Below are 144,179 nucleotides of genomic sequence, written 5' to 3'. Positions count from 1 at the left end.
GTCGAACCTTGGTTGCCGATTGAAATTAAGAGGTTCCTTGCATTGAAGTAAGCCTTGTCATTGTCATATTGCGTCCTAGTCTGTTTAACCTTTAAGCACAGGTGCGCACCTTAACCCCCAACCTCTCGACATGCAGGTTTGAAATTAAAAGTTGCGTCATCTGTTTTGAATAATTGAATCACTTTTGTCATCAATGGTACTTATATAGTTTTCATGTGTTGCAGAATGGAATTTAATAAGATAAACGTTGTCCAGCGCGGTAGTAAACACCGTTGTTTCCCCGATAACGGGCGGGCTGCAGGTCCGGTCTTCTTGTAATTATTGTAATATTGTTTGCTGTTTTGATTTCTCTTGTGAAACCTTATCCAATTTACAAATTTATTCATTCTATTAAAAAAAAGACGTATGGTTACATATTATTATATAAACAGGTTGTGTGAAACGAAAGTTGTATTGGTGGGTCCTCCCTTCCACGTTTTCCTTATTTCCAGTGATTACCACGTCTCGATGCCAATGTTGGGTTGGATGTGACATCTGAACTTCTGGTTGCCTGCATGCAGAGACAGGGGGAGACACATGGTACCATCATGCCACTACCGAGCCACGCTCACTTCACCGACATGGCCTTCTATCTTAATAAACCATACATCCCACTCTCCATTTCCCTTCCCTATTCAATTTCTTGGAAACAGGATGCTAAAAGGAAATTGGCACATGCAATCGGAGGGCTTGCAAGCATTACCGTAGACATATACACTGAACGAAAAAAATCGCGAGATAAACTTAATGTGGTATGCCTGTTTCCACATTTAAGCGATGACTATGTTCAAATTTCGTGCCAGTCGAATAAGGGTGTCCCTAGCAGTGCCACTATGAGGAAGTAAATCTCGTTTTCTTCATATTCACGCTGTAACGGTGGTGAGCGTTAGTTAGCTTTGAGACTGGACGTGGTGCGTTGATGTCAGTCAAGAGTACGTGTAAGGTGACAAAGACGCCGTTATCAACACCTCACTGAGTTTGAACGAGGTCGTCTTTTAGGGCTACGAGAACCTGAATATTACATATGACAGCAGGAACCTATCTTGGTTATCCCACGGGCCCTGATTGCAATTTGTCAGTCTGGTGATTCGACCTGTTGTGCTTCGTTTCGTGAACACTATTCCAGGTAGTGTCTTGCAATAGGGTAATGCTCACCCACATACCGCTGTTTCAACCCAACATACTCTACAGAGTTGCCTTGGCCCACTTGATCACCATATCTGACTATCAACGAGCACATATGAGATATCATCGAACGACAATTCCATTGTCATCCACAAACAGCATTTACCGTCCCTATATTGACCGACCAAGTGCTATAGGCACGGAACTCCAGGTCACAAACTGACATCCGGCACCTGTACAGCACAATGCATGCACGTTTGCATGATTGCCTTCAACATACTGGCGGTTAGCCCGGCTATTACTGTACTAACATTTAATATTTATAATGGCTTATCTCGTGCTCACAGTGTTAATCACCTAAACATGTTACCTAGACAAATGTCCGGTCGGTGTGGCCGTGCGGTTCTAAGCGCTTCAGTCTGGAACCGCGTGACCGCTACGGTCGCAGGTTCGAATCCTGCCTCGGGCATGGATGTGTGTGATGTCCTTAGGTTAGTTAGGTTTAAGTAGTTCTAAGTTCTAGGGGACTGATGACCACAGATGTTAAGTCCCATAGTGTTCAGAGCCATTTGAACCTAGACAAATGTAATCCCGAATCTCATTAATCTACATTAATTACCTTTAGGTGCTGTAATTTTTTTCGTCAGTGTATTGAGAGAGCTCCGTACAAGGCTATAGCAGGGTCTCGTTGAAGTAATTAGCCACTGGTGTTATAATAAATACATATTTATCCGTCCGAATCACAGCTAAACATGTACTGACATTCCGACAGCTTATGGCAAGCATGAATGTGGTACGGTGACATTGTTCTCCTCTTGCTGTGATGGCTTCTACTTGACATTTCCGTAATTTCTGTATACTATTACATAATTTTCCAGGAACTGTGCATCATTCTTTTTGGGACTGGCCCTTGTATCCAGTGGAGGGCATTGCACCAGGAAGACATACAACGACATGCGGTTCAGGTGACGTGCGTGTTGGCAAGATAAGATTACACCTGTGACAGCTGATTCTCGTTTAGATAACACGTACATGCATCTGCTAACCTCTCCACACGTAACATTGAATGCGAGACTCACAGAGACATACATCTTCTGTGATGGGATATCGGTACTGGCTATGGAACCCGGCCTCTATCTTCAAATCCCCCACTGATATCGAATACGATCTTTCACTGCTTGTTGCCAACCTTCAATGAGTGCTGTTTCATAATTATGCGATATATCAAGCATTAATTACGCAAAATGTTTCCAAATAATTCGAATTTGCAAATCGCATCTACTATATCTGCATTTCAATTGAAGGAATATTTTCGTATGTAATTTCTCGTTGTGAAATGGGGTATTCCACTCCATTTTGTGCAGGAATTCTTTGTCTTCCCTATATTCAAACTTCAAGAAATAACAGCCTTTTTCCGAAGTGCCTTTTCACTAGATATTATTTCATTATTGATCACCATATTCTAACGATTTGTTTCAGGGCATCTCCTGGTCTGTAAGAACATCACTTTCATAAGATTTAGTTTCAAAAAATTTATTTACATCAAACCATTAGCCTTTTTCACATTTTTTTTTAATCCACATTTAGGTGGGTCTAACGTATTTCCTTTCTTTCCTGCTAGTGTATCGTTTTATCCTCGTTACTTATTCGTGCACTGTAATGAATAAAAAGGCTTTTGTTCGAAATTCTATGAACTTACAACAAATCTTTTCTTTTTTAACTTTACAGAAACATTCATGAAATGACTTTTGAACTAACAAAACATGAAATAATGTGAAATATTACGTGGTGTACATTTCTGTGGAACGCTTTCGTTGTGCATTTGTCTCATGCTCTTTAAAGTTAACACTTTTTTCCAATGCGATCCAGTCAAATTACCTGAAAATCGCTTTAACACGCATCATTCTACATTTTATGGCAGCACACACATTCAATTTGGCCTTGATTCAGATGAGTAACCATGACAATAGTTTCCGATTTATTAGAACAATAAATATATTACATTATAGGTACTGTATGGCGTGTGTAGCAACAATAAAACGTGTCTTTGCTAAATCGATTAAATTAATTTGTAGGCGGAAAAGAAATGTAATATTATATACATTAAAAACTAATATGTCATTGTATTGGAAGACCAATTTCCCACTTATTATGTATGCTAGACCGTGTGTCGAGTTTACAGCTTGTTGTGTCCTTCGAGGATCTTAGGTTGTTAAAGTTTCGGTGCAGTTTTGGTCATGATTATGAAGTTCCGAATTTATGTTAAAGAGGAATTTGCCTCTATTAAGTAATTTTCAGAGTTTAACTCGGAGTTTTGGTGGGTGTCTGATACTAGTTCTGTTGGGATAGTTTCTCTCTCTCTTCCTCTGTGCGAACTTGCCTGGGAATGCACAATGGTACTGACCGATAGCCATATCAACCTCAGCCGGTATGTGTCATTGGATTCGGATATGGAGGGGCATATGGACAGCACATCGCTCTCCTGGGCGATATCCATTTTCGTGACCGGAGCCGCTACTTCTCAGTGAAGTAGCTCCTCAGTTGGCCTCACAAGAATTGAGGCCAACTCGACGGTCTCCCTTCCAAGAGGAAGCAAAGCCGGACACCGCTTAACCTTCATGGTTCGCTGGGACCCGGTGTTAGCAATGGCACTGCGGCAAAGGCCGTTGGCTCCTGTTTGTGTAGTTTTAGTTTTCTCAGTAAATTCTGCCAAATAAATGCAAAACCTCCCCTCAGTTCCACCGATAAGCAAAAAAAGAACTCGTAATATTCAAACCAGTTACTCACAATCATAGATAAGAAATGGCAATAGGGGACAAGCTCGCTCAGGAAGTGAAGCCAGAAACTGCTAATAATAATATCTGCAGCAACTGTGAGGGTCATGTGATCAATTAACTATTCAGTTATACTATATACAGGACTACTTTCATATAAAATTTCGGACCTATTTAGACTACTGGGCATTAAAAAATGGTTCAAATGGCTCTGAGCACTATGAGACTTAACTGCTGTGGTCATCAGTCCCCTAGAACTTAGAACTACTTAAACCTAACTAACCTAAGGACATCACACACATACATGCCCGAGGCAGGATTCGAACCTGCGACCGTAGCGGTCGCGCAGTTCCAGACTGTAGCGCCTAGAATCGCTCGGCTACTCCGGCCGTGGCTATTAAACTTGCTACACCAAGAAGAAATGCAGATGATAAACGAGCATTCATTGGACAAATATATTATACTAGAACTGACATATGATTACATTTTCATGCTGTTTGGGTGCACAGATCATGAGAAATCAGTACCCACAACAACCACCTCTGGCCGTAATAACGGCCTTGATACGACTGGGCATTGAGTCAAACAGAGCTTGGATGGCGTGTACAGGTACAGCTGCCCATGCAGCTTCAACACGATACCACAGTTCATCAAGAGTAGTGACTGGCGTATTGTGACGAGCCAATTGCTCGGCACCATTGACCAGAAATTTTCAATTGCTGAGAGATCTGTAGAATGTGGTGGCCAGGGCAGCAGTCGAACATTTTCTGTATCCAGAAAGGCCCGTACAGGACCTGCAACATGCGGTCGCGCATTGTCCTGCTGAAATGTAGGGTTTCTTAGGGATGGAATGAAGGGTACAGCCACGGGTCGTAACATATCTGAAATGTAACGTCCACTGTTCAAAGTGTCGTCAATGCGAACAAGAGGTGGCCGAGACGTGTAACCAATGGCACCCCATACCATCACGCCGGTTGGTGCGCCAGTATGGCGATGAAGAATACACTCTTCCAATGTGCGTTCACCGAGATGTCGCCAAACACGGATACGACCATCATGATGCTGTAAGCATAACCTGGATTCACCCGAAAAAATGACGTTTTGCCATTCGCGCACTGAGGTTCGTCATTGGGTACACCATCGCAGGCGCTCCTGTCTGTGATGCAGCGTCTAGGGTAACCTCAGCCATAGTCTCCGAGCTGATAGTCCATGCTGCTGCAAACGTCGTCGAACTGTTCATGCAGATGGTTGTCTTGCAAAGGTCCCCATCTGCTGACTCAGAGATCGAGACGTGGCTGCACGATCCGTTACAGCCATGCGGATAAGAGGCCTGTCATCTCGACTGCTAGTGATACGAGGTCCTTGTGATCCAACACGGCGTTCAGTATTACCCTCCTGAACCCACCGATTCCATATTCTGCTAACAGTCATTGGATCTCGATCAACGCGAACAGCAATGTCGCGATACGATAAACCGCAATCGCGATAGGCTACAATCCGACCTTTATCAGAGTCGGAAACGTGATGGTACGCATTTCTCCTCCTTACACGAGGCATCACAGCACCGTTTCACCGGGAAACGTCGGTCAACTGCTGTTTGTGTATGAGAAATCGGTTGGAAACTTTCCTCATGTCAGCACGTTGTAGTTGTCGCCACCATCGCCAACCTTGTGTGAATGCTCTGAAAAGCTAATCATCTGCATATCACAGCATCATCTTCTTGTCGGTTAAATGTCGCGTCTGTAGCACGTCATCTTCGTGGTGTAGCAATTTTAATGGCCAGTAGTGTAGAAGGGAGAATGTCAGAATCAGATTTTCCCCGAATAATAATTTTCGACAATGAGCTGTACACACAGTTCGACACATTAGCGGTACCCCATAGAATATGAACAAATTTTAAAGGAAACTGTAATGACTGTGCGAAATTCTATTTTACCCAAACAGGTAGTAGAACTGAAAGAAACTTTGAACTCCACGATGCCCTGATATTGAATACCTTAAGCAGAGCAGCATTTCCCGTTCATCTTGCAGAAAATAATCAGAGAGTTGATAATATAAGGAATAACCTGCGGAGGTTATCGCCTTAAAGGTAAGGGTAGCACACTAAATCATCTAGGGGAGGCTGAGATCTATATCGGCGTCTTACTGCACCAGTAGTTTTCGAGATGTCTTCGCATCTTTTAAACAAGCATAGTATCACATAAAGGACTGACCAATTTATTCAGGGTAACAGGTGTTTATTTACAGGTGTTAAAACAATTGCAATATAAAACTGAACGAAAAGTCCAATAGTTCGCCTTAGCTGTATTTTTTTAAGTAGTTTAGAGACTCACACAACCGATTTGGCAACTTTTAAGTTGCATCTTCAGTTGAATATAAATGTTATGTCATATGGTACAGGGAATTGTTACAGAATGCCTCGGAGTAACAGTTGGCGTGTCTAGGCAAACTTCCCAGCCTTCCACAATTGATAAAAACCGTCAACGATGAAGAATGTACAGTCTGTGTTAACATAAAAAACTTTCATCAATTCACCGACTAAAATACGTTCCTGTAGATCTTTGTCAAGCAACAGACGATGCAACTTATAAATGTCATCAAGGACTATATTGGGTTAAATTCTATGTCAATTATCGTTTTTTGCTTGACACAGGCCCACAGAAACATATTTTCATCGGTAAAGTGATTTTTATTGTAAATGTTATACGTAATTTGCAGATGTTTGTATATGACCGTGGAATCGTCAGTTTTTCCATACTCTGGTGCGTAAGTTGCTTTTTACGATTCCTCTTGTAGCTTAAATTCCTGCTGGTACAGTGAGTTCATTTCCATATTCGTAGTCCAGCCTTTTATGTTCCCATTATATATGAATGTAGATGGCAGCAGCTTTACTTGCTTTTTGTTTCTGCTTTATTCCACTGTAGATAATAACTTAGTAATCTCCGTATTCACATGCAAATGTTTTCTTGTTTGTTTCTTTAACTGTCACAAAATCTATTTCCTTTTCTCTAAAATGTTTAGCTAATTCCACTTCATTAAAAGCAATTACCCTAAAGTTGCAGGTGGCAGTTTTTCGAGCTCCTTTAAACAATTTCCTCTTCTTCCTATTTCTTGCCCACAAGTTTTCCCAGTAATCCTCTCTTTGCCAAGCTAAAGAGATTACTGGGTCCTTGAAAGAGATATTGACTCGTCGAAGCTAAGGTTGGTAATATAGTTGCCCCGTCTGAGCTTTACCAGCCGTAGCTCACCTAGGTGAATGTGGTACAGAATTTCCTCTGCGCCGTCAATACTCGCTCGTCAGATCCTCTTACGCTAGGCAGGTTGCAGTGCGGAGAGACAAGATCAGCAGAAGGATGAGAGAGGCTATATACTCGCATTATATGCCTATTAGCACCCCAGGACCAACGTAAAGCGGGATAACAGGTGCTCGCTGCCGGTCTCATGGTCTTCCGTTAATGTTATTCCCTATTAACTCTCGCACACATTGTATACTACCGTTCTTTCCATATGGTTTATACCTAATGTTCTGATGATTTCAACATAATATTACATTATGGAACACCCTCTATACATCAACAAATATTATGAAAATATTCTGAATTTTCTTGCCTGTATTGTAAATTCCAACGTGAAATATGCCTTAGAAATAATTAGGCACTATCTTGATTGTGGGCTAACTCATGCATTAACGTTTCGTTACTTTTACAGGTAGAAAAGGTTATGAATGATGAAAGACATACTCTCGATGCCGTCTCTTAGTAGTACCATCTCTGAGCTTTATCAGCCGTAACTCGCCTAGATGAATATGGTATAGAAGTTCCTCTGTGCCGTCAACATTCGCTCGTCAGACCCTGTTATGCTAGGCGTAAAATTGAGTCAACTTAAGGAACGTTTGAATGACCGTAGTTCTAACGCTTTATTTTACGAAATGGCTCCCCACAGCTTATCTGTTACTGGCCGCGCCAATGGTCGTCGAGTTTCGACTTGTGTTGATACATTGTGCTTCTCAGAAAGAAGAGATAATCCATGGAATGCTATTGAAACATTTGCCAGACCAAAACGGTTTCCCTTCCGACTTGATCCCTTCCGACGAGAGAGTGTTTGCTCTCAGACGTTTCAGCCTACGACCATCTGTCCAATGAAGCACAAAACGTTATTCATCTGAAAAGCACACCTGTCGCCAATCGGTGGACGTCGAGTTGCCATACTGATGAGGAAATTCCATCCTTCATCGCTGATGAACAACAGTCAGCATGGGTGCGTAAACCAGGCGCCTGCTGCGGAGACCCATACTTTGAAATGTCTGCTTAGCAGTCGACGAGGAGCGACTACTGATAGCCTCTTGTTTAATCTCAGCGGTCACTTGATCAACAGCTGCGCATCCACGCAACCGTTGTTCACTCCCGTCATCCCTGGCCTGAGGTACACCAGAGTTGCCTTTGTGCCGATTTTGTACAGCCGCATTGTGTCATGCACTGTATACTATAACCACGATGACACGCTAACAATTTACGAACTTAGCCGTTTACGAAAGGCTACCTCCTGCTGTGTTGCCACCAACCATCTCTGAGTTGTTATTGCACGATGACGTCGGACTAAGGTGGAGGTCATATTCGTGTGCCAGAACCGCTCAATTTGGCACACTTGAGACACAAGGCTGGTCATCAGTCTTCTGGCTGGTTTGATCCAGCCCGCCACAAACAAAGAATTCGTCTCCTGAGGCAACCTTATCATCTCAGAGCAACACTTTCAACATGCGTCGTCAATTATTTGCGGGATGCATTCCAATCTCTGCCTTTATCCACAATTTTTACCCTCTGCAGCTCCCTCTAGAACCATGGAAGCTATTCTTTGACGTCTTAAAAGATGTCCTCTTATCCTGTCCCTTCATCTTGTCAGTGTTTTCATATATTCTTTTCCCCGCGGATCAGTGCTGAACCTCCTCATTCGTTCCTTAGCAGTAGCAGCACGTGTCGTATGCTTAGATTCTCTTATGTTCCGTTTTTCCCACACTCCATGTTTTACTAGCAAACAATACTGTTCTCAAAAGGTACATTCTCAGAAATTTTTTCCTCAAATTAAGGCTTGTTTTTTTTCCAGGACGACAAATCCAACGAATCTCGATTTTTCTTTAGTCATGCTTCCATCATCAATCGCGTTGTTGATATTACCCCATGCTGATCTGATCACAAGTCCTTCCCTTCTGTTCATTTCACTTAATCGACCCCGACTACATCTAGAGTGAGCCTTTGCATTTCCCTTTTCAGTCTTTCAAACTTCCCTACCACATTCAAATTTCTGATATTCCACGCCCTGACTCGTAAAATGTTGTCCATTCGATGGTTATTCGATGTTTCTCCCACGATAACATCCACCTAGCCAGTCCCCTTCCAGAGGTACGAATGGGGGACTATTTCGGCACCTTTTGCCAATGGAGAGATCGTAATGACACTCTTGCACTTTCAGGTCACATGTGCTGTGGATACACATTTCGTGTCTATAATACAGTGCTTTCCATTGCTTTCGGGATCGTCAAGATGTTCATCATCGGTCATTCTGCTGGATTTAGGTACACTTTCCAACCCCAAGGTTAAGAAAACGCCCTGAACCTCTGTCCACTCCTTCTACCTTATTTTGAGAAAGCCGTTGGGAGAATGAGTTTAACTTCTAATGCCGTCCGCCTCCGGTAGCTAAGTGGTCAGTGCGACAAACTGTCAATCCTAAGGGCCCGGGTTCGATTCCCGGCTGGGTCAGAGATTTTCTCCGCTCAGGGACTGGGTGTTGTGTTGTCATAATCATCATCATTTCATCCCCATCGACGCGCAAGTCGCCGAAGTGGCGTCAACTCGAAAGACCAGGCGAGCGGTCTACCCGACGGGAGGCCCTCGTCACACGACTTCTAATGCCAGAAGTCTTCGGCTGGCAAGACTGATTAGCCGGCCGCTGTGGCCGAGCGGTTCTAGGCGCTTCAGTCCGGAACCGCACGACTGCTACGAACGCAGGTTCGAATGCTGCCTCGGGCATGGATGTGTGTAATGCCCTTTGCTTAGTTAGGTTTAAGTAGTTCTATGTTCTAGGGGACTGCTGACCTCCGATGTTAAGTCCCATTGTGCTCAGAGCCACTTGAATACTGATTATTTTTGTTCGAAATTTAAGTCGAGGCGAGGATCGAACCTGGAACTAATGGTTCAAATGGTTCCAATGGCTCTGAGCACTATGGGACTTAACATCTATGGTCAGCAGTCCCCTAGAACTTAGAACTACTTAAATCTAACTAACATAAGGATATCACACAACACCCAGTCATCACGAGGCAGAGAAAATCCTTGACCCCGCCGGGAATCGAACCCGGGAACCCGGGCGTGCGAAGCGAGAACGCTACCGCACGACCACGAGCTGCGGACGAACCGGGAACTGTTTTTGTCTCGATTTATAATCAATGACACTACCCCCAGTCCACCGGAATTGATTTGCAGAGGCTCGGCCTACTGCTTTCATTACATTTGTCTTGCTAACCGAAGTGTGGGAAGAATTCGATTTTTTGTTTGGATTGCACTTTATAAATGAATGAGAACATATTGTACATTAGTAAGCAAAACAAGATTAGTTTACCTCCACTTTGATGTACTATTCGCTGTAAATGGTCTGCATTAAATTTTTATGATATTCCACTGAAACTGGTAAATTCTTTTATGGACATGCTGTATATGTTTACTTTCTAGAGCCGTATCTTTAGCGAAACATGCGGGTAAGTGGCCAGGACAGAGCTGTGGAGGCCGCTGCCTGCCCAGCTGGCACACAGTGGGAGCTCCGCTTTAAGGCCCGGCCCGGCCCGGCTGGCCTGCATCGTGCCCGGCGCACGCGCCAGAGCCGCGGCTGCTGGCCGGTAATTGCTCATTCATTAGTGTGAATGGGCTGCCGAAAGACGGCACCGCCCTGCGCCGGGCGGGCGCGCTCCAGCCGATGTCACTGCCGCCGCCGCCGCACCTCCTAACCTCTCACACTGTCTCGGCATCCTCGGTCTTGATCTTTATTCTACCGTTGGTTGACCATGATGCAGGTGCACGGAGCGTGGACATAACACAGCTTCTCAGAATGAGAGCACAAGCACGAGTCGTGGCATACCTCATAATCCCGTGTCGTACCTCCTTAAGCCGTCTGCACACGGACCGTGCATCCGAACGTTAACGTTGAGCGTGCCAAGTTCAACGTGCTGCTGAACGCTCAGGAACGATGCGACTTGTGCACACGGTACGTGGGCCCCAACGTGGTATACGCGATTGCAACGCACTCCAGCGGCAGTTGAGGGGTGTTTCTAGTTCGTAAATCATACCGTTTACTCAACGGGCGCGCGTAAAATTCCCACGTTAGTTCTATTAAAACTCACATTTCCTCCATCGTCCACGAAAAGGAAAGTACCGTGTCCAATCAATAAGTACACAGGCTTATAAAAGTTCCGTTACAAACAGTGCGTTACAAATCTGGAATACTTCTCCGCATAAGATAAACATTATTTCATCATTCCCACATTTTAGTAAATCCCGAAGGTCAGTCTCACTTGAACACTGTTCCTGCCCAGCAGCAGAATCTTTGCAAAATGTCAATTACGAACTGTTAAAGAAAAAGGAGCAAAATATCTTTATACAAGTAGCGCAAGCTGTCCTGTAGATTCAGCCAATCGAACAAAGTCACCCCTCAAAAAGAGATGAACTTATAGTATATACTAATATTAAACTAATAATAAGATATCAGAACCTAATAAAAACGCGAATGTTAGGAATACAAATTGAGTAGTGTGAAGACGTGAACGACCGCACAACAATGAATTCAATCGAGTACAGTGACGCTACTCATTACGCTAAACCAATATGACACCACTTGTGTCAAATCATATTATGTTACACCTTGCTGAAAATCTTAATCACAGATATGTTACTAATGGAAATTTAATTATGACAAATTGTACCAAGAACAATGCGTTTTGCGTGGATCTTCAGTGTGTTGCTGCCTTCAAATAGCCTACTCACATAAGACGTAAGTTACAATAATTCTTTTGCCACGAATATGATGTTTCTCATTATGTTATTGGAACGAATCACACAGTTAACAACGATTTTTCCAGCGATTCTCAATTTGCTGGTGCTCAGAAACGGCATATATACATACAGGCTTGAAATGAATGCCAACATGGCGCCTCAGAGCTCTGTACTGAAGGGAGACGGCGTGCGTGTGACGTAGGTGGCGTTGTGCCATCTTATTGGTCAACGCTCATACGCACGCTCAGAATATCTGACATGCCTGGTATTGCTCTGCACGTTCGTAAAGACTATCGGGCGTGCTATTCCACGCTATGACGTCAGAAACTCGACACGCTCAATGTTCAGATGCACGGTTCGTGTGCCGACGCCTTAACGTGCAGAGCAATATCTAACATATCAGATATTCTCGGCGTGCGTCCGAGCGTTGACCAATCAGATGCCACAACGTCACGTGCACGCCATCTCCCTTCAGCATTGAATTATGAGGCGCCATACTGGCATTCAGTTTCAAGCCTATACTTATGTATGTCGTTTCTGAGCACCAGTTAACTGAGAATCACTCGAAAACCCGTTCTTAACTGCGTGATTCGTTGCAATAAAAAATGAGAGACATCATATTCGTGGCAAAAGAATTATTGTAACTTGCATATTATGATAGTATGTCATTTGACGATAGCGACAACTGAGGATTCACCAAAAACACATTATTCTTGGTACAATTTGTTATAATTACATTTCAGTTAGTAACGTAGCTACGATTAAAGCATTTACCACTTGTCAACATTTTAGAATTGTTGTCACTTTAGCGTGCCGGCACGGTACCTCAGCTTGTTCAATCAGGGAGCAGGTGGGCCTCTGTAATAAAAAAACTAAGTGGAAGGATCAACAAACTAACTTTAACGGATCTAATGTGACGTCCGCAACGACGAAACTCAACGATCAACAACGGCAAAAAGAAAAAAAAAAGCGTTGTGAGTGGCGTTGATGATTCATGACCTGAAATGTGAGCTGATGACGATTCGCGTCTTGCCAACTCTAAAGTTTTATTCCTAACGATTCGCTTATACAATAGGTTCTGATACTCTATTATTAGTTTAATGTAAGTATATACTACAATATTTGATGTTATGTAAATATCAGTTCACCTTTTTTTGAGGAGTGAGTTTTTTCGATTGGCTTAATCTACAGGACAGATTGCGCAACTTGTATAAAGATATTTTGTTCATTTTTCTTTTGAGTTTCGTAATTTATATGTTGTAAAGATTCTGCTACTGGGTACGAACAATGTTCAAGTAAGAATGACCTTAGGGTTTTACTAAAATGTGGGAAAGATAAAATAGTGTTTATCTAATGTGGAGAACTATCGCACATTTGTGTCGCACTGTTTGTTCAAAAATGGTTCAAATGGCTCTGAGCACTATGGGACTTTATTCTGAGGTCATCAGTCCCCCAGAACATAGAAGTACTTAAACCTAACTAAACTAAGGACATCACACACATCCATGCCCGAGGCAGGATTCGAACCTGCGACCGTAGCGGTCGCGCGGTTCCAGCCTGTAGCACTGTTTGTTATCGAACTTTTATAAGCCTGTATCCTTATTGATTGGACATGGTACTTTCCTTTTCATCTTGAAACATGTACACCGATATTGAAATTTTAATTTGTGTATATTGAATATAGAAAAACGTGACTAGGATATGAACAATGGAGGAAATATGCGTTTTAATAGAGCTGACGTGGGAATTTTAGGCGCGCCGCTTGAGCAAACAGTGCGATTTACGAACTAGACACATCCAATAACTGCCGCTGGAGTGCGTTGCGATCGCGTATACCACGTTGGGGCCCACGTACCGTGTGCACAAGTCGCATCGTTCCTGAGCGTTCAGCAGCACGTTGACTCGGCACGCTGAACATTAACGTTCCACAGCACGATCCGTGTGCCGGCGGCTTTATGCCCGGCGTAGGGCATGACATGGACTGCAGAAGTTGTTGGAAGTCTCTGCAGAAATAATGAGCCATCCTGCCCTATAGCCTTCCACAAGCGTGCCGGTGCAGTATTTTCTGCACGAACTTACCTCTCAATGATATCTCATGAATATTCGATGAGATTCATCTCGGCGATCTCGGTGACCAAATCAGTCTCTAGAACTGTCCAGAATGTTGTTCAAACCTATCGTGACCACTTGTGGCCCGGGTACATGGCGCATTGTCGTTGTTTGGGAACATTAAGTCTATGAATGGCTGAAAATGGTCTCCAAGTCCATGCGCAACACTCGAACCCTACCATCAGCTCTTAGCAACCGAAATCAGGGCTTATTCGACCTGGTAACTGTTTTCCAGTATTATAGGGTCCAACCGATATGCTCACGAGTCCAGGAGAGGCACTGCATGCGTGGTTGTGCTGTTAGCGAAAACACGGGCAGCAATCGTGTGCTACTAGAACCGATCAATATCAAATTGCGCCGCTCTGTCCTAACGGATACGTTCGTCGTACGTCCCAAATAGATGTCTGCAGTTAGTTCACACAGCTAGCACTGACATCTCCATGGAACACCATTATCTCGGTCGTTAAGTGAATGCCGTCGGCCACTGCGGTGTTCGTGGAGAGAGGCAATGCCTGAAATTTGATATTCTCGGCACACTCTTGACACTATGGATCTCGGAATATTGAATTCCCTAACGATTTCCGCAATGGAATGTCGCACTCGTTTAACTGCAACTAACATTCCGCGATCAGTCTTTTAGTTCTCATCATGCCGCCATAAACACATAGGAAACCTTTGCACATGAATCACGTGAGTACAAATAACAACTGCGCCATGCTTTCCTCTTTCATACCTTGTGTACGCAGTACTACCACCATCCGTATATGTGCATATCGTTATCCCATGACTTTTGCCACCTCCGTGTATGTATGAATGTATGTAGTCTCTATGTTCCACTTCTCCTTTTAAACCACTAAACCGATTTCAACTAAACTTGATACAAATATTACTTACTGTCTGGAAAAATTCGCTGTGGTGGTGACACCTATCTAGCTATTAAAGGGGCGGCGGTGAAAAATCAGTCTATCCCACGATGCACGAATACCTAGAATATTAAAGAATGAGGCCGCTTAGGGGCTTGCAATAATATTTAGAAATAATTTTAAAATGTTACGAAACTTTTCCCGCTGACAACCCCCATAAAAAGATGGTAGGAAGAGAGTTTATCGCTTACTACCTTTCTGCTGTTTGTGCAGTGAAATTCCCACACCAGGCATAACGTTTTAATTTCTTATTTCTTTGCTAATAACTGCATACACGACACTTTTGCAGACGGTACTTACATGTTCCCTTAAATTTACTTGCAAAATTATATCATTGTACGACACGCAATTCAGGAGAAGACAATGCCATAACACATGTTGCCTGAAAAACAGACGCATCATCATGACGTTTTAATTTCTTAGTTCTTTACTACTAACTCTGTTCGTAACACATGTCACGGACAGTATCCAAATATGCCTGCAAAATTATATCGACGTTCGACGGACTGTGTAGAAGATATTACGTCAGAAAAATTTAGCTGCTGGAAAATTCGCTACACATGCAGCTGAAAAATGTGTACAAATGTGTGTGAAATATGTTGAATGGATGTAAAATATTTATGATATTTGCGTGGTCTGGTAAAGCAGTGGGTAAATATCTCCTCCAAAACCCTGAACCGATTTCAACCAAGTTTGATACATATGTCACTTACTACTTGGAAAGAGATTCTGTGGCGTAAGATCGAACAGTCTGCTATTACGTTGGGGGTGATAACCTACTTATGAAAAGAGAAGCTGGGGAGAAGTAGATTGGGACGGTCGAAATGGACACAGGTAAGTGAAGTAGGAAGTGGACAAAACGATGTAGGGAGGGGAAGGAAATAGACAGGGAAATTGAGGATGTTGAGATGGAATGAGAGGAGGTGGGGGCACGAGGAGATGGACAGTGTGTGTGGAGAGGAGGAGAACAATAGGGAGAGACGGATTAAGAAACTAAGAAACAGAAAGAGAGGGAGCACAGATAGTTTGACGAAGGGGAGGGGAGGTGGGGATTAGATGGAGGCGGTGAGGAGATGAACTTCGAGAGGGAAGGAGGTAGGTGATAGTGAAAAAGAGGTGAAGCAGTTGATGGACAGAGGGGACCGAGTAACGTAATTCCGAAATAAGTACACACCCATGCAACACATGGTACTCAGGTAGTCGATAGCGTCAAGCCTTAGATTCCAGAATTTGTGCCATTAGACCCTTTGAGAGTGTGCTGACACTGTAACTCTATACTCAGCAGTCACACACAACCGCTCGTTTTAAGGAAGGTGCTTACCTAAAGACTGGGAAGTAGCACACGTCACACCAATACATAAGAAAGAAAATAGAAGTCACCGATCATCCTTGTCCCGACTTGGCCCCTGTGATTTTCTACTGTTTTCAAAGAACACCATAGATGACGCCACTGTGACAGAGACGAGGTGGTGCAAGCAATGGTTGTGGCACCCTCAACAACGTCAAACAATCTACAGTGACGGTATCAACAATCTGGTCTCTCGGTGGGAGAAATGTATTCGTCGGCAGGGTGACTATGTTGAGAAATAATGTGTAGAAGGAAGAACAAAGTTATAAAATAGTAGCAACATTGGCTTTATTTTATAAGCCTTAAGAGTTTCCACAAAAAAATTCGGAGGCATTACTTTTAAGCACGTCCTCATATTTTATTGACGCACAACTGAAAAGGAAGAAATTATGATAGTAGTAAAATAAGAGGATTTAGAGCTCACACAGAAAGATTTAACTCATGTTTTTTTTTTTTTTCCCGCAGATTGTTCGAGAGTGGAACGGTGGAAAAAATTGTCTGTCAAGCACTCAAATATGTACCGCGGAGTAGCTGCTTCATAAATACAGGAGGGTTCAACCTACAGCCGATGCGCTGTTCTATAGGGGACGTTTCAAGAGGAATGGTAAATATTTTTTGTGGTGATAGTATGAACAAATTAAGATAAAACATTCCGCATGACATGTGTCCCATAATTATAGCTTACCGAGATACAGCTGTTACAATGTAGCCCAAATAAATACTCATAGGAAGTATTGAGCAAAGGGAAATGGCAAAGCTGGGAGTTGATTTTCATAAAATACACCACTGATTTCAATGTACTTTAGAATTCTTTTGGCAACACCACTTGTAAGTCGTCTGACGTCGTCTTGGCATTCTTTGACGAGGCAGGCATTATTCGTGAGCCGATACTTTTCCTTTAAAACTCCACCTTCCGACCTTTATCACAGTCAAAAATCTATAGCTTTAAGGTCCATAGAAATAGCTGACGAAGAAACGTGGCCGTTTCCATCGGTCCGTCTTTCGCAGAATGTTAGATTGACATTATACGTCATCCAAAACTAGAATGCGGTGGCGGTGTCACGCTGGAAGAACATACCCAGTCTTATACCAAAGGAACCTCCTCCGATAATGCTGGAACCTCTTTCTTTCCAATGTCTAGATAACGGCACCCTGTAAGGCAGTGCGTTAAGACAACAGGTCCCACCGATTGTCTTTCGTAACGCCTCACATATTTACAGAGAAACTTTCTTGAAAATCTCTATGAAAATGACATCTGTGAATTCGAGGGCCTACTGATCTGCGTTACGAATGTTATTGACACCATCATTTGTGGAAGTGACTTTATCCGTAAACAGCATTATTTAGATTACTCTACGATTTGCAATAAATTTCCAGCCGTCTACCTTCCTCGGCTGCTCGACGGTGCTGGATGTGCTGTTAATAAAGCGAATAAAGACAGTGCACTTCTAATGTTTGCCGTATTCTACAAAAACGTGTAGAAATTCGGCGTTTGCTTGTTGAAGGACTACGTTCTGCCAACTATATTATTTGTACCACTGATTCGAACTCTAGTGATCTACCGAGCGAGGTGGCGCAGTGGTTAGCACACTGGACTCGCATTCGGGAGGACGACGGTTCAATCCCGTCTCCGGCCATCCTGATTTAGGTTTTCCGTGATTTCCCTAAATCGCTTCAGGCAAATGCCGGGATGGTTCCTTTGAAAGGTCACGGCCGATTTCCTTCCCCATCCTTCCCTCACCCGAGCTTGCGCTCCGTCTCTAATGACCTCGTTGTCGACGGGACGTTAAACACTAATATCCTCCTCCTCCTCCTCCTCCTCCTCTATTGATCTGCACGTTTTGATGAAGTATTACTATGACTCCCTTATGGAAGAACTAACAATCACCATCCCTGCTGTAGAGAAACAACTGAAACAGTTTGAAAACAAGTAAGTCAGTAGGTTCGGCTCAAGGAATCTGGGTGGAGAAATTGGCGAATCGCTCGACGTCTCTATAGAAGTGATGCTACTCTACGACGGTGTTGCCTGCAATGGGCAAATCATAGTGAGCCTTGCTCCGGCCCGCGTTGGTGCTGTTTGTAGCTTTCTCTCCTCTGTTGGAGGCCAGACCGTATCGTTTAGTTGACATGCCTGCAGTTGTTTGTCTTATTCTCGTGTTGACTGGCACCACTTGGTTTCACAAGCGTTGCCTGTCCCGAAAGTGACAGCTGCGGTGGTTATCGATGTGTAGCAACTGTGACCCTATCTTTGGGCCGACGTCGTGGTTCTTCTGTGTCGTGCCAGTGAGCAGTTCGATTGGGGACACAGGAGGAGGGTCAGGGATTTTCTCCGCCTCGTGATGACTGGGTGTTGTGTGATGTCCTTAGGTTAGATATGTTTAAGTAGTTCTAAGTTCTAGGGGACTCATGACCAGAGTTGTTAAGTCCCATAGTGCTCAGAGCCATTTGAACACAGGAGGAGCCAGGTCCGCGCAGTGCGAGAACACGGCGGGACCGCTGGTGGGGTGCATGGACTGCCGGATCGAAGGCCTGTGATCACGAGGGTGCACCACATCGTAAACTGGATGCTGCAAGTCTTAAGTTGAGTGCATTTGGATTCAAGTAAAGAAACCTCCACCACTGTGAAATCTTGCGATTCTCTGCTGAATTGGGTTCGTGTTGCTGGTCGTAGCGTTGCCGAGGGAAAGAGCAGTGAGTGGAGTGCTTGGGGAAGGAGGATCTGATTAGCTTTCCCGGACTTCTAATTACTATGTATTGCGTTCAGTTTGTTACCATTTGATAAGTTCAACAAATGGTATTTTACCTGCCTCGTGGCCACTAACGCCCCAGTTACCTGCCCTGGGGATTCGTCTGTGTAATGGCAGTGTACATCTTCTCGTCTTGCCGTTGCTGTCCGGAGAGGCGTGTAGTTTTGACAGCTGTCTTGATTGTAGGTTGGTTGGCGATTCTTTTACTGTGGTGGTAGTGATTCCTTTCTAATTCCGGGCGCTCTGAGCACAGTATTCTGCAGGCAGAGTATAGAACGCCGGTTCTGGCTTTGGTGTATTTTTACATCTTTGCATTTGGTTTATTGGACGTGAGGTAGCCTCAGCAAGATTATCATTAATCATTCGTTGGACTGCCAGAAGTCTGAACTACCATCTGAAAAAGTGAATTCAACACTTGGCAGCCTATCTCATCAGTCGCGAAAGTGTTTTTTGCCGGACGTACTCAGAGGTCGATTCCTGGTGCACCACCTGTGGCTGGCCCTTGTGTTTTATTACTGTATTTTCTGTTTTATTGTATGGTTCTTAATGTTTTATATAATTGTCATTCTTGGGGTTACAGCAGGTTTGCCGGCCGGTGTGGTCGTGCGGTTCTAAGCGCTTCAGTTTGGAATTGGGTGACCGCTACGGTCGCAGGTTCGAATCCTGCCTCGGGAATGCATGTGTGTGATGTCCTTAGGTTAGTTAGGTTTAAGCAGTTCTAAGTTCTAAGGGACTGATGACCTCAGTAGTTAAGTCCCATAGCGCTCAGAGCCATTTGAACCATTTGAACAGCAGGTTTAAATGTTTGTGCTAACAAGTGTACTATCATTTTGTTTCACCTGTTTGGTGATCAGTTGCTTGTACTTTTAAATTAACATTTGCTGTTGTATTTGCTGTTTTACTTATATAATTGCCATTCTTTGCGTTACAGCATGGTTGAATGGTTGTGCTACGAAGCCTACCATCATTTTGTCTCACGTGTTTGGTGATCAGTTGCCTGTCTTTTTAAATTAACCTTGCTTTTGCAATGCTGTTTTACAGTATGTATTTTTTTGTAATTGCCGTTCTTGGCGATAAAGACCTTCATCCGTGATCACATTGGCTTGGTTTTAAGACATTATTTGTTTTGTCTGTATTTTATGTTCATTTGGTAAATTCTAACGCACCGAAAGCACTATTAATTACACACTTGTTTATTCCTTCATTAATAACGTGTGATATCTTTATTTATTGCTGAGTCTGGAATTGCCGTTTAAAAATAAATGTGTGTAATTGCAAAAGGGAACCAACAGTAACTGATTACGGCCCCGTCCACAATCGTAACCGAACCCTGCCAACCTTTATTACCCGGTTTCACATGGCTCAAGGAAGAAGCGGTCGACCTGGAGAGACGATAGGATACGAGGATAGAGCAATTGTCAGAGAGGCACTCAGACCTCCACTTTCATCATTATCATCGATTACACATCCGACTGCTGGTTCACCGGCCACAAGGACCGTTTAATAGTCGGCTCACAGAATGCGGGCTGAGCTCACGACTCCTCTTACGCCGACTACTACTGACCTCCGTACAACAACATGCCCGTTTGTAGTGGTGTCGGGCAGATTCGGCCTGGAATCCCATTGAGTGGAGTTGAATTGTCTTCAGGGAAGAACTCCGCTTCGAACTGAGCCCCGACGACCAGCGAATATGTGTCTTGGGACACCCTGGACAGCGTTACAATACTAACCTTACTGTCACCCACCATACGGCACGACGACCAGGTGTGGTGTTCAGTAGAGCTACTTCATTTCATAGCAGCTCCCCGTACCCCACAGTGATGCAACGACGATATTTTACCCCTCGTTTTGGTTCCCTTCATCGTAAGTCATCCTGGTCTTACATTTCTGCAAAATATTGCCCGTCAGTCCACAGAGGTGGCTTATGTTGATTGTCTTCGTGACTGCCGAACCATACCTTGGCCAACAAGGTCGCCGGACCTCTACCAAGTTGAGAATGTTTCGAGAATTATTTGGCAGCACTCTCCTACCAGCTCGGGATTCTAACGATGAAACGCGACTGTCTGATAGAATTTGTCACAATAGTAGTCAGGAGGGCGTCCAACAACACCAAGCCGATAACGGCTTCCGTAAGAACCAGAGGTGGAGCAACACGTTATTATCTGGTTCAATTTATGCAGCTTTTTGTCTTCAATAACTCATCTAATTTTTCTGAAACTGTAGTCATTTGTTTGTCTGTACTTGTACACTAACCTAACGATTTGCGTCCCATTGGGATGTTTACTTCGTGGTGCGTTGCTTTTTCTTGCTATAGAGTGTAGTTAAGGTTACTTGTAGGAATAAGGACTAAAAACAGCCCACACGTATTCGAGGTTGGATTTTTTGTAGCGTCATAACCTACCCAGAGTTAATAGAGCTCTTAGTCACGTGCCCAAAGTGCTGAGTGGATTGATTAGATTACTGTTGACTGAAACAAAGGATCATACCTTTGCTGAACCTCTTGCTGCATTTGTGTGACAGGGATATAAGAATAATGGCCTGCGTGTAAATAAGTGATGGAAGAACAGGTTAGCTGAATATCTTGCAGAAAGTATAAGGGGGCCATTAGAACAGAAGTCAAAATCCCCCTGATTACTAGAATGTTCATATAAATCACTGGGGCTTGATAATGAGGAAAGGTTACAATGATTTAAGAATAATTTAAAAGACATTGTATTGGATGAGGTATGTGAAATTAAATTAAATTAAATATATTCAACATTAAGGTTGTGTCGATATTTGAAAGTATCTCTACTATAATGATATACAGGACTTCAGAGAGACTCCTCAGACATGGCAGAGGGATTAAAACCTCAGTTAACAGTTAAAATAAAATTTACGTAGAGGCCTCAAAAGTTAAAATCTGACTTTATTTGCATTCTAAAAAATATACTGTAATATTTTCAGAAAATGCGATAGAATGTCTCGAAATATCCATATCCTGGCAGAAATTGATAATGAAGATAATTATGTTACAACCATATGGGATATTGAGAAACACGAGACAAGATAACTATTCAGCGTACAAGATACCATAACAGCCAAACTAAATGACAATGTTGTGACTGATAATTCAGAAACTGGAAGATGTTTTAAAAATCTATTTCTAAACATAAAAGTAGAAACAGGATTAAAATGTGCAGTTGGAAAATAAAGAGAATATACTAAACATTTCATTCCACAAAACATTGCGCAACTATAAATAGATCCAGCATCCTTCACTGACATTAATAGAACCATAGAAATTCAAATTAACAAAAGCTATAGTTATATGTTGTTGAAGGAATTTGAATCGCAACCACTGGAGCACGCAGTGTTTCCAAAGAGATTAAAATATGGAATTGTTAAACATATTTACATGAAATGTGACAAGAAAGACTAACATAGTTAATATACAGAATTTCCATCCTGCATTTTTTTCCCAAAATGTTCGAAGAAGTAATATACGCAAGAGTAATCTAAGAGCTGTTATTTATTTAACACGGCACAGTTTCGTTTCCATATGGATTGCTCGACTGAAAATGGTATTATACACCCGCTCACCAAATATTAAAAGTCTTAAATAATAAAATGTCACCAGCTGAAATTTTTCGGGAACATCTCAAGTAATTTGATTGTTTAATTCAAGATTTGCTGCATCATTAAAATGATGTTGAAAGGATTGGAAATATTAATGACTGGAGAGAAACAACCAAGGGGGTCCCAATCAAACCCCTTATTTACGTGAATGGCCTTCCACTTAACGTTCAATGAATTGACTTAGTACCTTTTTGCAGATGATGTTAGTACTATAATAAACGTCATTATGAGAAATCAACAGAAGAAATTAAAATCATGTTCTTCAAAGAATTATTAAGTGGTACTTAGAAAGTACATACTCCATAAATTTTGAAATGACACACTACAGTCAATTCTGCGCATCACATTAAACATGGTAACGCAGTTTTCATTAAACTTGATCTCCTCTTATGACAGCAGGATGTGAAACAAGCCAAAACAAACAGGTCTAAACCACGGAGGACATGGACATGCCACGTACCAGCAAAACTGCATGGAATCTGATGACAGCTCAATGGGGATCCAGAAAAAAAACAGTGAAATGACTACAGTGTCACTTAATGAAACAGCACATCAGCTACTACTGAATGGCAGTATCAAAAACAAAAGTATGAGAAAAGTCTGATAACCGGAATCCGACACGATCGGGAGACGCAGGCCGGCCGGTCGAGGGAGTCGACGGCGAGGTGCCAAAACTACAGAAAGGCAACAGCTACGGACAACAACGACGACGATAACAACAGCTATTGACGGATACGGCAGAATGGAAACCCTGAAGAGTGAACCAGATCGAGAGCCTAGACGTAGCAAGATCAGCAACGTAACAATGATGGGTACAGCGTGTCTTCTCACAGCGCTGTAGCGGCGACAGCAGCTCTCTCCCACCAGGTTATAGGTGTGCCGCCCAGTGGCTATCGTCTACGTCCATGCGTTCTGGTGGGATATCGAAAATGTCGAACTGGGATACCACATCCCCTCTCCACCCCCCGCCCCTTAAATTGGCGCACAGAGCCTGAAACGCCCTGGCCGATGTTTTGAGAGATTAACTGGTGGTGTGGTGTTAGTGAAGGTCACCAGCTGGGAGGAGGAACACGGGACATGCAACATAGGACTTGGGGCACTGAAATGGGGAACTGCAGTGTGGGGGACGACCGTGGAGCAGACGGAGTCTGTGGTGATGTCTCGACCTCCATACCCGTGCCTACAGGAGCTGTCGACAGCGTTCTGGGGCGCAAATGGTACTCATGAGGTCGAGGGACTTGTGAGGGTGGGGACACCAACTCAGAACGATCCACTGGTAGAGGGGTAGGCTGGAGATAGGGACAGAGCTAGTTCATGTGATAACGTTCTGAACGTTTCAAGGTATCAACCATTGTAAGGTGGGGCTCATGAGTTGTCACAGTATGTTGCAATCCATCGCCTTTTGGCTTATACAGATATAAGCAATTGCCTTTTGGGATCTCTTCTGATCCACCGATCTTCCAGAGTAAACCATGTCCATCCAAGCTCGTACAAATTAGCTTAATGACTTAATTGTTACGGGTACCACATGCCAAAATCACCTTCCTAACGTATATAGACTGTTTACTACGTTGCGCGATGCAGAGCTCAAGTGCGGTCTGCTGAAATGGCAGTTTTTCCAGGAACAAGTGGACTACCTCGGCCATCTACTCACCAAAGACGGGGTTCAGTGCATTGACCGTAATGTTTCCGCTGTTGACTCTCTCCCGCAACCCCGAAACCTCTAGGAGATGCAGGCATTTTTTGGGAAAGTGAATTATTATTCTAAGTTCATTACAGAGGCAACATTTAAGCAACCATTGTTGAAGGTTCAAAAATGGTTCAAATGGCTCTGAGCACTATGGGACTGAACATCTGAGGTCATCAGTCCCCTAGAACGTAGAACTACTTAAACCTAACTAACCTAAGGACATCCCACACATCCATGCCCGAGACAGGATTCGAACCTGAAAACGTAGCGGTCGCGTGGTTCCAGACGGAAGCGCCTAGAACCGCTCGGCCACACTGGCCAGCAATGTTGATGGCCATGGGCACATCTACCATGACAGCGACACTCAAGATGTTCCTGAACACGGGCAGGTCCACCCATCTCCTTGACCACAGCCCAGCAGAATACCTCCATGTTCGACAGCTGTATACATCCACCTTGTCCTGGCATCCCAACCCAACGAACCCCAGACCCGACATGCTGGAAAATATCCTCCTGGTTCGGTTGTTTGGGCACATTCGTTTGGGGCAAAACCCTCATGGATGCCAGATACATGGCCGAAAGGAATCATTCGGCTTCTAGAACACGACCACGTGTGGTGACCCAAACATCAGTTTTGATCCCAGCGTTGTAAATACGGTCGAGTTCGAGCTTGACAGCCGTCTGTAAGGAGGCTGGAAGTCGATGTGCTCAACAGAAATGGGGCACTACATCTGGACATAAAGAAATATGTTTCTCAAAATTGGTGGCGCACACTGTGCTACGCTCAAACAGCGACACGAAAGAGACACAAAGATCACCAAATTTCTGAAAGTGGATTGTGTCTGAGACCACTTGAACTCTATCTATGGTGGAGGACCCAAACAGCGAGAAAGCATCCAGGCCGAAAATGTTGCCAGCTTAATGACTGTTGACAACATGCGGTGTTAGTGGCCATGTAACTGTCTTGTAGTTGCCGTAGTGCTGAATTGACCACTGAGGGGAATAAAGCTCTTATCCTAAATAACCAACTTACGACAGGGCGGTGACAACGGGCGGTAAACCAGACGATCGTATGTCAAGAGTTTGACCAGGGAACCTTCACTCCCGTGAAGACTTGGAAACGAACGTTCTGAAGAGCATTCGTTAGATCAATAAACGACTTGAGGGGCAAGGATTGCCCTGGGTAACTAAGGCCTGGAGGTCATGCACTGTCTCATGACGCGCGTTAGTAGAGTTACACTGAACTGACGTCTGACAGCAGACAATTCGGAGATGTCCATCCTTGCCACAAACGATGCAGTGCGCCCAACGATTAGGCAATCTGCCAATTGGTCCGTCACAGTCAGGACAAGAAGGCAGACGCCACTGTTTCCGCCGACATTGTTGGACGGGCTGCTCAGAGGTACTGATCGAACTCTACACGCGATGTGCCCATCGTGAATAATAGGTCGACAGCAATGAACACACTTTCTGGAAAGTGAGTGCAACTGGGTTTGTGAAGAGAGCCAACTTCCTAAGTAAGAAAAATATTTCTCGGTAAGCCCAAGACAGGAAGAGCGACCGTTGGAGTACGTCATAAGAAATCCGATAAGCGACGAAGTGCTGCAGCAGCCTCTGCAAACACATGCCCCAATTCTCCCTTGTTTCGTTAAACGGCGGATATGTTGGTGGGTGGGACTCTGTTTGGAAGGTGACTGTGGTGTCACCGCCAGACACCACACTTGCTAGGTGGTAGCCTCTAAATCGGCCGAGGTCCGTTAGTATACGTCGGATCCGCGTGTCGCCATTATCAGTGATTGCAGACCGAGCACCGCCACACGGCAGGTCTAGAGAGACTTCCTAGCACTCGCCCCAGTTGTACAACCGACTTTGCTAGCGATGGTTCACTGATAAAATACGCTCTCATTTGCCGAGACGATAGTTAGCATAGCCTTCAGCTACATCATTTGCTATGACCTAGCAAGGCACCATTACCAGTTACTATTGATACTGTAAAACAAGTACCTTCAAGAGCGACGTTCATCATTAATGGATTAAAGTTAAGTATTCTACCAGCTACGTCCATTTTTCTAAAGTCTAGTATCCTTGTCCTGTTCCAGACCTCACGCCAGCCTGCGTGAGCTAAACGTGTGCCTTTCAGCTTCCTCTAATAATACGGTGTTGGCTCTCCTGCCAACCCACAACATTTGGCGACAAGGCAACACCGCGTTCGTAACTATACTGCCCTGATTTACTTGTGTAATGGCTTCGCCACCATCTCCAGATGTACTGTCCGAATTTTATCGCTTACAGAATCAGCAGACGCAGGCCTTACTGGATGCCCTTGGACAGCTCGTCCAGGGTCACCATGCAATGCAAAACGATGCGGCAGCCGCCGCTCCACTGCGAACGCAGCCACAACATGCAGTTGCACCAACTTTTCGTCCTTTTGATGCTGCACTGGAAAGCTGGACGGAGTGGTCACGCCAATTTGGATTCCATCTCGCCGCCTACAGAATTCAAGGTAACGAGCGGCAGCCTTTTTTATTGTCCTGCATCGGGGAGCACACGTTCTGTGTGATAGTCAAATTATTTCCCTGACGCGACATAGCAACTCTGTCCTACGACGAAATTTTGTCTGCATTAGATGCATATTTCAAAGACTCAGTCAATATAGTAGCCAAACGGTATACCTTATTTCGTACAAAACGTATGGCATGTCAGACTAATCGGGAGTGGGTGCAACCTTGCAAGGCCTTACTAGGGATTGTGCTTTTGAGTGTCAATTGTGGACTCCCTTATTCAGATACTATGGTGCGTGATGCAATTGCACAGAACGTTTCTGATGTTCGTATACGGGAACAGATTTTGAAACTAGTCAATCCCTCGCTTCAACAAGTGATGGACATATTGGATCAGGACACACTTCACTTTGCTCAGGAATCAATTGCAACTTCGCCACCCGTGTGTCAGGATAACCGGCCCGCCGGGCGAGCTGCACGGAACAGTAAAAAGACCTCACGCCCGGCCGCGCCGCTGCCGCCAAACTCTCAGCCATGTGTACCTCGTCGGCAAGTCGCAAGTAATTTTGTACCAGTGTCAGTTCACGTTGCACGAGACAGTCGCTCTTGTTGTCAGCAGGACAATAAACCTTTTGTGGACTTGGACATTAACAGCAAAGTGATAGCATTCCAGCTCGATACCGGGGCTGCAGTTTCACTGATCAATCAGGACACTTACAAACTGATGGGCACACCTCCGTAGCGTGCCGCAACTGTTAAGTTAACTATCTATTCACGAGCTCCCTGTGTTAGGACAGTGCAGCCTTCTTGCAACATACAAGAGACAAACAAAATTTGTGTCATTTTACGTCCTTCATTCTTCTTCTGCAGTGAACTTGTTTGGTTTCGATTTATTTCAGTTGTTTAACTTGTCTATAGTAAATCAGGTCCTATCACTGAACCAGACTGTGCCTTCAGACAGTGTTTCTCGAGAATGAGATTTTCACTCTGCAGTGTTTCTCGACTTTGTGAAGAATTTGCAGACATTTTTGCACCGGGCCTCGGTTGCGCTAAGAACTACAGCACATTTGGAACTGAAAGTAAAAACGCAACCAAAATTTTTCAGAGCGTGCAATGTTCCCCACGCATTGCGTGATGAGGTCGCAAAAACATTACATGATTTGGAACCACAAGGTGTAATTGAACGTGTGCAGGCTTCTCTCTGGGCATCACCCTTAGTAATTTTGCCAAAACCTTCTGGAAAATTGAGACTTTGTGTGCACTTCAAGGCAACAGTGTATCCACAACTTGTGATTGCAACTTTTCCTTTACCCCACCAGGAAGATATTTTTCACAAAATGTGCCCGGGCCAATATTTTTCGAAGTTGGAACTAGCAGATGTGTACTTGCAAATACTGGTGGACGAAGACTCCCAGCGCGTTTTGGTGGTTAACACGCATCCTGGTTTGTATCGATTCAAACAACAACCATTCGGGTGTGCATCCGCCCCTGCATTGTTTCAGCAATATCTACAAACTGTTTGTGCGTCGGTCCCTACTGCAGCAAACTATCTGGACGATAATGTGATCTCCGGAAAGACGGAAGAAGAACATTTAGCCAATCTCAGAACATTATTTCAGGTCTTGCGACAACATGGTCTTCCATTGCGGAAGGACAAATGTGTGTTTTTTGTTCGTGACTTACCCTATCTGGGACATGTACTCAATGCCCAAGGCATACATCCCAGTCCAGAGCACCTCCGTGCCATACAAGACTTGCCTTTGCCGTATAATTTGAAGCAGCTACAGAGTGTGATGGGAAAAATCAACTATTATCATACATATATACCACACGCCTCTTCCATTTCAGCTCCGCTTCATCGCTTACGCCGTAAAGGTGTTCCGTTCGTCTGGACGACGGAATGCGACTGCGCCTTTCCCCAGTTGCAATCGGCGTTGCTTTCCAATACTTGCCTTACGCCGTTCGATCCCCGGAAGCCTTTTTTGTTGATGGTGGATGCATCGGATTTCGGGATCGGTGCTGTGCTTGCGCTCAAAGATGGTTCGCACGATCGCCCTATTGCCTTTGCGTCCAAATTGTTCTCGTCTGTGCAACGAAATTATTCACAGATCGAGAAAGAAGCATTAGCTCTCGTATTTCGTGCTACAAAGTTTCATGATTTCTTGTACGGTCGTCACTTTACCATCATCACAGACCACAAACCTTTGACATCGCTTTTTCATCCGACCAAGCCTGTACCTCCACGTACAGCGCAGAAATTCATTCGCTGGTCTATTTTCCTCTCGCAGCACCGCTACGATATCTTGTATCGGTCCACTGCTAAGCACAGAAACGCCGATGCGTTGTCCCGTTTGCCTGTTGCTGAGGATAGAGCATTCGATTCCTCCAAACTTGCTTGCATGTTCATTGATTCAGAAACCGATGACGTGGTTGAATCGTCTCCGATTGATTTTCGTCGTGTAGCTACAGCCACAGCTGCCGACCCTGTCCTTGCTACCGTTCTGCGATTTGTTGCTACGCAATGGCCCTTGTCAAAGTCACGGATCGGGGATCCGTTGGTTCGCCGATCGCTTCCCGTGACCAGTTGTCCTCCGACATGGTACTCTTGCCCGCTCCGGACCATATGTCGTCTTCTCCCGTCGGGTGCCCCGGCCCGATGGAGGTCGACCCCTCTGCCCCTCCTGTCTCGCTACGGGCGCATACACCGCATGTTGGCGTGCACCCTGGAGCAGGTTTTCAGGCGATTCCTAGCTCCCCGCAGTCCGAATGTCAGGGTGCGAGTGGCACAGCCTCGCCTGTTGCTAGGCTCCCCACCTCATTGCATACGTCAACATGGGGTCCTCCCCACGGCGGGCGCAAGCCTTATGCCACAACCGTACGCCGATTTGCGGGGGAGGAATGTGGTGTCACCGCCAGACACCACACTTGCTAGGTGGTAGCCATTAAATCGGCCGCGGTGCGTTAGTATACATCGGACCCGCGTGTCGCCACTATGAGTGATTGCAGACCGAGCGACGCCACACGGCAGGTCTAGAGAGACTGCCTAGCACTCGCCCCATTTGTACAACCGACTTTGCTAGCGATGGTTCACAATACGCTCTCATTTGCCGAGACGATAGTTGGCATAGCCTTCAGCTACGTCATTTGCTACGACCTAGCAAGGCGCCATTACCAGTTACTATTGATCTGTAAAACATGTACGTCAAGAGCGACGCTCATCATTAATGGATTAAAGTTAAGTATTCCACCAGCTACGTCCGTTTTTCTAAAGTCTAATTTCCTTGTCCTGTTCCAGACCTCACGCCAGCCTGCCTGAGCTAAACGTGTGCCTTTCGGCTTCCTCTAATAATACGGTTTTGGATCTCCTGCCAACCCACAACAACGACCACAGTCGAGACAGGTTGTGGACGTTGTATCTGTAAGCGCCCTGACAGCATCGGAATTTCTTGGCGCAAAAGGTCCGTTTGCTTGTGGAACTGCTGATGGAAGTACTGTGGAAATTGCAGCTGCAGGAGCAGCTGTTGCTGTTTCACGAGCTGTGCGAGTTTTTCGTCCATAACGTACCTTTAACCTTTTATTCTTCACCAATTCTAGTGAACGGAATCCGACACAACCAGGAGACGCATGCCGAGCGGCCGAGAACGTCGACGGCGAGGCGCTAAAACAACAGAGAGACAACAGCTATGGACAACAATTAAGATGACAATGACAGCTATGTACGGATACAGAAGAATGACAACGCCGAAGTGTGAACGAAATTGAGAGCCCAGACGCGGCCAGATCAGAAACCGAACAACGATAGGTCCGACGTAAAATACGAGAGCACAGTCGGAACACTAGTGACTTCTGAGCCCCTGCGTTGCTGGCTTAATAGTGCCCCGTGAGCGCTGATACGTTGGCGCGGCGGGCGTGTCCCGCGCACAGACCTGTGGCGGCTACTGCAGCGCTCGCGGGTTGTAGCAGCATCGCCTGGTGGCTGTGTCTATGTCCATGCCTTCTGGCGGACTGTCCAAATTGTCGGACCAGGATACCAGAAAAAGCAAGTTACAATGTGATATCTATACAGAAATCTTCTTTCATAATGAGAGAACTCAATGACGGTGATATGTCGCGCGGCTGAAACTAGTACCTCTTTCCTGTAGTGTCATCTTTGCCATCGATTTCGCTTTGTGTGGCCACGAGTGACTTGTTCATCGTGGGTTAGACTACTTAAGAGTGCTGCGGCGAGGCAGCAGGCTCTCAGGTCCGTCGGTTGCGGTTGTAACGGGGTTGGGGGTTGGCCCTTACTTGGTGCGCATGCTTATTGTGCTCGGTATTACTGGAGTGCTGAGGCCGGAGACGGAGGAAATGTTTGGGTTCCGGCACGAGGTGTGGTGTTTAGCTACTCTCACCACGCAGCGCATGTTGAGAAGAAGAGCTTGCCGGAGCTCCGACCGGCATAATCTTTTCGCCTGGGCACATGTATGAAATTGGTGACGTGTCTGATATGTCGACGTTATGTCACACGTGGCATGATAACGAGGCTTGGGCTTCCCATGTTAATTTCCTACTAATGGATGAAAGATCTTCAGCTATATGTAAGGAAGCCGGGTGAGCTGGTCATTATTGAGTGATTGTTTATCTAAAGTTGTTGTAATCTTGGTGATTAAGTACCAAAATTTGTACCTTAGTTTATGAGTAACGAAATACTATGTTATCTCGAAAACTACATCATATTCCATGAAAGTGAAGTTCTGGCGGCGGGAGGAGAGGGGGAGGGGCTCTTGCCCGTTTAAAATAACTCTCAGCTGTTACTATCACGTTTCAAGGAACAATCTTATCTATGCGTGTATTGCAGTGTTTAAATGGATTCTTAAGTGCTGAGTTTAAAAAAAAAAAAATCGACCTCCCCTTTTTAATGTTATGATTTATTCTATTATGTAATATTAATGTGCAGTTTGCAAGGGTGTTGTTGTAGTTGATTTATGTTTCCGTTGAGCGGAGCGCAGTGTATCTCGTCCGGTACGGTTCAAATGGTTCAAATGGTTCTGAGCACTATGGGACTCAACTGCTGTGGTAATAAGTCCCCTAGAACTTAGAACTACTGAAACCTAACTAACCTAAGTACATCACACACATCCATGCCCGAGGCAGGATTCGAACCTGCGACCGTAGCGGTCGTGCGGTTCCAGACTGTAGCGCCTATAACCGCTCGGCCACTCCGGCCGGCTCCGGTACGGTGCGGCGTGGCACCGGGGCTTGACGACTTGGCCGTTGCCAGTCGAACTGTGTTTGTTAGACTGGGGTCCATGTTGCTGGCCTTCTGTCTCGATTTCGTCCTTAAGTTGAGTATTGCTGTTCTCTTTGTTCCTGGCCCTATCAGGTCATTGTTTGTAGCTCGGTCCTTCGCCGCTTTGGTGAATGCACCTTCCGCTAGAAATGTTAATTTAAACCTGTAAAACTGGAGGCACTGGGCACACTAACTTCTAACTAAGGAGCAATCTAGTTGATGGCAGAACAGGGAGGCAACAATCAATTAATTAATAAAAAATAGCGCCTCAGTATCTAAACATTCCCTGAGAACATACGCTCACGAAGCTCTCCTTTATAAAAGTTAAACTTCACAACCAGCACACACGGCACGAATATAATAAACAAATGGCTTGTAAGGGAATGCAGAACTAATAAGGCGTAGCCTCGAGCAATTTGATTGGGCTGGTCCCGGCAGAGGTTCCAGTCCTCCCTCGGGCACGTGTGTGTGTGTTTGTCCTTGAGATGATTTAGGTTAAGTAGTGTGTAAGCTTAGGGACTGGTTACCTTAGCTGTTAAGTCCCATAAGATTTCACACACACAAAAATAAATAAATAACGGTCTTGGTTCTGATCGAATTAAGTGACGTCTACGATACAGTACGCTACAGAAAACTGTTAATATCTATGACATTACTGGAGACCATGAAGTATTAAAATCTATAGAATCTTTGCTGCAGAACCGACAATTCTCCGTCATCTTAGAAAGGAGAAAATGTCGCTGGATGAAGTAAAAAGACGGCCTTGCTAAGTGAAGTGTTCTAGTCCCCATATTGTTCAACATACATACCAACGGTCAATCAGTATCCAAAGATACGAGAGATTTTCTCTATGCTGACGCTTTGGATATCAGAACGCAAGGAAGAACCTCTGAGGAAGTAGTAGTAGAGTTAGGGAATACCCTAGAAGTTATAGTAACATACTATGATGAAAAATCTCTAACCAAACCCAACTAAAAGGAAAGCTTTCGCTTCTCATCTGCACAAACGCCTAGAAAATAGAAAGCTGCACTTTAACTTGAAAGGGTCTACCCTTGAGCACACAACCAACCGACATACCTTGGAGTGACGCTTGACAGATACCTCACATACGAACATCTCTGCGAAAAAAATCCGAAATAAGATAGCTGCAAGGAACAACACGCTTAGAAAGATAACTGCGGGTATGTGGGGCACCAAACCTACTTTGCTTATAACCACCGCGTTGGTACTTTGCGTGCCCCGTCTGGTCTAGATCGGCACATGAAGATCGACATAAGCCTTAACGAAATCTGTAGGCTAATAACAGGATGTATGAAACCTACGCCAATGGAAAAGCTCTACCAAGTTTCAGGTTTCAGCAGTTCCCAACCTCGTGGGGTACCTCATGAACATGGCGAGCAGTTCAGAAAGACATTTGACTAGCGCCACCCATTATACGGTAGTCTTTATAAATTAAGAAGACTAAAATCGCCATATCGGTTCCTCAGCTACACTTTGGATGAACCTCCTGTCGGCTACCATATTTCAGAACATCTACCAAGTGGTGCTGAATGAAAGTACAGGCCTTGGAAAATGTTAAACCGTATCATAACTGGTGTAGCCTCTACCAAATGACAATAAAATGGAGCCTTTTGGAACCTGATGACATAAAGTGTGACTGTGCAGAAGTAAAAAACATGGAACATCTTCTAATACGCTGAAATTCTCCTACACGTTGATCTCTAGACGACCTCTGGCTGAGCAAGCGTGAAGCTTTTGACCTAGCCCTGTACTGGGCCAAAAAATTGCCAGCCCCGGACATTAAAAGCTGAAGTAAGTCTGTGCAACACATAGAGTAATATCAACAATTGATGTAGCACATGAACGAGAGTCAGTTAACAGGCTAGAATGCTCCAGATTTCTGAATGTACATATTTGTGAAAACTTGAACTAGTAGAGACATATTGTTGAGCTGTTGTAATAGCTAAGTTCAGCTCCTTTCGATCCTAGTATATTTGCTAGTCTTGGAAACACATGAATTAACGTACTGAAATATTTTGCAGGGTTCTACTCAATGATGTCTAATGGAAATAATTATCTGGGGTAACTCATCACTTAGAAAGGAAGCACTGACTGAGTGAGAGCGAGGAATAAGAATAATGTGTGTTCACCTGCGGTAGTGATGTAGGTATGTCTTTAAGGAGGAACCTCTTCAAGATTAGGCATTTTAGGCATTTCAACTTCACCATCACAATACATATATTCGCTAATGAAGTTTGTCGCAAGTAACGCGTCACAATTTGAGAAGAATAATGCTGTTCATTCAAACAAAACTAGAGGAACAATTTCACCTTGATTTACTCTTTATTAAAGTTGTCAGTGGCGCAGAATGGTTTTAGATATTCAACAAAAAATTCTTGATTTTTACCAAATAACATAAAATAAATGACACATAGCAAAGTAAGTTGTAAATTTAATATAAAATCATTTCTACTTGATAATTTCTTCTACACCATGGATGAATTCTTATTTAAAAACTGACAGACTATTAAAAAGCTTATTTATGAAGTGCACTTGCATGAGTAGGACTGAACGACAATATGTTTATTAACGTTAAAAACAATCACACATACATATCCTTTAAACTAACTCGTTGAGCACTATTCGACAAACGATATAGTTCAAATAACACAGGTCTGCAAAAACATTAGGTGTGAAAGAGGTTTGAAATCTGATATTTGACTTTTATGTATTCTTCAGCGCTGATTTCAAAAATGCAATTCATCTTTTTCTATCACGTCGGATTTTCTCACAAAAAATGGAGAATTTTTGGATATAATAACAAAATTTAAGCAATTTATCACATTTTTTCCCATATTATAAAAATTTATTTTCTTCATAAATCATGTTCTAAAATACATTTCCAGTATACTCCCATTTCTCTTTAAGCTCATAAGTCCTTATGATAATGTTTTCGCTTTCTGTCGAAGCTTCTTTTATCGCTTTTCCGGATGTGGACTCGTTAAAGATCATCTCTTTCTATCATCCAGCAGTATTTCGCTATCATGTAGACGTTCCATCTTCCTTGATATCTTCTTTTCATTTTTTTTTTTTTTGATGTCTTGGTGGAATCTTTCGTCCTGCTCTTCACTTACATCAGCAAGGTTTGCAGGGAAGTAGTCAAGATGTGAGTGGAGAAAATGAACTTTAATGCTCATGTTGCAGCCCAACTTCTTTAAGTTGTCGAGCATGTCTGCGACAATTGTCTTATAGTCTGGATCTCCTCTGTTTCCTAGTAAACTGGTAACAACTGATTTGAAAGATGTCTATGCTGCCTTTTCTTTTGTTTCTATTTTCTCCACAAAGTTGGGTTCTGTCACTAGTTTTCTAATGTCTGGTCCGACCAAGATTCCTCCCTTTAGCTTTGCCTCGGATAAACCAGGGAACTGTTCACAAAGATATCTGAAACATTCCCCTTCTTTTGGCAATGCCTTAAAAAATTGTTTCATGAGCCCCAACATAATGTGAAGTGATGGAAGTCACACATTTTTTAACCACAAGGCTTTTCCTCTCAACATTTTTAACCGCTGCCTGTAAGGTTTTTCTCAAGGGCCAAGCTTTTTTATGTAGTGTTTCTTTCTGTCCCTACTGTCCCATTCACAGAGAGAGCAAGGGAAGTTTGTATGGCCACTTTGTTCACGAAGTAGCATAGAAATCACTTTTAAATCACCACATAGTGTCAATTTGTGGCCTGGATAGCAAAGTTTGCTTAAAACCAGTTCAATGTTTTCGTAACATTCTTTTAAGTGAACCGACTGTCCAACTGGTATAGAACCATACTTATTGCCATTGTGTAGAAGTACTGATCTAAGGCTTTTTTTTTTGTTTGAAGAATCAATAAAAAGTCTCCACATATTCTATTGTTGCCATAAGTCCAGGAACATCACTGAAAATCACCAGGTCACTTTCTCAAGAGAAGAAAGAAACAATCTCCTTTTCCCTCGATCGATACCAAGGAAAGCATGTTCCCGGAGCCCACATATGTTTATCTTTCAATCTAGATCCTAAAACCTACGACGATTCCTTAGAAAGGCCTAGGTATCTAAATCGTTGAGTTCAGATTGCAAGAATGCAATGGGATCGGTTTTGCCAGGATCGTAGCAATCTTGTCTTATTCATTATCAACTTGCTGAGCCTATGGCTCGTGATCATCTATATCATCCAAGGAATCTGGAGGGGAGGGTATTGGTACTTCAGGTCCATGAGGAACAGGGCCAATGGCTGATTGCACGTTAGGGTATGTAAAATCCTTTTTTTTTTTCAAACTAAAACCTCTAACGTTGCACGAACAAAAATAGCAGTAGTCACTATGATTTTTGGGTTCCCTTCAGACCATTGATATTCCAGAACGTAAGGACCGCTTTTTACGTTGAAACCGTTGCCTCAGTTCTTCAACACGCACTGAGCAAAGGCTTATCTTGATCGCCTAACTTTATACCAAAACAGGCGAAATATAGTTTTTCAACAAAATCGAAAATGTTTCTTTGTTGCTTTTTAACGGTATAGTTACCACAAATGTAGCGGAAGAAATCTGGCGAGTTTATACATCCTCTTGTAGCCATTTTCCACTGTCCATAGAACAACTTCACAACACAAGAAAACTGCCACTACTTTAAAGTACTAGTAACAACAACGAGTGAACAGCACAGAGTGAAGAGATACTATGAACTGAAGGACAATAGCAAAAGCTTACGACTTGCTGTTGGCGGGGGAGGGGGCAGCGCGACAGACATGCACTGACATGAAAATACTGCTTGTTTCTCCTAATTTATTTTACGTATATCTAACATAAAGACGGCTAAATAACAAGTCATGAAGATCCTAAAAACCAAAATCCATCAATGCTGAAATATCGAAAAAAGCTAAAACTAGACAAGCTGTTTGTGAAATAACTGTACGCGAGGGAATTTTTTCATTATTTTTCCCAAAATCAGCGTTGAAAACAGTAAAAAAATCTCTTTATAAATTTTAAACAATTTTTACGTCGGAGACCAGTGTAATCTGTGCAGCATGTAATTAATTACGTAATCCGTTCAAAATGCCTTTTACATTAATTGACCCACAATCCTATGTTCTTTTTCTTATTACCCACATTTCATTGTTAGCTGATGACCTTGTGCTGACCTGACCGGAAGTCCTGTTCTACCTGCTACGGTACTTCACTAATTCTTCTATATATTTCAACCCATTAATTTTTATTTTAAAATTCTACAACATATCCATCCAATTAAGGTCCCTAATATTCCACGCACCGAGACACAGAATGCCAGTTTTGTTTTTCTTAATGACGACGTTCCCGTTAGTTGTCCCCTCGTGGAGAACCGAACTGCATGCTTTCAGCCATTCGCATTACCAGGACAGCGAGGCCATGTTTGCTGATGGTAGACTTTGTGCTGTTTCCAAAAATTGGTTGGTACTATGATTTGTCCAAAGGCAGCTAGTTGTATGCTGGATGTGTACTGTGGTCTTTCATATTCCATCCTTTGTATCGATCAGGCCGTCACACATTTCGTAGCATCTGACTTTTGCAGACTACATTTGGGAAGGTTGTCTTTAACATAATTTTAATTCCTAGGATAATTTTAATCTGGGATTATGGCTGTAGGCTCACGTAAGCGATTTCTCTTTCTGTCAGGGCATACAACAATATGTCACTTTCTTAAGTTCCAGTCCTAAATGATGCACCTGAAACTGGACAATCAGAGCAAACTTCATCAGGACATATTGGATTTTAAGCTTGAGATACAAATTAAAATACTTTATTCTTCTACTACATGCTCCCTACGGGTACAGCAATGTCCACTCTAGATGGTATATAGTTCTTGAGACACATGTAGACGAAGAAAATGAGTATCAAACAGAAGAACGTGTTACAAAATCGAGGTAATAATTATTTCAACGAAAGAACATGCGCCCAACGGCATTGGCTTTGGTCTGTTGGAAAATATTGTTGTAAATTACACCACGTGTGGCTTAGGTAGGCCATGAGGTACATCGTGGAAACAAAATGTCTTGTGTATTACGGTAGTGCACTGATAATTTCACCATTTCCTTGTGTACGGCAAACAGACGTGGAAGCTGCAAAACACGAAACTTATCACGATCAATCAAAGAGATATGTCACACTTGATCGAACGAAACACAAGTGTCTGCTGCTGGGACGAAAGCTTTCCGATGAACGTGAAAGAGAAGAAAGCTTCGGAACGGCGGACTCGCGAAGGCAATCCTTCCCGATTGAAGTATAAATGGGATATAGATCCTCACAGAATTGCTTTCTGAGTGACAGATACGGTCAGATTTGGTAGGATTTCAGCAAAATGTGGAACCAACGTGTGGGAGAAAGAACGACTCACGTGTTGCGATTTCTTTTCGGCGTTCAGGTAAGTTCTATTCTCATTTCAAGAGGAAACATTTCTTTCCGTGAGACGCAGCACACGTAGGTGCAACACCAGCAAACCCAAATAGAAAAACGGATGATGTAGTGGGACGCTTTCAAGAATAATGGAGTCGATATTTTGAACTAAATAGTTATAATTGTCATATATTCGAGCGCTATAACAGAAAATTGGTTTTTTAAATCATGACTTTAGAACCAATCAACAAATACCTGGATTTCAAAAGACAAATGTTCCACTTAGACCTATGCACATGAAAGGTTTCGTGAGAAAAACGCTGTAGGTCGAGATGTTTCCTTGTGCGAACATAAGAACTGCCACACAGAGTATGCTTTTCTATTTTTTAACGATAATTCACCATTCAACATGTTATTCAGATTTCCATTGATGTATGCAATTTATCGTTCATTTTTTTTATATTTCATATAGTGAACCTTGTCGTGGTGGGGTGACTTGCGTGACTCAACTATGCAGATGGGGTATCTGTTACGATACCGGGCCAACGTATGGTCCCTGAAGAGAGGCAGCAGACTTTTCAGTAGTTGCAGAGGCAACAGTCTGGATGATCGACTGAACAGGCGTTGTAATTCCAGGCATTTCGCGAGAGTATGCTGCTCTACTATGTGGTTGAATGATAATGGTATCCCCTTGGGTAAAACATTCCGGAGGTAAAATAGTTCCCCATTCGGATATCCGGGCGAGGGCTGCAGGCGTTCTACGAATCCGAGCGTAGAATGTCAGCTCCCCAAATCGGGGAGGTAGGGTAGCAAATTTAAAAAGGGAAATGAGTAGGTTGACGTTAGATGTAATGGAAGTAAGTGATGTTCAGTGGCAGGAGGAACAGGACTTTCGCTCAGGCGAGTTCAGGGTTATAAATATGAAATGAAATAAGGGTATTGCGGAGTAGGTCTGTTAATGAACAAGAAAATAGGAATGCGGCATTATTGTAGACAGGACAGACATGCAACCAACAGCTGCCACAGGAACACAAGTTTATAGCCCAACTAGGTCCGCAGAAGATGAAGAGATTGAAAATATGTATGATGAGGTAGAAGAAAGTATTCTAATAGTTAAGGGATGAAAGTTTACCGTCATACCTCCTTGCCGAGGGACGCCAGATGAAAGCTGATGTCGTCAAGCCCTGAATCAAAACTGCGCAACGGATGACTGAGGAGGGGAGCTTGAGAGCGCTGATGTGTGGGTCCCTGCATTCTATAGCTTTTACTTTAAATAAATTCCTCTAACTTGACTTCTTTGTGATTTTTAAGGTATGTTAAAGATTGATGACCGTTGATTTCCTATTTATTCTAAACATCATCACTCGACTTTACAGCGACAGCAGCAATTGTTTCAGTTTACAGATATTACAATTTTACAACTTATAGCTCGGTTATGTTATATAGGAATCTGCACGCACTTTTCTACGGGCAAGACGGAATTGCGTTGGCCAAATGTATACCACCAAAGTCTCCCAATATTTTACATAGGACATGCACTATGTGAGGAGGATAACGGGCAAACTGGGGACCAGATACTTTAACACAGGGAGTCAAATTTCCGGAATTAAACGAGCACATTCATTACCTTACACAATCCGAAGCTGGAAATAAAAGAATTAGTACAAATATTCAAATACCAATACGTGATCATTGTGACAGACGCACTGCGGGCACGTCTGCTCACTTACCCGTCTTCTGTAACACCCCTAGAATATGGCGGGCACCCGGAGGTCTTCCTGGGCCCCGGTGGAGGGGGTGGTCGAACCCCTTAGCCGTGACCAACCTCTCCACCCCAAATCTTGTGACACTGGAAAGTCTTTGACTTTTACCTGCCTGTGCTGTCTCTCTGATCCCCTAGCCAGGAGTAAGGTTGGCACTACTATACTACAGAAGTACTTCCCAACAAAGATTTGGCCACGATTTACGGAAATGTGTGAGGAGGATTAGGAAAGTTCATGTGCAGATTCACATCCACGTACAAGAAATGCATAATACACGACACATATAAATACGTGTTATGAAGCCTGACACACTTCATTCCACCCGTCCACATGGGTTCCGTTGCACCCGCGGCCGGCAGCGTCGTGTAATAAAATTGGCTGCGGAGCCGCCTCTGTTTCTATTTCCCGGTGCAAGCGAGCAGCGAAATCTGCTGCTTATAGAGCGGAAACTACTGTACCGTTCCAGGGAGACGAAAATTTAGTTCTTATTGGGGACCGGTATTCGATACTAGGCAGGGAAAGGCGAAAATGTAAGCGAACATGGACTGGCGGAAAAGAATGAAAGAGGAAAACGTCTGGTAAAATTTCGCACAAAGCAAAATTTAATCATCGATAACACTTGGTTTGGCAGTCATGAAAGAAGGTTTTATATGTGGAAGAGACCAGGAGACATTGGAACTTTTCAGACCGATTATATGGCGGTAAAACAGATGTCGGGACCAGATTTCAAACTGTAAGACTTTCCCAGGGGCAGATGCGGACTCAGATCACAATTTATTGGTTATGAACTGTGAGTTAAAGCTGATGAAATATTAAAAAGATAAAAAATGAAGCAGAATAAGTTGAAAGAAACAAAAGGTTTTGAGAGTTGCAGAAGAAGTATTACGCAACAGTAAAAAGCAATACAACAGAAGTCGAATGGATATCTTTGAGAGATGTAGTTATGTGGGCAGTAGAGAATCAAATAAACATAAAGACAAACATCAGCAGAAGTCTGATGAAAGGAAAAATAAACGTAAATGTAGCAATTTTAGCAGACGAAAGAGAATAAAAATGTCTAAAAAACGAAACAGATTGACAGGAAGTGCTAAATGGTTAAGCGGGAATAGATAGAGGAGATGTATAAGGATATGGAACCATATATCACTAGAGGAAAGACAGATTCCGTCAATAGGAAAGTTAATTAGATCTTTGGAGGAAAGAGATGCAGCTTCATGAAATTCAAGAGCTCAGGTGGCGAACCAGTTCCAAGCATATATGAGAAAGCTGAAAGATGGAGTGAGTAAACGGAGCGGTAATATAACGGAGATGAAGGAATATTCTACGAAGGGGAGAGCACGTAGATGAAGATGAGGTGTGAGTATGATGCTGCGAGAAGATTTTGGCAGAATCCTGAAAGACCTAAATCGAAACAAGACCATTTGAGGGGGAACATTTCATCGAATCATACAGAAGCTGTCCAATACAGAAACGTATTTCATGCTAAAACCAGTTCAGCCTGGTGAGAAAAATAAATTAATCTCTCCTTGTGCTGGCGTTACATAGTTGTGTGAGCGCTGTGGGCAGCAGACACTGGAACATATGGATACTTAGGTAAATCGAGGAAGCATGCTCTCATAGCCGAAGTAGTTAATGTGACTGTTCGTGACTATCAGGAAACCTGGATTGCAGTCCCGGTCCAGTAAAATTTTTTGCATATTTCCAGTAAATTGTATACGTGTTGTGGTACCGTAAATGCAGTCTGCGAATATAATTAATAACGTATAGGTAATGGCAGAAGCGTTATGAATGTATCCCTTATTTATTGAACTAATCCCTGTACAGACAACATACCTCTGATAAATTGGAATGCACACATTCTAGAACAGCATTATATTTCGTTGCTTCGGAAGTCCCCGTATCACTTTTGACTTTGGAAATAAACTGGGGAAATAAATAGAGGCATTATTAGTGGTTTGTGGGTGCACGAACGGCCGCACATATCGCCAATAATGATGAAAGTAGTGAGTGTCTTTATAGACAGACTTGGCAGCGCCATACCGCATAAAGCAAATCCACTCAATTAGGAAAGGCATGTTCTTGTTTCAGGCAGTTTCAAAGGCAAGTTGTATAGCGTACATAAGAAAAATCGAGAGGGAATGTCTGATACCGTAGCTGAATCAGTTAATCAGTTCTCGATGAAATTCATTCGCAAAAGAGCAGATGGATTTGAAGAACCGCGATCAAAAATGCATGACCACATTAAATAACGATTTGAAAATAATTATATTAGGCTGGACTTTGAAAGAATTATCTCATAACTCTATGTAGCAGCTAGTAGCATCCGGCCGTTGTGGCCGAGCGGCTGTAGGCGCCTCAGTCCGGAACCGCGCCACTGCTACGGTCGCAGGCTCGAATCCTGCCTTGGGCATGGATGTGTGTGCTGTCCTTAGGTTAGTAAGGTTTAAGTAGTTTTAAGTCTAGGGGACTGATGACCTCAGATGTTAAGTCCCATAGTGCTCAGAGCCATTTGAACCATACGAGTTAGTAGCAGCGTGTAGTCCCGCGCTCTAGAGTGTTATTACCTGACGAGTGTGCGATACGTGTCAGCTCACAGAGGAGGAATTTGATTCTCGGTGCACATTATGAGCGAGATTTGGAAGGAAACCCTTCGTATGACGCGAAGACGTTACGATACTTGTCTGGGCCATGTATTTTAAGAGCATGTGAATGGAAATTCTTGTTTAAATATGTTCTCAAACGTGATCAAATACCTCAGATCGAAGACAGGAGATTCGTTGGTCACGTATAATTACAGCAGAACGGAACTCCAACTCAGATTGCCAAACAGGTAAGAGAGCTATTTGGGGAATAATTATGTGGTTTAATGTCACTACTAAACGGATGACAATTGCTTAAAAATGTTGAGCACGCTTTTTGAGTATGAACTCCCGAGATGCTCCGCAAGACGTCAATGAGAACAAGGGCAAGTATTGCACAATGGTGCACACACAGATCCTCTGGATACTTAGTTTGTCTATGTGAGTACTCGAATATACAATATATTATTTGAATCTACAGTGAATTGGAACTTCTCTAAACCACTATATAAATGAAATATGCTATGCTGGAATGTGGTTATTCCAATCTGACGGAGAATTTTTTTCGTCCAGGAATTTGACAAACATGTACACGACACATATATGACACTTCCGTCGTTACTTTTACAGTTATTACCCGATTAAATTCATAGATTCCCGTGTATTCCTACTATTCCTCTTACCAGTTAGTTAAATCTTGGGGTACAGCCTGACACTCAGTGGCGCCCATGATGTGGGCCTGTTCCTCATGAATGCTATCGAGTAACTAGCAGTCTGCGTATGTTGACTTGGTTCACATCTCGTTAAAGCGGTAACTACCAAAGAAAATTATGTAGACATAAGTATAGAGAATTTAAATTTCATAATTATGAAATGTGAGGCTTTAGCGTAGCTTACGGCAAATGCGCGTTGTTAAAGAAGACGTTTCTTTACAGTAACACTGAGGAGACAAGAAAAGCTAGAAATACTTTCACACCAAATGTATTATTCATTTCCGGATTTTCATGGGTCTAAATGCAAATGAGCTTTCTAAATGCTAATCCATCGGATGATGGAGGCAAAACTGAGGACCCAGAAACGAAGACGAAGCAAATACAATGCCAGAGGCATTTCAGATGCATTCATCGCCGTTTCTTTGATTGCCTTCTCTTTAACGATCCTAAGGCAAAATAATGTCGTTTACATTTCTTGTAACAAACACTGCTGAAAGTTCAGTATAGCTAAGGGATTATTGACTGATGAATTCTGATTCTCAGAAGTTGGTTTCATTCGCTTGATACGAAAATCTGAATGATCTTATACTTAAATAATTTATTTGCAATTTCAATTTTGCAAACAAGTGACTGACTTCCTGTCTTATCTTCGAAGTGTTATCTCATAATCTAGCATAGGCTTCAATCAAGTAGATTCCGTACTTCACAGCTGCTCATATACGAGAACTCTATAGTTTAACGAAAGTCGAACATTTAGAAGGAAAAGGTAATGGACAGAGATCTGATTGATTTCAGAAAACGCATAGCTATGAGAGAAAAAATCGTATTTTACGCTTGGATATCAAATTAATTCTATAGAATTATAAATCTTGTTGTTCCTGAAAATATCTACAACATTAAACAGGGTAAGGTAAAATGATGTGTTCGATGCTCCATGACATATGGGTATAACCTGCATCTAGTAAGCCACTCTGTCAAAATACAATAATTATGGGATATAAAAGCAGAAGATGAAAAAAGACATGTTAATAAGGAACAGCGCCACTGTTGTTGTACGGCAAAGCAGTAATTAAGGAAACAGAAGATAAGGAGTGAACAATAGTTGATAGCCAAGAAATATATACACTAAGGTATATAAGCAACTTAAACTCCTCTGATTCAGTAATGCTGAGCTATGAATCAGTTGAATGAAATGGATGTCGTATTGCTGTGGAGTGTGACCTCCGGAAAAAGAGAACTAAAATGAAAACAATACAATGGCAGAATGCATGTGGGTAATGACATTGCTGCAAAATGCTACAAGCAGTCTGCTAGGGAGCAAAATCTCATATTACAACTGACGAAAGAGAAATTTTAGATTAGAGTGCGTGGGCAAAGTTTACAGTAACAACTAGGCGCTACTGGTTACGTTATTGACAATAAGGTTACGAAGGATGCCTTAAAGTATGGGTATGTGGCATTCAGTGCGTGGAAATAAAAAAAAATACCACTGCAACCCCACAGAAGAAAACATTGAAATTAATTGACTTGTGATGGTTGAATACTGCATGGGAATATAATCGGACGTATAAAAATGAAATAGGGAGTAGCAGATGAAGAACGAGGCCTCTGGAGAAACTTTACGGAGAGCAAACTGCCGCCTCTGCTACGTCACATAGCAGAAGTCCTCTGTTGGCCATTAAAATTGTAACATCATGGAGACAGCATGCAGCTAATGCGAAATTAGCATGGAGTGTTCTACATGCCATAACATGCAAATAATTCACATTTTGGCACAGGCGCACAAATTAGCTTGGAGTAATACCACCTACAATCTGCTTACAGTTTGTACTCGCAATCCACCGACAATATTTCGAAGATTTCAAGTAATTTTATACAAGTGGTAGGTTGCAAATAGTGAGAATGTCGAATCAAAACACCTTCCAGACATGTAAATTTCTAATCGCTATTTTACTGAGCAACCAGTGTCGGCAATATATTACACCATCCTCAGGTCACCCCACCGACTTTAGGAAGATTCCCACCTCTGGTCCAGTGAAAATAGGGGCCAGCATTCAGTGACTGGCGTCGGCAGAATATTGACGCACCGTTCCAAAATCTACGTATACCAGTCAGTGAATTCTGGTCCGTATTTTGACTGGACCGGAGGTGGTAATCTTCCAACACGTCGATCAGGGGGCCTGAAGATGACGTAACATATCGCCGAAACTGACTACTCAATAAAATAATAATTGGAAAATTAGACGATTAAAGTAGTATTGGTTCGACATTCTGACTGTACAGCGGAAATCCCCAAACCATCTGTTTAAAGAGACTCGTTTTCTCTAGAGTTCCGTTATAGAGTGATTGCATTTCGTTTGGTTTCTTATTCTCATTTATCTTTGCATCTGTGCGGTACTGAAAGTATCTGTATGATACGTATGCAAATATCGATGCTATGAACCGCTACCTTGTGTGGAAATAAACTTGTTCCGTTCATTCAGGGCACTTGGTACTGGCAGCAGCGACGTCGGCTTTACTCTTCGCTCTGGAACTTGCTTTCAGTACTCCTCGGTTCTCTCTCGCATGTTTGCCTTTCCCACTGTGTTAGTTGTACGTCAGTACGGGTAGATTTACTGATGAAGAGCTCGCTAATATCCACCTCGGGTAAACTTTCATTGAATCCTGTTGGAGAGTGAGACAGTGACGCATGTAGAGCTGACATCGCAACGACGGCAACCACAGCCCAGTGTGCGTGTATCGTTCGAGAGTTGTTACATCATTCTGTACTATATAAAAATATTAAAACAGGTGATCACCAAGTAGATCAAGTTAATGAATTTTGCTACCTAGGCGCCAAAGTAGCTTAGACATAGCAAGGTGGACGTAAAAAGAGGGTTAGCACTGGCGAAAATGGCATTCCTGATGATTGTACTGTTATCAAACATAGGCCTTAATTTGAGGAACAAATTTCTGAAAATGGTCGTTTGGAGCACAGTAGTGCGTGATAATCAAACATTGGCTTTGGTAAAACCGCAACAGAAGAGAATCGAAGCTTTTCTCGGGACCTTTCAGGAGGATAACTCTGTTTCAAAGAGGGGGGGGTGCTGTGTTGTCTCTGATGTACTTCCAGCAGTGGCCATTGACTGAAACCTTTGTTTAAAATTAATGGAAGGGTCTAGCGTGCCCCTTAAACATTCAAAGCTGTGCTCTCAGCAGGCAAGGTTATACTCACCGTCTTTTTCGACGTCCGATGTGTGATACTTATCGGAAAAACGATTAACACTGTCGTGTGGTGTGAAACACTCGGTAGTCTACACTAGTCCATCAAGAGCAAACGGTATGGGCTGCTCACGGAGGGAGGGATTATGCTCTACAATGACGCGTCCACACATCTACACGGTCGCACAAAGTGTAATAGCCAAGTTTAAGTGACAGCAGCTGCAGCATCCGCCGTGCAGCCCGAACATGTTGTGCTGCGACTTCTAAGTGTTTATTCCGTAAAAAAGCATCTGAAAGAGAAACGCTGCAACTTGGACTGCGAAACGAAGACTTGGTGGTTAACAACAGTAATTTTATGAATCGTGAATAATTCAGCTCGTGTAACACTAGCATATTTGTACTGAGGCCTCTGGTGATTGCTCTGAATAAATACTTCATTTATACCCCCAGTGTTGTTCTGTATCTTTTCTTTCTACATCTACATCTACATCTATACTCCGCGAGCCACCTTACGGTGTGTGGCGGAGGGTACTTATTGTACCACTATCTGATCCCCCCTTCCCTGTTCCATTCACGAATTGTGCGTGGGAAGAACGACTGCTTGTAAGTCTCCGTATTTGCTCTAATTTCTCGGATCTTTTCGTTGTGATCATTACGCGAGATATATGTGGGCGGTAGTAATATGTTGCCCATCTCTTCCCGGAATGTGCTCTCTCGTAATTTCGATAATAAACCTCTCCGTATTGCGTAACGCCTTTCTTGAAGTGTCCGCCACTGGAGCTTGTTCAGCATCTCCGTAACGCTCTCGCGCTGACTAAATGTCCCCATGACGAATCGCGCTGCTTTTCGCTGGATCATGTCTATCTCTTCTATTAATCCAACCTGGTAAGGGTCCCATACTGATGAGCAATACTCAAGAATCGGACGAACAAGCGTTTTGTAAGCTACTTCTTTCGTCGATGAGTCACATTTTCTTAGAATTCTTCCTATGAATCTCAACCTGGCGCCTGCTTTTCCCACTATTTGTTTTATGTGATCATTCCACTTCAGATCGCTCCGGATAGTAACTCCTAAGTATTTTACGGTCGTTACCGCTTCCAATGATTTACCACCTATGGCATAATCGTACTGGAATGGATTTCTGCCCCTATGTATGCGCATTATATTACATTTATCTACGTTTAGGGAAAGCTGCCAGCTGTCGCACCATGCATTAATCCTCTGCAGGTCTTCCTGGAGTACGTACGAGTCTTCTGATGTTGCTACTTTCTTGTAGACAACCGTGTCATCTGCAAATAGCCTCACGGAGCTACCGATGTTGTCAACTAAGTCATTTATGTATATTGTAAACAATAAAGGTCCTATCACGCTTCCTTGCGGTACTCCCGAAATTACCTCTACATCTGCAGATTTTGAACCGTTAAGAATGACATGTTGTGTTTTTTCTTCTAGGAAATCCTGAATCCAATCACAAACCTGGTCCGATATTCCGTAAGCTCGTATTTTTTTCATTACACGTAAGTGCGGAACCGTATCAAATGCCTTCCTGAAGTCCAGGAATACGGCATCAATCTGCTCGCCAGTGTCTACGGCACTGTGAATTTCTTGGGCAAATAGGGCGAGCTGAGTTTCACATGATCTCTGTTTGCGGAATCCATGTTGGTTATGATGAAGGAGATTTGTATTATCTAAGAACGTCATAATACGAGAACACAAACATGTTCCATTATTCTACAACAGATTGACGTAAGCGAAATAGGCCTATAATTATTCGCATCTGATTTATGACCCTTCTTGAAAATGGGAACGACCTGCGCTTTCTTCCAGTCGGTAGGTACTTTACGTTCTTCCAGCGATCTACGATAAATTGCTGATAGAAAGGGGGCAAGTTCTTTAGCATAATCACTGTAGAATCTTAAGGGTATCTCGTCTGGTCCGGATGCTTTTCCGCTACTAAGTGATAGCAGTTGTTTTTCAATTCCGATATCGTTTATTTCAATATTTTCCATTTTGGCGTCCGTGCGACGGCTGAAGTCAGGGACCGTGTTACGATTTTCCGCAGTGAAACAGTTTCGGAACACTGAATTCAGTATTTCTGCCTTTCTTCGGTCGTCCTCTGTTTCGGTGCCATCGTGGTCAACGAGTGACTGAATAGGGGATTTAGATCCGCTTACCGATTTTACATATGACCAAAACTTTTTAGGGTTCTTGTTTAGATTGTTTGCCAATGTTTTATGTTCGAATTCGTTGAATGCTTCTCTCATTGCTCTCTTTACGCTCTTTTTCGCTTCGTTCAGCTTTTCCTTATCAGCTATGATTCGACTACTCTTAAACCTATGATGAAGCTTTCTTTGTTTCCGTAGTACCTTTCGTACATGATTGTTATACCACGGTGGATCTTTCCCCTCGCTTTGGACCTTAGTCGGTACGAACTTATCTAAGGCGTACTGGACGATGTTTCTGAATTTTTTCCATTTTTGTTCCACATCCTCTTCCTCAGAAATGAACGTTTGATGGTGGTTACTCAGATATTCTGCGATTTGTGCCCTATCACTCTTGTTAAGCAAATATATTTTCCTTCCTTTCTTGGCATTTCTTATTACACTTGTAGTCATTGATGCAACCACTGACTTATGATCACTGATACCCTCTTCTACATTCATGGAGTCGAAAAGTTCCGGTCTATTTGTTGCTATGAGGTCTAAAACGTTAGCTTCACGAGTTGGTTCTCTAACTATCTGCTCGAAGTAATTCTCGGACAAGGCAGTCAGGATAATGTCACAAGAGTCTCTGTCCCTGGCTCCAGTTCTGATTGTGTGACTATCCCATTCTATACCTGGTAGATTGAAGTCTCCCCCTATTACAATAGTATGATCACGAAACTTCTTCACGACGTTCTGCAGGTTCTCTCTGAGGCGCTCAACTACTACGGTTGCTGATGCAGGTGGTCTATAGAAGCATCCGACTATCATATCTGACCCACCTTTGATACTTAGCTTAACCCAGATTATTTCACATTCGCATTCGCTAATAACTTCACTGGATATTATTGAATTCTTTACTGCTATAAATACTCCTCCACCATTGGCGTTTATCCTATCCTTGCGGTATATATTCCATTCTGTGTCTAGGATTTCGTTACTGTTCACTTCCGGTTTTAACCAACTTTCCGTTCCTAATACTATATGCGCACTATTTCCTTCAATAAGAGATACTAATTCAGGAACCTTGCCCTGGATACTCCTGCAGTTTACCAATATTACGTTAACTTTTCCTGTTTTTGGTCTCTGAGGACGGACGTTCTTTATCAACGATGATAATGTCCTCTCTGGTAAGCCGTCAGGTATTTTATCGTTTCGCCCAAGGGGGGGGTCCCTCTAACCTAAAAAACCCCCGTGTGCACGCCACACGTACTCTGCTACCCTAGTAGCTGCTTCCGGTGTGTAGTGCACGCCTGACCTGTCTAGGGGGGCCCTACAGTTCTTTTGAACACCCCTGATATTTTTGCTTAGCAACTGCGATGAAAATCAGAGTTCAGATTATCTGAGCGGTCTTCATGAAAGATTCATGTCCAGGAGTGAAATGTTGAGCACAAAGCTGAAGAGTATTGTGCAATACTGGTATGCCTTAAACAGGTATGTGCAAAGTTGTGAGGGATGGCAAGGACACATTATGGATCGACAGCCATACGAGAGAGGTGTGTCAAAATTAAAGTCAGCTTCAAAGCTGATTTAAAGGTGTATAAATCTCACCAACAAAAAGTTAACAATACCAAAGTGATCGTAAGGAGAGCCATGCGTGAAGCTCTCAACGATTTCAAAAAGAAAACTATCCAATCTGAATGCAAATCCTGAGAAGTTCTTATCTTAAGTTAAATTAGTAAAGGGATCAAAGCCGTCTGTTCACTCCGTAGCCATAATGTCAATAAAACAGATGAATGCACAAAGGTCGAAATACCAAAGGCTTTTTTTCCAGAACTGTTTACTGAAGAAAATCATATTGCGGTTCCTCATTTAATTTGTTGTACGGACGTCGAAATGGAATATATGTCGAAGTAAGCGATCATGAGAAAGTTGATCAACTGAATTCGCTCAACACAGGGAATGCTGCTCGATGTGATACAACACAATTTTACACAGTGTATGCGAAAGAACTTGTTCCTGTTTCAGTTCGCGTGTACCGCAAGTAGCTGGGGAGCGAAGCGTTCCTCATGACTGAAGAGAAATGCAGGTTCTTCGAGTTTCCAGAAAGGTTGTCGCGCACAATTATAGGTCTGTATAGCTGACGTACGGCTGCTGGAGAACTATTGTATTTTGCATGCTGGAGTATTGTTACATTTCTGGAGACTGGAAAATCTCCTCTGCAGGAACCAGCATGCATTCCGATATGAACGACCGTGAGAAATCTAGCTCGTTCTGTTACTTCACGCAACCGAAAAGTCCGTGCTGCCGGCACCCATGTTGTTGCAGAACTCATTAACTCCCCGAAGGCGTATGATTCGGTTTCGCACAGTCATTTAATGAACGAAATACCAACGTACGGAATTTCAGATTACCAGTGTGATGGGATTGAATTGTTCCTAGTAAACAGAACACAGCATGTCATTCTTAAGAGAGACAAATTATCAAACGTAAGAGTACGTTCCAGCACACAATAACACAATGCTACTACAGCACTTCAAAGCGGGTTTGAATGACCTAGTAAGTATTTAGAAAGTCACATCTTTTACCGTGCCCTCTCCATTCCTTGCATTGACCTTAGGAGTAACGACGTACAAAGATCGATTCAAAACTCGGAGAGATGGATTTATACTGCGACTAAAGTCCTATTGAATACTACGAAGTGCACGAGTAACCACGATATATTAAAAAATGACAGTAATAGCCAAGATGATACGTCAGAACTGAATCTGTTTTATTGTTATTGAAATCCTAGTCTCTTAATGTTTATGATTCAGTCTTAAGGAACTTTCGTACTACTCACGTGCTCACTAGGTGCTGGACAGTCATTTGGAGATCACTCACTTCTAAATGGTCTCACAAGCAATATCTTCCAAATGTTCAAAAACGTTCAAATGTGTGTGTATTCCTAAGGGACCCAACTGCTGAGGTCATCGGCCCCTAGACTTACACACTACTTAAACTAACTTATGCTAAGAACAACACACACACCCATGGAACAGGGAGGACTCGACCCTCCGGCGGGAGTGGCCGCGCAATACGTGACATGGCGCCTCAAACCGCACGGCCACTCCGCGCGACTCTGCCAAATGTCACCAGCTACTTTCACCTATACTGCTCACTGGACAGAGGATTTCATCTGAGTTTGGAAATTGAAAGAGTTTTGTTGTTATCGGTGTTTCGAGTGCTGCTATCGCGTGGCGCCGTCGATGTCCGGAGTGTTCAATGCACATGAAGTGCCGCCCGGGAGGCTCCCAATGGCTTAGCATCGGTGACTACAATAACAGCGTTGTCTAGGGGCTCGGTGGTAGCGATGATGAGTTGGTGTTTGCCGCAAGACTGGTAACCGTTTGGGTCATCAAGACGTAATGGCATTTGAGTAGTTTCCGGTTTGACAAAAGACTGTATTGCACGTATGTCTTAACCGCCGCCGCTTGGCAAGTTAGTTTGCAGACCACAGTGAAATTACAGGTCAGTGTAATCAGTTGCTGGGTAGTGCTGTTGTTGCGAGTGTTCGCTGGTGTTTGAATTTGCGTCACACCGTTGCTGGCCGAGTAGTTAGTGGTGTTCGTAATTTACTGACTCACGACTCAGTCACAGTTTACATCGATTTAGAAGCATATAAGCGCCGCGAAGCACAAATTTTGCTTTGCGTTGCTGTTATGTGTTACAGTATGATCTGATTGTAGTAACTGGGTTAGTTGACGTCGAATAGGTTTTGCTTGCGACTGAGAGTTGATCAACGTCGTTGAGCTATGGAACCGAGTGTCAGGGCGTTGTGAACACCTACAAGTTAAAACGACCTTCTGCTTCTGACACCATCGATTTGGTCGTTTTCTGTAATTGACTATTTCAGCATATCTGTCAGAGCGTCATCATTTGATGTCGGGTTGGTCATGAATCAGCCGATCTTGTAATGTGGAAGGATCGTTGCGGGTCTGAATTATGCTGCAGAATGGTCAGATAATATCCGGACTGGAATTGTGATTCTAAATGAGTTGGAGTTGGTCGTTATAGAGTGCAATCCGCCCTATTTGTTTCACTTCACAAGGTCTGCGCCCGTACAGCTTTTTCGTCTTCTGCAGAAGTTATTCTGTGTGGTACCTATTCTAATCCGTGGTTAAACTAGTAGTGACGCAGCACAGTCGTTAGATATTAAATTTAAGTTGCTGGTTTGACCGTAATTGTTATTCTGCTTACGGTGTTATTGAAGGGTGCTTAACCTGAACCACATAGTGGTTCTGAGTGTTCGACAGCAAGTGACAATAGACAGGGGCCGTAGATGGGCAAATTTATTGCGGCGCGAAGTAGTTAGGCGGCGATACCGTGCTGTTATCTTAAGAAAACTTCGGGCTCTGTGTATGACTGTATTGCGCTACCACTGTGAGCTGTACACCGCACAGTTCTGAGCACTCTAGGCTTAAGAGCGTTACTTGATGAAAGCTACCATTACCAGCGTGATATTAATCGTGCTTTTAATAGACCTAGCGATTGTATTTGAATAATATTTTAAAATGGCTCTGAGCACTATGGGACTTAACATCTATGGTCATCAGTCCCCTAGAACTTAGAACTACTTAAACCTAACTAACCTAAGGACATCACACAACACCCAGCCATCACGAGGCAGAGAAAATCCCTGACCCCGCCGGGAATCCAACCCGGGAACCCGGGCGTGGGAAGCGAGAACGCTACCGCACGACCACGAGATGCGGGCAATAGTATTTTAGTACAGGTGCCTGTCTTATCGTCTTCTCGCATGTTTTCATTTAAGATTTTTTAGCAGTTTGGCAAGGTTGTCTCGGGAATTTTAGAAGTTATTTTATTATTACCAGCTAAGTAAGTACTTTATCAATTATTTGATAACGTTATTACCCCAGCTCTAATCTGGCTGACTAAACTTATTGCTGAGTTATAATGGCCCCTTTGCATTTGTAATTTTGAGTGCAATTACTTTAATTGTTGTGGGAAAAATAGCGGTATTAATTTGATGGCTTGTTGCACAGTCTCAGTCCGTGTATTTACTAACTGTTTTGCCCGAGGGATGGATTTCGTTAAATCAACTGGGCTTTTAACACGACTCCGTTTAAAGACAAATTAAAGTGACAAATATGATTTTCTTTAACTGTAGCAGTGGGCTCCGGGGACTATCCTCAGCTATCGTCAACACTGTGGCAGTGATTCGTGGAGATTTTTCTGGCTCCCCGGGAGGAGTACGTTGGAGATTCTGCCGTGTCCGATCCTCTACAACCTGTATGGTGAAGATACTTCCACATATCAGGAGCAACAAGCGGACATCCAAAACTCAGTCGCCTTTGAGAGCGTCAACTGTTCTGTTCGGGCTTTAATTTAACAAATCACGATCAAATTAACCTCGACAGAATTAATATCCAGCACTCCACTCGTATCATACACTAAAGCGCCAAAGAAACTGGTATAGACATGCATATTCAAATACAGCGATATGTAAACAGGCAGCATATGACGCTGAGGTCGGCAACGCCTATATAAGACAACAAGAGTTTAGTGCAGTTGTTAGATAGGTTAGTGCTGCTACAATGAAAGGTTGTGGAGATTTAAGTGAGTTTGAACGTTGTGTTGAAGTCGGCGCACGAGTGATTGGACACTGCATCTCCGAGGTAGCGATGAAGCGGGGATTTTCACGTACGACCATTTCACCAGTGTAGCGTGAATGTCAGGAATCTGGTGAAACATCAGAACTCCGACACCGCAGCGACCGGAAAAAGCTCCTGTGGGAACGGGACCAACGACGACTGAAGATAATCGTTCAAGGTGACAGAAGTGCAACCTTTCCGCAATTGCGTCATATTTCAATGCTGGGCCATCAACAAGTGTCAGCGTAGGAGCCATTCAACGTAACATCGTTGATATGGGCTTTCGGAGCCGAAGGACCACTCATGTATCCTTCATGACTGCACGACACATAGCTTTACAACTTCACTGAGCTGGTCAACACCGATATTGGACTCTTGATGACTGGAAACATGTTGTCTGGTCGGACGAGTCTCGTTTCAAATTGTATTGAGCGGATGGACATGTACGGATATGAAGACAATCTCATGTATCTATGGACCCTGCATGTCAGCAGGGGACTGTTAAAGCTGGTGGAGGCTCTGTAATGATGTGGGCGTTTGCAGTTGGAGTGATATGAGTCTTCTCATATATCTACGTCCGACAGGTGGCTACGTATGCAAACTGTCTGATCTCTTGCATTCATTCATACCCATTGTACATTCCGACGGACTTGGCCAATTCCAGAAGGTCAATACGACACCCCACACGTATAGAATTGCTACAGAGTGGCTCCAGGAACACTGTTCTGAGTTTAAACACTTCCGATGGCCACCAAACTCGCGCATGTCTGGGATACCTTGCAACGTGATGCTCAGAAGAGATCTCCGCCCTCTCTTACTCTTAAGGATTTATGGACAGCCGTACAGGATTCATGGTGTCAAATCCCTCCTGACTACTTCAGACATTAGTCGAGTGCAAGCTACGTCGTGTTACGGCCCTTCCGAGTGCTCGTGGGGGCTTTACACGATATTAGGCAGGTGTACCAATTTTTTTTGGCACTTCAGTGTTGAATTTGATGCCAACGCTATTACTCCATATCTTATTAAAAATATAAGTTGGATTTATGTAGATTCAGAGTTAAGATTTCGTAGAATACCGTAATGAATCAAATATGGCAAGGGGACAATCTTGCAAACTGCAATTAATGCTGTGTCCAGTTCCTTTGTTGGAATCGAAATTAAGTCGTTTCTGCACATTAACATTGCGACAGTTGTGAAAACTTGGAACACGACTCATGGATGATGTTACAGTGCAAAAGTACTGCTACACAGTGTGTATGATCTCCACGGGTATAAGATTGAGGACTCCATTGTCCTGTATAGCAACTAATGGGCGACGTGTTTTTCCCAGATACCTTCCTCACTGATATCCATACTTCAGTGATGGGATATGACTGGATAATGGATCTCATAAACTTTAGATATGATGGATCCTTGCTCGCCTTAGCTGTCTTCGATCTCGATCTCGTTAGACGAAAAATTACAAGGTTCTCTGCCGATGGATTGTGCTCGAATATGGGCACGGCATCTGCCTGTCCTGTACAGCAAAACAGCACTGATCGTTTCACCAAGGAACAGACTGCCTCCTTTGATGGCTTGACGATTTTAGTAGAGATACATCAGTAGCAGAATGGATAACATCGGTTATGTGATACACCCAATTTCGGACGGCGTCCATGTGCTCAAGTACAGCCAACTAGCTATAAATCTCGCCGTTTGTCTTGCAGAGAAACTACTTCGGTGGTTCTCTCTGAGGCTCTGTTGTTTGTAAAAGGCGTACGGAAATAGAAAATTGGTCACCAGAGTGAAGGTCATCCACCAACTCCCATCAGACAGGACCTGCGAGAGCTAAAACGCAAACTGTCAGAAAAAGGCAACTAATGAGCCCGCTGCTGTGCAAAATTGTGTCATTGTGCTCTTATTCAAAAAGCAAATGGTTTCAGATCTTAATACACTTTCAACCATATGACCCCTGGACTGAAATCTCCAAGGAGGAGGAACGCCTGGGGTGCTGGTTGATCAGTTCGAAAGCGACTCTCGTGACTCTCGTGTTAGGAGATAAATAGAAGACAATGGTACCTGCTCATAGTGCGGTGGTAAGGGTGACTGTTAAGGAGTAAAGTGTGCCAATGACGAACACTGCCGCTCCTGCCGTAGCCCTTTCGCCACCTAGGAAATCTTTTCTATATAGGCATGCTAGTCGTTGGAAGTGGACTGGTTGGACTTGGTGTGTCCGGAAGGTACCACTTCAACAGCCAGATCAGCAGGTGGTGTCTTGTGTGTTGGGAGCAATGGCAGCTCATTGTCTAGACGTTTGCCAGACTGTTTCTGTGGCAGGCGTTTATTTACTCGAGCCTGGTATTTGATATGTGCAGCAACGAGAGCAGATATTTGTAGCGGCATTATCACTTCCGTCTGTGCTAGCTTCAATTGTGCGCTGTTTCATGGCTGAAGGAAATGAGATAACGCATGATGGGGAATGCGTGGCATAAACAATATCTTCGCTCCTTGCTGATTTATGGAATTCTTGTTTCGACCCTGCAGGTGAGACGCCCCCCGCTCCAAAGCGGTCGTGACTGGGAGCAGTTAGACATTAGAGCATAGTGGTGGAGACGTGCACTCTCGACCTGGCTTACGTGCTGCTTGGGCGCACTTCCTACAAGTAGCATGACCACTAGACCAACGGTAGAGCGACCAAAGATTTGGCACTTGAAACACTCCAATTGAGGAAAGTATGGGAGGTTAAGCATAGGAAACAAGCCTTAATGTTACTGGGCCAGACTTGCGAATTTAAAATGAAGGTAGGTGATCTTGCAATGTTTTGACTCACTCTCATCAAATTGCCCAACTTATAATGAAGGGCACCCCCCATTCCCCTCCTCCTCCCCCCCGAAAGAAACCACTAGCAACTGATCAAGGACAGTCACATAAATTTCACCCCCTCCCTTCTCTCCCTCTTCTCCGTGAACCAATAGGAAGGCCGGACCAATAGGAAATGACCTCTCCCCATACTATATTATATAATGACACATGCTGCCTGAGCCATCTCCTCAGTCGAGGTCTGAAAATCACAGTGTGAACATGATGAAGGGCCGACAGCAACAGCAAAGTCCAGCAGTGCCCACAGGTACAAGAGAAATAAGGCTGTTTTATAAGAAGGTAAGTATTTACTAATGACAATAATATTAATAATATATTTATGTCTACAATTGTTATTAACACATATTTATTGGCACTTATGGTTGTTCCAGCACAAAGCGTCCCTTGTCCATTAGTGCCTGGTGTCGTTCAGCAATATCGTGCCACTGATAGGGCTGCAGCCGCCGCCGTCCTTCAACGGCAATGTACCGCTGCCGCAGGCACAGCAGCAGAGCTGACACCGTTGGAGCTGCCACAACTCAGAAGTTGAAAACGTGCAATGCGTTGATTCCAAAGTTCAGTGTTCATGATAAAAGTGGGAACAAGGGAACAATGTCCACAGAGCAGTTGATAATCTCTCCAACCAAGAACTGGACTGCAGTTCTGTGGCAGCGCTAAGTAAAGGCTACGATTTTTTTCCATTGCCACCACGACGTCTGCTAATTTTGGATGTTGTTAGCGAAACAGAGCAGTGCATTAAGCGTCTCCCTCAAAACGGAGCTGAGGGCGTCAGATTAACCACCGGACGTATAATGGCGAAAGCTAAGCCACCGAAATTTAATATGTCCCAAGAGGAACGACGTGCCTTACGCTTGTTGGTTGAGAACGGGGACTTGATTGTCTAGCCAGCCGACAAAGAATGTTCCCCCATGGTTCTTAACACTGAAAACTACCACTTGAAGGTGCTACATGAACTAGAAAACGACACTTATCGGAAGCTTAGTTGCTATCCGGCATAAGCCATCATCAGGAAGACTGGGAAGTTATTAAAGGACTCTGGTTTACAAGACGAAGTGGTAAGGAAACTAACGCATCGTGCCGCGAGACCTCCTAAGTTTTATGGACTGGTGAAGACACGTCCCTCTTAGGTCCGTTGTTAGTGCAAATCAGATCGCCCACCTGCAGTAGCAAAACATCTTGGAAGATTATTAGCTCCAAAACAGGGACGTTATGAATACTATGTCATGAACTCGAAAAGATTTGCTGAAACACACAACATTCGGTCTGTGCGCCTTTGCGCCTTGCCACGGTTCGCGCGGCTTCCCCCATCGGAAGTTCGAGTCCTCCCTCGGGCATGGGAGTGTGTGTTGTCTTTAGCGTAAGTTAGATTAAGTAACGTTTAACCCTAGGGACCGATTACCTCAGCAGTTTGGTTCCATACGATCTTACCACAAATTTCCAAATTTTTTACACTCAAGAAAATGATAACTCACCGTAACAGCGTGATGGTTACTCTGGACGTAATATCACTATTTAGGCGCCAGTACAAGACACACTGGATATCTTGCGCCAACGGTTTCCACCTGAAATCTTCCAGCTGCTCCATTACGTTCTAATGACGACGTACGTTTTATATCGCGACGAATATTATGAAATCTCGGATGGCACAGCGGTGCTCTCAACAAAGTCTCTGTCAGCACCGAATTTCCTCACAGAGCAAGAGAGACGTTGCAAATGCTTTCAAGTGCCGTCGAAAAAGGGGCGCCTCGTGAACAGGTGGAAGAGACCTAGCTGACTGCTTTCCTGCAATAGTGTAGGGCCACGAACGTGATGTTAGGATGTGTGCTGCAGACACATGGACTGAAACCAGTGTTCGGAACCGCCCCCAATATACGAGATACGATGCGCAATGTTACCGATGACGTAGCTCTTAGCCCGGTCTGTACAGTACCCCTTCTTAATTATTTATTTATTTGCTTCGTATGGCTTTAAATAGCTTTAAATACAGCATCAGATTATATCAGTAATACAGCATCACATTACACCTGGTACATTTTGAGATAAGACACATATATGTGCAGTACATACTGATTATAAGATAAAATACTGATTACGACAAATGTATTTAACATCAGGTCACATAGAATGAAATAATAAGTCATGCATAATTCCATGTAGTTAGCATTACTGTACTGCTCAAGGATGGATGTCCAGTCCTTTCAGCCAGGCGGTAGCTTCTCCCTTAAGGAAACGAAGGTCCTGGAAGGTGCCCTGGAATTTCCTTAAAGAACATTCAGTGGCGATGTGCTGTAGTACCTGTTTCCTGGGTCCACAGTCGCAGTGAGGTCTATCAAACACGCCCCATTCATGCCTTCAGTAGTGACAGTTTCCATGCCCTGTTCGAAACCGGTTGAGAGATGTCTAGGATCTCCTTGGTAGCTCAAATCCGACAGGGCGTTGTCTCGGATGTTTGATTAGATTGAGTCTGGGTTGGAGAAAGACCAGCATCATTACTGCTCCAAGCATCATTACTGTTAGAACTGTCTCTTAATAAACCCTCTCCCACTTTCCATAATGGTTTACGAGAACTTCGTCTAGACTGGGAGATGAGGTCTTGATGCATAGGAAGTTTACGGTTGTCTAGTCATTTTTGCCACTATTTTTTCATTGCTAGCTGTCTTCGTAAGTGTGGACCTATACTGGCTGCTGGAACTAAACGGGATTTCCCAGATTTCTAGAAATACAGCGTAATGAATACCCTTCCTAATGCGGCAGCTTCTGTAGATGCCAGACAATTAGCTACAGAACATTGAAACCTTGGCTGTGGAAAACCGGAACGGAATAGAATCGAAGTATTTGCGATGTGGTACTACAGACGATTGTAGAAGATTAGGGGGACTGGTAAGATATGGAATGAGGAGCTTCTGCACAGAAACGGAGAGGATAGGAATATGTGACAAGGAGAGGTGACAGGATGATAGCACATCTAGTAAGACATCAGGGAGTGACTTTCATGAAACTAGAAGGAGCTGTAGAGGTCAAAAACTGTAAAGGAAACAGAGATTGGAATACATCCAGCAAATAACTGAGGACGTCGGTTGTAAACGTTAGTCTGAGATGAAGAGGTTGTCACAGGAGAGGAATCCAGTCAGAAGACTGATGAGTGAAAAACAAAAACAAAAAAAAACTAGACCAGAACATTGTACCGAGCACAAGCAATGCAGCCGGCCGGGGTAGCCAAGCGGTTCTAGGCACTACAGTCTGGAACCGTGCGACCGCTACGTCGCAGGTTCGCGAATCCTGCCTCGGACATGGATGTGTGTGATGTCCTTAGGTTCGTTAGGTATAAGTAGTTCTAAGTTCTAGGGGACTGATGACCTTAGAAGTTAAGTCCCATAGCGGTCAGGGCCATTTGAACCATTTGAACAAACAATGCACTAAACAAACGGAGCTTGTCAAGTCTGCCATAGCTGAGCATTGCCTAGAAAACGGACACTAAATACAGTTTGGAAACACGAGCATCTTTGCTCAAGCGTCGACATATTTGGATTTCGTTATAGGGAAGGAAGCTGAGATTAAAATGAACACTAACAATTTTAACAGATATCAGGGGTACACAATTAGTAGTGCGTGGTGGCGGGATCTGGATATCGAAAGGAAGCAAAGACAGATGCTTGAAGCTTATAGGAAGACGAGAGCCGCACTTGCGAGGGTGTCGGCAGATCTTCGCGCCACCTGACGTCACTCGGTCCTGCTACGTGTGGAGCTGCTATGTGCTGCCCAACTCACCTTCCGCGCATGCGTCGTTTCGGCCCTATCTAATTGCTGCCAGACTCTCCAATCGTTCTTATGTAAACCGAAAACCTTGCGAGCCCCAGCAGTTAGCGGTTTTTAGTCCTGACGACGGTGACAGAGATAGCCATCGTGAGCTCAAGAATTTTATTTGAATTGTTGGGACTTGAAAACCGATAAGATTTTATTCGATGTGATGACTATATGACAAATAAGATGACGGACGAGTGTGGTCCATCTCATACACCCAATGACATTCAAATGTTGGTATATAGAGTCGCCATACTTGACATGTATGGCAAGACCATGATAGAGTTTCTGGGGCCCAAGTATATACTTAAAACGTTCAAGTGTTGTGAAATTAGATGCTATGTACTGTGTAATATCGATCGCTACAGAAGGATCATCTCACACTCAGCCACATGTAAAATCTGCTCACTACGAGTTTGTATGCTATCTGAACATAATAGTGTTAGAATGAGTCAAGAGGAGCAGTATATGCTGAGAGCATAGTCTTGGGATACCTCCTAATATTGTGTCAGACGCCCTTTTTCCCGACGTAGTGCAGCAAGTCTACATGGCATGGACTCAACAGCTCGGAAGTCCTCTGCAGAAATATTGAGCCATCCATATTTGTGTCAATGTTGGCAGTGCTGGATGTTGTGCATGAACTGACTCTCGATTACGTTCCATGACTGTTCAACGGGATTCATGTCGGGCGATATGGATAGCCAAATCATTCGCCCAAACTGCCCACATTGTTCTTCAAAGCAATTGTCTTCAGGTGGCAGGGTCCATTTTCATCAATAAAATTTCCATCGTAATTTGAGAACACGAAGTCCGTGAATGATTGTTAACGACCTCCAAGTAGCCGAACATTATCATTTACGGTCAATGATCGGTTCATTTCGACCGGAGTAAAATAAAAAGAAGGTTCAAATGGCTCTTAGCACTATGGGACTTAACATCTGAGGTCATCAGTCCCCTAGAACTTAGAACTACTTAAACTTAACTAACCTAAGGACATCACACACATCCATACGCGAGCCAGGATTCGAACCTGCGACCGTAGCGGTCTCGAGGTTCCAGACTGAAGCGCCTAGAACCGCTCGGCCACACCAGCCGGCTCGACCGGAGTACCCAGTCCGTTCCATACAAATACATCCCACACCATTATGGAAGCCCCCAGTAGCTTCCACAATGCCTTGTTGACAACTTGCGTCTATGCACTATATTCGAACCCTACCGTCACCGCCGCGCGTGGTAGCCGCGCGATCTAGGGCGCCTTCTCATGGTCCGTGCAGTTCGCGCCGTCGGAGATTCCAATCCTTCCTCGGGCATGGATGTGTGTGTTGCCCATAGCGTAATTTAGTTTAAGTTAGATTAAGTAGAGTGTAGGATTAGAGACTGATGTACTCAGCACTATGGTCTTATAAGACCTTATCACAGTTTTAAATCTTTACCTACCGTCAGCTGTTACCATCTGAAATCTGGGGATTCATCTGACCAGGCTAAGATTTTTCGGTCGTCTACGGTCCAACTTATATGAACACGAGCCTAGGAGAGGCACTGGAGACCATGTCAAGTTGTTAGCAAAGGCACTATCTTATCGAGCTGTTAGCAAACGCACTACCGTAGTCCATTAACGCCAAAATTGGCGGCACTGACCTGACGGATACTTTCGTCGTACCTCCAACAGTGATTTTGGCGGTTGTTTCATACAGTGCTGCTTGTCTGTTAGCACTGACAATTCTACATAAACGCCTCTGTACTTGGTCATTAAGTGAAGTCTGTTGGCCACTGCGTTGTTCGTTGTGAGTGGTAATGCCTCAGATTTAGTATTCGTGTGACATTAATGACAATGTGGATCTCAGAATTCCCTAGGATCTCTGAAAACTGAATTTACTAACGATTTTCTAAATGGAATGTCTCATGCGTCTATGTCAAACTACTACCCTTCGAAGTATGTTAATTTCCGTCGTGTGGCCGTAATCACGTCGGAAACCATTTTAGGCGCATCATCTGAGGACGTATGACAGTTCCGCCAATGCACTGCCCTATTATGCCTAGTGTACGCAATACTACCGATAACTGTATATATGGTTATCGGTATACCATGATCTTTGTCAGCTCATTGTACACTCCTGTTCACCCCCTGTGCCAAATTATGTAACTGTAGAACCTGTAAACACTGTAGAGGGAGAGTTCTCAGAGGGAATTCCTGTATGGCTATTTTCAAAATTTTGTGCCACCACAAAGCAATGAAATTTTTATACAAAATAATCAATAAAGCACAGTGTGTTTCTACAGAATAGCTTCTGCCATACCCCCCCCCCCCCACCCACCCAAGTCCTATCCATCTACCTACCGAGTTGTCCCCTCACCCCTCAACACCCCCCCCCCCCCACTTCCACCACTGTTCTACCCAAAAACCTATTAAACGTATGTACAGCTTGTTTTCAATAGTCACACTTGCCACGCGTAGCAGCCACAACTCACCACTTCCACTGGCGAGTCTAGCTCTGGTGAATTAATGTCGGATACGGAGCGCTCGTTGATAGCTGCAGGTTAACGGCTTATCGGATCCTCTATAAACGGCCACCGCTCGACCACGGAGAGGATCGTATCGCTCAGTAGCGGACCAGTTGGAGCGAGGCTCTTGTCTGTATCACTGTCGTATGAAATAACAGTTCGTGAAAAGCATTCGTTTCCAGTGATTGATGGAAAGTCATCGAGTAAAACAGAAGTGATTTCTTGCGTTCCCAGAGGTAGTGTTATAACCCCTCCACTTTTCCTTACCTACATAAAGGATTTAGGACACAATTTGAGCAGACATGTTAGGTTGTTTGCAGATGATGCTGTCGTTTATCGTCTAGTAAAGTCATTAGAAGATCAAAACAAGTTGCAAAACGTTTTAGAAAAGACGTCGGTATGGGGCGAAAACTGGCAATTGACCCTAAATAATTAAATGTGTGAGGTCATTCGCATGAGTGCTAAAACGATTTCACGATAAATCAATCAAATCTAAAGGCCGTAATTTCAACTAAGTACAGTATTGGTTAAAAACAGTCTTGGTTGCAATTTTATTTTTCAAATACGCGTTTTGCGTTATTTAGGCATCTTCAGGATATCTTAATTTGGTATTTCATAGAAGGATCTTTTAGTCAGTGTAGCCAAAGGGCATCGTCGAATATATCAGGCTAACATCGCCTTCGATTAACTCAGTAAAACTTTTCTAGATGGACGCGAGTGACACCAAGATCTGCATAACGCGTTCCCGTTCACAGGAGCGAGAAACGTTTTTACTGAGTTTAACGAAGGTGATGTTAGCCTGGTATATTCGACGATGCCCTTTGGCTACACTGACTAAAGGATCTTTCTAAGAAATACCAAATTAAGATAACCTGAAGATGCCTAAATAAGGCGAAACGCGTAGTTGAAAACTAAAAAACTAAAATTGAACCAAGACTGTGTTTAACAAATAGTGTTAAGCATTGGGTTTCTATATGCCACATACGGAATTGAAGAATTTGAACTAAGTACCTAGAAATTACACTTATCAACAAGTTAAATTGGAAAGAGCAAGTAGAATGTGTTGTGGGGAAGCCAAACGAAAGACTGCGTTTTATTGGCAGAACACTTAGAATATATAACAGATCTACTAGAGAGACTGCCTACACTACGCTTGTTCCTCCTCTCTTTTGAGCACTGCTGCGCGGTCTGGAATCCTTACCAGATAGGACTGACGGAGTACATCGAGAAAGTTCAAAGAAAAGCAGGGCGTTTCGTATTGTCGCGAAATAGGGGAGAGTGTCACTGGCATGAAACAGGATTTGGGGTGGACATCATTAAAACAAAGGCATTTTTCGCTGCGTTGGGATCTTCTCACGAAATTTCAATCACCAACTTTCTCATCGGGATGCGAAAATATTTTGTTGGCGCCGACCTACATAGAGAGAAACAATCATCATAATAAAATAAGCGAAATCAGAGCTCGTGCGGAAAGCTATAGCTGTTCGTTTCTTCCACGCGCTGTTTGAGACTGGAATAATAGAGACTATTGCGAATGAGGTTCTATGCGTCCTCTACCAGGAACTTAAATGTGATTTTCAGAGTACCCATGTAGATGTTTATGCAGATTTACTTACTCAACCGCCATGTCTATGCACTTGTCACTATTTTTTAAATACAGGGAGTAGCAAAAATTAAGTTACAATTTTTTTACATTTTACAACTGCATTACAAGAAACTAGATATACAGATAAAGCAGCATTAGAATCGGAAGGATATCACATTCTGAAGGGAAAATCTGGCAAGAGAGTAATGAAGAACGTACCTCAACTGGGCAGAGGCTTTATAATCAATAAACCAATCCTGGGAGCCAACACTAACTTCAGCTCCAGAAACAGTACACTTCCCGCACTTACCTTTAGCTGAGCAATTTAGATTTATACCATGCACAATGTACAAACTCGCACAAATGAGACTAATGGAACCAACCCAGAGAAAGTAGAAGAATTTGGGGAAGACCTGGAGGAAACACTATCCAAGATTCCAACTAATTAAGTTATCATACTACTTGGAGACTTCAGTGCTCAGCCTGGGAAAGAGAGGAAGTTCAGAAACATAACTGAGAACTATCCACCCCACAACGGAACGAATCGGAATGGCGAACACCTAATGGAAATTTGTAAGAATTTTGACCTGAAAATGAAATCAACAGCTTTTAAACGCCTTCCAAGGAAACAAAACACGGATATTTTCCAATCCATTACTAGGAGAGTTTCAGCTTGACCATGCAGCGATATCAAGACATGCAGAGAAGGAAATTCAAAATGTCAAAGCCCTCAGGGGTGCAAATTGAGACTTAGATCACTTTCTATCCAAAATAAAGGTCAAAATTCTACCAAGAACCCATAAGACTAAAAACACTACACGTATTGTAAGGTATGATACAGAAACTCTTAGAACTGGCTACGATACTGAGGCGAGCTTGATACAGAAGAACTATCATGGCTGGGAACACTTGAAAGATGCGCTGATTGACAGCGAAAAGGATACAGTTCTCCTGGAGAAGAGGAAGAAACATGCATGGTGGGCGGCAGAAGAAGATAAAGAAATCGAGAACCGTCGGAAAGCGTGGGTTGGTTAATGCTCTCATAAAACACCAGAAAATCTAAAGAACTTCAAAGAAGTGAGGAAAACCACTACTAGAACTATCAGAAATCTCAAGAGGAAATACACTCCTGGAAATTGAAATAAGAACACCGTGAATTCATTGTCCCAGGAAGGGGAAACTTTATTGACACATTCCTGGGGCCAGATACATCACATGATCACACTGACAGAACCACAGGCACATAGACACAGGCAACACAGCATGCACAATGGTGGCACTAGTACAGTGTATATCCACCTTTCGCAGCAATGCAGGCTGCTATTCTCCCATGGAGACGATCGTAGAGATGCTGGATGTAGTCCTGTGGAACGGCTTGCCATGCCATTTCCACCTGGCGCCTCAGTTGGACCAGCGTTCGTGCTGGACGTGCAGACCGCGTGAGACGACGCTTCATCCAGTCCCAAACATGCTCAATGGGGGACAGATCCGGAGATCTTGCTGGCCAGGGTAGTTGACTTACACCTTCTAGAGCACGTTGGGTGACACGGGATACATGCGGACGTGCATTGTCCTGTCGGAACAGCAAGTTCCCTTGCCGGTCTAGGAATGGTAGAACGATGGGTTCGATGACGGTTTGGATGTACCGTGCACTATTCAGTGTCCCCTCGACGATCACCAGTGGTGTACGGCCAGTGTAGGAGATCGCTCCCCACACCATGATGGCGGGTGTTGGCCCTGTGTGCCTCGGTCGTATGCAGTCCTGATTGTGGCGCTCACCTGCACGGCGCCAAACACGCATACGACCAACATTGGCACCAAGGCAGAAGCGACTCTCATCGCTGAAGACGACACGTCTCCATTCGTCCCTCCATTCACGCCTGTCGCGACACCACTGGAGGCGGGCTGCACGATGTTGGGGCGTGAGCGGAAGACGGCCTAACGGTGTGCGGGACCGTAGCCCAGCTTCATGGAGACGGTTGCGAATGGTCCTCGCCGATACCCCAGGAGCAACAGTGTCCCTAATTTGCTGGGAAGTGGCGGTGCGGTCCCCTACGGCACTGCGTAGGATCCTACGGTCTTGGCGTGCATCCGTGCGTCGCTGCGGTCCGGTCCCAGGTCGACGGGCACGTGCACCTTCCGCCGACCACTGGCGACAACATCGATGTACTGTGGAGACCTCACGCCCACGTGTTGAGCAATTCGGCGGTACGTCCACCCGGCGTCCCGCATGCCCACTATACGCCCTCGCTCAAAGTCCGTCAACTGCACATACGGTTCACGTCCACGCTGTCGCGGCATGCTACCAGTGTTAAAGACTGCGATGGAGCTCCGTATGCCACGGCAAACTGGCTGACACTGACGGCGGCGGTGCACAAATGCTGCGCAGCTAGCGCCATTCGACGGCCAACACCGCGGTTCCTGGTGTGTCCGCTGTGCCGTGCGTGTGATCATTGCTTGTACAGCCCTCTCGCAGTATCCGGAGCAAGTATGGTGGGTCTGACACACCGGTGTCAATGTGTTCTTTTTTCCATTTCCAGGAGTGTATTTGCAAGAGCGTTTAACTCATATAGAATAATACTTCCGGGAGAACAACATGTGCTATTTCTATAGAACATTCAGGACCAACATAAGTAGATATGATTCTCCAAACTTCGGCTTTAAGAATAAAGAAGGAAATCAGTGTAAGGAGACATGGAAAGCAATCAGATCTTGGCGTAATACTTTGAAGACCTCCTGAATCGTGAAGCGCCATCCGAGACATTCAATTACAATGAGAAAGAACCAAACCCCGACTCGAAACCACCACCTATAGAAGAGGTTAAGAACATTATTAGAAGAACTAACACAAATTATACGAAAAATCTGTGAAGAAGAACAGCTTCCAGAAGGTTGAACATCGGAACTAATACATCCTATACACAAGGAAGGCGGTAAGACGGAACCTGCTAACTACAAGGGAATTTCTTTAATACCTGTGACCTATAAGTTATTCTCAAACTCGGCAGAACACTAGGTAGCACGCTCCCACAATTACTTAGAATTTTAATAATTCACCTGTACAGACAGGACCTGTGATGACAGTACCAGGCGCTTGCACGCGGGCTACCCTGCTGGTCTTTTGTAGCTACAGTGCTGCTTTTGCCCCTGACACTATGTCATCCGGAATTACAGTGTAGCCGGCCGGTGTGGCCGTGCGGTTAAAAGCACTTCAGTGTGGAACCGCGTGACCGCTACGGTCGCAGGTTCGAATCCTTCTTCGGGCATGGAGGTGTGTAATGTCCTTAGGTTAGTTAGGCTTAATTAGTTTTAAGTTCTTGGCGACTGATGACCTCAGAAGTTAAGTCTCATAGTGCTCAGAGCCATTTGAACCATTTGAATTACAGTGTATCAAAGATGGTGCCGGTCTGCAAGGGCCTAGGATGTCTTCAGAACGGGTGCATTTTTAAAATTCTCAAAGAAGATAAGCGGGTGCCGTCGAGGCTTTTGCCGACCTGGGGGATCTTAGAGGGGCCTTTTGTCGTTTTATTCATACATGTCTCAAAGTCGCATCGCCCAGTGACCACAAAACAGGAATTCCTAAGGAGCATAAACACCATCTGCTGCATTTCGTCGAATGGTTTTGAACGTACCCTAGTGGTTACAACCGGTACGCGAGAGCAAAAATAGCGGTCAGTCTGTGCTCCAGATGGGTGCAATCACTTTCGTTACGGATGCAGCCTCAGTACGTCCTAGAGAAGGATCAAAATGCCCGAAATATGTGCAACTAAACGCCGGGAAAGGGGTGGTTTCATTGACGCCCTTTGTAGCACCCCTTGCAGCCTTTTCGTGCCGATTCTGAGTTGCCGTGGATGTGGAACGCTTTCCTCGGCCAGAGATAGGAAAACTGCATGATGTCATGCTGGGCCTCGCGGTTCATACCTACACGGCAGAGCCGTCAAAAGAAGCGGTGAAACGTGACACTTCACAGTGACATTTGGGAGAATTGTGGTGAGATCTGGTTCCAATAGGACATCAAAAACTCATATTACATGTCGCGTGAACTTCTGAGCTGCAGGCTTCTTTCGCAAGCCGATACCTTGATTTTCAAGCGCCGTCGAGCTCCAGGGTGACGTCACAGGGTACCACGTTTTTGCTCCATTATAGAAGAAAGTTGTACGCACATTTGAGCCACATTTGATACTTAATCATCGCAATAGGTGATAATTGCAGGGTTTCAGAGAAAGTAATCAGTTATTTCCGTTACGCTGCGTGTATAGCTGGAGGAGAAGTGTCACACTCTCAATTCTCATTTATGTAACTCATCACCTCCCAAGGGGGCTCTTAAGCGCATTGTTTTTGTTTCATGTGTGGATCGTGTATAACCTTAGGATAAGGAATCTGTTTTGTTACGCGACCTTAAACGTCAGACAACGCAATTCACACAACTGTTGGAGACGATTAAACTGCTATTGGAGGACCGACAACTGATGCAACGAGTCAATCTTCAACGCGTCACTGGGCATGATGACTATGACAGCAGACACCCGTTGGCACCACCTTTCTGTAAATTCGATGCTCCCGCAAAGGTGTGTGTCGAATAGAAGCTGAAATTGTTTCAATACTTTCGGCCTACACGATTACGGGTGAATCATAATTTTTCTTGGGTTCACGCCGACATCTTGCGCATTTGCATCAAGTTTCCCCCAATACTCAGCCTGTACTAGGTCACTGTAGCTCTACATACGTATTTCGATTCCCAGATGATGGTTGCCGCTGTCTGAGGTGAGTTTTCCTGAACTAAGCGCCAACCTACCCAGTCTTTTAGGGAGTGGCTCGTGGAGCTACGAGGCATGATCGCCCACGCAAATTTGAATGTACCTGAGGTTAGTCATTCACTGGTGCCATTTTGCGGTACGTTATAGACATAACGTTACCCATTCGAAACTTACAAAGTCCTTGAATTGTAGAGCCTCACATTGTCATTTACGTAATGGAGGGACAAAAAATGGTTCAAATGGCTCTGAGCACTACGGGACTTAACATCTGAGGTCATCAGTCCCCTAGAACTTAGAACTACTTAAACCTAACTAACCTAGGGACATCACACACATTCATGCCCCAGGCAGGATTCGAACCTGCGACCGTAGCAGTCGCGCGGTTCCGGACTGAAGCGCCTAGAACCGCTCGGCCACCGCGGCCGGCAACGGAGGGACAGGAACTGTTCGACGCTGCAGAGCCGAAAATGTCGCTATCTGTGACAGCCGCTGTTAATACCTGTAAGTCTTCCCAACGCGAGGTCTCTGAGCCTACTGGACACCGTAAACAACCTGCGGCGCGCCCGTAACAGCCATATATTGGCGGCAAATTACAGGCCTACCCTGTGTGCCACATCTCTCATGACAGAGGCACTTGCTGTTTTCGTCGAACCAAACGTCCGTTTTGTAAAAGATTGTTCATATTCGTAACGTTTTCTCAAAGAAATTTTAGTGCCGATATAGTTCCATGAGTCGACCGCTGTGGTCGAGTGGTTCTAGGCGCTTCACTCCGGAACTGCGCTGCTGCTACCGTCGCAAGTTTGAATCCTGCCTCGGGCACGGATGTGTGTTGTGTCCTTAGGTTAGTTAGGCTTAAGTACTCTAAGTCTAGGGGACTGATGATCTCAGATGTTAAGTCTCATAGTGCTTAGAGCCATTTGAATGATTTGAATAATTCGGCGACCAATTATTGTTGTGAAGCAATGAGCACCCATCAGGTCGACGTCGACATTGATGAGCCCCTGAACCTTTCTCTTCCGATGAGCCATTGCCATTTCGTACCTACGACTGCATGTCCACTAAGAAACAAACCTCACGTGTGGTCGGTCGCCCCTCGCGTCCTTCTGTGCTTGTACGTGAGCCAGAGACACTTTCAATTCAGCTGTCGGTTCAGAACTAGGGTGCTAAATTCCAGCTGAATACTGGGGCATCCATTACACTGAAGAACAGGTGCTAGTTAGAAAATCCCGGCTCTTCACGGCTACACGCTCCAAAGTAGGACCTCGCCACATACAACAGGTATCTATCGCCATCCTCGGAACATGTCTTCTACAGATGCAATACAGCACTAGACTCAAGATAAATCCAGTAACTTGTTTCGTTCTTACGACGGTCCTAACATTTTTGGCATCAACAGCTTTGACATTTACGGCTTCTCCATATCGGACAATGTCGCAACGACCAATTCTTAAATCTCCTTCGTCAGCAGCGGAAAACTATGTAACAAATACCGTCAGCCTTTTGGAGACTCTCTCGTTATGGCACACATTACCTTGAAAGAAACCACACAGCCACGATTCTTCAATACATATTGTGCCCCACGCAGTTTGGGAGAGGTTACAGAAGAGGTCAGATGGATCCAGGAACTGGAGGTTATCACGCCAGTCGCCGCCAGTTAGTAGGCATCACCCTCGTCCTCTGCAAAAAATCCAAAGGGAAACTCCACCTTTGCTCAAGTTTTAAGTCCACAATCGATGCACAGACTGTCATGTATTCATATCCGCTTCCTCTCCCTGAACAAATTACAAGGGGGCGTCTTCTTCTCAGAGATAGATTTCAAGGATGCCTGACTGCAACACCCATCGGAAGAAGGGATGACATCGTTTCCCGACGTCAATACACATGTCAGGCTGTTCCAATATAAGGATCTACCCTTTGTCAGCGCTTCTGCTTTTGGCATCTTCCAACTGTTTTTAGGGCTATTGATGTCGAATGTCGCTGCATGCTCCATTTATTTGGGTGACTTATTCATCTTTGCATGTAATTCAGATGAGCACCTCCAAAACCTAGAACGCCTCTTCCAAACTCTCATTGGAATCAGATGCAACAAGGAGAAATGCGGTTCTTCTGTACCTAAATAGCACATCGCGGCCACATCATCTACTCCAATCAAGTTCACCCTCCCGCCAAACACTTGCAGGCTACTCGATAGCTCCGTTTCCATAAAGATCGCTCCAGGCAGCGGATGTCGTCGGTAATATTCGTTATTATCTTCGATTCATACATAACGCTGCCCAGATCGAAACACCGTTACATGCTCTCAGATGGATAAAGGTTCATTTCATCTGGGCGACTCATCTTGTTTAGTGATATATGCCGACTCCTCTTCACTTTGACCCTGCAAAACCTGTGGTCTTCAAAGTGGGTGCCTCTTCCTGCGGCATTAGGTCGGTGCGATTCTACAAGATCGGCGCCACAAACCGCCCAATTCCATTCGCATGGAAATTACTTGGCGAATCTTAGGGGAACTATAATCATTTGAAGGCACTGGAAATCGTTTATGGCAGCAGTAAGTTCCGTCAGTATCATTATGGACGATTTTTTTTGTCAATTAAAATTTTGAAATTCTTTATCGCTAAATACCACACAGCGCCCACATGGATACGTTATCTCATCTTCCAGCCGAGTCAGATTCGAATTTGATTCTTCTGGGGAATCTGGCTTCCACACTGAGCAGATCAATGAAGGCACAGTGGCTACCTCTCCGACTAACCTCCATCGAATTACCATAGCCGCAGGCCACTTTGCCAGTTTATTCAGGCAAGGTGAGTCATAGATAAGTAGCAGTTTCCATGAGACCATTTAGTGTTGATTTTCCGAGTGCATTTTCAGTCCAAAGGAGAATTATGCTCTAACACATCCCAAACAAACAGATCAAATGTCCCGATTCCTGAATGTTTTCAGCAGTAGACGTTGGAATTGCTTCATTAAGGATACTAGAGCATTGTCTGTAAAGAGGCTTTTGGCCCAGGCGGCACTGAATGTGACTAGGGACAGACAGGGACACTGAACACGTGACCACACGAAGCAGCCACTTCCTCATAAGCAATTTTTCATCTGGTCCTGTCTGGAGACCATATGCCAACGACTTCACATCGATTTCGGGGGACGTTTTTGGGTTCGACATGGCTTATCAAAGTAAGCGCTTTTTCCAAACTTCCTTTTGTGGTAACTGTGACTTCCACAGCATCAGCCAGGACGATTCAGGCTTTATCAACGATATCCTGCCAAGACGATTGCTAACCATTCTTGTATCGCGTAATCGCCCACAAATGACTGTAAGAGACTTTGCCACCGGCATCACCCACATCAGATCACCCCTTCTCATCATACTGCAATAGTGCAGCAGAAAACTTCATGCTCACTTTCAAGATGCAAATGTCGAAATTAAGGTTGTCCCATTCCAATTTAGACCTTCTGTTTCTATTCTTATCGACACACGGTACAACGCCTCGGGGAGATATCTTGTCCACTGAACTTCAGCATTGCAAGTCTCATCAGACTACACTGCATCTGTTACGCTTCATGATCCCCACACATTCCTCTCTGTCCCTCGTAATTCCAGAACAGTGCTAAAGATTATTTCAATGCTATAAATAGTGATCATTCGTGGCAAACTGGGATTGTCGTCAGGTCTTGGGGCAGAGCAAACAATGTTATTCTGGAGAAATCGGGACACCATCATCACAAAGACTGGAATTAGCTATTCCAGGGCCTAGTGAAGCGGATATTTTCTCTCCCAGCAATAGTCCAAGGTGTGTTTCGTTTCAGCTGCCCAACACCGCCTGCAGGTCTCCCACATCACAGCCACAGTCGCCATTGAGAGGAGTTCTCACACCAGGAACGGCAGGAGGCACATTCTCCCTCCGGTATTTCCCCCTGGTTTTTTCAGTGGGCCGCGCTGCCAACGCTGGACTGCAGGTCACTCATATCTGGACCCAGCTCCTGGTCCAACTTTATCACACTGTCTCCAGCCCTGGCCTCTCCGTCGGTCCCATGACCCCTCAAAGCACACCATAACAGTGGGGCATTTTGTGGGCGGGTGGTGGGGGAAGAGTGAGGTTTATATCAATACCAGAACCATGACACCTGCCACCACACAACTCTAGATCGAACTTCACGCAGGCCACACCCAGCAGTTTCCGACTCATGCAAAGTGCGGCTCATCCAGATAGTGCACAGTTGCCTCTGGGTATCATAGCAATAGCAGTCGGCATACGCTCTCGTAACAGATACACGTTCAAATAAGTTTAAGCCACGCCAAAGCAGACTCACAACCTGCGGGCTCTATAAGCACACGGAGAACCACGCTCTGGTAAAATCGGCCTGGATCATATTACCGCTCTTGCCTCGACGCCCTACCACTCTGATCGACCTCATCTCTGCTTGCGACTCCAGTAAGCTTACAATTTAATAGGGTCAATTTACAGGATAACATCGAAGTTTTATTGCTATGGGACATCTGTATTCATATATTTTTTAAATGAAGTAAGTGTTTATACATATACTGGTGCCAAAAGGTAGAAATTAACACAAAAAAATGCATCCAAGTGCTAAAACATGTTCTACGTCAGTGTCTGGTCTGTTGTTTTTGTCCTGTTTGCGATAGTGAAATGTTCTACTCACCAACTAATACTATACTGTCACACATCTATACTGTAATGTAACTAAAGTTCCCAATTTATAAATTAGTCAGGGCATTGTGAGTTAACGAGCATTTCACTCTCATTTAAGGCTATAGCTGAAAGAGTCAGCTTTCAGGAGTTGTGAAACAAACCGTGTCGTCCTGGACAGTATGCCACAAAAAGGCGCAGATTCAGCACGAGATGGGGGAACTCTTTTGCCTGTTGAGGCCTAAGCGCTGTATTGTGCGAGTGAGACAGACGAGAACCTGCGTGATAGGGAAACCCAGTAGAAGGCTTTTGTGGTCAAGGAGAAGAAGCAGTGTTAAATGTGGCGGCCATGAAGGGAAACGTTTATGAAAACTATTTAATTCTGTGGTAAGTCAGGGAATGAAGCCGCAATAATTTTAATCTGCTATGCTCCATGAATTTTCATGGTGATCGCAATAAACCTAGAATGTTGATCATATCTGTAATATTTCAGGATTTACTGTTAAAGTGAAATTAACAAGTTTTTAACAAATACCTGAATGGTAAAATCTGAACACTTTGGTCGATCTTAACGATCGGCATTACATATAGAGCCTCTTCATTAAAATGACAAACGTTGTAAATATCAGTTTTGTAACTTTATTTGTTTAAAAGGTATAATAAATTTAAATTACCAGTATTTTCAATTAAGCATCAGATCATTTTCTCCACATAAAACACATTCAAAAATGACAGCATGACACCTTATTTAATCATTAAGTAATAAAACATTTGTTGTAAAGTTTAGTGCGTAATAGTTACTCTTGTTCTTTATTCATTTATCTGAAAGCACATTGGTGCAAGGCTACTGGCGGTGACATTCAAAGTTAAGAAGGAAATTGTATTGGTCTCATGTAAAAGAATTTAACGTTTATTATGTAATGGATATTATTGTTACTTTATTTAGAACGTGAAAGATGTCAAGCTTTGATTATTTAAATATGTTAAAATGTAAAATAATGTAGAATAAGCTGTAGCCAATCAGATGGACGACTTCAGGAAAGGTAACTGCCCTAGTCAGTTGAGAGAGCAAATTCGGCGCGCGGGAAACCAGGCCGGGGACGGGCAGAGGGAGTGCTGGTGAAGACGCGAAAGCGGACAGTTCTGGTCGAGACACCAAAGAGGAGAGCTCGGCTAGAGACACCAAAGGTGACAGTTCGGATGCAGACACGGAAGCGGACAGCGGTCTTTAAGTAGCTGGGAAGTGAAACGACTTAGAAAATTTCGCTTTGTGTGGTATCGCGGGTCTCAGTCTCTGAGCGGTGAGCAGCCGCGCGCCTGGTGTGAACTCTAACTTTTCACGTAGATAACTTGTATTTCGTGATGATATTGTGAATGATCGAATTGTGTCAAATCGATTTGCGCTCGAGTGAAACAGTAACTTTAAATACGACCACTTTCGCTATTAGTTTGGTTTATGAATAAACATTATTCTAAAGAAAACGCAACTGTGTGGCCTACAACATTTATGGGTCGTTAATTTAGTTCCCGATATTGTTATTAGCGTTATTATATGTTATATTAACTTTGTATTTCGCAAACTTGCCATCAGCCAGACAGTTTAGCCAAAGGGTCACAAGTGTCTAATTTAGTGCGTATACTGCGACACGTGCGGTTCAACCCCTAGACGAGTTTGAGCCAAGAGATTTCGACGAAGAGGAACATTGGAATCTTAGCTCGCAGCATACGACCATTATTATCAACTGTATTATCTTACAAGCCACTAAAGTCGCTGTTAGTGTTGATCATATATAGATTTATAATAATGGAAAAGCTGCAGAGAAAATCTGAAAATAATTAGTGCACTTTACTAAACTTTGTAACTGTTGTTGTTGTCTTAAGTCCTGAGACTGGTTCGATGCAGCTCTCCATGTTACTCTATCCTGTGCAAGCTTCTTCATCTCCCTGTACTTAGTGCAACCTACATTCTTCTGAATCTGCTTAGTGTATTACTCTCAAGGTCTCCCTCTACGATTTTTACTCTCCACGCTGCCCTCCAATGCTAAATTTGTGATCCCTTGATGCCTCAGAACATGTCCTAACAACCGGTCCCTCCTTCTTGTCAAGTTGTGCCACAAACTCCTCTTCTCCCCAATTCTGTTCAATACTTCCTCATCAGTTATGTGATCTACCCATCTAATCTTCAGCATTCTTCTGTAGCACCACATTTCGAAAGCTTCTATTCTCTTCTTGTCCAAACTAGTTTTCGTCCATGTTTCACTTCCATACATGGCTACACTCCATACAAAAACTTTCAGAAACGACTTCCTGACTTTTAAATCTAAACGCGATGTTAACAAATTTCTCTTCTTCAGAAACGCTTTCCTTGAAATTGCCAGTCTACGTTTTATATCCTCTCTACTTCGACCATCACCAGTTATTTTGCTCTCCAAATAGCAAAACTCCTTTACTACTTTAAGTGTCTCATTTCCTAATATAATTCCCTCAGCATCACCCGACTTAATTCGACTACATTCCGTTATCCTCGTTTTGCTTTTGTTGATGTTCATCTTATATCCTCCTTTCAAGACACTGTCCATTCTGTTCAACTGCTTTTCCAAGTCCTTTGCAGTTTCTGACAGAATTACAATGTTATCGGCGAACCTCAACGTTTTTATTTCTTCTCCATGGACTTTAATACCTACTCCGAATTTTTCTTTTGTTTCCGCTACTGCTTGCTCAATATACAGATTGAATAACATCGGGGACAGGCTACAACCCTGTCTCATTCCCTTCCCAACCGCTGCTTCCCTTTCATGCCCTCGACTCTTATAACTGCCATCTGGTCTCTGTACAAATTGTAAATGGCCTTTCGCTCCCTGTATTTTACACCTGCCACCTTTAGAATTTGAAAGAGAGTATTCCAGTCAACATTGTCAAAAGCTTTCTCTAAGTCTACAAATGATAGAAATGTAGGTTTGCCTTTCCTTAATCTATTTTCTAAGATAAGTCGTGGGGTCAGTATTGCCTCACGTGTTCCAACATTTCTGCGGAATCCAAACTGATCTTCGCCGAGATAGGCTTCTACCAGTTTTTCCAATCGTCTGTAAAGAATTCGCGTTAGTATTTTGCAGCTGTGACTTATTATACTGATAGTTCGGTAATTTTCACATCTGTGAACACTTGCTTTCTTTGGAATTGGAATTATTATATTCTTCTTGAAGTCTGAGGGTATTTCGCCTGTCACATACATCTTGCTCACCAGATGGTAGAGTTTTGTCAGGACTGGCTCTCCCAAGGCCGTCAGTAGTTCCAATGGAATGTTGTCTACTCCCGGGCCTCGTTTCGACTCAGGTTTTTCAGTGCTCTGTCAAACTCTTCACGCAGTATCGTATCTCCCATTTCATCTTCATCTACATCCTCTTCCATTTCCATAATATTGTCCTCAAGTACATCGCCCTTGTATAAACCCTCTATATGCTCGTTCCACCTTCCTGCTTTCCCTTCTTTGTTTAGAACTGGGTTTCCATCTGAGCTCTTGATATCCATACAAGCGGCTCTCTTTTCTCCAAAGGTCTTTTTAATTTTCCTGTAGGCAGTATCTATCTTACCCCTCGTGAGATAAGCTTCTACATCCTTACATTTGTCCTCTAGCCATCCCTGCTTAGCCCTTTTGCACTTCCTGTCGATTTCATTTTTGAGACGTTTGTATTCCCTTTTGCCTGCTTCATTTACTGCGTTTTTATATTTTTTTATATTTTCTCCTTTCATCAATTAAATTCAATATTTCTTCTGTTACCCAAGGATTTCTACTAGCCCTCGTCTTTTTACCTACTTGATCCTCTGCTGCCTTCACTACTTCATCCCTCAGAGCTACCCATTCTTCTTCTACTGTATTTCTTTCCTCCATTCCTGTCAATTGTTCCCTTATGCTCTCCCTGAAACTCTGTACAACCTCTGGTTTAGTCAGGTCCCATCTCCTTAAATTCCCACTTTTTTGCAGTGTCTTCAGTTTTAATCTACAGTTCATAACCAATAGATTGTGGTCAGAGTCCACATCTGCCCCTGGAAATGTCTTACAATTTAAAACCTGGTTCCTATATCTCTATCTTACAATTATATAATCTATCTGATACCCTCTAGTATCTCCAGGATTCTTCCATGAATACAACCTTCTTTCATGATTCTTGAAACTAGTGTTAGCTATCCTCGTAAAAGGTTAGCATAGTCCTATGTCTATCACTGGGGTACTGTAGTGTAATAAGGACCAGGGGCGTTAAAGAAGTTATTGTTGGGTACTCAAAGGCGTTGGTGTCAAACAGAAGACCATAAAGAGCAACGAAGGACCATTGGAGTGTAATTGCTTGTGCCTCACAAGGCTATTCGTAACAAGCTTTTATCGAACATCGTGAACGACGGTGAAAGATGGTTTCCTCATTTCGAACTGGAAGGAAAATGGCAATTCGTGGGGTGGCGTCACACCACTTCTCCTCCAAATAAAGCCGCATCCTCAGTTGGTAAATGTTCTACGACTCTGAAGGGGTTATTCTGTTTGATGTCTTCATCATAGTGCAACCATTGAGCTGGGTGTCTATAGCACTACCCTCATGAAATTGAAGAAACAACCTCATCTTGCTCGTCACCAATAATTGCAAACAAACTTCTCCTTCTACATGGCAACCCAAGGCCTCACACAAGTCTGCGCACCTGAGAGGAGCTCACAAAACTTCATTGGAACGTCCTTCCTCATTTATCCTACAGTGCGGGTGATGGTGGGGAGGCGGTCCGTGCAGCAAGACTTTGGCTCCATCTTCGACCAGCAGAGAGGTACCAAGCGGGCTTTCACGTCCTCCCAGTAAAGCGGCGTACTGAACGCAGATAAATGAGGTTTTGCATCCAAACGACTGGGGATTAATATGGTGAACTGGAATTCTCAATAAAGCGAATCTCCTTTCAGGAAAAAATGTTGCATTACTTATTAAAACCTTCGTATTTTTTGAGAACATATCTACCTGGAGTACAGCGGTTTAGTTATTATTTAAAATTGAATATAAAAGTTACAATAGCAATAAACTTTTATTTTTATTTTTTATATAAGGTCACCGGTTTCGGTCTCTTTTAGATCATCTTCAGACCCACACTGAAGTATTTACATACAATACAATTAGTACATTTACAGTTACCGCTTGATGCGTGGAAGGGAATAATGAAAATGTATAGATTAAAAATAAATAAAGATAACAGTGAAGTAATGGTATTTGGAAAAGAGAAAGGGATCAACGGAAATATTACCTTGAATGGAGAACCCCTCAAAGTGGTAGAAAATTTCACTTACTTAGGGAGTGAAATATCTAGGGATGGAAGAATAACTAACGAAATTAATAGGGGGTTACAGAAGGGAGGCAATTTCTACCAAACAATAAATTACCTGATTGGGAACAAGGAAGTTTCAGAAAAAGCAAATCTCCTTATGTATAAGAATTATTACTTCCCTATTGTCACCAATGGTGGAGAAAAATGGACAATGACAGAAAGGGACTGCAAGCAGGGGAAGTGAAATTCCTCAGAGCAGTTAAGGGAAAAACCAGAATGGACAGAGTAAGGAATGAAGAGATTAGAAAGGACCTTAAGCAAGTAAGTATGAGAGAAGAAATGGAAAAAAAGAGATTAAGATGGTATGGGCATGTTAAGAGGATGCTCAGGCAGAGTCTCCCCAAAATTATGGAAGAACTAAAGATGGATGGGAAAAGATCTAGAGGGCGCCCAAGAACACGGTGGAAAATGGGAGTGAGAATATCTGTAGAAAGGAGAGGTGTGACCTGGCAGCAAGTGGAGGAAGAAAAGTGGTGGGACGACCGAGCCAAATGGAGAAGACTCGTCAGCACCCAGACCCGGCAGTAGCTGGAGCGAGATTCTGTTATAGAGACAATTAGAGGGATGTAGTGATGTAGAAAATACATCTTATGTAACGAACAATAAAAGAAGAAATTTTGCGCAAATTGCCAAAGCCAGTTTTTTAACCCCAATGAAGTTCATTATTCCTTTCAAAAATTGCCACAATCTGGTAACAACCTTGCTACTCCAAACGGAAAATTTACAAAAATGACATACATGTGGCTAATTTCTGGTAAAATCAATAAACTGTTCAAGAACGTCAATTTGACAATAGTATTTACTAGTAACAACCTTTTGCAGAGTAGGCGGAAACATACAATTGAGACCTGTAATAATGCCTACCGTAATTCCGGTGTTTACAAAATATTATGTAAAGATTGCGACAAACAGTACATTGGCCGGCCCAGCAGAAACTTCACAACTCGTTACAAGGAATATACTTCTAATACACCTCTTAATAAATCAATATTTGGCAAACACCTTACTTACCACAATCAGTCAGGAAGGTATATAGTGAATAACTTAAAAATTCTTCGAAATGCACCTAAGATATTGTTACTTAAGACGTTAGAAGACACAGAAATTTATGCTGACTGTAAAAATAAAACCTTATCCACACTCAATGAGCAACTAGACTTCAGAGGAATATATTTCTATGATTATAGAACGTTCTTGCTCTTCTGTTCACTTTCGTATTCTTTTACTTTTTAGGGAATGTCCTAATGATTATTATTAACTTTGTGCCCTTTCTTCTAAACTCTTCAATTCTCAGGTTTTTATACTTTCTACTCAGAAGTATCTTAACAGACCCAGTTTGTCAACAGTGCCTCACTCTGTGATGATTGTGCCCTCGGCTAACTTGCGAACGCTATCTTTCCTCAGTTCGTATTTATTCCTCTTTTATTCGTCCAAATGACAATTGTAATTTCATCTTTATTGATATTTTTGTAACTGTAAACAACTAAGATCACAGTATGGTTTAACTTTCGACTTCTTATGCAACTGTTTTACGTTTCTGACAACGTAAATGGGTCCATGGTCGTCGTATTGTAATCTACTATTTCTGTACATCGGACATCTTGTACGCCTGTTTTATGGTGTGACTGTAAACAACTGTTTTTACAGTTTTTTAAACTTCAGTTTCCTTATGGTCATTGCTTTATGCATTTGACTACCTTGATGGGTAAATGAGACTTTGTGCCACACTTATGTTGATTTATTTATTTAATCGTATGATTAGGGCCCCCGTCGGGCAGGCCTTTCGCCGGATGCCGGTCTTTCAACTTGAACCCACTTCGGCGACCTGCAGTCGATGAGGATGATAGGGTGATGATGAGGACAGCACAACACCCAGTCCCTGGGCGAAGAAATTTCCCCGACCCATCCGGGAATCGAACCCGGGCTCAGAGGATTGACAATCCGTCACGCTGACCATTCAGTTACGGGGACTTATGGTGATGTAACTTACATATTTTTTCCATCAGGTAGCATATTTCATTTGTTATCTTGTGAGTTACATGGTTAATGTCACCTGGGGGATTCAACGCATATTACGACAGTCGTCTTACCTGCTGACAACAACTTGTCAGTGTCGCAGCTTTGAAATCGGCCCTGTCAAACGAGCACATCGTCACCTCCACGCCGCCTCGATGATAAATAATGGCGTCGCTCAAGCAGTATTTTCACTGGAATTACGATCCAAGAGCAATATGCCGTCGCTTGCATGCATTTCTACATTTCAAGCTGAATGCCAGTATGTGTGTGACTTCCAGCCACTGTTACAACTCTCAGATCCTCTCCTGCTGGATTGCACATATAAATATGACCACGCTGTCCCCATGGGAACCTTTAGCCAACTTTGCAGCCATACACTCTACGAGCTTACGATGAACTCCCACAGATGGCTATCGATTTTCTCACAACCAATTATGAAAGAATATCTCCTTTATATACATTTTTATAACAGGTTGACGTAATGCTGCGCATAGCATTTGTTTTATATAAGGCACCTACTGCTTCATCGGTTGTTAGCTTTTATAATACTATATTGTAAAAACCGTTCGACGTCCTACGGGTCTGAATCGCTATCGCTGATGTAATTCGGTATACAGTGGGGGAGAAAGGCGTATTTAAGCAATCGCTACATCATTCTCCTTAGCAGTTAGCGTTCGTGGAGGCGTAGTGCCTGCTCAGTTCACAGGCACCATCTTCAACTTGGGTAAAATATCTTCTTTTATTATCCGTTACATAAGATGTATTTTGTATATCACTACATCCCTCTAATTCTATTGTATATAAATAGTTCAATGTGGGTCTGAAGATGGTCAAAAACAAACCGAAACCGGTAGCCTTGCATAAAAATATAATAATTACTGCTGTTATCTACATCTACATTTATACTCCGCAAGCCACCTAACGGTGTGTGGCGGAAGGGCACTTTACGTGCCACTGTCATTACCTCCATTTCCGGTTCCAGTCGCGTATAGTTGGCGGCAAGAACGACTGCCGGAAAGCCTCCGTGCGCGCTCGAATCTCTCTAATTTTATATTCGTGATCTCCTCGGGAGGTATAAGTAGGGGGAAGCCATATGTTCAATACCTCATCCAGAAACGCGCCCTCTCGAAACCTGGACAGCAAGCCACACCGCGATGCAGAGCGCCTCTCTTGCTGAGTCTGCCACTGGAGTTTGCTAAACATCTCCGTAACGCTATTACGCTACCAAATAACCCTGTGACGAAACGAGCCGCTCTTCTTTGGATCTTCTCTATCTCCTCCGTCAACCCGATCTGTTACGACTCCCACAATGATGAGCAATACTGAAGTATAGGTCGAACGAGTGTTTTGTAAGCCACCTCCTTTGTTGATGGACTACATTTTCTAAAGACTCTCCCAATGAATCTCAACCTGGCACTCGCCTTACCAACAATTAATTTTATATGATCATTCCAGTTCAAATCGTTCCGCTCGCATACTACCAGGTATTTTACAGAAGTAACTGCTACCATTGTTTGTTCCGCTATCATATAATCATACAATAAATGATCCTTCTTTCTATGTATCCGCAATACGTTACATTTGTCTATGTTAAGGGTCAGTTGCCACTCCCTGCATCAAGTGCCTATCCGCTGCAGATTCGCTACATTTCGCTACAATTTTGTAAAAAAAATGGTTCAAATGGCTCTGACCACTATGGGACTTAACTGCTGAGATCATCAGTCCCCTAGAACTTAGAACTACTTAAACCTAACTAACCTAAGGACATCACACACATCCATGCCCGAGGCAGGATTCGAACCTGCGACCGTATCGGTCGCGCGGTTCCAGACTGTAGCACCTAGAACCGCTCGTCCACTATGGCCGGCACAATTTTCTAATGCTGCATTTTCTCTGTATATTACAGCATCATCCGCGAAAAGCCGCATGCAACTTCCGACACTATCTACTAGGTCATTTATATATATATTGTGAAAAGCGATGGTCCCATACCTGTTTCGACTGTTTGTATTCAGTTTTACCCCTCGTATATGGTGCACTCAAAAAAGACAACAGGAACTGCGATCGGATTTATCGTTACTGAATTGGGGGTTAGCACTTGCTTCCGATTACCCTTCCGATTGCAAATTTGACACGTCCCATATCGTCAATAAAGGCCGCAATTATGAAGACTTACAAATAACTAAACTAAACTAATTGAAATAAATTGCATTAGTTTTGGATTTTTTGTGACCCTAGGATAATGGAGTCGTGGCCTGAGAGACACGCAGAAGTTGGGCACCACAAGCGCGGAAGCTGGGCAGACTGGTAGGGGAAAAATCTGCTCTTGTCAGGCGCTGGAGGGGCTGGCCTCATTAAGTGCCGCCGCCCCGGCCCGGCAGCCACAGGGGGCGCGTTTCGCCGAAGACTGACGTCGCCAACAGTGCCTTCTTCTGCAGGTTCTCATTACCCGCCAGCCGCCAGCCGTCAGCGGGGGCTGTTGGCGCCAGCCACTGGCGGCAGTTCTGCAGCGCAGGGAGCGTGGCTCGGTGGCGCCCGCAGGAGCACGGCGGACCCCGTCGTGTCCCTACCACTGACGGTGATCCGGTTCCCCTGTTGCACAGCAACTTCCCCGTCAGCTACGATATTACTCGGTAGTTAATCATGAGCTCAAAGTCCTTTTGACACCACTGATACTCCTTGTAACTTAAGACACGGTAAAGCGCAACTCAAGTGATCTTACTGAACTGTTCCTTACGCTTGTTGTCTTTCCGTGAGTATAATTTTGATGCGGAAGTTCACTGTGTGTCTGAAACTTTGATGAAAATTCACTTCAACGAAATAAATAACCAGCTTCCATGACACCCAAGCAAGTGTCTTATTCTCCAAGATAGGTAATCCGAAGTTAGTCTAAAGTTACGTAAAATTCACGCTTTCTACAACTCTCTTTCTTTCATAATCTTTTTACTTCTTCCGAATTCTGTTTCATTCATTTTCTTTACTCTTATCAGTGTGTACAGATTTGTAAAACCATTTCTCGCGTGTTTTTCTCTCCTTTAATATCTTTACAAGTGTATATATCGGGAAAACTTGAACAGTAAACTGAAATTTCCACATCTTGTTTAAACAGCCTACTTCCTTATGATTTGCGATGTTTTAACGGAAGTTACGGAGAGATCAGATGTAACTGTCTGAAAATGTACGTATCCGCTTACGACAGTTTGAAATGTTACGTCTGATGTTTGGTTTAAGGCTCCTCTGCACATGTTGAGTAAATATGAGATATTTTCACTGTTTAAGACTCTTACGTTTTTCGCACACATTTATGAATTGTGATAAACGATATATTCCTAACTTCTTGTGTAGGAAACTACACATATGCTAAGAGTTTCCTATTTTACTTCCACGTTCATAATTATGCTCTAAATATCTAACAGGCATTTCGTCTTGAGAAGTTTCTGCAGGATTACATGTCAGATCCTACAAGAGTCCCCAAGCAACAGCGGGATCCATCGTCAAAGCGCTCACAATTATCAGTGATTTATCATAGCCTAATACTTACTAAACCAAGACCGATAACATGGAGGAAATATTTATCTATAGAGAACAAATCTACTTCTTCACTTACAAATATTTGCGGCCTAGGTAAGTGCTGAAAGTATGTTCGATTAAGTGAATGCATGACTTCTTGTATGTAGCAAAAAAAAAAAAAAAAAAAAAAAAATTGTCTGGGGTAAGTCTTCCAGTACATTGAGAGGAAGTTACACGTATTTCTATACACTTTACTCTTTTAGGAACTTCACAAAATTTCTGAAGTTACACATAATGTCATCATCAGACCTGCAAATTGGTTATTACAACGGATACTTCAGACGACAACTTGTCTAAAGAGAAGAACGTTAAAAGAAGTTCCTACATGGAAATAATAGTTTTAATATACACTCCTGGAAATGGAAAAAAGAACACATTGACACCGGTGTGTCAGACCCACCATACTTGCTCCGGACACTGCGAGAGGGCTGTACAAGCAATGATCACACGCACGGCACAGCGGACACACCAGGAACCGCGGTGTTGGCCGTTGAATGGCGCTAGCTGCGCAGCATTTGTGCACCGCCGCCGTCAGTGTCAGCCAGTTTGCCATGGCATACGGAGCTCCATCGCAGTCTTTAACACTGGTAGCATGCCGCGACAGCGTGGACGTGAACCGTATGTGCAGTTACCGGACTTTGAGCGAGGGCGTATAGTGGGCATGCGGGAGGCCGGGTGGACGTACCGCCGAATTGCTCAACACGTGGGGCGTGAGGTCTCCACAGTACATCGATGTTGTCGCCAGTGGTCGGCGGAAGGTGCACGTGCCCGTCGACCTGGGACCGGACCGCAGCGACGCACGGATGCACGCCAAGACCGTAGGATCCTACGCAGTGCCGTAGGGGACCACACCGCCACTTCCCAGCAAATTAGGGACACTGTTGCTCCTGGGGTATCGGCGAGGACCATTCTCCATGAAGCTGGGCTACGGTCCCGCTCACCGTTAGGCCGTCTTCCGCTCACGCCCCAACATCGTGCAGCCCGCCTCCAGTGGTGTCACGACAGGCGTGAATGGAGGGACGAATGGAGACGTGTCGTCTTCAGCGATGAGAGTCGCTTCTGCCTTGGTGCCAATGATGGTCGTATGCGTGTTTGGCGCCGTGCAGGTGAGCGCCACAATCAGGACTGCATACGACCGAGACACACAGGGTCAACACCCGGCATCATGGTGTGGGGAGCGATCTCCTACACTGGCCGTACACCACTGGTGATCGTCGAGGGGACACTGAATAGTGCACAGTACATCCAAACCGTCATCGAACCCATCGTTCTACCATTCCTAGACCGGCAAGGGAACTTGCTGTTCCAACAGGACAATGCACGTCCGCATGTATCCCGTGCCACCCAACGTGCTCTAGAAGGTGTAAGTCAACTACCCTGGCCAGCAAGATCTCCGGATCTGTCCCCCATTGAGCATGTTTGGGACTGGATGAAGCGTCGTCTCACGCGGTCTGCACGTCCAGCACGAACGCTGGTCCAACTGAGGCGCCAGGTGGAAATGGCATGGCAAGCCGTTCCACAGGACTACATCCAGCATCTCTACGATCGTCTCCATGGGAGAATAGCAGCCTGCATTGCTGCGAAAGGTGGATATACACTGTACTAGTGCCGACATTGTGCATGCTCTGTTGCCTGTGTCTATGTGCCTGTGGTTCTGTCAGTGTGATCATGTGATGTATCTGACCCCAGGAATGTGTCAATAAAGTTTCCCCTTCCTGGGACAATGAATTCACGGTGTTCTTATTTCAATTTCCAGGAGTGTATAATCCGCTTCCTATTGAACATCCCTCTTCCAAAAATGAGTAAAAAACTGACGCAGGCACTTCATCAAAAAGACGCAACGTCAATGAAACACTTTGACGCTGAATCACTTACTGAAAATATCGAGCGTAGTAATGGATCAGGACCCGGCCGCAGCCTACGGCATTTCTCAGATTACAACGTCGTGTTACGTATTAATGGGCTTGGCACGGCACCGGCTAGGTGACGTATCGTGTGCTACCTGTCAGTTTTCGCAGGCTCCCGTTGGATACGGCCAAACTCGGATCGCATCGTGGAATTTAAATATCGTTGATCTGGTACACCAGAGAATGAGAGCATGGTTTTAGGCGGTTTACCACGCTCGCTCAGCCATGTATTGGGTTGATCCAAAACGTTCATCTCAGAAAATAGGACGGTTGTTATTATTATTATTTCTTTCCTTTCTCAGACGTTATGTCTGGTTAAAAATGGGAAGTGGCGAGGACCTTGATCAAGCGTGACTTCCTTTTAACTATAAGGTATATGTTATATTGCATTTAGGAACTTTCGGGTAATTGAACATGTATCAATAATTACAGATTTCTGTAGTTGTATATATAAGTTTGGATGTAGCAGTATTGCGTTGATGTACTGGTGGATATTGTGTGCTATGACCCCTGTAGTTGATAGTATAATTGGTATAATGTCAACTTTATCCTGATGCCATATGTCATTGACTTCCTCAGCCAATTGGATGTATTTCTCAATTTTTTCTCCTGGTTTCTTCTCTATATTTGTTGTATTGGGTATTGATATTTCGATTAGTTGTGTTGATTTCTTCTTTTTATTGGTGAGTATGATGTCAGGTTTGTTATGTGGTGTTCCTTTATCTGTTATAATGGTTCTGTTCCAGTATAATTTGTATTCATCATCCTCCAGTACATTTTGTGGTGCATACTTGTATGTGGGAACATGTTGTTTTATTAGTTTATGTTGGATGGCAAGTTGTTGATGTATTATTTTTAATACATTGTCATGTCTTCTGGGGTATTCTGTATTTGCTAGTATTGTAATCCACTTATTATGTGATCTACTGTTTCTATTTGTTGTTTGCAAAGTCTGCATTTATCTGTTGTGGTATTGGGATTTTTAATAACGTGCTAGCTGTGATAACTGGTGTTTATTGTTTGATCCTGTATTGCAATCATGAATCCTTCCGTCTCACTGTATATATTGCCTGTTTTTAGCCATGTGTTGGATGCGTCTGGGATCGATGTGTGGCTGTGTTAGATGATACGGGTGCTTGGCATGTAGTGTTTTCTTTTTCCACTTTACTTTCTTCGTATCTGTTGATGTTATGTGATCTAAAGGGTTGTAGAAGTGGTTATGAAATTGCAGTGGTGTAGCCGATGTATTTATATGAGTGATTGCTTTGTGTATTTTGCTAGTTTCTGCTCGTTCTAGAAAGAATTTTCTTAAATTGTCTATAAATCCCCTTCCTCCTCTCTTTCTGCTTAATGTGAATCTTTCAGTTGCTGAATGTATGTGATGTATTCTATATTTGTGGCATTGTGATTGTGTAAGTGTACTGAGTGTTTCTAGGTCTGTGTTACTCCATTTCACTACTCCAAATGAGTAGATCAATATTGGTATAGGATAAGTATTTATAGTTTTTGCCTCGTTTCTTGCTGTCAATTCTGTTTTCAGTATTTTTGTTAGTCTTTGTCTATATTTTTCTTTTAGTTCTTCTTTAATATTTGTATTATCTATTCCTATTTTTTGTCTGTATCCTAGATATTTATAGGCACCTGTTTTTTCCATTGCTTCTATGCAGTCGCTGTGGTTATCCAATATGTAATCTTCCTGTTTAGTGTGTTTTCCCTTGACTATGCTATTTTTCTTGCATTTGTCTGTTGCAAAAGCCATATTTATATCATTGCTGAATACTTCTGTTATCTTTAGTAATTGGTTGAGTTATTGATTTGTTGCTGCCAGTAGTTTTAGATCATCCACGTATAGTAAATGTGTGATTTTGTGTTGGTATGTTCCAGTAATATTGTATCCATAATTAGTATTGTTTAGCATGTTGGATAGTGGGTTCAGAGCAAGGCAAAACCAGAAAGGACCTAATGAGTCTCCTTGGTATATTCCACACTTAATCTGTATTGGCTGTGATGTGATGATATTTGAATTTGTTTGGATATTAAGTGTGGTTTTCCAATTTTTCATTACTATGTTTAGGAACTGTATCAATTTAGGATCTACTTTGTATATTTCCAATATTTGTAGTAACCATGAATGGGGTACACTATCAAAAGCTTTTTGGTAATCAATGTATGCATAGTGTAGCAGCCTTTGTTTAGTTTTAGCTTCATATGTCACTTCTGCATCTATTATCAGTTGCTCTTTACGTCCTTGTGCTCCTTTGCAACAGCTTTTTTGTTCTTCATTTATAATTTTGTTCTGTGTTGTATGTGTCCTTAATTTCTGTGTAATGACTGAAGTTAAATTTTGTGTATTGTTGGTAGGCATGTTATGGAGCGATATTTAGCTAGGTTTGCTGTGTCTGCTTGATCTTTAGATTTCAGATAAGTTATTCCATGTATAAGTGTATCAGGGAATTGTATGGGTCTGCAATGTAACTGTTAAATAATTTAGTTAGATGAGAATGTGTTGAGGTGAACTTCTTTAGCCAGAAATTTGCTATTTTATCTTTTCCAGGGGCTTTCCAATTGTGCGTAGAATTAATTGCTCGGGTGACTTCATGTTGCAAAATTACCACTTCAGGCATTTGTGGTATCATCTTCTATGTGTCTGTTTCTGCTTGTATCTACCATGCATGTCTGTTATGTTGTACCGGGCTTGACCATATGTTGCTCCAGAAGTGTTCCATGTCTGTTAATGTTTGGTGGATTGTCTATTTTAATGTGTGTGTTATCTATTGTCTGGTTAAATCTCTTTTGGTTTGTGTTGAATGTTTGGTTTTGTTTCCTTCTATTTTCACTTTTTTGTATCAACTAAGTCGTTTCGCCAATGCTTGTAATTTTTGCTTCTTTTCATCTACTTGCTCTATCGATTCTTGTTGTGAGATTTTACTTAACCTTTTTCGTTTTTTGTCTGATATTTCATTTCTTATAAATTGTGTTAGCTGTCCGATGTCTTTTCTCAGTTTTTCTATTCTGATCTGTAGCCTGTGTTGCCATGCTGGTTTTGTGGGTTTCTTCTGTGTGTTGGTTGGTTCTGATCTCTGCCTAGTGTGTATATTTAATGTAGTGAGTGTTCCTATATAAATCAGTAGTTGTAACTCTTCCATAGTTGTATTTTCATTTATTTTGTTGTGTATGATTGTGTTCATAGTTTTTATTGTTGTTTCGACTTGTGGGTTATTTGGCGGTCTGTGCAAGAATGGTTTAATGTCTGTATTTGTGTGTTTGTATTCTATATATGTCAGCTGAAATTTTTCTTCTATATCTAACATGTGTGTCACTTTGTGTTCTATTTGTGCTTGTTATGGTGGCTGTCTTAAGATTTCGTTTTCCTCTGATTGTTTAATTGATGCGTGTTGTTCTTGGTTTGTTTGCTCTGGGATGTTTGAATCCATTACTATATTTTCTTCTTCTTCTGACTGTACATTATTTTGTTCCAGTATTTGTTGTACTTGTTGTTTGATGTTTTCTAATTCTGACTGGGGTATCCTGTTATTTTTGATTACTACACAGATCTGATCAGCTAGTCATTGTTCTGTTAAAATTTTTAATTCAGGGTATCTGGTAATAAATGTGTATATTTGTGATCTGTATTCAGTTGTGTTGGTTCCTAAGTTTGTTGCTTGGTAATAACAGAACATGAGGTGTTGGTTAACTTCATCTGACCATCTCATCCTCTGTCTTTGTTTTCCTTCTAGGGTGGTTGCAGGAAGCATGTCCCGCAAAACACCTCTAATTGAATTTAAATCATTTTCCGTGTGGCTAGCAATGTCGTTACCACTGTGGACGGGCATATGGTTCAAGCGTCGTCCCCGACCATGACAGCGCTTGTCCGAGGCTTCATTAGTTCTGTCCTGAACCAACTAATCACACTAAAAGTGGGGTTAGCCCTATTAGTGGTTTGTTTTATTCGTCGCCTTTTACGACTGGCAGAACATACCAGAGGCCTATTCTTTTCCCGGGCCTCCACGTGGTATATTATTATTATTATTATTATTATAATTTCCAAGGTCCGATGGAAACCATAGTGAAAATCAAAAATGATGTGTTTTTAACATTTAACTACACCTTCCAGCTACTTCTCTACATATTCGCCACTCTGGCTTAGGCATTTGTTGTAACATGATGCTAGCTTACCTATATCCTACGCATTGAAAACAGTCACCTGAGCTCTTAGCAAAATCTCTACGCTGATCATTAGCTCTTCAGATTTCGGGATGCGAAATATTAAACATAGAAATTGTGAACCGATGATTTTCTCTGATTGTGTGATCCACTAGCAGATCAAGATCATAAGTTGATAATGGCTTCCTTCCTTGACCATCTGCATCTTCCTTTTCTTTTTTTCTTGAATTACATTGATGTGACTGTTTCGATACGATCCTTTACGAAATAATCTCCTGCGTCAAACTCTTCAACTCAGAATAGCACTTCAAACCTACGTCCTCAAAACTTGCTGGATATATTTCAATCTCTGTATTCCACTACAGATTTCGCCCTCTACAGTTCCCTATAGTACCACAGAAGTCATTTACGGACGTTTTAACAGATGTCCTATAATCCTGTCCGTTTTCCTTCCCAGTGTTTTCCATATATTCCTTTTCTTTCCGGTTTCAACATTCGTCTGTAGCACCTCACCTGAAAAGCTTCGATTCCCTTCTGTTCCGGTTTTCCCACAGTCCAGTCCAGTCACAATGCTGTGCTGCAGACATACTTTCTCAGGAAATTCTTACTCAAATTAAGGCCTAATAGGATACTTCTCTTGGCCCAGAATGTCCTTTTCGTCAGTGGTAGTCTACTTGCTCCGTCCGTCATTAGCTATTTTGCTGTCTAGGTAGCAGTCTTCCTTAAGTTCATCTACTTGGTTATGACCAATCCTGATGTTAAGTTTCTTGCGTTTTCATTTCTACTACTTCTCATTACTTTTGTCTTTCTTCGATTTACTCTGCCAGTATTCTGTAATCATTAGACTGTTCATTCCATTTAGCAGATCATGTAATACTTCTTCACTTTCACTAGGGATAGTAATCTCATCAGCGAATCGTATCAGTGATATCTTTTCACGGTGAATTTTAATTCCAGTAATGAACCTTTCTTTCATTTCCATCATTGGTTCTCCAATGTAGAGATTGAACAGTATAAGCGAAAGACTACATCTGTGTCTTACACCCCTTTTATTCCGAACACTTCGTTCTTGGTCGTCCACTCTTATTTTTCCCTCTTGGCTATTGTACATACTGTATATTATCCGACGTCCCTATAGCTACCCCTATTTTTTTCAGAACTTCGAACATATTGCACCACTTTGCATTGTCGACCGCTTTTTCCAGGTAGGCAAATCCTGTGAGCTTGTGTTTATTTTCTTTACTCTTGCTTCCATTATCAGCCGCAACGTCGGAATTGCCTAACACATCCTCAACTTTCTTTTCCATTTTTCTGTATATTATTATTGTCAGCAGCTTGGATGTATGAGCTGGTAAACTCATTGTGCGATAATCCTCACACTTGTGAGCTCTTGCAGTCTTCGGAATCATGTGGATGATATTCTACACACCAACGTTAATAGTCGTTTTGTTTCCACTTCCCCCAATGATTTTAGAAATTCTGATGGAATGTTATCAATCCCTTCTGTCTTATTTGATCTTACGTCCTCCAAAGCTCTTCTACACTCTGATTCTATTACAGGATCCCCTATCTCTACTAAATCGACTGTTGTTTCTTCTTCTATTGCATCAGACAAATCTTCCCCCTCAGAGAGGCCTTCAATGTACTCGTTCCACCTACTCGCTCTCATTTATATTATATGTACCGTATCATTAAAACAGTGGGTACTGTACAGCTAGGTGACTACTAGAGAGAGAGAGAGAGAGAGAGAGAGAGAGAGAGAGAGAGAGAGAGACAAGAGAGAGATTGGAGGATTGTATGTCACATTTTTTTTCTTAAATGCTAGTCAAAGATAAATAACATTTTACTTTGAATCATCAAGGTTTCATACCAAACTAAGTGAAGAACAAAACAAAAGTAACGCCATGTTGTCGTTCCTTTTCGTTCGTACATCTTCGTCCTATTACGTCATATTAACAGCACACAAATTTAATTCGACTGTAAGCTGCCATGAAAGTAGACTCGTGTCTCTGATCGCCCCTTTCTACCTCATAAATTCCGGCCTGTCGTCTTTACGGGTTGTTAGAGTTTTATCCCATTTGGTACGTAACAAAGGCGACCAATTGCAAATTCAATCAGTTTACATAATATCGTTACGTTATTGTTTAAATGCTTTTGTTTTTGCTCACTAGCATAACAGAAACTAGAAAGAATTTAACCCTATGGTTTCAAAATAGTAGTGTACTAGGACAGAGCCAGTAGAGATACTGGAGAAGACATCGAATTTTCGTATTATATACTTCGATAAAACTGTAGCGAATTCTTTTCTAGTCTGAAGCTAGAAATGACATCGAGTCCTCATTCTTTGCTCTGTCCACTCGTCTTTCTTATCCCTCTATCTATCTCCTTCTGTCGCCTCTCTCTGTCTATTTCCTCGTCCACCTTCCTCTGTCCATCTCTTCTTTCATATCTCTCTCTGTCCATCTCTACCTTGCTCTGCTTCTGTCCATCTCCTGATTCCTTTCTCTGTCTGTGTGCTTCTTCCTCCACTCTACAAGTGAGTAATTCATGTAAGAGATAGGACATTTATCACTTAAGAAGTTTGCGACTAATTCTTTTGTTAGAGAACAAAGTACCTAACTTATCGATCAGGACTGAAAATCAATGTTTGAAACAATAGTTTAAACGATACATTTCAAACCGAATACAGTGAATAAGATTATAGTTTTTAGATATTGCAACTCTTATACCAGTTTTTCTGAAGCTTATACACGAAGCATCTCAATCGAATGAATTATGAGAAATAATGTTTCGTTTTCAAAAAATGGTTCAAATGGCTCTGAGCACTATGAGACTTAACTTCTGAGGTCATCAGTCCCCTAGAACTTACAACTACTGAAACCTAACCAACCTACGGACATCACACACAACCATGCCCGAGGCAGGATTTGAACCTGCGACCGTAGCGGTCGCGCGGTTCCCGACTGTAGCACCTAGAACCGCTCGGCCAACCCGGCCGGCTTTCGTTTTCATTTCATCTCGTAATACAGCTGGTCGATATGAGAACATGGAGCAAATGAGAACACTCTCTAGCTATATAGGCAAGTTAATATGGAAATGTTTGTGCCTGCCACATATAAATAAATGAGAAATATATTACAAAGCACTTCATATACTTATTAGCTGTTTGCCCATAGCTTCGTCCGCTTGCGCATGTCTCTCACTCAGACTCACACCCACCCACCCACCCACCCACCCACCCACCCACCCACACACACACACACACACACACACACACACACACACACACACACTCAAGTACGTGGCATTGTCTGGCCAAGCTACAATCCTGCCTTACATCTAGGTTTATATGTATCGTTTCACTATACCTTTGGTTTCCGACACATACGATTATTGTTGTGTCCTTATACATACATTTTAATACTTTAATTAGGTGATTCGGATATTCTCGTTGAAAGGCGATTTCCCATATTTTTTTCCTATAAGTAGCACTGCCAAATTATTTTCGTGGTTAAGGAACTTTGCAGCTGAGTGGACTTAACTGGTTTGTATAATTAGTTTAAATTCAGATTATTTTAAAAAGTAAGACCTCTTTAACTGTAAGTGCTTTATTTATAGGTACGACCGGTTTCGCAGCTGTAAAAACTGGTAGACACTGACTTATGCAAGGTTGCAAAAGGGCATGACTATGAGTAAAATGGAAAGCTGTAAATGGGATAAACGCACAAAATCAATTAATTTTCAAAGAGCAAAAAGAGAACTCGAAGACGCACCGTTCGTAGTCAGCAATTTTCGCTAAGCTGCTACTAACTCTAGGTCATCCCATTCTCCTATCAATAAAGGACTTCCAGCAGAAGCGGTCTTGTCTTTTCAAAACGGTATAGCCAGGACGTGCCTTCCCTGATTTTAAAGTATCCTGCTTAACTTCAGTTTGTCGGTCCACTAATTTTCCAGCGTATGCTTACGCCTTCAGCCGGCCGCGGTGGCCGAGCGGTTTTAGGCGCTTCAGCCCGGAACCGCGCGACTGCTACGGTCGTGGGTTCGAATCCTGCCTCGGGCATGGATGTGTGTGATGTCCTTAGGTTAGTTAGGTTTAAGTAGATCTAAGTTCTAGGGGACTGATGACCTGAGATGTTAAGTCCCATAGTGCTCAGAGCCATTTGAACCATTAGAAGAGTTTACGCCTTCAGCGTTTGTGGATCAGTTATGCATCTCATGAAATTTCTGTGAATTTTTGTCATGATTGTAATGGGGTATTTCTTTGTATTTATTGTGACATGTGCGACCACGTGTTGATCAGAGCACATTGTGTCTCACTTCTCTATCAGATATACTCTCTGCTGAGGATGCATTAGGCTTTATGATGGTGTTGCTGTGGGGTAGTGCGGCGTTTATTTCGATTTATTGCGATATTCAGGAGTGTACGAATGAAACACGAATTCCTGTCTACCGTAATCTTTTGTTATCCCTGTAGTTATTCAGTTTGGTGCACTGATAAAATTCATTTAATGTTCGAGTGTAGGAAGGGGTCACATCAGAGTGAGATATACTGTCTGTAATTGGGCCACGTTGAACCTAATTGCCCCACTAATCATTCATGGCATAAGTTGAAAAGGAAATCACGAGTTCTGCATTGAAACCCTTGTTGCCCATCCTTAAAGTATTTGTGGAGGGGTAAGATGAAAACCACAATAATCAAATTAGACGTGATATTCTGACTCCATTATTAATACATTGAATAAACAAAAGGTTATCCGCTGCAGTTTTAAAAGTAATTATCCGATCGAAGCACTGAATGGACAAATAGTTCGATTATTAAAGAGGGTGAGACGAATAAATTAAAGTAATTACCAAATATAATTTCGTAATTTTAATCTTTTACCCGGTCACCCAACCAAGACAGAGACTAGCAACATTTTATATAGATTTCCAGACAGCATAGACGATAGCTGATAGACTAGAAATGTTTGCAAGGAATAATGCAACTGGGGCAAGATGATGGCATTTTCTTTGCTGTTTTACAGACAGAAACAGGCTACATATGCCAGTTTTGAGGAACAAATTATGAAGCTAACGATATTGAGTGATCAAGCTTTTTCTTAATCATTGCAGGGCATGTAACTCTGCGCAGAGTGGAGGGTGACTTTTTGTAGAGGCAGAAAAATGAAGAGAAAAGAAGCAGGCAAAAGTTCTACTTTCATGGATATTAGATAAGTGAGACATTCTGATGTGACTGTGATGTTATGAAAGGAGCATATTCCCTAACGTGAGAAAAATTGGACTTAATGGCCGCTGAGGAGCCTATGGGTAGATGTAGCACATGGTAAATATGTACATACCTTTTCTGACGCCTGACAATCCCGACTGTTCATTTGAGGTAGTTACCTGTTCAAATGAACGGATAAGCAGCTGGAATGTTCAAAATCATTCACAGTTAGTTCTGAACATCTTGAGTTCCCACTGACAGTGCCTTGCTGTAATACATAGCTGTCGCGAAGTTTCGGGAGAACAAGTAGTGGCAGAAGTTTTACACGTCGCACCCTGTCACACTATTTTCCGGTCATAGATACGAGCGAAAACCTTTCTGGATATGATGACAACAACGTTGGACCGGTAGAGATGCACATTCGAAGTAAAACTCAAGTTATTCATAATTTTGTAACAGGGAATTCGGATAACGTCGTTGAGATTAGGCGACAAATTGCTCACGGAATTCAAAACAATTTTCTGTTGGGATACTAATATTACCTGGGATTGTTAACTGATTCTTCCGTCGTTTGTCGATAGATCAACATTGTAATATATAAAAAGTACAATACTGCTTATGATCTATAGAATTAATTTATTGCATCACCTGATTTTCGGCTTACAAGGCCTTTGTCTGACTTAAACTGACTGCTGCCTCCAAAAAAGTTACAATATTTCTCTTGACTTTATGGTGACGTACTTTGGCGTAGTATTTCGTTGAAAACACAGTTCGTTATACTAATTGTGTTATGTTGAATTTGCTTTTAGTCTATTGTAAACGACAAGAAGCAGTACAACATATAAGGTTCATCAAACATTGTTTGCATCGATGAATTAGGCCAAAGTCCACCACCACAAAGTCAAGATGAGCGATGTATACGGTCCCAGTCACGTTAGTATTACCACCACCTACGTTCGACGTAGGTGGCCGCACTAGTATAGGAGGGTATACAAAACTGCAGGAGGGACGTAGGAAAGAGTGCAGCCATTGTCGTAATGTCGATACGGAGCGACATGATCATTGGTCTTCAGGCCAAGGGTGCAAACAGCTTATTTCGACTCTTTGCGTGTCGCAGTGGTTAAAGCATACAGTGCATGGAAAAATGGCGTTATAAAAATCCGGCGCCGAGGTAACTTCGGTGCCCAGCAGGCTATGGATGACAGGGATGAATGAGGGCTGCGAAAATGTATACCTGGGAATAGACGAGCAATTGTTGAGCAACTAATTGCCTAGATGAACCGAGGCGCTACCGACTGTGTCTCCTCAACGAGCGTTCGGCACCTGCTACTTTGTATGGACCTCCGTAGTAGATACCTTGTTCATGCACCCATGCTGAATGCTGTTCATGGACTTTGAACACCATCTTCGCAACCGGACGTCCACTGAGTGCCGAAAGATGGCCTTTTCAGGTGCATCACGTTCTATACTCCATCAGCGTGAAATCTCTGAAAGCAGGCGCCGTGCAACAAACGTCCCATTTGTCCAGGATGGAGGAGAAAGTGTTGTGATCTGGGGAACGTTTTCATGGCACTCCCCGGGTGATCTGGTTACTCTGCGAATCACAATGGATGAACACAAGTATGCATCTGACCGCGGGGACCACGGCCACGTTTATATGCACTTTGTTTCTCCTCGTCACGATAACATCCAGCAAGAGAACAGGGCAACGTGTCACACAGCTCGTAGTGAATATATGTGGTTCGAAGACTCCAAAGATGTGTTTACCGTACTCCCCTTGCCACTAAACCGTCCACATTTCAACGCGATCGAGGATATGTGGGACCATCACTATCGGGCTCTTCGCACCATGGATCCTCAACCAAGAATCATGGCACCTCTAGTCCCTGCACTGAATTTGGCATGACTGCACAAACTTGTCGGTACTTTCCAGTTCCTTATTGACTATCTTCCTGCCGTCTGTGCTGCAAAAGGTGCTTATTCAGGTTTTTGGCTGGTGGTCACATTAACATGAATGGACAGTGTAACTTCTTTGGCGACAATAATAAGTTAAAGTCTGACGACGGCCTTGTAGACCGAGAAAGGGTTAACGCAATAGATTAGTTGTGTATAAATACAGAAATGTAGTGCTCTTAATTTATGATCTGGTGCTTCTTTGCGTTCATTTAAGCCTTACGTTTTGCCGCCACCTGAGCGCTGAAGAAGTACTGTCTTTCTTCTGGACGATCGGAATATTATATCTTGAAGCCATCGGTGTGAAATGGTACTTACGAGAGGAAAGAATCGAAGAGACGTCGTAGAGACAGAACCACGCCGGTCGAGTTTGGCGAAAGACGACACAGTGAACACGGGGCCGATTGGTTGGTAATGTTCTGACAAGAGTCTTCTGGTCGTTTTGTTTCCTGGTGTTGTATTGTTCAGTGACCGCTTATGCCGTAGTTCTACATTGAGCAGTGCTTAAGTAGAAGAAGTGAATATCTTCTTCGAACTGACGCCACTATTCAAAATGGCAACCATATAGTCTACTGAAGGTTGAATGGTGATTACCTGAATGAGTGTTTTTACATTTCTTTTGGTATTATATGATTCTCCACATTTCTACGATTATTTAGCAGTGTTTCGGTACTGAAATTCACTGCTAAAATCTGTGATAAGCTACAATGTCTTTCAATTGTAGAGTCCCCAGGAAAGTTTAATTCTATACTGCAGTATTACAGATTTTAGGTTGTCGTCTTCGGGAAACTATTAACTGTTACATTACCTACAATCTGTGACTCGAGTATTGGTTATGGAAAAGTTTTTACAGTTGTAACTTTGGAGTAGCGTTGGTGTAATTACACCATTAAGAAGAGTAAAAATAACTTTTCTATTACCAACCATACATGGTGCGTCTAGGGGAGTTCAACGATCTATTTATATTTTAAAATGTAAATCAGTTTGTGCCAAGACTTGTATGGTAACAAATTACGGGCTACAGGTCATACACCTTCTACTCCACACTTTAAAAGTTCCTGCAAACCTATCAAAATAAAAGCGAAAGTAGAGTACTCTTGCAGAAATGATGGAATTGTATACTTGCTAACAGAGTGAGCTTTTCATAGAACGTACTATATCAAATTATGAAAGAAGTGAACCGACGTGTCACTACTTACCGCCGGCTGGCAGAGGTTGGTGGAGGATCTCCTTGAAGATACCTGAAACAGAAGTGCCGCAAGTAAGAACATCTCACGTTTGCAAGAGAGAGAGAGCAGCATCTGAGGCTAACTTCAAACTTATTTGCGGCTGTAAAATCATGAGACGGACTGCTTTCACGTCCGCAAGAGCTCAGACATCTCGGGCGGTTGAGAAGTTGGCAGAGTGCTGTATCCGGTGGCCCTGGTCGTAGCCACCCACGAAACGCGCTTGCGGAAAGCGCGCTTCAGCACAAACTTCTGCTGCTACTGGGACGTCGCGCGACACACTCAGAGCTCGAGTATTTTCAGTTTTACGACGCAGAAAGAAATTGGCTGCTTCTTCAAAGTTCTATACGTAAAACAGGATATCAGCCTCTCCGAAGAGTTACTCACTTCTAGCACTTAAGCTTAGTCGTTCAGGAACTGTGACTTCAGACACGTTTTCATGGATGCAAAGTGTTACGTGAGGTGACTTAATTATGAAATGAGTTAAAATGATAGTGAGACTTCTTTTTTTAGGTTCTAAGAGACTACGCTGCACTTAACTGAAACATTTCGCGCACACACATGTCTTTTCATCAGTATGTGACGTCCAGTTGTACAGGCTCCAGAACTGAACCCTGTCGGACTCCTTAGCGAACATATTTTTAGAACAACTTGGCGTTCTCCAACAACTCTCTCACCCAGCACAATGCATGAAAATGTTATCTGTCGTATTTTTCTGAGTGTTATGCTACAGATGACAGAATGAAACGTTGTGATGAACCATTGTCGCGATTTTATATGGTATATGTTGTGTTGGCAGAACAGCCAACACTGTGTTACTAGAGGAGGCCGAAATTCACGCGTTTTAGCTCACGCAGGCTGGCGTGAGGAGGGAAGGACTACACTGACGTGAGGTCTAGGACATGACAAGGAATTAGAATTCAGAAAGCGGACGTAATTAGTTTCATACTTAACTTTAATCCATTAATGATGAACGTCGCTCTTCACGGTACATGAGTCACAATATTATCTGTTCAGAAGACATAGTAACTGAATATGGCGCATTGCTAGGTCGTAGCAAATGACACAGCTGAAGGCTATGCTAAACTGTCGTCTCTGCAAATGAGAGCGTATGTAGCCAGTGAACCATCACTAGCAAAGTCGGCTGTACAACTGGGGCGAGTGCTAGGAAGTCTCACTGGACTAGACCTGCCGTGTGGCGGCGCTCGGTCTGCAGTCACTGAGCCGGGCGGTGTGGCCGTGCGGTTAAAGGCGCTTCAGTCTGGAACCGCGTGACCGCTACGGTCGCAGGTTCGAATCCTGCCTCGGGTATGGATGTGTGTGATGTCCTTAGGTTAGTTAGGTTTAATTAGTTCTAAGTTCTAGGCGACTGATGACCTCAGAAGTTAAGTCGCAGTGCTCAGAGCCATTTTTTTTGCAATCACTGATAGTGGCGACGCGCGGGTCCGACGTATACCAACGGAACGCGGCCGATATAAAGGCTACCACCTAGCAAGTGTGGTGTCTGGCGGTGACACCACAGTATTTATCAGGTCATCAATAATCTTATTAAATACAGAGTTTGTTATAACAGTGTGTCTGTGAAATCTGGACTTATTTTTTGTACAGTGAATTAGTAATTAGAGGCATAGTGATATTCCCTCCCACCCAGCTATTCAACCAGGTATGTTCACGCACGCTAATCGCAGCAGAAGGTGTATGGTCCTGCAGATTTGGCAGTGAGTGAGGTAGCGCAATGGTCAGTTCACTGGGCTGACATTCAAGAGGATAGTAACAACCATCCCTAGGCTTGTGAAAAAACTGAAAAACCTGAAAGCAGTTAAGTCGCAATATCCTGATAGAATCTCAGTTCAGTTTTACAAAGAGTACTCTATAGCATTAGCCCCTTACTTATTCCTCATTTATCGCAAATCTCTCGCCCAGCGCAAGGTCCCAAGCGAATGGAAAGAAGCGCAGGTGACTCCTGTAAATATGAAGCGTAAAACTGGGGACCCGCGTAGTTACAGACGAATATCTTGAACATAGGTTTCCTTCAGAATCCTTGAACATATTCTCAGTTCTAATATAATGAATTTCTTTGAGAAAGAAAAGCTTCTACCAAAAAATCAGCAAGAATTTGGAATGCATCACTCGTGTGGATTTCAGCTTGTCCTTTTCTCCCAAGACAATCTGTGACGTACGGATGAAGGAGAACAGGCTGCGGAGTTTTAATGGAAGTACAAGCACAGGTTCCCGGATATATGAGTGGTTCGAATACTTGTTAAGTAATAGAACCCAGTATGGTGCCCTCGACGACGAGTATTCATCAGAGACAAGAGTATAGACAGGAGTGCCCGGAGTGTCCCAGTGAAGTGTGATATGACCGTTGACATTTTCTGTTCACGTGTATGATCTGACGGACACGGTAACCAGCAGTCTGCAGTGGGCTGCTGATGGTTCTGTGGTGTACGAGAAGGTGCAGGCCTTGCGTGACTGTAGGAGGACATAAAATAGACAAAATCTCTATCTGGTGTGATGAATGTACAAAAATGTAGTGTAATGCAGCTGAATAGGACAAAGAAACCAATAATTTTCGAATACAGCAATGGGGGTGCGCTGCTTGACACCGTTACGTCTATTCAATGTCTAGGTGAAACGTTGTAATGCAGTATGAAATGGAACGAACATGTAAGGACTGTAGTGGGGAAAACGAATAGTCGACTTCGATTGAGTGGGAGAATTTTACGAGATTGCTGTTCATCTCTAGTGGAGACTGCATACAGGACACTAGTGATATCCACTGTGGAGTACTGTTAGTGTGTTTGGGATCTTCACCAGTTTATATTAAAGGACGACAACGAAGCAGTTGAGCGTCGGACTGCTAGATTTGTTACTGGCAGTTTCGAATAATGCGCAGGTATGATGCAGATGCTTCGGAAACGCAAGGGGAAATCAACGGAGGAAATGCGACACACTTTTCGAGGAGCTCTGATGAGAAAGTTTAACGAAGCGGCATCAAAGGACTGACTGCAGAACGATTCCACTGCCGCCAATGTACATCTCGCTTAAGGCTCTCGAGGAAAAGATTATAGAGATTAAACTTCGCACTGAGGCATACAGACAATCGTCTGTCTCTCGCTCTACTTGTGAGTTGAAGAGGGAAGGAAATGACTAGTATTAGGAAAGCGTGCCCTCCACCATGAACATATGGTGGCTTTCAGAATATGTATGTAGAGGCAGATGTAGATCCTAGTTCAAATTCTCGTCTGGTTGTTCTGTTTTAGTATTTTACTGATATCCACAAACCGCTTAAAGCAAATGCTACTACGGTTCCTTTAAAAAAGGACGCTCAATTTTCTTTTCCATCATTCCTTAAACCGAGCTTGTGCTCCATCTCTAGTGATCCCGACATCGACAGCATGTTAAATACTCTTCCTTTTCCTTACACTTTTGGTTAGTGTGGTGACAGGGCGGGACGAGAAGCTGCGTGGTGACAGTTCGGTTGGCAGTCTGACAACTGGAACTCTAGAGGTCCCATCACCATGGGCCAGAGCTGAGGCACTGTGGACAGTGGCGGACAAGACTTTGGTTCACGTCGGTACCAGGCGTGGCGCGCAGGCCGAGGTTGCTTTCATTGGCGCGGTTGGCAAGTGATTGGCCACTGTCGTCAACTGGGAGAGCAGCAGTGGAGGTGGAGCCTCACGACAGAAATGGAATCAGCCACATCCATTTGGAGCCAATGTAGGACAGCCATGAGCAGCGGTGAGCAACACTTCTGATTTGTCGCCAGGACTGGCTTGACACGCCGAGAGAAGATGTTGATGTTCCCGGCGTGACTGGCCCAGCGATTGGTCGGTGAAAGCTGCCCTGTATACGAGTGAGGATATGGCGGCCGCAGCTCTCATCTTAGCGAGGAAGCGGTCGGGGCTGGGCAACAGAAACAGATACTTCTACAGTCTGGAGCTCAGCAGTAGCCACCTGGAGACAAAGCTAGAAGGATTGTGCAGCAAGGAATCGGGTTGGACTGAAGGGCTGGAAGTGGCTTGCTTACAACATTGTGCATTATTCCAGCTGAAGGAGCGGACAGTATTTGGCTTGAAGCGTGCAAGAAACGCAGTGCATCTGGGAAAGGAAAAGTGCTGGCGGTAGAGTGTTTCCTGGTACAACAGAAGAGACTATGTTTGTGGTCACTAAGGCTGTCTTATTGTGCAGGTGACTGAGTAACTGCTGGCATATTTGTCGCCGAGATATAACGCTGGTTAAATGCAACTGGGCCACTGCTAGGAATGACATTTGTAGAGAAGAGCTCTATTTGGTAGAATTGTGTTCAGAGCGAATTCTCTCTGTCACTGGAGTTATCTTTCTTTATCTTACTTCCTGTACGGTGTACATATACTTAGTGTCTAACTGCTTATCGTGACTGTCTATTTGCTTTGTCTGTATATTGTGTGTCTACTGTTAACTTAAAGTGTCGGAATTCGGTGGGCGCGTTTCGCAATTAGGTTTTGGACAAAGATTGTTGATAGAGTATCCTTATCTTCTCACATTGCTATGTGTGTTGTTAGTTCTGTTTCGTAATTCGTACCCCCTTTATTGTCAGATTTCTGATATCAGAGAGGCTTAATACGAGGGCTGGAACTTTAATAGTGGCTACAATTTATTTGCAGCTCGTACAAAATATATATGTGTTTCAAAGTTTTACTGACCTTCGAAGTAGTCAACAGCATTGTGTATAACTTGTAGCCAGCGATGTGGAAGTCGTAGGATACTCTTAGCAGTGCCAGTTGTGTTGACAGTTCGAGTGGCGTGGTGTATTGCCCGACGAATTTGCAGCAGTTCTGAAGCGAATGACATGAAGTGTTCTCTTCAGTTTAGAACTCGAGTTGCACTTACGAGGGCTAAATACAGGGGAGTGCAGTAGGTGGTATAGCACTAAACAGCCCCACCACTCAAACAAATCGGTAACAGCTTGCACTGTACGTGCTTGAGCGTTGTCCTGCAAAATGGTGGCCAGGTCATGCAGAAAGTGTCATCACTTCTGTCTCTACGCTGTTCATTTATGGAACACAACTTACGATCAGCTTAGAAACAGAAGTGATGACACTTTCTGCATGACCTGACCGTCATTTTGCAGGACAATGCTCAAGCACGTACAGTGCAAGCGGTTACTGATTTGTTTGACTGATGGAGCTGCTAAGTGCTATACTACCTACTGCACTCCCCTGTATTTAGCCCTCGTAAGTGCAACTCGATTTCTAAACTGAAGGGAACACTTCATTGCATTCGCTTCAGAACTTCTGCAAATTCGTAGGGCAATACACGGCGCCACTCGAACTGTCAATACAACTGGCACTGCTAAGAGTATCCTACGACTTCTACATCGCTGGCTACACGTTATACACAATGCTAATGACTACTTTGAGGGTCAGTAAAACTTTTAAACACACATCTATTTTGTACGAGCTGTAAATATATCGTTGCCACTATTTAAGTTCCAACCCCATTACTTAGTATATTATATCATTATACTAGGCTGGTGCTTCCTTATTTTGGTATATTGACCCGTGCTCTTTTTAGAAAGCTAATTGTTCTAGTGGGACAAGAATTTCACTGTATTATTTAATTTTATTTGCCCTCAAGTGTTGTTTGTTGAGCGTGTTTTCCTTAATTGTTCTTTTTTTTTAATCTTATGGGACTTAACTGCTAAGGTCATCTGTCCCTAAGCTTACACACTACTTAACCTATATTATCCTAAGAACAAACACGCACACCCATGCCCGAGGGAGGACTCGAATCTCCGCCGGGACCAGCCGCACAGTCCATGACTGCAGCGCCTTACACCGTTCGGCTAATCCCGCGAGGCACCTTAATTGTTCATTATGGTATTTTTCTTTTATGTTTATACCCACAAAACCCCTACAGACACTTTCCAGTTGCATCATTTACCGTGCCACAGTTTATCAAGTAATAAAATGTCAGTCTGTTCGTCGCGAACAGGTTACTCCATGGCTTTGGATACAGCAAGTCAGATCTACATCTACACCTACATCCATACTCTGCAAGCCATCTGACTCTGTGTAGCAGAGGGTACGTAGAGCACCTCTATCGGTTCTACCTTCTATTCCAGTTTCGTATTGTTCGTGGAAAAAAAGATTGTCGGTATGCCTCTGTGTGGGCTCGAATCTCTCTGATTTTATCCTCATGGTCTCTTCTCGAGATAAACGTAGGAGGGAGCAATATACTGCTTGACTCCTCGGTGAAAGTATGTTCTCGAAACTTCTACAAAAGCCCATACCGAGCTACTGAGCGTCTCTCCTGCAGAGTCTTCCAGTGGAGGTTATCTATCATCTCCGTAACGCTTTCGCGATTTCTAAATGATCCTGTAACGAAGCGCGCTGCTCTCCGTTGGATCTTCTCTATCTCTTCTATCAACCGTATCTGGCACGTATCCCACACCGCTGAGCAGTATTCAAGCAGTGGGAGAACAAGCGTACTGTACCCTACTTCCTTTGCTTTCGGATTGCATTTCCTTAGGATTCTTCCAATGAATCTCAGTCTGGCATCTGTTTTACCGACGATCAACTTTATATGATCATTCCATTTTAAATCACTCCTAATGCCTACTCCCAGATAATTTATGGAATTAACTGCTTCCTGTTGCTGACCGGCGATATTGTAGCTAAATGATAAAGGATCTTTCTTTTTATGTATTCGTAGCACATTACACTTGTCTACATTGAGATTCAATTGCAATTCCTTGCACCATACGATAATTCGTTGCAGTTCCTCCTGCATTTCAGTACAATTTTCCATTGTTGCAACCTCTCGATATACTGGAGCATCATTCGCAATAAGCCTCAGTGAACTTCCGATGATATCCACAAGGTCATTCATGTATATTGTGAATATAAACGGTCCTATGACATTCCCCTGCGGTAGACCTGAAATCATTCTTACTTGGGAAGACGTCTCTCCATTGAGAATGACATGGTGTGTTCTGTTATCTAGGAACTCTTCAATCCAATCACCCAATTGGTCTGATAGTCCATATGCTCTAACTTTCTTCATTAAACGACTGTGAGGAACTGTATCGAACGCCTTGCGGAAGTCAAGAAACACGGCATCTACCTGGGAACCCCTGTCTATGGCCCTCTGAGTCTCGTGGACGAATAGCGCGAGCTGGGTTTCACACGATCGTCTTTTCCGAAACCCATGCTGATTCCTACAGAGTAGATTTATAGTCTCCAGAAAAGTCATTATGCTCGAACGTAATACGTGTTCCAAAATTCTACAACTGATCAACGTTCGAGATACAGGTCTATAGTTCTACACATCTGTTCGACGTCCCTTCTTGAAAAAGGGGATGACCTGTGCTCTTTTCCAATCCTTTGGAACGTTACGCTCTTCTAGAGACCTACGGTACACCGCTGCAAGAAGGGGGGCAATTTCCTTCGCGTACTCTGTGTAAAATCGAACTGGTATCCCATCAGGTCCAGCCGTCTTTCCTCATTTGAGCGATTTTAATTGTTTTTCTATCCCTCTGTCATCTATTTTGATATCTACCGTTTTGTCATCTGTGTGGCAATCTAGAGAAGGAGCTACAGCACAGTCTTCCTCTTTGAAACAGCTTTGGAAGAAGACATTCAGCATTTCGGCTTTTAGTCTGTCATCCTCTGTTTCAGTACCATTTTGGTCACAGAGTGTCTGGACATTTTGTTTTGATCCACCTACCACTTTGACATAAGATCAAAAGTTTTTAGGATTTTCTGCCAAGTCAGTACACAGAACTTTACTTTCGAATTCATTGAACGCCTCTCGCACAGCCCTCCTCACACTACATTTCGCTTAGGGTAATTTTTGTTTGTCTGCAAGGCCTTGGCTATGTTTATGTTTGCTTATTGGTCGGTAATCATAAGGTAATTGTAGGTCTTAGTTCTTGGAATTAAGCTGGACTAAGGTACTATTGCATCGAGTGGGATATACCCTACATACGAAGGAAGAATAAAATATATCTCTCAGTAGTGATATTAAGCTGTCAGCAATACCGTTTATTATGCTTATGCTGATACTGTCGCTCCCGAAGAGGTTCTTATCTTTTCTTTCCTTTGTAGCGTGGTTTAGATATCAATGGCATGGAAAAAATACAGCCTGGGGACTCTTAAGGGAAAGAGTTCCATGGAACATTGGTACTGACTGGTGCTTATAATAAATAATTGATTTCGTCAGTATGAACTTGAGAAAAGGATTCTGTTTGTGCCTTCCCCACACTCAAGCTACGGAGATTCTTCTACAGAATTTTTGGGCTGCTGTAGCTACACACGGCAGGACATGTCTGCCTGGTGCTAAGATTAAACTGCAACACATCGAGGACACGTAAGTCACCCGCTTTATATGTGCGTGACGTCTACCTTGCAGGAGGCACCTACGTCGTGTTTGCTATCAATCAATTCCTTGTCGACAATGGACAGCGATCAGCGCACCCCCAGGTGTCCCCCGTATACCAGTGGCTACACCAGCTAATATTCCTGCCCGCGACGTTGATTATACGTACATGACTCCTCACAGAATCAATATACTGGGTAGCTCATTACATTCAACTGGTATTAACACTAAATCTGTATCCATCTACACAAATCCTCAGTAGAGGATGGTGTAAGAGCTGACAAAATTTCCGCTCGAGAAATTAGGGGCTCTGGACAAGTCTTTGGCATGTTCCTCGGTTTCTAGAAAGCGTTCGATACAGTTTTGATCTTCACCTAACGAATAAAACTCGAGCGTATTAAATATCACACCAGTTTTGTGATTGCGTGATACTGTTACATAAAAAGTTAGAACGATTGAAAATTTTAGCGGAATGCAAGAAGACCAGCGAAAGATCAACGTTTGGTGCAGGGATGCTGGTGGTTGAGCATCAAAATAAAGAAATGTAGTGTACTGTGAATAAAAAGACAGAAAGATTATTGTTGAAATATTCTACTGTTGCAGGAGAGTCGCTGGAAACAGTCACATCCATAAAATATTTGGAAGTATGAGTACGGATGGATCTGAATTTGAACTGTCAAGTAAAATTAATATCACATAATGTAAATTCCACACTGAGATTCATTGGAACTGTCTCAGAAAATTTAGTCCATTCATTTGGGAAATTGTTCAAATGTGTGCGAGTTCCTAAGGGACCAAACTGCTGAGGCCGTCGGTCCCTAGACTTACATACTACTTAAACTAACTTAAACTAACTCATGCTAATAATAATGCACACACACATTCATACATGCCTGAGGGAGGACTCGAACCTCCGGTGGGAGGGGCTGCGCAATCCGTGAAATAGCGCCTCAAACCGGGTGGTCATTCCGCGCTTCTTTGGGAAGTTACTACATATATGTGAGTGGTATCTGTTCCGTTGGATATGCCCTATGGAACAGACACCACTTAGTGACATAGCAGACCTATATACAGCGTGGCAAAATAAAAGACGCTCCATGCCTTATAAACAACATACAGACTATTCACTTTTGTATTGTAAATGGAGATTACACAGTAGTAAATTAATATTATTACTTCTTTCTTTTCTCAGAAGTTATGTGTGGTCAAAAATGGGAAGTGACGCGGACCTTGATCAAGCGTGACTTCCTTTTAATTGTCCGGTATATGTTATATTGCATTTAGGAACTTTCGGGTAATTGAGCATGTATCAATAATTACGGATTTCTGTAGTTGTATATATAAGTTTGGATGTAGCTGTATTGCATTGATGTACTGGTGGATATTCTGTGGTATGACTCCTGTAGTTGATAGTATAATTGGTATAATGTCAACTTTATCCTGATGCCACATGTCCTTGACTTCCTCAGCCAGTTGGATGTATTTTTCAATTTTTTCTCCTGTTTTCTTTCGTATATTTGTTGTATTGGGTATGGATATTTCGATTAGTTGTGTTAATTTCTTCTTTTTATTGGTGAGTATGATGTCAGGTTTGTTATGTGGTGTTGTTTTATCTATTATAATGGTTCTGTTCCAGTATAATTTGTATTCATCATTCTCCAGTACATTTTGTGGTGCATACTTGTATGTGGGAACGTGTTGTTTTATAAGTTTATGTTGTAAGGCAAGCTGTTGATGTATTATTTTTGCTACATTGTCTTGTCTTCTGGGGTATTCTGTATTTGCTAGTATTGTACACCCGCTTGTGATGTGATCTACCGTTTCTATTTGTTTTTTGCAAAGTCTGCATTTATCTGTTGTGGTATTGAGATCTTTAATAATATGCTTGCTGTAATATCTGGTGTTTATTGTTTGATCCTGTATTGCAATCATGAATCCTTCCGTCTCACTGTATATATTGCCTTTTCTTAGCCATGTGTTGGATGCGTCTTGATCGATGTGTGGTTGTGTTAGATGATGCGGGTGCTTGCCATGTAGTGTTTTCTTTTTACAATTTACTTTCTTCGTATCTGTTGATGTTATGTGATCTAAAGGGTTGTAGAGGTGGTTATGAAATTGCAGTGGTGTAGCCGATGTATTTATATGAGTGATTGCTTTTTGTATTTTGCTAGTTTCTGCATGTTCTAGAAAAAATTTTCTTAAATTGTCTACCTGTCCATAAAGTTGGTTTTTATGCCGATAAATACCCTTCCTCCTTCCTTTCTGCTTAATGTGAATCTTTCAGTTGCTGAATGTATGTGATGTATTCTATATTTGTGGCATTGTGATCGTGTAAGTGTATTGAGTGCTTCTAGGTCTGTGTTACTCCATTTCACTACTCCAAATGAGTAGGTCAATATTGGTATAGCATAAGTATTTATAGCTTTTGTCTTGTTTCTTGCTGTCAATTCTGTTTTCAGTATTTTTGTTAGTCTTTGTCTATATTTATCTTTTAGTTCTTCTTTAATATTTGTATTATCTATTCCTATGTTTTGTCTGTATCCTAGATATTTATAGGCATCTGTTTTTTCCATCGCTTCTATGCAGTCGCTGTGGTTATCCAATATGTAATCTTCCTGTTTAGTGTGTTTTCCCTTGACTATGCTATTTTTCTTACATTTGCCTGTTATTATTATTATTATTATTATTATTATTATTATTATTATTATTATTATTATCATGAAACTCAACGTACTGAGCACTGAATACGTCAGTAGCTTATAGGAGATGCTGAAAATGTTCAGCACGTCTCAGCATCTGCTTGGAAACTTTTGCCAATTAATTTGGTGTAATTTTCGCAATCGCATTGCGAATGTTTGTGTTTTCAAATCTTCAGTTGCGTAAGGGTTGTTACTATAGACTGTAACCTTTAAATTACTCCACAAATAAAATTTACAGGAAGGCAGATCGGGCGAACTGGGAAGCCATTGACTTACGGAAACTGTGCGTTCTTCTCCGAAAGCTTCGTGGACGTATGGCACTCAAAACCATGAAGTATGCGCCGTAGCGCCATCTGCTAGAAAAACGCGTACTCACGTTCTTTCTCCGTTAACTGCGCTATGAATGGATGCAACAATTACGTCACATATACTTCGTATTTCACGGTATGGCAAAGAAAAAGGAGGCTACAATCCGTGGGCCTGAAATTGCACACAAAAAGCCTACTTTCGTATCATGTGGAGGTACCTCAAAGCGTTCCCTGGGATTGTATGTTGACAAATAGCGAGTGTTTGAAAGTTCACGTACCCACAAAGTTGAAACCATGTAACCACGCGGTCTAGGGCGTCTTGTCATGGTCCGCGCGGCTCCTCCCGTCGGAGATTCGAGTCCTCACTCGGGCGTGGGTGTGTGTGTCATTCTCAGCGTAAGTTAGTTTAAGGGGATCCGGAAAGGCTCAAAATCATGAAAAGTTCCATTTTTACTTTTCTGCGTTTTCTGAATCTGCAGACTATTACCTTTTAACAGATATATAATTTATTCAATTCCGAAGAATACAACTATTTTTAATTTTTTTTTTGAAATGTGTTCTACATGGGCGTGACCCACTGTGGCGATGTGCGATATGTTAATTACCTTGGTGACGGTGATTCTAAAAGTTTCAAACATGTTCAAGGACTGAAGCCCTATGGTGATGATGTTGTAGTGCAGAAATTTGAGTGTATTGGACACGTACAGAAGCAAATGGGAACAAGGCTTCGGCGACTGAAAGCTTCGTACAAAAAACAAAAAATCTGTGATGGTAAAGGGTTGGATGGGAAGGGAAGGTTAACTGACAGTGTAATTGACAAAATACAGAACTATTATGGAATGGCTATTAGGCAAAATACACAAAGTGTCGACGAAATGAAGAAGGCTGTTTGGGCTCTTTTTTTTTCATACTTCTTCAACCGATGAAAATCTCCAACATAGCTTGTGTCCCAAAGAAGAAGACAGTTGATGTAAATATAACAAAGGATTGCTAACTGGTGAAGTGTACACTCATAAGCATAGTCTGCCTCATGCAATAATGGAGGTGATAGAACCTATTATCAGAGACTTAGCAGCACCTGAACTGTTGAAAAAGTGTATTCACGGAAAAACTCAAAACCCCAATGAAAGTGTAAATAGTATTATATGGTCGAGAATCCCCAAGACTGTATTTGTTGGAATAGAAGCAATTCACTTTGGTGTGTATGATGCTGTTGCGACTTTCAATGATGGCAACATTGTAAGGTGCAAGGTATTTAGAAATATGGGAATGAAGATAGGTTCTAACATGGTACGAGCGATGCTTGCTTTAGACAAGGAACGCCTTCGGGCTGCAGACAGGGCTGTAAAGAGTCTAGAAATACAAGCAAGAGTAAACAGGAGGAGGAACAAGAGGAAGCTGGAGGAGGAGTTTGCAGAGGATGAAAATAATCCATCCTATGGACCTGGAATGCGCTAAAAAGTTAATCCAATCTTTGACGCTCGATTCCCAAAACTTTTATTTTCTAATACTAATTACATGTTTTCTAAGGATCTTCCAAACATATTTGTTTCAAACTTTCAGTATATGTTACACAGTACCTTCTGCATAATTTAACACAGCCTTTTTCCAAAAAACTGTATATTTTTGAATATATAAATAAAAAATTGCAAAAAAATTGTTGTGAATTTTCATTACAATTGAAAAAAAATCATCTTTAATAACTGAACTAAAATTTTGTAAAATCCCTGTGTTAAGTTGTAGCCCATATTCCAATAAATAATCTGTAAAAAGTTCATCTTCCTACCTCAAATACTTTGTGAGGAAAGATGTAATTTATAAGAGTTATTTTAACATTGCAAGTATAGGGCGTTCCGGAGCCCCTTAAGTTAGTTTAAGTAGTGTGTAAGCTTAGGGATCGATGATCTCAGCAGTTTGGTCCCAGAAGACCTTACCACGAATTTCCGAAACCATGTAAGTAGAGATTTGTCTCCAGATAACCATCAGCAATATACGTGAGTAATCATTCGGAATAGAGGCGTCGTCGTGTGTATATCGTAGATTTTGGTACTTCCATTACTTTGTATACTAGCGTATGTAACAGTTCAACGTGTTCTGGCATAACGATCGTTTGATTTTAGTTCAAATATGGCTCTGAGCACTATGCGACTTAACTTCTGAGGTCATCAGTCGCCTAGAACTTAGAACTAATTAAACCTAACTAACCTAAGGACACCACAAACATCCATGCCCGAGGAAGGATTCGAACCTGCGACCGTAGCGGTCGCTCGGCTCCAGACTGTAGCGCCTAGAACCGCACGGCCACTCCGGCCGGCTTGATTTTAGTTGTGAGGGTAGATGTCTTATGGATTTCCGTGCACTTCTTATCATAGCGTCAATGGCCACGTTTGGCGTTAACTACTAAAACTGTTGTTCTAAATTTAGAGATCAAAGAGCAGCTGTCTCTGGACATTTTATTGTAAACCTTTCATTTAACGTTTGAAATGATTTACATCCACAGAGGGTTTCAACAATAAACACTCTTTGTTCGACTGAAAAAGGCATTATGCAGATCTATATTCACAACAATCTTCAAACTAACTACTAACAGCACAGTATTGATCACTAAATCGCCGATCTATCGTTAAGAAATAACATTCAAATTGCTTCAGATATCATGTTCAGTATAACATGTGACCACTTTTATCTTGATCACCTCGTACATGTACAAGGTTTTTAACAGACACTAACTCAGCCGTAATTGGTCATTGATTCATACTCAACGGCGACAAGTGAAAATTTGTGCCGGACTGACACCTGAACTCGTAAATCTCGCCTTACGTGAGCCTTAACTGCCTTTGCCAGCTGAACGCGATTTCTAGCCGTCCTACACACAGCAAAAAATGTTTTCATCACCCCGGTTCCTAGAATTCCTGAAGATAGACGTTGAATGTGGCTATTGTATCAAATACACATTCCCTTGGACTGTTCACACATACCACAAAACCCGCCTAAAGATGTAACCAAACATGCATGAGCAGCGCCTATGAGACACAGGGGGTCCAACAGCCGATCAGTTTCACTCATTCCACCAGGAAGTAGGGACACGGCTCGTGTTGTCAGTAGTTCAACAATGCTTAGACGGTCAATACCGCGGTTAGAGCTCGTCCGCATTGTTACTTTGGGCCAGGAAGGGCTCTCAACAAGGGATATGTCCAGGCGTCTCGGAGCGAACCAAAGCGATGTTGATCGGTCATAGAGGAGATACAGGGAAGCAGGAACTGTCGATGACATGCCTCACTCAGGTCACCCATGGGTTACTACTGCAGTGAATGACCGCTACCTACGCATTATGGCTCGGAGGAGCCCTGACAGCAACGCCACCATGTTGAATAAAGCTTTTCATGCAGCCACAGGACGTCGTGTTACGTCTCAAATTATGCGTAACAGGCTGCATGATGCGCAACTTCACTCCCAACATCCATGGCGAGGTCCATATTTGCAACCACGATACCATGCAGTGCGGTACAAATGGGCCCAAACTTGCCGAATGGACGGCTCAGGACTGGCATGACATTCTCTACACCGATGAGTGTCGCATATGCATTCACTAGACAATCGTCGGAGACGTGTTCGGAAGCAACCCAGTCAGGCTGAACGCCCTAGACACATTGTCCAGTAAGTGGCGCAAGGTGGAGGTTCCCTGCTGTTTAGGGGTGGTATTATGTGGGGCAGAGGTAGGCCGATGGTTAACATGGAAGGCGCCATGACGCCTGTACTAAATGTGAATGCCGTCCTCCGACCGATTGTGCAACCATATCGGCAGCAGATTGGAGAGGCTTGCGTCTTCATGGACGACAATTCGCTCCCATATCGTACACATCATGTGGGTGACTTCCTTCATAATAACGACATCATTGGACTAGAGTGGCCAGCATGTTCTCCAGACATGAACCCTATCGACCATTCCTGAGATAGATTGAAAAGGGCTGTTTATGGACGACGTGACCTACCAACCACGCTGAAGGATCTACGCCGAATCACCTTTGAGGAGTGGGACAATCTGGACCGACAGTGCCTTGACGAACTTGTGGATAGTGTGCCACGACGAATAGAGGCATGCATCAATGCAGGAGGACGTGCTACTAGCTATTGGAGGTACCGATGTGTACAGCAGTCTGGACCACCACCTCTGACGGTATCTCTGTATTGTGGTATAACAAGCAGTGTGTGGTTTTCATGAGCTACATGAAGGTTGGAAGTGATGTTCATTTTTAAATCCGTTCCAATTTTCTGTACAGGTTCCGGAACTCTCGGAACCGAGGTGATGCAAAACAGTTTTGTGTATATTGTCAACTTTTTACACACTATTAGCTTCAATTGTCCACATGTCCGACAGGATAGACACGAGATACATATGTTAGCTCTCTGTACGTTCTTATTTCCAGACACTGTTGCGGGACTCGGCTGTTCGATACTGGATGTAAAAATCAAACTCCTCCCAGCCGTCCAGTTTCCGAACTTATTTTACTTGACTATCAGTTTAGCCAGTTTACTACGCCATCTTCAGGCTCCTGACCGAGGTGGAATCTTCTGCACGTGGGTCAGGGGCCTGAAGATAGCGTAGAAAATCACCGAAACTGGTAGCCAAATAAAATAAGTACGGCAACTAGACGGCTGAAAGGAGTCTAATTTTCATACCACGTATATTAATATCTTTGAGCACTGATGGCTCACGGTAATTTCAGCGTGGATTCACACTAGTCCGAACTCTTGGGGCAGCCAGCCAAAAGCTACGAGCGGAGTAGTTACTGGACTGTGAACGCCACTAACATATCACAAGTTGAGAAATCGGATGAGCTGCGAAGCATGTCTGGATGGACGAGGCACTTACCATGAATGCGACACCAGTGTTATTGATTTTTGGACGTTCATGCAATATCGCTTTATTTTTCGCATGCGCCATCCGCGATATCGTCATTAGTGTGCCATCTTCTTGGGTAGCGCCTTTATATATATATATATATACACTCCTGGAAATTGAAATAAGAACACGGTGAATTCATTGTCCCAGTGTAGGAGATCACTCCCCACACCATGATGCCGGGTGTTGGCCCTGTGTGCCTCGGTCGTATGCAGTCCTGATTGTGGCGCTCACCTGCACGGCGCCAAACACGCATACGACCATCATTGGCACCAAGGCAGAAGCGACTCTCATCGCTGAAGACGACACGTCTCCATTCGTCCCTCCATTCACGCCTGTCGCGACACCACTGGAGGCGGGCTGCACGATGTTGGGGCGTGAGCGGAAGACGGCCTAACGGTGTGGGGGACCGTAGCCCAACATCATGGAGACGGTTGCGAATGGTCCTCGCCAATACCCCAGGAGCAACAGAGTCCCTAATTTGCTGGGAAGTGGCGGTGCGGTCCCCTACGGCACTGCGTAGGATCCTACGGTCTTGGCGTGCATCCGTGCGTCGCTGCGGTCCGGTCCCAGGTCGACGGGCACGTGCACCTTCCGACGACCACTGGCGACAACATCGAAGTACTGTGGAGACCTCACGCCCCACGTGTTGAGCAATTCGGCGGTACGTCCACCCGGCCTCCTGCATGCCCACTATACGCCCTCGCTCAAAGTCCGTCAACTGCACATACGGTTCACGTCCACGCTGTCGCGGCATGCTACCAGTGTTAAAGACTGCGATGGAGCTCCGTATGCCACGGCAAACTGGCTGACACTGACGGCGGCGGTGCACAAATGCTGCGCAGCTAGCGCCATTCGACGGCCAACACCGCGGTTCCTGGTGTGTCCGCTGTGCCGTGCGTGTGATCATTGCTTGTACAGCCCTCTCGCAGTGTCCGGAGCAAGTATGGTGGGTCTGACACACCGGTGTCAATGTGTTCTTTTTTCCATTTCCAAGAGTGTATATCACCGAAAGACCATGAAGGTAAAATTTGTTTCGAGGTCACACGTAACCTTACCAACAATCTTTCTTCGAGCGCCGGCCACGTTGGCCATGCGGTTCTAGGCGCTTCAGTCCGGAACCGCGCGACTCATACGGTCGCAGGTTCGAATTCTGCCTCGGGCATGGATGTGTGTGATGTGCTTAGGTTAGTCAGGTTTAAGTGGTTATAAGTTCTAGGGGAATGATAACCTCAGATGTTAAGTCCCATAGTGCCCAGAGCCATTTGAACCATTTTTTTTTTCCTTCCCGCGTACTGTTTGCGACTAGAATTGGAAAGGAGGGCCGAGGAGGGGGATGACCAACCGCAGGTCACCACAAGGTGGCTAGTGAGGTCAAGTTGAAGTAGAAGAGAACTCATGCTAGTGAAATTCCTGTGATCAATACTGTAACTATTTTCGTTTTGTGTCCTACGCACATTGAGATATGTACGTTTCATTACTGAATTTAAACATAATTTTTACAGATATCTGGTTCGATGTAAGAAAGGGTCTGAGATTATGATTATGTCAGTAAACTTGCACATGATATAGAGTAAGAAAAAAAATAAATTTGCCTAGTTATATCATGCTGGGTACAGTGGGATAGCAACTCATTTTTAGATTGTGATGCAAAAAGAGGAAGCCAGAGTTGCAACTACGAGTAAATGAATGTTTTTTTAATCAGTGACTGGTTTGCGGCTTCGCCCATGCTCAAACCAACCACAGTTCGCCAAGTAAAATGTCCGTCAAAATACTAGCAAAGAGTTTGCATGCGTATGCGTATGGTCCAATCACACGCATATGTACCTACTCCCTTTACTGCTATTTTGAAGGATATGTTACTTGGCAAACATTGGTTAGTTTTAGAATGGGCGCAGCCCGAAACCAGTCACTGATTAAGTAAACAATTATTTAGTTGCAACTCTGGCTACCTCATTTTGCATCACTATAAAATAAACACTAATTCTTCTGAAACTGACCCGAAGAGCTGTGCGGGTTCATAAGAACAGTAAATGAATTCCAATGTGCGATGTATAGTAGGATCATAGGTCCGAAAATTTTACTCGGATTTGAAGTAGGATTTTGAAAAACACACTGTATTCGAACATTTTGAATGACTTCGATGAAAACTATCTATTGACATACAGTTTCTGAAATCATGGATCTTCTACAACACAATTAGCTCTTTATACTCGTGAGTTAATGGTGCTTTCGACAGGAGATCTCATATTTACTTGGTACTGAAAGATTTCCAGAAGCGTTTCGGTAGTGCTTTTCACAACTGGCTTTCAATTAATTTCCGTGCCTATGGAGTATGATATCACTTCGCAGTAATTGACGGGGAGGTAACGAGTCAAAGAAGAGAGATATCTGTAGTTCCGCTAGGAGGTGTTATAAGCCCTCTGCTGCTTCTGATTTATGAGATAATCTGAGCATCCGTCTTAGGTTGGTTGCCGTCTAGTAATTCATCAGAAGACAGAAACCCATTTCAAAATGATTTACACAAGATATCCGTAGAGTGTGAAAAGTAGCACTCCTCCTAAATAATGAAAAGTGTGTGGTCATCGACTAATGTACGAAAATGATTCTATTAAATTTCGATTACACAATAAGTCACACAGATCTACGGACTATCAATTCTATTACATACTTACGGATTACAGTTACGGACAAGCTGAAATGGAACAATCACATAGATTATGTAGCGCGGAAGCTAAACCAAAGACTGCGCTATATTGGCAGAACACTGCGATGAGACAGCAAATCTAGTTTGGAGACTCCCGGCATTACACTTGTCCATCGTCTTCTGGAGTATTGTTGTTACCAGATAAGATTGGCGGAGGACATGACAACCGTTGAAAGAAAGCTAGCTGGTCTTGTATTACAGAGAAATATGGGAGTGTCAGGGATATTAACAAATCTGACTGCATACCATATTTTTATTTTAAGAAAAAAGTGACCGCTGTCAATCGCTGCATACGATCATTTCGTTTTAAAGAAAGGTGACCGATTTCTACGAGAGTTTGTTCATCTTCAGACCGTTTGTCCGTGCTGAGTGCTGGAGACGCTGGCACAGAGCATGAACCACTACGATGGCATGAACAACAATTGCTGTTGGGGTGGCAATAATTAAAACAAAGATGTTTCTCGTTGCTGCGATATCTTTTCACAAAATTTCATATTCCAAATTTCTCCTATCAATGGAAAAATATTTCGCTGACGCGCACCTACGGAGATATGTGTTCGTTTCTTTGCTCTGTGTTTCGAGAGCGTAACAGTAATGAAATACTGTGAAATTGCTTCGCTGAACCCTCGGCCAGGCGCTTAAATGTGGGTTTCAGAGCAATCGTTCAGATGTGAATGTAGATGTAAATAATGGACTCTCATGAAACTTCCAGCAGATTAAAGCTATGTGCCGCACAGAGATTCGAACTCGGGGCCTTTGACGTTCGCGAGTACGTGGTCTACCGACTGAACTACCGATGTACAGTTCCGGACCCGTCCTCGCAGCGTTGTTTCTGGCAGTACCTCGTCTCCTCGTCTCCTTCCTTCCAAACTTCACAGAAGCTCTCCTGCGTACCTTGCAGAATATGCCCTCCCGGGGTAAAGGATATTGTGGAGACATGAGTTACCACAACCTTGACGATAATTCAAGTAAGAAATTTTCATTCTCTAACTGACTGTACGCTGATATGAAACGTCCTGGCATATTGAAACTGTGTGCCGCACTCCACGCAGCTTTCACAAGTTTCGTATCAGCGCTTACTCCGTTGCAGAGTGAAGATTTCATTCGGAATCATCCTCGAGGCTGTGGTTAACCAGTGTCTCGACAGTATTCCTTCTTCCAGAAATGCTACTTCTGCAAGGTTCGCAGGAGAGCTTCTGTGAAATTTGAATGGCAGGAGATGAGGTGCGGGTGTCATGCTTCGGTAATTCAGTTGATAGAGCACTTGACCGCGGAAGGCAAAGGTCACGAGTTGGAGTCTTGGGGAAGCATACGGTTTAAATCTACCAGGAAGCTTCAAATGAGCGCACATTCCGCTGCACAGTGATACTTTCATTCTGAAGGACTGACAGTTTGAGGCAGAGAGTGCAGTACGTAACTTTCTTTTTGTTCTTTTGTCGGCGGAAGGATGTCGCTTGTTTCTCACTACCCATAAAAAGGAAACTAATTTACATGACTTTATGTCAATACCAGGTAAGTGCCAAAGAGTCTTAGATTGGATCAGGGACCTATATTCATTCCAGTTGCGGTTCTCATTATGTACCTGATAATGGTTGAAATCTAGAGGTCGTAAGGTCTGGACCAACACATAAGATCCTAAACTGGATAGAAATCGCTAACCGTCTGGAATGAAGACCAGTCACCAATGTTGGCGATACGAATGGGTTCGTTGTTCAGTATTTGTCACTGCGAAACAACATCTTCCTTTGAGCTACTGGCATTTTTTTATCTGACGCAGGCATCTGTCTATGTGTCTCCGTTGAGGAATTCGCTTTAATTAATTAAAAAATCAGAGTTCCAGTGTAATATCGTCGGAAGAGATGAATGAAGCCTTTCGTCTTTGAGTTTAATTACACGGATCTTTGATCGACGCGGAAATTACACAACACGTCGCGTCTGCTGTGCTCTTCTGCGAATCAAATCTCAAGAATAATTTGGTCCGTAAATCAGCACAAGCATCCGAAAACATTTTGGAGCGGTCTGAGTGCTGTTTAAAGTCTTGAAGAGAAGACCACATTAATTGGAACAAACAGAGGTGCATTTAACAAGTCCTTCATAATATTTGATGTTAATTTACTGTTTTGAAAATGCCTGGAGGGTGGTAAATCGCAGCCAAATTGTGGTACAACACATATGTGAATGGAATGCAACATTTTATTTTCCGGATTATGTTGAGAACACGCGAAAGAGGAATTATTAGCGACAGCATACGCTCCTTGTATGTTCCAAAACCGCGCGTAAAAAGTGGGACTCCTCCGGGGTTTATAGCTAGGGGTCTATTAGTGTTATGGTCAAAGTATGAATATTACACACTTTCTCCTTCGTAGGATAATGAAGCAAATTGTTTGGTTCTTCTGCATTATTTTGATGTGTTCATCAATAGATGAACTTAATTGATTGAGAAACTCAATAATATCTTTCTTCCAGTTCAAGCTTTTTCAGTATGTACACCAATAATTTGGAGGTTTGATCCTAGGACAGTATTTGTTGTACAGAATGGAATACAGTGTGTTTTTTTTCAAAATTTTGGGAGAATCCATCTCAGGAGAATCACTTAATTATACTTTGAAGAACTTTATGAACAGTTTCTTCTGTTGTTTTCTATCCAATGGGATTTGCTGTAACATCAGCATTGTCTGCGTAAAGGGAAGGTCATTCACATATACGTTGTGTCCCAAAACAACACCGATGAACTTAGGGACAGGTCTCTTCTCGAAAAAAAAATAGAAACTTGTAGACTGGGGCTCTAAAATGCATATCTTAAGAACTATGAACACTTGTTCAATAGATGTGGCCGCGAGGTTTCACGCGCCATGTCACGGACTGTGCGGCCGCTCCCGCTGGAGGTTCGAGTCCTCCCTTAGGCATGGGAGTGCGAGTGTTGTCCTTAGCGTAAGTTAGTTTAAGTAGTGTGTAAGTCTAGGGACCGATGACCTTAACTGTTTGGTCCCTTCAGAATTCACACATTTGAACAATTTATGAATAGACTGTTTCCCACTCGGCAAGATGAACTCTTAATTTATGCATTTTGGGTCCAATGTTTAATGGACATTTTGATCAGTGCTTTCGCTTCTCAAAATGTGGAAAGCAAAGACCTTGCAGTAGAAGAGATCTATTTCATGACATCAAAGATTTCACAATGTCAAAGATGGACAGTCGCTCATACCTCTTAAGAGCCGATGCTTACTAGACGTTTTAGTTATTCCTGTAGAAGGTACCTGTATAAGGAATAGGAGTGAACACAAAATTGAACCCTGTGGGTCCACCTCTCCCGTTTACCTCAGTCACTAAAATTTTCTTCACTTCTAATATTGTTTGAATTATGTAGCTCAATTTATCGCATTCTATTTTGTAAGTATCATGCAAACCAGTTGTATATAAAGGTATCAATTCCATACAACTTGACATGTTCAAAGAGTGTGACATGATTTACACAATGAAGTGCCTCTGAAAGTTCACAAAAAATATCAACTGACGGTATTTTATTATTTTTGACTTTAAATAATTGGTGACTGAATGTATAATAGCTTTTACAGTCGAGTAATCCTTCTGAAGTTCGAACTGTGGTGTGTCTACTTAAATGTAAGATTACTCTTCAATACATTACTTTCTCGAAGATATTGGAAAAAAATTTCAGTAGGACATTGGGCGGTATTTATATAAGGCTTTCTTTTCACCTTTCTTATAGAGGAGATTAACAATATTGAATACTTTAATCTGTAAAAATTCCCTGCGCTAGTGATTCATTGTTTATATCACTACTGACATTCTTCATTAAGTTACAACTACTTACCATAATTCTGTCAGAATTTCCGCCAGCAACATACGAGTGTCAGTTTTTTGTTTAGAATTTTTATAATTCTTTTAATATCGGTGAAGAATGTGGGCGCTACTTCTATTTGTTTACAGTTTTACGAGATGGTATTGTTAATACAGCCTTTTGGTTCTTCAACTGAACCACTTCATCCTCATTTTGCTGCTACATTCATAAACTGCTTAGAAATACTCGCAACTTGCTTTTTATCAGACACAACATTGTCATATAGTTTAACTGTTATGGTGTCCTGTACATTGACTGGCTGTCCTGTCTCTCGTTGGACAATATCCCATATAATTTTATTCCTATTATCTTCAGTATTAATTTCTGTCAGGACGTGCATGCTTCTTGATATTTTAATGTCTTTCTTTAAAATATTGCATTGTCTTTTGCAGTACTCAGTTAGTGTTGGATATTGACTTATTCTGGCCTTTACATGAATTTTCCTTTTCCTCTAAGAAGAGATTTTAATTGCCTTAGTTATTCATCTCTTACTGGTTCTCCAATGGGTTTTCTGGATAAATTTTTCAGAAGGTAACTTTCAAATATTGACACTTATTGACTGTGAAATAAAGTGAGTTTTACATTAGTATGTCATGCTGTCTACTGAGCGTGACTGGTACGTGGACCACTACCGTCGAAGAACTAGCAAGGAAGGCATCTCGTAGTAAATAAATTTCCTCCTGAGTGAGCATTCATGATTTGCGCTAAACCCCGGTACTGGACAGCCCTTACCACAGTTTCCCACACAGGCAACACTGACGCCGGTATTAGCCAGCCGGTAACATCACTGATGAACCTGTACTGTTTGAGAGTGAATTTGGCTTTGATGTCCTTATGATTCTGTGACTGTACCCTTTACTGCTACTAACATTTTTTTCACATCTGTAGGATCTCAATAACTCATTGCGTGCGTTGAAATGCTTCTATTTCTTTTGTAAATAGGTATACATATACAGACAGACACGTAAGACTGATATATTTCAATCATATGTTTATTATCACATACATTTCAAATGTTTTTTACTCCAGTCTTTGATAACAATATCAATTCTTTAGACGATGACCGTTTCAGTCCGTAATGACCATCCTCAGATCTTTCTTACACCATGTCCTGAGGATGGTCATTACGGACTGAAACCGGTCATCGTCTAAAGAATTGATATGGTGATCAAAGCCTGGAATAAAAACATTTGACAGCATTGGATCACTGTTTGTATACACGACTATGTCGCAGTTGGTGAAACATACACTTCATATATTTCACACATATTTGTACCAGTATTTCATCCGTATCTCTGCAACTTTCCCTCCACACTTTCACCCGAATTCTGAGGATACCTGTAGTTCTGCCTACAACTGATCGTCCTTTCAACATACAATGATTGTCGCTGTCAACTGTCTGACCCTCAGTTGTTTTACATCATGTGACTATGTAGAGGTAGTGAGCAGTGTAGCATGATATTTCGCCCTAAAACACGACTTGCTACCTGTACTGAACAACGAAAATCAAACCCAAAGTGTGTTTCATGTTTCTAAAGTATTCCAAGGCAACTAATTACATGAAAGAAGTTACAACGTCATTTTCGGATATTTCCGCATGTCAACCCGTTTCTTGGTCACCCCCATACATAAAGGCAGTTGGGATATCCTATTCCCACGTTATTGTTATCCATGCATATTTCACAATTAATTAAAATTACTTCAGGGCTCCCTGCGTCATCTTGTTACGTCACGCATTTTCACCACAAACGCTCAGTCTTATCGGTGCCACATATGTCTCAGTAAACTTTTGCAGACAACAAGTGATTCGTGTTCCAATTTTGGTGGGAATTCCCACAGGTGTTACAGAACAATGCTAATATGTAACAGGTTTGGCATATCCGCAACCCTGGAGTAGGTTGATGTGTCTTACCTCCACAACATTTTTATATGAATAATTATACAAATAATGAGTCACGTAAATACAACAATGTAAAGTGCCCATGTCACCCCATTTTTATCCCCACCTTTATCGGTATGGGTCGGTTTTAACTCAAAGAAACATTCACGGGCATAGACGCACCTCACCAGAGTTCACCGTAATCGGATGAGTGGTACTGGAATGCATAGCAGACGAACAAGCGAATATTCATTTTGTTAAGGCAGATGACAGTCACTTCAGATTTTACGTCTTGTTCACACACTACTTACATAAAATCAAGCAGGAAATTTGGCTACTTGCTCAGGTGCTGTGTGAAATTCATTGCTGACTCTACGTCCTCTCTCTGCCATATCAACATTTTGGCAATGGGGCTGTAAGTGGTACAGCTCTGTTTCCGCAACTGCGGTGCTGTAGCTCAGATACCGCTTGTTCCTGGTGTTACATCAAATCAATGCTCCTCATAGTTAATAGAGCACGTTTAACGACGCTATAGGGCATTTTTAGTGGTGTACGATGTTTCCCCGCCTCGAAATTAGCTCTAGTTGTATCTAAGATGCGAGAATGCAGTCTCGCTTACTCCTTGGATTTATTCCTGTAACTTTCCTGAACATGTTACGCTCTTTGCAGCGGTGAGTGTACGTGAAATATTGACCGACGCCCATTCGTTCAATACAGTTTTAAAATATAGGTCTGTGGAACACAGAGAGTAAGTAGGCAGTTGAGAGGTAGTCAATGACATTTTGTTCACAAAATGTGTATTTACATTACGTAATTCCAAGGGAAGCGCACCTACTTGAGGCGTTACTAAATACGACAACTTATGTAAGATATTAGACTGTTACGTGTGTGTGCATATTCCTTGTTTAGTAAGCAGAAGAATCCACCCTCCAAAGCAAAGTGGCTCTAATATAGTTTAACAATTCTCATCTTCAGTACCTTATATGAAAAGCTCTTTTATAACTACAGTTTCAACCAGCTTTACTTCTTCTACGTCGTTTTCGCGGTGTTTAAGCAGACCAGGTAAAGTACCTTTTATCTCCGCGGTTTTTGCTCGGCTGCGCCAACTTCTCCGTCGTTTTACCCTCTCCTTTGCTCGCAGGCCACTCAAAGCCACGCTATCTCTGCTCAGTACAAGTTTTTGCTAAAACTTCCGGGTGAATGGACGCTCACCTCGAAGAAGAGTCCTGTAAACAGGAGGCGGTAACGTAATCTCTTTTTTGGTCATAGACCCTAAGGTCCGTTTGATGTAGTTCTCGATTCATGTCACGTCTCAACTTTTTTTTCATTACTTCATCACAGCTGCTTCTTCCCATATAATCACATATCCACCGTTTGTAGCCTGCCGGGGTGGTCGAGCGGTTGTAGGCGCTACAGTCGCTACGCTCGCAGGTTCGAATCCTGCCTCGGGCATGGATGTGTGTTGTAACCTCCCCACTCACTTATCGACCTTAACGACAGTGAAAAATTAAACCGCGTGTACCTAATGGAAATTTGGGAAAAGCAATCGTCACCGAAGTTAATCTGTCGATAAAGAGGGAGGAAAGGTTTGCACCTAAATGAAAGGAAAAATGCAAATGAAACTGGTGGAAATAAATTTTGAAAAGGGGTAAAGTTAATAAAGAAAGTAAATGTGCGGCCGTTACGTTAACAATTAACTAGCCGTAATTAGATATATGAGATTTGGGGGAAATTACTATAGTAACTGAAACTACAAGGAGCAAGAAATATTTCATAACATTTATTGATTTCAAAAAAGCTTATGACTCAATCGATAGGGACACACTCATCAAAACACTTCGAGAATATGAAATAGATGAAACAACAATCACCATAATCAAAGAAACATTAACAAATACAACATCAAAAGTAAAATTCCAAGGAGAAATTTCACGGCATTTCGAGGTCAAAACCGGCGTCAGACAAGGAGATGCGCTGTCCCCGGTACTCTTCAACTGTGTTCTGGATAAAGTCATAGCAGAATGGAGAAAACTCACGCAAAAACATGGAGCTGAGAGAGTCCAAATTTGTAGGGAAGTGCTACAAAGCCATTGAAACCAACTGTTTTGCCTTCGCTGACGATCTCGCCTGTTTAGCTTATACACAAAAAGACACAATAAAACAAATAGAACTACTTAAAGAAACTGCTGAAAAAGCAGGCTTGCAAATATCATTTGAAAAGACAGAAATCATTACAAATATCAAAAATCCACCAAAATAACTACGAAATACGGGAAAATACAGGTATCTAAACATTTTAAATATCTTGGTGAACTAATTCAGCCTGTGGCAAAAGGTCATCCAGCCTGCAGGGCTAGAATACAAAAACTAGAGACAGCAACTCACTACTGCAGACAAATGTATTCAAAAAAATGTATATCCAAAAACATTAAACTCAGACACTACCAGACTGTCATTAGACCGCAGATACTATATGCATCAGAAACACTGGCAAATTTTACAAACGCAGAACAGATAGAAAATCGTGAAAGAAGAATTGTGAGGACAATTCTTGGACACAGGAAAATAACAGATGATCAAGGCAAGCCTGTATACAGACTAAAAAGCAACAAAGAAGTGTATACGAAGTGCAGCAAAATTACAGACGAAATTAGAAAAAGAAGATGCTCCTTTTATGCTCACATCATGAGGATGAACCCGAATAGGCTTACAAAACAAATATTTTCGTACATCGCAAATCTAAAAAATAAAAATTTATGGTTTATCAACATAGAAAGAGATCTAAAAGAAATGGACATAGATCAGGAAACAATATTTAACAGAAACCTTTTTAGAAAAAAACTGAATTCATTCAGGGTTTCGGTGTGAAAATTAAGAAGACTTGTGGAACTAAATGGTCTGAAGAGAGAAAAGCCGCCTTCAGCGCAAGAATGAAAGAAGTGTGGACTTAGAGAAAGAAGACTTCCCAGAAGCGCAAGAAATAACTGTTTTCACGGTCTTTAACGGCCAAATTTGTATAATAATAATAATAATAATAATATAATTGTAACTGAAAAAGAAAGGTTATTACACATATAATTAGCACTAGAAGCGTGGCAACTGAAGGTTGATACGTGTATTGTGAAAACTGAATTAGATATATGAGATTTGGGGGAAATTACTATAGTAACTGAAAAAGAAAGGTTATTACACATATAATTAGCACTAGAAGCGTGGCAACTGAAGGTTGACACGTGTATTGTGAAAACTGAAAGTTTTGGGCTACCTCTACAATCATTTCGAAAGCTACTTGAATCTACGCAATTTAGATATAAGAGATTTAACTTTGAACTTGAATTAAATGATTCTGAACAATTAACAATAGCAAAACTTAGTACGTACCAAGCTGAGCTGCAGTCACAGGTAAGCTAAAATACGGTAACAAAACTCGCACTCTTAATTTGTGCTTGTGTAATCTAAATATTGTAGCCAGCTATGAATACCTTAACTGAACTTTGAAATTAAAGCAGTGAAATCGAATGATATTACTTTAATGCTGGCGTTTGAATTTCAACGACACTCGGGTTCATTCCGGAAAAGGAAGGGACCCAGCTTGGTAATGCAATTGGGACAATGAGCAACAAAGGTTCATGCTACGTTGCTGTAATTTAGTGAGAAAAATTTAATAGTTTGAAAAGCTGAGGTCTGCCATACAGTTCTAAAACTTTACGTGCTACCAGTCTTCCTTGTTGGTTTATTGAAGGTTTGAAGTCGGCGATCGAGGAGGTGGCGACAGTCACTCATTGTCGGCCGTCGCAGTTGTAGAAGCTGGATGTTGGCGCGCCTTCTTCTCGACACGGTCTCCAGCCGAAACGGGCTCTTGATGTGTGCCAGCTAACGCTTCCCGTCCGCGACACCGTGTCAGAAACTATCATAGAAATTCGAGCTCAATTACATGCTGCCAAACCTCGAAAGCGCGGTAACTCGCGGGAGCGTCACACAACACACCTGCTTCACCGCCCTCCTCCAGCCAGCCTCTCCTCTGCCCGCGCTCCACGCGACAGGGTGAACACTACCAAAGATCCTAAACACTTTGCTTCTTCACACGACCTATCGATGTAGTCGTTCGATAGCATAGTTTTCCCTCGGTCAGACCCAACGTAAAAATACAAATAATATTTACAAAACAAACCAATTATACATCGACATAAATGCATAAATATATATATACAAATAGTAAAACAATTACAATATATAAAAACACAGAAATGTCATATCTTCAGGTAACAAAATAAAGAAAAAAAATTATAGTACTATAGATGTGAATAGGAGGATATGCATTTCCGGCGTTACAGTGTGATGTCCTTAGGTTAGTTAGGTTTCAGTAGTTCTACGTTCTACGGGACTGACGACCTCAGAAGTTAACTCCCATAGTGCTCAAAGCCATTTGAACCATCAGCCACCGTTTGTAGGCCTACTCTTATCTAGGATTGCCTCTGCGATTTTTTCCTGTCTCTATTCACTGAACGACAGTAAGGACTTGCGCCCAAACGTTCTATCCCGTCGATTCATTATATTCTTTCATACAGAGTTTCCCCCATTCAGTCACTGTAGAACGTCTTTCATACGCGATCTGACGAACTGATTTTCAACAGTATCCATTTTTCAATGGTTTTTAATCATTTACCTTCTTTATTCAACAACGTTCACGTCTCCCAATCATACAGAAGTGTGTTCCAAACAAAACAAGTTTTTATTCTTTTCTAGTCCCAATGTTTACACTATTTTACAACTATATTATTTTTCTTCTGTCAGGTGGAAAATATTTTACAGTAGAGCTGGTGACAAACACACTCTATCACCTTCATTTCTATGTATGGGCTTAAGCAATTGGTCGTGTTTATACGGGAATTACACATTACAATACAGTAGTTCCGGTACACGTACATGAAGATGATCGAGTGTACTCGAAATCAGAAATAGTGTTAACAATTTGAAACATACTCAGATAAACAAAAGATGCAAATTTTTTTACAAATTACAGCGTAGTTTCTGAATTCCATCACGACGAGAATGTTGGCTATAGTTTACATTTTGTTTGCTAGAGAGTGTTGCTTTTTACAGCCAGCTCTTTCACTTGGTCGAGTTCTTGCTACCATTTCTTACCTCCATTATTTTTCGCTGTCTGTAAGTATGTTAACACATAAAAATGCACTAATTCGTGATGTAGGTGCAGATGTAAAAGTTGACACAGATGTCTGAAATGACATGGAGTTTTATTCAAACCAAAAACGATTCCAAAAGCTAGCCCACAGATGGCGCTGGATAGCAATAAGGGCAGTGATACCGCATGAGAATCGGTATAACCTGGCCGATCAACACCTGCTGGAGGGTTCGACTTCTACGCTGGATGGCGCTCAAACCGATACTGCTACGTGTGCGCAAGATCTCTTACGCACTTCGTTTGGTGAGGATCGCGTATTAAGGCACCACGTCCGTCGTGGTTGTCCTCCAAGGTCCCCAGACCTCAACTGCGTGATTATTGGTTGTGGGGTGTGGGGTTACCTGAAATCGCAAGTCAGACCCATTCGCCCGACGTCATTAGTTGTGCTAAATGACGGCAATTTCTCAACACACCTGCTGATATCCTGTACAGTGCTGTCCACAACACGGTCTCTCGACTGTAGGTATTTTTGATGAATGACGGCCGACACATTAAGTATCCTCGACTTAGATAAAAATCAATTGTGATACTAATTATTGCTTTTGTGTCATCCGAAGTATCATCTGTTGCTCATTTTGTGCACTTGTTCTTGTTTCAATAAACACCACGTCAGCATGTGTGTACTTTTTTACCTCTCTACCTACATATTCCGTGAAGTATTGAGTTTTCAAATGTTAACGGACTTTTGGGTCATTTTCTACTTTCAAGATGCGGCGGAAGGGTTGTTTCAATGGATCTGTGAAGGGCGAAAGGTATTGCTGTCTTATGATACGTCTGTACCTCTATTTTCTTGTTTTCCAAATTTTAGTGTCTCCGTACAGTATCGATGTCGGGACAAATGGTTTAGCTCAAAATGTACAACTGTGTAGCGCGATCAGTGTGAAATGCGTGGCTGAGATTATTTCCTTGCATCATATACAAATGTTACTTCCTTTTTCTTTTACTGACTGGCTATTGGAGGAATCACTGCATGTATTTCTTCTAAATCTTGTTTTTCTACTTTCATCTTCATGGTTTTTACGGGATAGGGACCTGGAAAACTGAAGAAAATATTTGCAATTTCTGCCTGGCTAAATAATGTTTGAAGTTTCCTAAGCAGAAGTGTACAGAGTATTTTTTTTGTATGCCTGACGGCTATGATCCTTTTTGTATTTCTTATCCATTCTCTCACCAGTCAAACAAATCTTTGAACAATCGCTCCATCTCTGAATATGACTGATGTCCTCTGTTAGTGTATACTTACATAGTCGCCATAAGTCATCAGTTGTAAGGTATTGGCCACACGAGTGTTTCACACACAATCACTTACGTAGACGAACTATAGTTTCCCAGCGACCTACCAAATAAGGAAACATGCCAACAGTTATTCCTACAAATGAGCACATGACCTTTCAACTTTATGTTACTGCAAATAGCTATCTGAAAATGTTGGTGCAAATTGAATGAATGTATTTGTATCCCATTGTATTGATGGCTTCCTTCTAGTTACTCGCTGATCAGTCTGGTGTGGAAAAAGAAGAAAGCAATAGAAAAGCCGAAGTATTACATTTCACGATTAAGAAATCGTTCACGCAGGAGAATAGTACAAACATAACGTCGTTTGACCATCGCACGGACTCCCATGTGGAGGACACAGTAATAAGCATCCCTGGCGAAGAGAAGCAAGTAAAGGAGTTGATAACAAGTAAGTCAACATGTCTTGATGGAATACCAGCTCGGTTTCAGAAAGTGTACTCTATGGCATTGGTCTAATACTTAGCTTGTCCAGTGTAAAGTTCCAGGCGACTGGAAGAAATCGAAGGTTAATTCTGCATATAAGAAGAGTAAAAGAACGGACTAGCAAAATTACCGACCAATATACTTAAGATCTGTTTGCTATAGAATTCAAGGATATATTCTCAGTCAGAATGTAATAAACTTCCTTGAGACTAATAATCTATAGCCCACAAATCAGCATGGTTTTAGAAAGCGTCGCTCATGTTTAGCTCAGCTTGCCATTTTCTCACATGATGTCCTAGGAACTATGGATGAAGGGCGATAGTCAGAATCCATATTCCTAGATTTCCGAGAACCGCAGTTTACATTCCTCTGCACTGAGAGCAATTCGTTTGTCTTCGCATAGTGCGGGTATTTTCTGTATGTATTACTGAAACTTTTGCGAGACAGAATCATTTCACAGATGAAATCTTATTTCTAAGACGACAGAGTGCGACTGCCGGCCTGGTACAACTCCCAAATAATGAATAATGGCCATCATTTCCTCCGATACATCAATGACAGCTCCAGATTTTTACCACGACCAGCTGTTATCTTATAAAGGAATGACACAAGCAATGTAGTAACCATGGAAAAATTTCTGTAGTAGTTGGTGTTAGAGCTGCACAATCAGCTGATAGTTATATCTGCTTAAAGGAAGTCTCTCTAACGAAAGAATGGCCTTCAGAGGAGGTCAGGTATCCAAGCAGAGAAGAAATTAGCATTTTTCATTAAAACATGTAAAGTTACTGAATAGCGTATAGGTATTGATTCTCACATTGTAGGTATTTCGGAGCTCCACTTAAATAATTTGACAATTCAGAGGCTTTACCAGGGTACAGATTAGCTGGCTGTTTTTCAAGGAGTTCATTGCGGGTTGGGGAAGTAGCCATGTACATAAAAAATCAGTATTCCATTTGAGTCCATAGACGTATCACAGCACTGCACTGATCAAATACTCGAATGTTATGCAGGGGCAGTTGAATTTAGTGAAACTAAACGTTTAATTATTGTTGTTTGTAGATCCCCTAACTCTGACTTCAGAGCATTTCTACACAAGCAAGAGAGGTTTCTTGATTCGATTTTTAGGAAGTACCGGATATTATATGTGATGACTTCAATATTAATATTGTAAATGATGGTGCAAGAGAAGGGATGTTGATAGATCTCCTAAATTCATATGATCTGATGCAGAGTGTGTTTTTTTTTCATCTAGCGTGCAGGGGAACTATTGCACAGTCATAAACAGTATGTTTATTGATTCTTCATTGCTAGATGGGCATTCTGTTAGTAAAAGTGTGAATGCCGTTTCATCATGATGCACAAATTTTAAAACTAAAAGGCTTTTGTACTCAAGCAAACGTCAAATATAATTACCAATAATGCAGGAAAGTTAATCCACCAGCGATATAGAGTTTTTTAAACCTCGTCAAGGAACAAGAGTGGCAGGACGCTTATAATGACGATAACATAGATGATAAATATAATGCTTTCCTTAATACATTTCTCATGCTCTTTGTGAGTTGCTTTCCATTAAAACGTTCTAAATGTGGTACTAGCAGTGAAAGGGAGCCCTGGTGGCTGTCTAGTGAGTTAAGGATATCATGTAGAACAAAGCGGGAATTATATCACATTCATAGAAGTAGTCACAAACAAGCTACCGTAGCCCATTACAAACAGTGCTGTAAGTGCTTAAAAATGTTATTGTTAGGGCAAAGAGATTTAATGTGCAAATAAAATAGCTATTTCATACGATACAATTAAAATCGTAGGGTCAGTTGTGAAGGAAGTCTCTGGACAGTAATACTAGGTCCACAATATAGAGTCAGTTCGCAGAAAAAATATTTCTGTTACCGATAAATCAGATATATGTACAGTATTTAACAACCATTTTCTGAGCATTGCGGGTGAATTAAATAAAAAATTACTTTCTATAGGGAAACATATAAAGCACTGGGCAAATGCTTTTCCGAGATTGATGTCTGAAATACTCCTCTATAGTACAGACAAGGGGGAGTTGAGTCAATAATTAAATCACTGAAACCTTTTTTTTTTTGGTCATCAATCTTCTGACTGATTTGATGCGGCCTGCCACGAACCCTCTCCTGTGCTAACCTTTTCATCTCAGAGTAGCACTTGCAACCTGCGTTCTCAATTATTTGCTGGATGCATTCCAAACTCTGTCTTCCTCTACAGTTTTTGCCCTCTACAGCTCCCTCTAGTACCATGGAAGTAATTCCATCATGTCTTTACAGATGTCATATGATACTGTCCCTTCTCCTTACCAGTGTATTCCACATATTCCTTTCCTCTCAGATTCTGCGTAGAACCTCCTCATTCCTTACCTTAACAGTCCACCTAATTTTCAAGATTCGTCTGTAGCACCACATCTCAAAAGTTTCGATTCTCTTCTGTTCCAGTTTTCGAACAGTCCATGTTTTACTACCTTTCAATTCTGTACTCCAGACGTACATTCTCAGAAATTTCTTCCTCAACTGAAGGCCGATATTTGATATTAGTGGACTTCTCTTGGCCAGGAATGCCTTTTTTGCCATTGCTAGCCTGCTTTTGATGTCCTCTTTGTTCGGTCCGTCATTGCTTATTATACTGCCTAAGTAGCAGAATTCCTCGACTTCATCGACTTCGTGACCATCAATCCTGATGTTAAGTTTCTCGCTGCTCTCATTGCTACTACATCTCATTACCTTCGTCTTTCTTCGATTTTCTCTCAACCCACACTCAGCGTTCATTAGGCTGTTCATTCCGTTCAGCAGATAATGTCATTCTTCTTCACTTTCACTCAGGGTAGTAATGTCATCAGCGAATCGTATCACAGATATCCTTTCACCTTCAATTTTAATTCCACTCCTGAACCTTTCTTTCATCTCCGTCATTGCTTCCTCGATGTACAGCTTGAACAGTACGGGCGAAAGTCGGCATCCTTGCCTTACACCCTTTCTAATACGACCACTTCGTTCTTGGTCGTCCACTCTTGTTATTCTCTCATGGCTGGCACAAATATTGTATATTAACCGTCTCTCCCTATAGTTTACCTTCACCTTTTTATGAATTTCCAACATCTTGCACCATTTTACATTGTCGAAAGCCTTACCCAAGACGACAAATCCTATGAACGTGTCTTGATTTTTCTTTAGTCTTGCTTCCATTATTAACAGAGCCTCTCTCGTGCCTTTACCTTTCCTAAAGCCAAACTGATTGTCATATAGCACAACCTCCACTTTCTTTTCCGTTCTTCTGTATATTATTCTTGTAACCAGCTTGGATGCATAAGCAATTAACCTGATTGTGCGATAATTCTCTCACTTGTCAGCTCTTGCCGTCTTCGGAATTGTGTGTATGATGCTTTTCCGAAAGTCCGATGGTATGTCGCCAGAACCACATATTCTACACACCAATGTGAACGGTTCTTTTTGATGCCACTTCCCCCAATGATTTTAGAAAATCCGATGGATTGTCATCCATCCCTTCTGCCTTATTTGACCTAAAGTCCTCCAAAGCTTTTTTTAAAATTCTTGATTTTAATACTGGATCCACTATGTCTTCTAAATCGACTCCTGTTTCGTCTTCTACAACATCAAAGAAATCATCCCCCTCATAGAGGCTGTCAGTGTATTCTTTCGACCTATCCGCTCTCTCCTCTGCATATAACAGTGGAATTACCGTTCCACTCTTAATGTTACCACCCTTGCTTTTAATGTCACCGAAGGTAGTCTTAACTTTCCTATTTTCTGAGTCTGTCCTTCCGACAATCATATCCTTTTCGATGTCTTCACATTTTTCCTGCAGCCACTTCGTCTTAGTTTCCTTGCCCTTCCTATTTATTTCATTCCTCAGCGACTTGTGTTTCTGTATTCCTGAGTTTCCCGGAATATTTTGTACTTCCTCCTTTCATCAATCAACTGAAATATTTCCTCTGGTACCCATGGTTTCTTCGCAGCTACCTTCTTTGTACCTATGTTTTCCTTCCCAACATCTGTGATGGCCCTTTTTAGAGACGTCCAGTCCTCTGCAACTTTACTGCCTACTGAGCTATTCCTTATTGCTGTATCTATAGCCTCAGAGAACTTCAAACGTAACTTGTCATTTCTTAGTATTTCCGTAGCCCACTTCTTTGCGTATCGATTCTTCCTGATAAATATCTTGATCTTCAGCCTGCTCTTCATCACTACTATATTGTGATCTGAGTCCATATCTGCTCCTGGGTACGCCTTACAATCCAGCATCTGATTTCAGAATCTCTGTCTGACCATGATGTAATCTAACTGAAATTTTCACGTATCTGCAGGTCTTTTCCAAGTATACATTCTCTTCTTGTGATTCTTGAACAGAGTATTCGCTACTACTAGTGGAAACTTGTTACAGAACTCAATTAGTCTTTCTAGTCTCTCAATCCTTGTTGCAAGCCCATTTTCTCCTGTAACCTTTTCCTCTGCTTCTTCCCCTATAACTGTATTCCAGTCCCCCACGACTATTAGATTTTCACCAGCCTTTACATACTGTATTACCCGTCCAATATCCTCATACACTTTCTCTATCTCTTCATCTTCAGCTTGCGACGTCATCATGTATACCTGAACTATCGTTGTCGGTGTTGGTTTGTGGTCATTTATGATAAGAACAGCCCTGTCACTGAACTGTTCACAGTAACACACTCTCTGTCCTACCTTCCCTATTCATAACGAATCCTATTCCAGTTATACCACTTTCTGTGGCTGTTGATATTACCCTATACTCATCTGACCAGAAAGCGTTGTCTTGTTTCCACTTCACTTCAACGAGCCTATGCATTTCATTTTTCAGATTTTCTAGTTTCCCTACCACATTCAAGCTACTGACATTCCATGCCCAGACACGTAGAACGTTATCCTTTCGTTGTTTATTCAATCTTTTCCTCATGTTAACCTCCCCCTTGGCATTCCCCTCCCAGAGATCCGAATGGGGGACTATTCCGGAATCTTTTGCCAATGGAGAGATCATCATGACACTTCTTCAATTACAGGCCACATGTCCTGTGGATACAGGTTAAGTGTCTTTAATGAAGTGGGACCCATCGCCTTCTGCATCCTGATGCCGTTGATCACTGCTGATTCTTCCGCCTTTCGGGGCAGTTTCCCACCTCTAGGACAAGAGAGTGCCCTGAACCTCTGTCTGCTCCTCCACCCTCTTTGAAAACGCCTTTTGAGGAATGAGGGTGACAACCTATTCCGGAAGTCTTCAGCCGCCAATGCTGTTTATTAATAAAAATTTAAGCAACGGCGGGATTCGAACCCGGAACCTAAAACATGACGCTTATGAATCAAAGAAGCTACAGTTTTTTTGTTATGTTGATCTCATTTTGTCCTATATACACGCCTGGAAATGGAAAAAAGAACACATTGACACCGGTGTGTCAGACCCACCATAATTGCTCCGGACACTGCGAGAGGGCTGTACAAGCAATGATCACACGCACGGCACAGCGGACACACCAGGAACCGCGGTGTTGGCCGTCGAATGGCGCTAGCTGCGCAGCATTTGTGCACCGCCGCCGTCAGTGTCAGCCAGTTTGCCGTGGCATACGGAGCTCCATCGCAGTCTTTAACACTGGTAGCATGCCGCGACAGCGTGAACGTGAACCGTATGTGCAGTTGACGGACTTTGAGCGAGGGCGTATAGTGGGCATGCGGGAGGCCGGGTGGACGTACCGCCGAATTGCTCAACACGTGGGGCGTGAGGTCTCCACAGTACATCGATGTTGTCGCCAGTGGTCGGCGGAAGGTGCACGTGCCCGTCGACCTGGGACCGGACCGCAGCGACGCACGGATGCACGCCAAGACCGTAGGATCCTACGCAGTGCCGTAGGGGACCGCATCGCCACTTCCCAGCAAATTAGGGACACTGTTGCTCCTGGGGTATCGGCGAGGACCATTCGCAACCGTCTCCATGAAGCTGGGCTACGGTCCCGCACACCGTTAGGCCGTCTTCCGCTCACGCCCCAACATCGTGCAGCCCGCCTCCAGTGATGTCGCGACAGGCGTGAATGGAGGGACGAATGGAGACGTGTCGTCTTCAGCGATGAGAGTCGCTTCTGCCTTGGTGCCAATGATGGTCGTATGCGTGTTTGGCGCCGTGCAGGTGAGCGCCACAATCAGGACTGCATACGACCGAGGCACACAGGGCCAACACCCGGCATCATGGTGTGGGGAGCGATCTCCTACACTCGCCGTACACCACTGGTGATCGTCGAGGGGACACTGAATAGTGCACGGTACATCCAAACCGTCATTGAACCCATCGTTCTACCATTCCTAGACCGGCAAGGGAACTTGCTGTTCCAACAGGACAATGCATGTCCGCATGTATCCCGTGCCACCCAACGTGCTCTAGAAGGTGTAAGTCAACTACCCTGGCCAGCAAGATCTCCGGATCTGTCCCCCATTGAGCATGTTTGGGACTGGATGAAGCGTCGTCTCACGCGGTCTGCACGTCCAGCACGAACGCTGGTCCAACTGAGGCGCCAGGTGGAAATGGCATGGCAAGCCGTTCCACAGGACTACATCCAGCATCTCTACGATCGTCTCCATGGGTTAATAGCAGCCTGCATTGCTGCGAAAGGTGGATATACACTGTACTAGTGCCGACATTGTGCATGCTCTGTTGCCTGTGTCTATGTGCCTGTGGTTCTGTTAGTGTGATCATGTGATGTATCTGACCCCAGGAATGTGTCAATAAAGTTTCCCCTTCCTGGGACAATGAATTCACGGTGTTCTTATTTCAGTTTCCAGGAGTGTAGTTTGTTGAATTTGTTCGTGGCGGATGTCGGACGACACCCGTTCAGGTCAGTTTTTTATTACACAGCTAGCTAAACATTCTGACAGAACACGCTGAGCTACCGTGCTGGTGTCCTCTAGACCATGGGTGCGTAAACCCATCGACGATTAAGGTCACTCATGGATATGATGGAGTGCCTAGCAGAATATTAAAGTACTGTGCTGCACGTTACCCCTGTATTTAGCCATATTTTTTATTTTTTCTTTAGAAATGGTCAGTTCCATGAACGATTAAAGTACTCAGTAGTAAAGCCGATTTATAAAAAGGGAGAAAGGGATAATGTAGACAATTTTAGACCTATTTCTATGCCGTCAGTGTTTGCTAAAGTTATTGAAAAGGCTGTATATGTAAGGATAATTCATCATTTTATATCCCACAATTTGTTATCAAGTGTACAGTTCGGCTCTAGAAGTCGTTCAACAACTGAAAATGCTACTAATCTCATTTTTCTGTGAGGTACTGAATGGGTTAAACAAAAGGTTTCGCACGATAGGCATATTTTTTGATTTGATGACAAAATTTGGCTCCAGAAGTTGGATCATTATGGAATACGGGGAGTAGCTTACAGTTGGTTCTCTTCTTACTTTAGCAACAGACAGCAAAAGGTCATTATTCACAGTGCTGAGAATGGCTGTGATGCGGGGTCTGAGTGGGATACAGTTAAGCGGAAAGGAATTAATAACAATTGACTGACAATAGGCAATGATATACATCAACAGGGAAGTTAAAAATTTGTGCCGCGCCAGCAGTTGAACCTGAGTCGTCTGCTCTGTAGGCAGATGCTCTGACCACTAATGCGAGGCTATCCAATGATCCCTTCAACGCAGATGCACATCACCCTCGAACTCTTACGGAAATCTGCGAAACGCCGAGAGTGAAAGGGCAATGGGAAAGGACTCTACGTTGGTAGTGCATGTGAATAAGATGAGAATTTAGGCCTGACGGGATTGGTGCTAGTGTAATCCGTGCACTTCCGATGCCGTGTCCGGATGGCTTAGTGGTCAAAGCATCTGCCTAGTGAGTAGGAGACACGGATTCGATTCCCGGTCGAGTACGAACTTACAAATTTGCCCATTGACGCATATCAGTTACTATTAGCAGCCAAATGTCATTAATTCCTTTGTGTCTTGATACGGTTTTCTGTCTGTTCCTTTCTTAACACTAGATCTTTCACAATCTTCTCCTACGTTTTAGGAAATCAACTGTGGTACGCGCTACCTTATAACCTGTGTCATATCCAGTATCACTCTACTTCACGAGGGGATTAAAGCTTCATCTATTATTATTGGCTTAGCCCACTTCTCGCATTACCATAGCATTGTTCCTTCTGTTAGAAAATGAATAAACACATCTGTCACACTGTTAATGCTATCCTTGTTCCTCTCACTGCTGTTTATATCTTCATCTCACCTGCTAATTTGACTCCATTTCTCCTGGCCCATCCTCTTACGGGGTCACTTTCTTCTTCACATTTGATTCCTTATGTATTGCTGCCGTGCATTTGACAAGTGTACAACGAGAGAATTATTTAATAATATTTTAATAACACTGACATTTCTTAAATTCCACACAATTATTACTCTACCTGTTATTACCGTTACTGCTATTACTGTTATTTTCATTACGTAGTTCTCCTGTACTACGCATATCGTGGTGTAGACTGCTACGCGACTGTTTTCCCCAAACTGTCCCATAACTTCTGTAATACCCGTAAGACAGAGTCAAACCAAATCGGAATAAATTAATGCCCACTGGATAATGCCAATACGTACTTAACTACTTAGATTATAATTTATTGTATATAATGGAGTGCTCAACTAAATGACAAGTCACTGTGGAACCAACTCGGACTCCGTAGAGAACGAAGGAAGCTCGGGAGGACGATATAAACTGCAGACAGTCAGCCACCTACCTCCCCCTCTCCCCCATTCCCTGAATAACCACTCACCCACTCATTCCCGTGAGAAGGGACCCACCAGGCAGGTTAAGGGTCAGGCTAAGGTGTTTTTGGAAGGAGGCTGCCAGGGAAGCACATGTCCGAAGTCATACCATACAGACTACACTTCTATGGTGTGCAGGGACAACAGAGACTGTTTTCAGTGCGCTGTATAATCACGGTTTGTGTGCCGATTAACTGCAGACTCACAGAAGAACTACCAGTGTGAAGAGACACAGCAGGCTGTCAAAATTCGCCAGAAAACACGAACTGTGAAGATAATATTTTAGGAAACCTAATGGGAAGAGGAAGTTCATGGGCATCTTAGAAGATCGTGGGATGCCAAACCCTCACCCAGGTACCGCAAAACCAAAGAGTTAAAGAAATGTAAAAGTGGCTACCATTGGCTTACGGGTATAATTTAAAAGTCGGAGTAAGGAGCTCGACTGTGCTTTAAGAGTTCCTTCCAGATTTGCCACTGCATGAAAGTAGCCAGGGGGAGGCAGAAATTCGGAAACGTTTGGTAGCACAAACAGAAATGTGTTTCATAACTGGTTAACCATCTGAAACTCGAGTAGGGGAGGGAGACCAACATCTTTTAAGACAAATTCTTACTGGTCGGCATTAACAAGATGTTATTCACCCAGTCACAAATTACACGGTGCCGAAAAATGCAGAGTACACGGTGTTCCTTAACAGAAGTGCGCTGCTGAAAGTTACTTTTCCTTAGTCTGGGAGACATCAGGGGCAGACTTCTTTCCAGGCGTACGTGTTGATGGACTGACTTCACTTCTAGACGACTTCTACAAGTTCGTTTGGGATGAGGGGCTCTCATTCGGCTTTGGCGAACTTAGATGAAGAAAGTGAGACTTAGATGAAGAAAGTGAGGTGTTGTTGGTTCAGAGCCAATGATTTAGCGGCTACGACAGTTTCCACTTGCAGCTTGCGGGCATCCAGCCAGCATAGTGGTGTGAACTGTACGAAAGACGAATCACGTGTAACGTCATTCAGAAATTTCAGGCTTCAGCCTAAAGCCTTGTTTGCAGGTAGAGATTCAACCTGTTTTCAAATATGGCGATAGGCGCGAACACACGTCCTTTTCTATCTCTATGCACTAAGCTTCGGCTGTCATGGAACGACTCCTGCGAATGTAAATTTTTTGTCCAGATACATTTTCACGTGAATAAAAATCCCGAACCTTTGTCCAGCTGATTATTTTCAAAGAGTGTTAAACCTACTATTTATTGTGAATCCAGCTGCGTAAAAGTGTAATAAAGTGTGTTCATTGATGTCTCTGTCTAATCTCCTAGTCAGATGAATTCCTTTGTCATTATTTTGATAGCTGATCATTTACTTATGTCACATATACAGGGCCAATTTGAGATTACTGTTCGTAATCCAAGCACTCCATCCACAAGTCATACTGTAGGGTGCAGTCTTTCAAGTCTTGCTCAGAATGTCTGTCAGATGTGAAAGAAGATCTGAAGTCCCTCACCTTACCAGGTGAAATATATAAATAAATAAATAAATTAAATGCGAATATACAAATTGAAAAATGAGTGCCACAGCTGAAGATCGACCTAGTACCGTGGCCCAGTGATTAGCGTACTGGAGGCGTATTCGGGAAGAAAACGGTGCAGGCAAATGTCAGGACTGTTTTCCCAATCCTTTCCTGATCCAATGGCACCGAAAACCACGCAGTTTGGTCCCCTGCTCCAAACAAACCAGCCAAACAACTTGGACGTCAGCATGCGATTCCTCATCCTGATTCAAGACAAAAGCTTATCTAGCAAAATCATATCACGCACTTTTTGAAAACCCGTGTATGAAAACGAGGAGACGGCAACACTGTCACAGCATGCAGCGCATCGGAATGTATAGCACCCTGTACTACTGGATCAGCCGTCGTGGGTCATGAGCCGTCCATTGCGTAGTTGTTGCCGTTTATAAGCAGGATATAGTTTTGTCACATGACAATAGCCTATCACACGAGAGTGTAGTACGTTAAAATGCATGAATGTGCCTACTAACCCAACAGTGACCAACCATCACTGGTCCTGTAAGGTCCATGCCGTGCAATTTGCCTACGGCGTACACAATTAACTAATACGTGCTGGATGCATCCGATAGCCAGGCTGCTGCTGCTGCTGCTGCTGCTGCTCGTGTGTATGATGCACGGTACCACCTGGTGTAACGCTTTGGGGAAAATGGTAATCTTCGTCCACAATGGACAGATGTCGTCCATGAGCTGGACGTAGTCCACATACGAGGGATGAGATTCATGAACCAATTCACCTGTCACTTCATCGAAGTACACATGATGAAGCAAGGCTGTTCTAGATAGCTCAAGGACTGGTTGTCGAAATGTTGCTCGATGAAGAACTGCATCCACATCATTAGACGTTGATCCTACATCAGAGACCAGAAGACAACAGTCGACAAGTGCAGTTTCGTGAACGGCTTTTGCAGCGAATGGAAGACAACGAACATTTTATAAGTAAAGTGATATGGACTGACGAATTTAGCTCCACTCGTGAGGGTATTTCCAGTCTTCACAACAGTCTTTATTGGTCGGAACACAACCCACGTGTCACTCTTGAACGTGGCTTTCAGGCACGCTTTTGTATAATCCTATGGGCTGGAATCGTTGCAGGAGTGCTTTTGGGCCCTATTGTCGGAGAAGGTGAATGCGCCATTGTATCGCACGTTTGTTTGCAATACTTAGCCTAAGCATTATAAAACGCTCCTATTGCAGTTCGGTGATATCTACTATTTCAGATAAAGCAAAGGATGCGTCGGGTAGGTCGAATGTTCTCTCCCTGCGTCCCCCAGCCTTAAGTCCACTAGATTTTTCTCTGTGGGGACGTTCAAAAAGAACAAGTTCATAGCACACTGTAGAGTCCAAGAAACTGGAAGAGCTGCCCGCGAGCACCCAAAAGGCCTGCAACAAGGCGTTGCATGGACTCTACTAATGTCTGAAGTAGTGCTGGAGGGAACTGACACCACGAATCCTGAAGGGATGTCCATAAATCCGTAAAAGTACGAATGGATGGAAATCTTTTCTGAACAGCACGTTGCAAGGTATCCTATGTATGATCAATAATGTTCATGTCTAAGGAGTCTGGTGGCCAGCGGAAATGTTCAAACTCAGAAGAGTGTTCCTGGAGCCACTCTGCAGCCATTCTGGACGTGTGGGGTGTAGCATGTTCTCTCTGGAAATGCCCAAGCCTGTCGGAATGCACAATGGACATATTATGGATGGAGGTGACCAGACAGGATGCTTACGTACGCGTCACCTGTCAGAGGCGTATCTACATGTGTCAGGTGTCCGACATCACTCCAACTGCACGTGGCTCACACCTTTACAGAGCCTCCATCAGCATCAACAGTGCCCTGCTAACGTGCAGGGTCAATGGATTCATGAGGTTGTCTCCATACCCGTACACGTCCACCCGTGGATACAATTTGAAACAGACTCGTCCGACCTGGTAACATGTTTCCAGTCATCAACAGTCCAATGTCGGTTTTGACCGGCACAAGCTTTACGTCACGTAGTCCTAAAGGGTA

The sequence above is a fragment of the Schistocerca cancellata genome, chromosome 6, assembly GCF_023864275.1.
Source record: "Schistocerca cancellata isolate TAMUIC-IGC-003103 chromosome 6, iqSchCanc2.1, whole genome shotgun sequence".
NCBI classification, from domain to species: domain Eukaryota; kingdom Metazoa; phylum Arthropoda; class Insecta; order Orthoptera; family Acrididae; genus Schistocerca; species Schistocerca cancellata.
Note: the sequence above shows the minus strand (reverse complement) of the source record.